Below are 137,131 nucleotides of genomic sequence, written 5' to 3'. Positions count from 1 at the left end.
GAAAAGTTCATTTAGTAGGGATAGGGTTAGTTAGCTCAGAAATCCCATTAGGGCGTTTTGGATAGGGAGGGAAATTTAGGGGATTTTGGGAGACCATAGTAAGTTAATGATCACTTAAGAAAGCAGGTTTGCTTAACCTTGAAATCAAGCAGGCCTGCTTAGCAACAAAACCATGGAACAGAAGCATGGGACATGCCCCCAAGCAATAAAACAATGGTGGCCTGAGACCCACATTCTGCCCAGTGAGCCCAGTAAGTTACTGACCCCTAGGACATGCTCTCTGCACACGTGAAAAAACAATAGCTTATGGAAAGGTGACATTTCAAAGTAAAGACCTTCACTGTAACTAAGATCTGAAGTAATTTTTCCATAGTGCCCATTACAGTCCTGGCTTAACCATGTAGGGACAAGAAAACTCCCTTGCCCATCCTGGAGGAGGAGCTAATGATGGAAGTGTGACACCTACTCAAGAATGAGGAAGAAGCTGTTTTTTCCCCCTCCCCACTTTTCCTTTGGTTTTAAAACTGTAGCCCACTAAGTTCCCAGGGCCTCTCGCCCACCCACTTGTAAGCTTCACAGGAGTCCTATTCTGTTCACAGGAAGTCACTTCTTATCTATCATTTTGCCTCGCTGAATTTTTTCTGCCCTGAGACATAAAGGACCAGAGTTCCTCAGAGCTCCCAAAATGCCACCTACTGGTCTCACATTGGATCCAACAGCAGGGCAGTTGCTGGTGACCACAGAGTGTGTAAACAGGGGCCACTGATGGAAGTCCAACGGCAGGGAGCCGTTGAAGGAGGCCATGGAGATAGAGAAAGCAGGCAACTCTTCCGAGACATTGGCCCTAAAAAGCCAAATAGAGACTGTAGCTGGAAAGGGTTTGGGATTAAAGGTAGCCTCCCTCCACCTCTTTTGTTAATAATTATGTGTGGCTCGGTCACTCAGCTGTGTCTGACTCTTTGCATCCCCATGGACTGTAGCCCACCAGGCTCCTCTGTTCATGGGGATTCTCCAGGCAAGAATACTGGAGTGGGTTGTCATTTCCTCCTCCAGGGATCCTTCTCAACCTAGGGATCAAACCAGTGTATCCTGCATCTCCTGCATTTTGAGCAGATTCTTTACTGCTGGGCTTCTCTGGTGGCTAATATGGTAAAGAAACTGCCCGCAATGCTGAGGACCCAGGTTCAATCCATGGGTCAGGAAGATCCCCTGGAGAAGGGCATGGCAACCCACTCCTGTATTTTTGCCTGGAGAATCCCATGGATAGAGGAGCCTGACAGGCTACAGTCCATAGGGTCACAAAGAGCTGGACACGACTGAAGTGCCTTAGTACACACGCATGAGCCACCAGGGAAGCCCTTTTGTTAATATTAGGAGAGTGTTAAACATGATTAAACCCCTTGAAAAGGAGTCAGTACAGACGGAGAGAGTGAAGATCCCAGAAAGAGGAATTACAGGACAGATAAGGGGGGTTGAGGAGTGAGAGGGGATGAGGATGGAGGTCCAGTTAGGTAAGATGAAGGATCCCGATGCCCTGGTGGCAGGAAGAGGGGAGCGAGAGGGTGCAGTATTAACTCCACCACAATGAAGATCTTTACGGAGTCGGTCCTCCACCCAATTGCTCACCAGCAGTTCCTCCTCCCATCACTCTGACCCTCAGATTCCCCTCCCTTTTCAGTATCTACCCTGCCACAGCTGAACTACTGGAAAAATCACACAACTGAGCCAGGCCTCTGATGAAGGTCCTGCTATTACTCGACAAGTCTCTACTTGGCTCTGCTTCCCACTCTCTATGTACCTTCTCTCACCGAAACCATCCCACACCTCCTCCCCAGCTCTGGTGCTCAGCAGATGACCTCACAGCAGAAGTTGCTGAGAAAGCAGAAGCCATTGCCGTATCTTCCCATCCTCAACCTAGCAGTGCCCATCATCTGCCCCTTCCTGAGCCCTCCTCCCATCAGAGACCATCCCCATGCTGTGCTTCTTCCTCTCGGTCCCCCTCAGGGCACCAGCTGTCTCCTCCCCACCGGTTCATCCCTGCAGACCAAGTAGCCTCCATCAACTCCTAGCTGAAGAAGAAAGTGGGGGCAGGAAGTGGGGAGGAGGAGAGGGGAGGATGAACCTGCAGCATCCGCCAACGGCAGTCTCCTTTTGGAATATAGCAATCAACCACAACAGAGAAAAACTTTGTATTTTTTATTTCAGAGAAAAATTCTGGCAGAAATATTTTTTTAAAAAAACAAACTTTTCTACCTCCGCAAGAGAACAAGTGGAACTTTCATTCTAAACAATTAGTTTCCACTGAGCCTCATCCTCAAGAAGCTTAATAACACTTTACTGTGGATGCATTTACATCAACTGGTACCATTTTTCAATTAGTTAATTTTCACACTAAATTTTTTAATGACTTTTGTAATTATCTAAACAATGCTTCACAAACCTTGAAGTTGATTCAAATGACAGAGACACCAGGGTACACTTAGGTGAAATAATTCCTGTATTAAAAAAGTTCTTAGTTTTTCCCCTTGTCTCTGCTTCCTCACTTCTTATTCTTTTTTATAATTTTATTTATTTTTGGCTGTGCTGGATTTTCTGCATTGCTGCACGGGATTTTCTCTAGTTGAGCAGAGGCTGCTCTCTAGTTGTGCTCAGGCTTCTCATTTTGGTGACTTTTCTTGGAGAAGGCAATGGCACCCCACTCCAGTACTCTTGCCTGGAGAATCCCATGGACGCAGGAACCTGGTAGGGTGCAGTCCGTGGGGTCGCTAAGAGTCGGACACGACTGAGCGACTTCACTTTCACTTTTCACTTTCCTGCATTGGAGAAGGAAATGGCAACCCACTCCAGTGTTCTTGTCTGGAGAATCCCAGGGACGGGGGAGCCTGGTGGGCTGCCATCTATGGGGTCACACAGAGTCGGACACGACTGAAGTGACTTAGCAGCAGCAGCAGCTGCTTGTTGTGGGCAACAGACTGTAGGGCTTCAGGAGTCATAGCACACAGCTGTGGCTCTGGAGCACAGGCTGTTTTTGTGGTGTGCAGGCTTAGTTGCTCCAAGGCATGTGGGATCTTCTGGGATCAGAGATCAAACCTGTCTTTCCTGCATAGGCCGGTGGATTCTTTACCACCTAGCCATCAGAGAAGCCCTCATTCTTTATTATTTTAAAAATTCATCACGAACTATTTCTAACTCCACAGAAAAGTGTAGAGGACAAAAACATACCTGATACTCAGACTTGATAGATATAAACATTTCTTCAGGTGTGCTTTAGATATGTTTGGAAAGTAAAGAGAACCTTACATAGCTCCCTTTCCTCTGTTTTGGAGGCTGTGGAGCCCTCCTGGGAACAGGACTTTAAAATGAATACGTCCGGAAGGCTTTGTGCAAAGCCATTTTTGCTGGCTCTAAGCATGGCCTCCAATCAAAAAGAGCACACAGCTCTTCAGAAAACTGAAAATGTTTATGCTCAGGATGAAACCAAATTCTCCTTAAGCAAGAGAAGTCCTTGTGTGTACAAAGCAAAGACAGCACAGTGACTCCTGGTGGCAAACCCAACGAATGAGAGAAATAGAGGAAACACAGTTTGTGCCTATGAAATCTTGGTTCCTGCCAAATTCTGAGGCAACCTTCCAGCTAAGGCCGTTAAACACATAATTTGTGTGATGCTGTACTACTCAAGAATTTAAACTTATTAAAATAAATCAAAGTGTGAATGTTCTCTTGTAAAAATGAAACTAGAACCAAAACCTTATCTATATACAGTTGAAGCCTGCATTTGTTCCCCCCCCAATCCCCTTTGCTCCCCTTCTATCCATGACACCTACTATTATGAACTTGGTTTGTCTTCCATCCACCAACAATATCAGTCTTGTGTTTTTAAAATTTGTATAAATATCATACCTTCCCATCCTTCTCTAACTTCCTTCCTTTTTTTGCTGGTGGTGGGGCGAGGGGCCGGGGAGCTGGGGGTGGGGGGTGGGGGGCAGGGTTGGTGGTGGTGTGCTGTGCTGCAGGGCTTGCAGTATCCTAGCTCTCAGACCAGGGATTGAACCCAGTCCCTCTGCAGTGAAAGCGCGGAGCCCCAACCACTGGACAGCCAGGGAATTCCCTGAAACTTCCTTTTTTTTAAGATTTGTGTTGGTATCTGTAAACCTAGTTTCAGCTCATCCACTTTATTTTCTGCACAATATTCCATTGTTTGAGTATACCACAATGCCTGGGACATCCAACAAAGGGACATATACTGACGTTACTATATATATTAAAAAACAACAACAACAGCCTCTCTCCAATCCCCATCTATTTATTCTAAGGTTTCTTAGATTTTTTTTAACTTTTATTTATTTATTTAATTTTGGCTGTACTGGGTTTTGTTGCTGTGGGGCTATCTCTAGTTGCCAGTTGCCATGTAGAATCTTCCTGGACCAGGGATGGAACCTGTGTTCCCTCCATTGGCAGGCTGATTCTTAACCAATGGACCACCAGAGAAGTCTGATTTCTTAGGTCTTTTGCTTGTGAAGACAAAACCAGGACTAGAACTGGTGACAAACTGTCTCCCTCTATGGAAGCCAACTGAAAAATAAAAGTTTGTTCATCTCATTAAGAGATGTATTTCCAATCAATTTTTACTTCTTAGGTTGAAAATTCTTGCTTCGATCAATCATGTACTTGGGATGATAAATAATTCAACCCAGAAGATGTGTGTTAACACTCAGAGACTTAAGGTTACAAGTAATCTTTTGAAACCTACATAGAGAGAAATACATGTGAGTATCGTCTCATTTATTGGTAATTCATTTCTCACCCCAGGAACTGCCTGTTCTGGTCTTTTATCCATTTTTAAGTTGTTTTTGTCTTTTGCTTATTGACTTACAGGGCTTCCTTGATAGCTCAGTGGTATTTCTTACTCTTCATATTCAGAAAACTAAACCTTTGACAGTTCATATATATTGCAAGTTATTTCCTGTAGACTGTCAGTTTTTTAATGTTTATCATACAGAAGTTTATTTAATTCATGAATTTTCACTTTATAGTTTTCCATATTTTAAGAAATCTTTCCCTACCCTCATGTTGTAAAAATATACTCATATTTTCTTCTAAAAGTTTTAAAGTTTTTACAATTGACTTCCAAATGACCTAATTTTTTTTTTGTCTGCATGATGTGAAATAAGGACCTAATTTTATTTCATGGAGCATTACCTGCCGCATCCTTGGTGAGTGCAGGGGGTTGGAGACAATTTGATATTCATCACTAGGAGATTAGTAGGTAAAATGTACTATTATACACCAGTTGGAAATAATGTGTTAGATGTTCATATTGCATAAAAAACAGAATGTTTAGGGACTTCCAGGGCAGTCCAGTGGTTAAGACTCAGCACTTCCAGTGCTTCCACTGCAGGCGGCGTGGGTTCCATCCCTGGTTGGGGAACCAGGATCCCACACGCCTTGAGGAGTGGCCAAAATTTTTTTAAAAAAGAATGTCTAGTGACAAAAATAAGATGCATCATACAATATCATTAACATAACTTAAAAAATCCATGCACATAAATAATTTGTTGTTGTTCAGTCACTTAAGTCATGTTCACTCCTTGCAACCCCATGAACTGGAGCATGCCAGCTCCTCTGTCCTCCATTATCTCCTGGAGTTTGCTCAAATTCACGTCCATTGAGTTGGTGATGCTATCTAACCATTTCATCCTCTGCCACCTCCTCTCCATTTGCCTTCAATCTTTCCCAGCATCAAGGTCTTTTCCAATAAGTCTGCTCTTCGCATCAGGTGGCCAAAATATTGGAGCTTCAGCTTCCACAAGAGTCCTTCCAACGAATAGTCAGGGTTGATTTCCTTTAGGATTGATTGGTTTGATCTCCTTGTTGGCCAAGAGACTCTCAAGAGTCCTCCAGCATCACAATTTGAAAGCATCAAATTTTTAAGCACTCAGCCTTCTTTATGGTCCAACTCTCACATCTGTATATGTCTACGGAAACTCAAACAAGATTTCAACCTGGAGGGATGGGATGGGGAGAGAGATGGGAGGGGGTTCAGGAGGGAGGGGATAAATGTATACCTATGGCTGATTCATGTTGAGGTTTAACAGAAAACAAAATTCTGTAAAGGAATTATCCTTCAATAAAAAAAAAATAAAGAGGGCTGGTTGCCTGGGAGAAGAAGGCAAATGGGAGAGGGATATAAGAATAAAAGAAATAATGAAAGCTAAACAGATAAATGAATAAATAGCAAGAAGAAACTTCTACAGATCACTGATGATAATGTCATGAACCCAGGAGTATAATCATCTCATGGGGGCCAAAGATGATAGACAGATAGACAGACAAGCAGAACTGCTGTGAAATGTGACAGAAATAGAGGAAGAGAGGAGGCAGGCAATAAGAAAGAATGGAGAGTGAAAGAAGGAGGCAGGCTGACAAATCAAACTGAGTTGTCTTCAAAGAGCACACAATCCAATAAACAACAAGGTCCTACTGTATAGCACAGGGAACTGTATTCACTATCCCGTGATAAACCACAATGAGAAAGAATATGAACATACATACATACATACATACATATATGTATAAAATTGAGTCACTATCCTGTACAGCAGAAATTAACACATCGCAAATCAACTATACTTCAATAAAACGTAAAAAGAAAAAAAAGATCACACAGTCTAGAGGAAATTATTTGTGTGCCCAGAAAGATATAAATGCTGTAATCATCACACAAGCAGTGGAAGAGAGTGGTGTAAGGGCGTTGTGGAATCTGGAGTCGCAAAACACCTCGGAGGACACTCAAGACAGTGGAGAACAGTTTATTATGCCAGCGGGTCCAAGGGGAATCAGTTCCCAACAAGGACCCTGATGTTTCTGAGAGGCCCACTTTTATACCCCCCACTACATGACTGGTTACATGTTAGCAACCTCTTTGTTGTATATGATTGAGTTTTACAACAAGTAGGTGCTAGGAGAACAAACAGTTAAGGCTAAAGGGTGGGAACAATGATTATACATCAAGCGGGGATGTCTCCATGGTTAATCTAACAGGGGCAGCCTGACCTCAACTACAATCTCCGTTTGTCATCTGCAGGGAGGGAAGTCTCTAGGAGACCTGGTTTTCACTAGCAACAGTTTCCTCACTCTTGGGCAGCTTTCAGGCCCAGTTCACATCCTGTCTTTAATATGGATGACAGGCTTCAAGATGGAGTCTCTCCTGCTTTCTCACACTCGCCCCAACAAGAGAAGGTGCAGTGCTGAATGGGAGCTGAATTTCTTCTCAGGAGTCCTAAACTGTAACACCTTGACTTGTCCCTTCATAGGCTCTATCAACATCTCCAGAAGCAGTAAGTGTGGTGGTTCAGATGGTAAAGCGTCTGCCCCCAATGCGGGAGACCCAGGTTCGATCCCTGGGTCGGGAAGATCCCTGGAGAAGGAAATGGCAACCCACTCCAGTACTCTTGTCTGGAAAATTCCATGGATGGAGGAGCGTGGTAGGCTACAGTCCACTGGGGTCGCAAAGAGTCGGACACGACTGAGCTACTTCACTTCACTTCACCACCACCATGAGCAGTATTCAAAGCAGAAGGCAGATAGTGCTAAATAGCATCAAAAAACAAACAAACAAACAAAACCTGTTACTTTTTCTCTGCATCCCACCTCACACCCATTTCTGTTATCAGAAGCAACTATTGTCAACTCTCAGCTATTTCTTCTGCTGGATATAGGCTGTGTTTCAGAATAACGACTATACTGTTGCCTCTTAGATCACTAATTGTATTTATGTTTTTTATTTTTTAAAAATTTAAAATTTTTTATTGACATATACTTGATTTACGTTATATTAGTTTCAGGCGTACAGCAGTGCCTCAGTTACAAATATACGTTCTTTTTCAGATTCTTCTCCCTTATGCTGCTGCTGCTGCTAAGTCGATTCAGTCGTGTCCGACTCTGTGCGACCCCATAAGACGGCAGCCCACCAGGCTTCCCCGTCCCTGGGATTCTCCAGGCAAGAACACTGGAGTGGGTTGCCATTTCCTTCTCCAATGCATGAAAGCAAAAAGTAAAAGTGAAGTCGCTCAGTCGTGTCCGACTCTAGCGACCCCATGGACTGCAGCCCACCAGGCCCCTCTGTCTATGGGATTTTCCAGGCAAAAGTACTGGAGTGGGGTGCCATTGCCTTCTCCCCTTCTCCCTTATAGGTTATTACAAAATATTGAGCATAGTCCCCTGTGCCATACGGTAGGTCCTTGTTGGTTAAGTCACTAATTTTAAACATAACTTCTTGATTTATATTAAAAAACAAAATTCAACTGAGTAAATTTTAATGACCTTATTGGTTTTTTTCAATGATTCATGAATTGAGCACTGTCCAAAGTAGTTAATAGTAAGAAGTTCGGAGGAGCTGTACAAGATGAAAGACGTAAAAAAAAAAAAAAAAAAAGATGAAAGACTTTTATAGGCAGAACGGAGCAGAAACAAGGAAGCTGTACTAGGCCAAAAATCGGGTTGGTTGTGGTAAGGTTTCTTTTCTTTAGGGGAGGGCAGGGGCCTATCCGGCAGATGACCTTACTAATGCTGATCAGGCAATTCCTGATTGACTGGTTTAAGATTCCAGTTCTGGGAGAGCCCAAACTGTAATTAAATCTCAGTTTGGGGTTTAGCACAAGCCATTACATTTTAGGCATTTTGTCTTGTTTTTGACACTTACTGATAACTGCTGCTAAGTCAGTTCATTCGTGTCCGACTCTGTGCGACCCCATAGACGGCAGCTCACCAGGCTCCCCCGTCCCTGGGATTCTCCAGGCAAGAACACTGGAGTGGGTTGCCATTTCCTTTTCCAATGCATGAAAGTGAAAAGTGAAAGTGAAGTCACTCAGTCATGTCCAACCCTCAGCGACCCCATGGACTGCAGCCTTCCAGGCTCCCCCGTCCATGGGATTTTCCAGGCAAGAGTACTGGAGTGGGTTGCCATTGCCTTCTCCAATGAGTTTGTTTTCTCCCTCACATCCCCTCATCCCCATGCCCATCATCCTGATGCGATTATATTTCAATATTCAATACTGTTCGAGCCAAGGCAAGTAGACTTCTTTCTTACCATGTATAACTTTTTATTTTCTTGGAGTCAGAAAGTGCACCCATTTTTAAAATCTACTTTTTCTATTTGTAAATTATGAGGTGTTTGATACATAAAAGAGTATATTAAACTTGTATTCTTGGAGCATAATAATAATAATAACAAAAAGCTAAATATCCCCAACAAAAATTAAGAAACAGAACCTGACTTGTTCTATTAGCATTATTCCCTGACCACTCCTCTCCAATGCCATCCCCTGCCTCTGTGGTCACACAAGTAACCAGTATCCTGAAGTTCAGTTTTCTTATCCAGTATCACCCTGTGGTTTTATTTGGCCTTGCTGGGTCTTGGCTGCTGTGCACAGATTTTCTCTAGTGTGGCCCATGGACTTAGTTGCCCTGAGGCATGTGGAATCTTCCCAGACCAGGGATCAAACCTGTGTCCCCTGTGTGGGCAGGCGGATTCTTCACCACTGGACCATTAGGTAAGTCCACAATTAGCTTTTTGAAATACTTTTAAAAATTTCTTTTTCACTTATTTCTAACGTTTCCCCTCTCTTATTTCTTTGAATCTCAGCTTTGTAATCCTTTTCCAAATTATTGAACAAGGCATCAGTCAGGAATACTTTAGTTAGGTATGTTTTCAGTTGCTGATTAAAGAAAACATGAATAATGGTGGCATAAACAAACAAGTGGAGTTTCGTTTTGCTTTGTTTGTACTTGCATAGCGAGGAATCTGATTGGTAGGTGGTTGCTGGCATTAGTTCAACTGTTCAGCCACCAAGAACCTTCTTGGGCTCTTCCTGCCTTCCTACTTGGTTGTCCTGAGTATGATGAGTTTTTTTGAATTGATGACTAGCAACCTACCTCATGATCACAAGAAAGCTGTCACAGCTCCAGACAAAACATCCACATACAAGGCAAGTTAAAAAGGGGAGGAGATATAACAAGGAAAGGATCCTCATTGCGTTCCCTTCTTTTTCAATCTCCAATGTGGAGAGGAGTAAGGGAGAAGGGGGCTGGGAATGACTGTGGGATTACCACCAATGTATGTCACAGACAATGAGCTCATTTGTTTTCTATCTTTCTTGTTTTCTTTATCCCTTCCTAATGCCTTTTGGATGAATCATCACCCTGATCTTATTGCTCATCATTTCATTTTGGCTATAACTATTCTGCTATTCAATCCATGTATGGATTTCAACTATTAAATTTTTCATTCCCAATAGTTCCAACTGATTTTTCATCTTATTGGTTCTTATCTTAAGTTAACAATCAGAACCTTAAGTTAACAATAAGTCAGTTCAGTTCAGTCACGTCTGGCTCTTTGCCACCTCATGGACTGTAGCACTCCAGGCTTCCCTGTCCATCACAAACTCCCAGAGCTTGCTCAAACTCATGTCCATCAAGTCGGTGATGCCATCCAGCCATCTCATCCTCTGTCATCCGTTTTTCCTCCTGCCTTCAATCTTTCCCAGCATCAGGGTATTTTCCAATGAGTCAGTTCTTCACATCAGGTAGCCAAAGTATTGTAGTTCCACCTTCAGCATCAGTCCTTCCAATGAATATTTGGGTATGATTTCCTTTAGGATTGACTGTTGATCTTGCAGTCCAAGGGACTGGATGAAGCACAAGCTGGAATCAAGATTGCAGGGAGAAATATCAATAACTCAGATATGCAAATAACACCACCCTTATGGCAGAAAGCAAAGAACTAAAAAGCCTCTTGATGAAGGTGAAAGAGGAGAGTGAAAAAGCTAGCTTAAAACTCAGCATTCAATGAACTAAGATCATGGCACCCAGTCCTATTACTTCATGGCAAATAGATGGGGAAACAATGAAAACAGTGACAGACTTTACTTTTTTGGGATCCAAAATCACTACAGATGGTGACTGCAGCTGTGAAATTAAAAGACATTTGCTCCTTGAAAGAAAAGCTATGACCAACCTAGACAGCATATTAAAAACCAGAGACGTTACTTTGCCAACAAAGGTCCATCTAGTCAAAGCTATGCTTTTCCCAGTAGTCATGTATGGTTGTGAGAGTTAGACCATAAAGCTGAGCGCTGAAGAATTGATGCTTTTGAACTGTGATGTTGGAGAAGACTCTTGATAGTCCCTTGGACTGCAAGGACAGCAAACCAGTCCATCCTAAAGGAAATCAGTCCTGAGTATTCATTGGAAGGACTGATACTGAAGCTGAAACTCCATTACTTTGGCCACCTGATGTGAAGAACTGACTCATTGGAAGAGACCCTGATGCTGGGAAAGATTGAAGACAGGAGGAGAAGGGGATGACAGAGATCAAGATGGCTGGATGGCATCACTGACTCGATGGACAGGAGTTTGAGCAAGCTCTGGGAGTTGGTGATGGACAGGGAGGCCTGGCGTGCTGCAGTCCCTGGGATGGCAAGAGTCAGACATGACCGAGCAACTAAACTGAACTGCACTGCACTATTGATGACACTGTTTGATCCTTTGCTTATAATCGTCACTGTCACATTTCTCCATGTAAAGGTATGCTTCCCCTTTGGAAAATGTTAATGCAAATAATCTGTGGAGTAATGCTCTGGCACCAGACAAACATCCTGTACTCAGTAACCTTTTACCTAGCATCCACTGAATCACTAATTGGAATCACTGAATCACTAATTGGAAACTGCAGTACATACTGTTCCAAAGGTTTCTTTATTTCCCTGGCTGTATTTTAAAAGCTTTTCCAGGTGTCTTTTTTTTTTTTTAATGTCTGTTCTTTTTTACACATTGCTCTATCCTTTCACAAAGATCTTGTTATTTTTTTTGATGTTAAGCATAACAATTTATGGGCTTCCCATGTGGCACTAGTGTTAAAGAACCTGCCTGCCAATGCAGGAGACATGAGAGACATGGGTTCAATTCCTGAGTCGGGAAGATTCCCCCGGAGGAGGGTATGGGGACCCACTCCTGTATTCTTGCCATGGACAGAGTAGCTTGTCAGGCTACAGTCCATAAGATCACAAAGAGTCAGACACCACTAAAGCAACTTAGCATGCAGGCATGGATACCAGTTTTATAGAGTCCAATTGTTTTATTACCAGTTTAAGGGACGGCTTCTTTTTCTATAGTGGTGGTATGTCTACGGTAATATGTTGGAGACCCTGGCATATGTAAGCATCTCCAATTTAATGGTTTTAACCTCTAAAGTTCTAGAGGTTTCATTATTCTCATACCATGGGACTCTTCTTGATCAGTTCCCCTTGTTGCTCTGATTACTCTATTGATTTTTGGCACAAAAGGAATTCTTGACTTTGAAAACTCAGCATTTGCTGCAATTTTTATTGATTTTGAATCACTCGATATTAATTCCTTGATTTCAGGTTCCTGTAATAGGAGAATATTGGAATCAGAAACAAGTTATGAGGGCTAGAGTTTTATCACCCAGGCAAGATCAGGAGAAATTCACTAGGTCTGTGCAAGGTTGAGGAACTGGAAGTAAGGGCACCTGCAAAACCCATGTGCCCCAAAGCCTTGGGAAGCAGCAAGGAAGTTTGCAACTACCTGGACCAACAGGTGGAAAAGAAAAAAAGCTGGGGATGGGTCTAAATATACATTGCCTTCCTAATTCAGGAGGCACAGAAAACAACATAATGAATACCATGTATACTCGTGACTCATGTAAAAAAACACAAAATTTCTATTTTGTTGAAGTACCCCTGTCTAATCATTTTACTTTCTCTTCCAGAGGCAGCTTCTCTCCTGAACCTTAGTGTTTATTATGCCTAAGCATACTTTTATTCTTTTATTGCGTTATGTATGTATCCCTAAACAATATCCAACTTGTCTCGTTAGTCTGATTTTCGATCAGCGCTTCACCAAGACTGCTCGAAGTCACCAATGCCTTCAGTTCAGTTCAGTTCAGTTTAGTCGAGCAATTGCGTCCGACTCTTTGCAACCCCATGAATTGCAGCACGCCAGGCCTCCCTGTCCATCACCAGGAGTTCACTCAAACTCACGTCCATAGAGTCGGTGATGCCATCCAGCCATCTCATCCTCTGTCGTCCCCTTCTCCTTTTGCCCCCAATCCCTCCCAGCATCAGAGTCTTTTCCAATGAGTCAACTCTTCACATGAGGTGGCCAAAGTACTGGAGTTTCAGCTTTAGCATCATTCCTTCCAAAGAAATCCCAGGGCTGATCTCCTTCAGAATGGACTGGTTGGATCTCCTTGCAGTCCAAGGGACTCTCAAGAGTCTTCTCCAACACCACAGTTGAAAAGCATCAATTCTTCGGCGCTCAGCTTTCTTCACAGTCCAACTCTCACATCCATACATGACCACTGGAAAAACCATGGCCTTGACTAGATGGACCTTTGTTGGCAAAGTAATGTCTCTGCTTTTGAATATGCTATCTAGGTTGGTCATAACTTTCCTTCCAAGGAGTAAGCGTCTTTTAATTTCATGGCTGCAATCACCATCTGCAGTGATGCTGGAGCCCAAAAAAATAAAGTGTGACACTGTTTCCACTGTTTCCCCATCTATTTCCCATGAAGTGATGGGACCAGATGCCATGATCTTCATTTTTTGAATGTTGAGCTTTAAGCCAACTTTTTCACTCTCCTCTTTCACTTTCATCAAGAGGCTTTTTAGTTCCTCTTCACTTTCTGCCATAAGGCTGGTGTCACTCTGCATTTCTGAGGTTACTGATATTTCTCCCAGCAAATCTTGATTCCAGCTTGTGCTTCTTCCAGCCCAGCGTTTCTCATGATGTACTCTGCATATAAGTTAAATAAGCAGGGTGACAATATACAGCCTTGATGTACTCCTTTTCCTATTAGGTGCTGGCAAATATAAAGGGTATTTCCAAGTCCTCATCTTGCCTGTCCTCACTGCAGCTCTCCAGTTACTTCCTCCGACACTCTTTCCTCTGCTTGCTACTCCCTGGTTTTCCTCATCCCTTCAAACCACCCTCATCTCATTCCTTTGCCTCCTCCTTTGCCCTCCCTCAAGATGTTGGCATGCTCTGTGGCTCCGTGATGGTTCTTCTCATCTCAATCTATACTCTCTCTCTAGATCATATTTAGTCCCAGGACTCTGAATATATCTACCTAAAATGACTGCCAAATCTCTATCTCTGGCCTGGATCTCTCCCTGAGCTCCTAACTTTCCTATCCAACTGCTCACTGACACCTCCACTCTGAAGTCTTCATACCTCAGACTCAACATAACTACAGTAAAACTTTTTACCTAACTCCCCAAACTGTTTCCTTTATAACCCCACTCCCTATTTTAGAAAATGGTCCACCACCTACCCAGCTACTCTAGCCAGAAACCAACAGTCAATCACGATTATCCTTTCTCCTTCACCGGCACATCCAACCTGTCCACCTAGAGGTAAACCAAGACAAGCTCAAATTATCAGAAACTGATTTGCAGTTGGAGAAACACATGCTGTAACAGGGTACAAGCAAGTCCACTAAGGGTTTGGGTGAGTTGTATTCATGGGCCAGGAGAACAAAGAGGAGAAAGACTGGCCAGAGTCCCAAAATATTAAGTTCATTGGTTTGACGATGGAGAATAATTTTTGGTGGATGTTCCTTTGATCAGGAAGTAAGTGTTTTTTTCTGTAAGCTAGGCAATTATGGGAAATTAGTCTCTAAGTTCCATTCTGTGGAGGGTGGATGTATGAGATTCTCCATTTCATATCCTCCTGTTTCATTTAAGACTGAAATTTTTTCACAAACCCCATCAGCAAAATCCATTCACTCCACCTCTCCAATAAGGTACACCTTTAATCCATTCTCTTGGCTACATTTCCAGTATTACAACCACAGGCTAGGCCAGCATAATCTCTTGCCTACTAAATGGTCACCTCACTTCCAGTCTTGCAACCTTCAAATTAGTTCTCCAAACAGAGCAAGCCCAATAAATAAAATCAAATGTAACTCAGATCATGTCACTCCTCTGCTCAAAATTCTTCAGTGATTTCTCATGAGGATAAAAGTCAAAATTATTAGTATGGGATACAAGACGCTAAATTGATCTCACTCCTTTCCCACTCACCTATTGCCTTCCAGCCACGCTGGCTTCTTCCTTTAAGACCGTTCATTTTGACATTCCTTCTTATTCTCTAGACTTAGGTTATCACTTCAAATATTTCTCTCCTGGCCATTTTACCTAATGTGGTTTCCTCCATTTTTCTGTATTCCAGTTCTGTTTCCCTCAGAGCACTTACCACATTTCGTTACTTACTTGTAATTTACTTCTTTTTGTTCCCTGTTCGCATTAGAAATGTTAGGTCGAGGGCAAGAACCATGGGTCCTGTTCACAATTACTATTTCCAGCGCTTAGGACGTGACAAGACACTCGATAAAACCTAGTGAACCAGGTCTTTCAGGCACTCCAAACGTAGTCCCCCATTATCAGAACTTAGCAATAATATCACAAGGGAGAAAACATGCTCCCCATCGCGCGAAGAAGGAAAGTTTGTTAACTTGTATGAGGTCACTGAGTAGGCAACTAATCAAGCTGAGGTTCGAACCCATGACTATAGGACCCCAGAACCCTCCCTCTCACACATCACCCTGAGGTTTCTGAGTTTAAAGGACCCCAGCAGCGATACCGCTGGTTGAACTCATGGAAATAGAGACCTCCCAGAGCGCGGGTTCCAAAAGCTCCCAAGAGGCCCTGCGTTCAGCGGTCTGGCCAGACGAGTGGGCGGTTCCAGACGCCGGAAGGCGTCCCGGAGACTACGTATCCCAAAAGGCTCCGCAGAACGCCGCTGATTGGCGGAAGGGAGACCGGCGACAGTGTGATGACGTTTCGGGACGCTGGCGCGCGGGATTTAAACTTCGGCAGTTTACGCGGCGTTAGGATTCCCAGAGTTGTGGTTTTCTGGCCTTTCGCGTGTCCCTCACCGGAGCTCCTTCCTGCCCATGGACTCGTCGCTTCAGGCTCGCCTGTTTCCTGGTCTCACCATCAAGATCCAGCGCAGTAATGGTGAGGGGCGGGGTCCTGAGACCATAGGGACCCGTGGGCTGAGATGACTGAAATTACCGCCCCTCCCCAAATGGCAGGCCCTGAATCACTATTAGGGATCCCCGCACACCCCAGGTCTAGGTCTCCTCACTGGCGGTCAGTCTTCCCTACCAACGGCCAGGGGCCTCTGTACTGACCATGCGTCTCCTTTCCGTCCTCCAGGAGTGGGCGGAGCCCCCGTGTCACTGGACCTTTCCGGGAAGTCAGGATTCCTTTCCCCTCCAAAGTTCTCCCCTGAAACTGCCCTGCTCTTGCAGGGACCTCGGTTCTCTGACCCCTCTACTCTCCCATTAACACTGAGCACTTACAATATGTCAGACACCGGATTCAGGGTAATGGGACAAATGATGAGATCCCTGCTCTTCATTCAGGAGCTTGCAGTTCTGCCCTCTCCTTTTCAGTTCAGCCAGGTATCTCAACTATGGCAGGTCTGATGATTCCAGTACCAGTATCATTAGAATGGTCAGACATAAAGGTCAGGAGATAGGGAAACCTGAGGGCGCTAGAGCCTCAGTGCTGTGTTGAAGAATGGCTCACCTAAGCCCTAGAGAGACTCTCCTGCCCAAACATACCTTCACTACGCTGTAGGCTCTCTTTTGAGTCGGGGTGAGCCCTTATCCTCTACAGCTCAGTTTTAAGAACTGTTCCCTGCCTAGTTCACTGAGGGATATTCCAAGGGTGGGGTGCCAAGAGGTTTGTCTGCTGAGATTAGAAAGAAAGTCAACTGTCCCTTCCTTCAGGTCAACTTGACATTTGAGCCTCTGGGATCCTAACAGTGAAAAAGATAGGTAACGCTGGCCTTTTCATACTTTAGGCATAATTCACAGTGCCAGTATAAGCACTGTGAACTTGGAGAAATCCTGCGTTTCAGTGGAATGGAAAGAAGGAGGAGATACAAAGGGCAAAGAGGTGGGTTCTATGAGTGTGCCTCTACTACAGTTAAAAAGACATGTGTGGAAATGGAACTTGTGTCAGCTTTGTCTTCCATCCTGACTTGTCCTCCCCAATCTTAAATACGGTCCTCTTTGAATGCTTTGGGACTCTTTTTAAGGCAGCCTTGTTCTAAATTGAAGCAATCAACAGTTTCTGGTGTGTTTGTAGAAAGCAAACTGCACAGAATTCTAAAACCTTACTCACCCAAGCTAGCTTCTGAGTGCACACTACCTATGATACTGATTTGGAGAGTAAAATTGATAATCTGTTTGGGGAGACAAAAGTATGTTTCTGAAACACCCAAAAATAGAAGGCAACTACAGATGGAATAATGCTAGAGCAGGTCAGAGATGGAAACTCACTGCAGATGAGCTTGTGGGGGTGGGGCCAAAGACACTGAGGTGGCCCTCATGGGGACGGGTAAAGAAACTGGCTCCAGGCGCAGAGGAAGGCTTAGTATGCTTGGCAGCAGCAAAAAGACTGGAAAAGGAGACTAGAAGGCCTTTGTCTCTGGCACTAAGATGTTTAAGATCTTATTCTGCAGCCAGTGGGAGCCTTGGAAGGATTTTGAGAAGTAGGAGGGATATCCCTAAGACATTTATGTTTTAGAGGCATGTGGTGTAGTGAAGAGGTCACCAGGCTGAGTACGAAAACCTGGATTCTAGAGTCTGGCCCTGCCACTAAATGTTCTCGAGCACATTTCTGCTCCTATGAGAAATTCTCCTCGTTTATGAAATGAGGATGATAATAATATCTACTCATAGGGTTGTTTGAGGACTTATTCAACAAATCCTTTTGTACTGGTTCCAAAATGCCAGCCAGTGTGTTTGGTGTTGGGGATACATAGGTGAGTAAGACAAACCTGGACCCACTTCATGAAGCTTAATGAGATAACAAATGTAAAGTGCTTGCTTAGCGTAGTGCCTTATGGTAGACACAGGTTTATTTAGGTGGTGTATTTGAGAAATAGAAGAACTGGATTCTTTATATTATGTCCTTGAATCAAGAGGTTCCTAAAATCCCTTTCAGCCATCTATTAGCAGTTCCTCGTGACTTGTTTTTGTTGTTTGTTTAGAAATACAATTCTTATTGCGTCTTAACTCCAGCTCAAATGTTGCCTGTGGAATAAAGTTCAACCTTCTTAGTGAGGCATTCAAAGCCTTTTCAAGATCTGATCCCAATCAACTTTTGTCCTTTTTACCATACACTCCTCCCAAAGTATCCTGTGCCAGGGACAAATGAGGCAGTTCCCCACTCTGTGATCCTGCCCAGTGCCTCGCTGCCTGCACACTCTTATCCCTTCCTGAATCATTAATGTGAGAATCAGTTAATGTCGGAACTCTGGTTTTCTGCATTGTTTATGCTCTCTGTAGTTTAGGGATTGGAATTGGGGTGGAGGGGTAGTAGTAAGGGTTTGTAGCTGTCCAAGAAAGGTGAATAGAAGTGTGACTACTAAAGTACTTACCAGCTTTTGCACTTGATCATCTGTCCTCCTTGTCTATCCCATGCTGCTTGGGTTTCCAGCCCTTTATGTGTATGGCTTCTCTCCCCTACTAGAATATGAGCTCACTGAAGGCAAGGGCAATACATGTCTTTTTAATTTTTTGGTTGCACCAGGTCTTCGTTGCTGCATGTGGGCTTTCACTAGTTGAAGCGAGTTGGGGCAACTCTCTAGTTGCAGTGCGTGGGCTTCTCGTTACAGTGGCTTCTCTTGATGCAGAGCATGGGCTCAGTACTTACGACTCTAGAGCTTGAACTCAGTAGCTGTAGCATACAGGCTCAGTTGCCCCCCAGGATGTGAAATCTTCCCAGCCATCCAACCATGGGACCGCTAGGGAAGTCCAATACATGTCTTAGTTCAGTTTGAGTACCTTCCCCCTACTGCCTTACTTATGCCTAATAAGTGTTTGAAGAAGCTGTTAATACATAAAAATTGCATATGTAGGAAGTGAAGTTCTCACCTGGGAGTACATGCTGCAGCTCTTTCACATTTTATCACAAATGTGAAACACAAATAATCAAGTTGGTACTATTTTGGTGTGTTTGAATCTGCTGTGAAATATGCTGATGAAGCCTGAGTTGTCCCTGGGTTTCAGGACTCTGGTGATGTAAACCTGGAATTGTGACCTCATTGCAGGCATGCACAGGAAGTAGGGAAGGCATGAGTAGGATGCTGTGACTGGGGAAGAAGTTTCTGGGCCCGGTAGAAAATGTAGGTAGATTGAGGACTAGGTAACCGCTCTCGGGTACTTGTCCCCGCCCATAAGATCCTGAAGGGCCCTCCACTTGACTGTCAGTGGGACAGTTAGAATTGTTTCCCCCTTGGTGGCAGGCAGCAAGAGGTGTTCAAGGGCTGTGCCCAGCAGGACCCCACTGCCCCACAGAGCGGTAGGGAGCCAAGTGGCCAAGATCTACTGTGGACTATCTGACTGTTGGCCTTCCTCTTCACCTCATTCTCATCGCTAATGTCTACCATTCATTCGCTTGGAGATCAGAAACCAATATCCATCTAGATGGTAAAACACAATCAGGGAATAAATATTTGTTTATAGCTGTTAGTACTTGGCGGAACTCAAAGTTTATAAAATATGAATTTAGGGGTAGCCTTGATTGCAGAAATGCAATTGAATTGAACAAGCTATGTTGTTCATAGAAACTTTTACTTTCTTCTTGCAGGTAGATTTTGATGATGTGGCTGCAATAAACCCAGAACTCTTACAGCTTCTTCCCTTACACCTGAAGGACAATCTTCCCCTGCAGGAGAATGTAACGGTTCAGGTAGCTGCCAGTCATCTGACTACAGCCAGTGCCCAGAGGATGCACTTGGCTTGTTTGGGTCTTTACTGGTTTGTTTTCTGGGCCTGCTTAGTACTTCAGCACAGTACATGGGCCCAGGATAGGCCCTTGAGAACTGATAAGACCCATATGTCATGGTGGTTTTTTTTTTTTTTTTTCAGAAACAAAAGCGCAGATCAGTCAGCTCCAGAATTCCTGCTCCAAAGGAAGGTAAATGGATTTCTGCTGACTCACTGTCATGGGGTTTGTGCCAGAAATGATGTTCTTGGGGTGCAGGAAGCTGTGAGTAGACTCATGGTTCCAGTTAGAAGACCGCTACTGTGTAGGCTGAGTCCTGCCCTGTGTTCCACGCCTTTCTCAGTGAGGAAGAATTCAACCTTCAGGGAGGAAGAAATGGAGAGGTGTTGGTCGAAGGGTACAAAGTTTCAGTTAGGCAAGATAAAGAAGTTCTGGAGATTTAATGTATATCATAGGGCCCATGATCAATGAGTGTATTATATACTTAGAAATTTACTATGAGGGTAGATCTTATGTTGAGTGATTTACTACAAAAGGAGAAAACAAAATATAAAATGAAGGGTACAGGGGGAAACTTTTGGAGGTGATGAGCAGATTTATAGCATTGACTATGATGATGGTTTTATGGGTGTATGCTGCTGCTGCTAAGTTGCTTCAGTTGTGTCCGACTCTGTGCAACCCCATAGACGGCAGCCCACCAGGCTCCCCCATCCCTGGGATTCTCCAGGCAAGAACACTGGAGTGGGTTGCCATTTCCTTCTCCAATGCATGAAAGTGAAAAGTGAAAGTGAAGTCACTCAGTCATGTCCGACTCTTCACAACCCCATGGACTTCAGCCTACCAGGCTCCTCTGTCCATGGGATTTTCCAGGCAAGAATACTGGAGTTGGGTGCCATTGCCTTCTCCATTATGGGTGTATACTTACCTCCAAATCCATCAAGTTGTACACATAAAATACCTCCAGCTGTTTTTATGTCGATCCTACCTCTGAAGCAGTTAAAAAAAAGAAAAAGAAAAAAAGAAAAAAAAGAAAAAAAAAAAAAAGAAAAAAAAAAAAAAAAGAAAAAGAGAATTCAACCATTCAACCTACAGCTCTTAACTTAGACCAATCTCTTTGGATCTGGTGCATTTGGGAAATTTGCTAACTGGCCTGGGAGCCTTTCCTGTGGAATCCAGAGCGGTAATCAACTGTGGTGGGCTTGTTTTCTCTCCCTGGGGAAATGACATGCCTTGGAGTGAGGTGGTGAGTAGGCTGTCAGAAAAGCTAGGTCAGGGCCATTTAGAGGTAGAGTTGGTAATGCTATGGTGATCTGGGGGTAGGGTGGGATTGGACAAATAATAGCAGTGCTTTGAACTCCAGAGAAAGTTAGGCTTTCTCTGCAGGAATCAGCATAAACCTACTTTAACTATGGTAGGCTGTGATGGGTGCCTATATGCACAAGCTGCCCAAAGAATCCAGTTTATAACCCAAAGCTAGCTATACTTCACAGCCTGCACAACCTGTCCTAGTCGGGGGGTTATCTCTGTCTCAACATAATCCAGCCACCCTGGGCCCAGAGACTACTTGACTGGAGCTTCAGGCTTCCCAGGGGCCCGAGGTGAAAGGTGGGGTGGTTTTGAGCTTGAGCTAGGCAGGAATGGTGTAATGCTGGCCCTCTCTTGCTGGCTGTACCACTCCAGTGGCCTCCAGGAGAAATATGAGTGGCAGTGGTCTCTCTCCACGTGCACGTCCCAAAAAGATATTGCCACTCTTCCTTTTTTCTTTGTTTTGACTATGCCACCTGGCTCATGGGATCTTAGTTCCCTAATCAGGGATTGAACCTGGGCGCTTGGCAGTGAGAGCACGGAATCCTAACCACTGGACCCCTACTGCTCCTTTTAATGGGAAAAAAATAACGATTCATTATTGAATGAATGATATTGAATAGTAGAAGTGAAACATAAGATCACAGATCTTTTGAGAAATAGGAATATTATAATAATTCATGCTCTTTATGAAAAACATAGATTGATTATATAGAGCCATCATATCAGCCTAAACTTAGGAAACTCAAATTCCATATAGGTTGATATTTGTTTATATGACACTAGTGTTTTATTTCCAAATTTACTACTTTTATTTTATAGGTACATTATTTCTTCTTATGGAGGGAAGCAATATAGATGAGTAGAAATTGACAGGAATTAAACTTGTTTAAACAACTTAATTGTATAAACTCAGTTAAATTGTTTCTGTCAGTTAAGCATTCTTTAAAGATTCCAGAAAAATCAGTTGCTGGTCCCATGGCTTCTAATGCTGTGGCCCAGGTCTGGCTCTGTAAAGCATCTTAGAGCAGTGGAAAAAGCCCTGGTCGTGAAATCTGGCAGTCTTGGGTTCACATCCTGACTCTGACACTTACTAACTGAGTGACACTGGGCAAATTGCTTAATTTCTCTATGCCTTAATGTCCCCTTTTATCAGTTGGGAATACTAGTATTTACCTCTGGATGTTTGGGAAGATTGTAGAATGGTAGGTGCTGCTGCTAAGATTAAAATGCTTTTTTTCTGGGATTAGGTCTGTGTCTCCAGAAATGATCTCACATTGTCTGTAGGTTCTTCCGTTTACTCCAGACAGATGCTCTTGTGGGATCCCTCAGGAGCTCTCAGACTGCAGGATGTAACAAATTAGTTTTGGGGTCACTGGTACTTGGCCTTTCTTTCTTGGATGGAAGGAATGGGAAGTTGGTGGGCTCCTTTCCAGGTTTCGGGACCCATCTCACCCTGTATAGAATCTTGAAGGGTTACCCTCGACTGTCCCTCTATCTGTTTTGCTCTTCTGATCACAATGCACTGACTGGCCACGGCCCTTGGTCCTTCAGGTCTCCGAGGCCGCTCCACTCGCATGTCCGCTGTCTCAGAGGTTCGAATCACCACTCAGGAAAATGATATGGAGGTGGAGCTGCCTGCATCTGCAAATTCCCGCAAACAGTTTTCAGTTGCCGGTGAGTAATGAATCTGTTCTCCCTGTTTGAGGCCCTAGAGCAGCTCTTCACACATTGCCCTGAGCCTGTTTTGGAATATCCTAGGATTCCTATACTCCCTGGCTTTCATACCGTTCTGCTCCTGCACCACTGCTCCCTTATCTGAAAATCGTCTCACTTTACTTTTTAAACTTTAAACATTATACATATACACACACACATATATATATATATGTTCAGGAAAGTAAACCTATCATTGACTATATAGTTCACAAAGTAAACACACTCATATAACTGACATCTAGATCAAACAGCATTACCAGCACTCCAAAAGTCCCCTTCAGGCCCCCTCCCAATTCCTAAGCCCCAAGGGTATCTATGTCCTGACTTTGGATCACATAAATTAACTTTATCTTCTTTTGGACTTTATATAAATGGGATTTTAAAAACATTTTTAATTGTCAATTTGTACTAGTTATTAGTAAATTAAGTGATTTAAAGTCAAGGTAAACAAAAGGGTCATGGCCAGCTATGGGAAGTTGCTGTGGGTTGTACCTCTCTGGTTGTACCTTTCTAGGTTGAACCAGGTTCCCATTATTCCTAGTTTTCAGTCCTTCCTCCTGTTAACTACTGGGGTTCTGAAGTCAGAAATTTTTCCCAAATGAGCTGAAAGGCCTCGCCTGGCCTAAGAACCCTTACTTGGTCAAGCCTAAAGAGGTCAGACCTTTAAAGGCTTTTCCCTTCATAGTGAAGCGCATACTGAGCAACTCACATAACCTTTAAGATTTCTTGACACCAGGAGCCAACCCCTGTGGCGGGGCTTACTGGGTTCAAGGTGTGGATTGAGATGAAGGGAAAAGCCTGAGCTCTGCTTACGCAGTAGAACCTGAGCCCTTGCTGAGCTGGCAGTCAGTAGCCATCCTCCTGGCCTGTGACCCTCTAGGGCTCAGATGAACACAGCTGCTGTATGCCTGCCTGCTTCTCCAATGACTCTTGTTCCCCCACAGCTGGCCCCTCTAGGCCCTCCTGCCCTGCAGTGAGTGAAATACCATTGACGATGGTCAGCAAGGAGGTGGAAGAACAAGTCCACTCCGTCCGAGACAGTTCTTCTGCAAACTCTGTGAAGTCAGGTAGACACACTGAGCTGTCTGGTACCCTGCTGCTAGTGCAGGATAGGAATTACAGCTTGTCCCAAACATGGCTTGCTTGGTACCTGAGTTCAAACCATGTCTGTCTCATGGGGACATGTTGCCCTGTGGCCACGGAATTGATCTTTCACAACAGGTGACCCTGTCACTCACTGCCAGCTGGCAGAAGCTCTCTGATGTAACTGAGGTGTTGTTACAGCTAAAGTCTTGGTCAACACCTGAACAACAGCCCAGAGTGACCACCAAACAGGGACAATCTCATCTCTACTGATTGTTGAGAAAAAGGCCACAGAGGCATAGAGAGAGCTTGGGTTAGACCTGGAGTGCTCATAGTAGCAAGTTTCTTGTCAGCTTGGCCATCCCAAGAGTCATAGCTGGTGCTTCTCTTTGCATGTGGTGATGTAAGAGCAAGGGTCTAGAGAAGGTCTAGCCATGAGAAAGGCCCAGGACTCCACACAACAGCCAGAGAAGAGCAGGCTGGCCTAGACAGGTAAAAGAGAGGGCTTCTTTTTTTTCTCTTCCACTAGTTCGGAGGAAATCATGTATTGTGAAGGAAATGGAAAAAATGAAGAACAAGAGAGAAGAGAAGAGAGCCCAGAACTCTGAAATGAGAATAAAGCGAGCTCAGGTACCTTTCTTGGGAAGCAAGGGCAAGGGTTTTTGTATAGACTTTCTTAACTGCAACCTTGTCAGCAACAGAGATAGATAACGGTTCAGCCCCAGCATTTCTGAGGCTCCAGTTCTGATAACCAAGAATTTTAACCAGTTTCTCATCAGGATTCAGAGAACAAATAATTCAGATATTTTTCTGAAGACCTTCAGATGATGAATATCTCCTACTGGTTATCCAGTGGGCATGCCCATCACACAGTTCAATGGCAGTTGCCTGTTCCCCTGACCTCCTAGTTGCGCATATGTGGGGTGCCACAGTGGAGTTCAAGTTTGGGTTATTACCCTTTGGTTGGGTTAATGGCACAGGAGAATCCCAGCCTGCTGGTCTCCTAAGACATGGGGCAGTGGCTCTTGCCCTGCTTCCTAGAGTGGTTGCTGCATGCCTAGGCCCCCCTGCCAATCTTGTTCCCAAAACTTTGTGCCTGAATTCTCTGCCCAGAGCCAGAGTCAAGGGCAATGAGATCGTGTGGGGGTTTTGTCAGCCCTGAAGGGGCTGTGTGCATAGGAAGGGCTGATGTTGCCACTGCCTAGCACTGAGGCCTGCGAACACCTACACCTTGGCAGTCAGTCCTTCTTCAATCTTACCACAAACAGGAGTATGACAACAGCTTTCCAAACTGGGAATTTGCCCGCATGATTAAAGAATTTCGAGCTACTTTGGAATGTCATCCGCTTACTGCGGCTGATCCAGTAAGTAATCCCAAAGGGCTTCTATCTCTCCTTCCTGAGTAGGCGTACAATTTTTTAAAAAAATATAGTTGATTTCAATATTGTGTTAGTTTCAGATATACAGCAAAGTGATTCATTTTTTAATATATATAAAAAGATTCTTTTCCAGAGTAGGCGTATAACTGAGAGACAGAAACATCTCTTAAAGGAATGAGAGCACACAGGAATCGTCACTCACCCTTAAGGGCGTGAGGGTGGGCTTTGGTGGGGTGGAGCTAGCAAGGGCTAGATAGGAGACTCTGATCTTTATAAACTCCCTTCCAGCCCCCATCCTCCCTGCTTCAATAGATTGGCTAAATTCTTACTGCTAATCATGAAAGTGTGCTGAAACCTCCTATAGGCAGCAGAGTGAGAAAACTGAGAAGAAAATTCAGAGCTTTCTTGTGCTCTAGAGTAACTATGAGCACAGTGGGTCCCAGTGTTAGGTCTCGGCCCCTGACTGGGCCAGACATATGATTAGTAAGGGAGGGGCTCTGGACCAGCTTTCTTTCAATATTACACTGACCTTTTTGCTGACGGTTGTCTTCTCTCCTCCTCCTGAAGATCGAAGAGCACAGGATATGTGTCTGTGTTAGGAAACGCCCACTGAATAAACAAGGTAAGCCCTACCTTACCTTAGCCCCAAGGTAAGTTCAGTCAGAATGAGGCTTCAGACTGAGGGTCCTCCGTGTCCAGGGAGCATCGCCTGAAATACTGTCCTTCTGCAGAGTTGGCCAAGAAAGAAATTGATGTGATTTCCGTTCCTAGCAAGTGTGTCCTCTTGGTCCATGAGCCCAAGTTAAAAGTGGACTTAACAAAGTATCTGGAGAACCAAGCATTCTGCTTTGACTTCGCCTTTGATGAAACGACTTCAAATGAAGTTGTCTACAGGTTAGTCCCTTGCCTCTGTTTCCCCCCTTCCTCCTGACACTTTCCTTTTTCCAGTGTGGGACATTGTGGTAGCACTTGCACTCTCAGGCATGCTGACTCTGAATCCCTTCCTGGCTTCCTCTTGTGTCTTCTTTGGATGGACCATGATGCAGAGCTGGCTCTGGCTTCTAGCACAAGGAAGGCCCTGTTGGGGCTGTCACATCCTATGTTTCAGCTTTAGTGGCCCATGCTTGAGTAGACAGAAGTGAAATATTCCCACTGCGCTCTTTGAGGCTGGGCTGGGCAGGCCTCAGGGGTTCTTCCTGTGTCTGTGTCCTGTACAGCCACCCATTACCCACTGGGCTTAGCAGACTCAGCAAACTCTGGAGCTGCTTGGTCCAGTACAGCTCCCACTAACTTCATGTGACTGTTTAAATAAAAGTTAAATAAAATTAAAAGTTCAGTTCTTCAGGGGCTTCTCTGGTGGTCCAGTGGTTAAAAACCTGCACCTCCACGCCAGGGGCCATGGGTTCAATCCCTGATTGGGGAACTAAGATTCCCACGTGCTATACAGTGCAGCCAAAAACAAATTCAGTTTTTCAGTTACACGAGCCACATTTCAAGTGCTCAGTAGCCATGTGTGACAGTGGCTACTGTTGGACAGTACAGATAGAGATCATGTCCAGTATCCATCCTCAAAGTTCTTACTGGACAGCGCTGCTCTACACTGGAGGCTGATAAACTGTAGCTCACGGGTGAAAGTTGGCTTGCAACCCTTTTTATATGGCTCTCAAATTAAGAGTGGATTTTGTGTTTTCAAAGAATCATTAAATATATATATATATATCTATATATATATTTTGGACTTCCCTGGTGGTCTGGTTGCTAAGATCTGAGCTCACAATGCAGGGAGCCCAGGTTCGATCCCTGGTCAGGGAACTAGATCCCACAAGCCACACTATGCTGCAACTAAAGATTCCACTTGCCACAACTAAGACCCAGTGCAGCCAAATACAGACATTTAAAAAATGTCTATATATGTATACTTACGTATGTGTATATATGGAAGAGACCTATGTGGCCCACAAAACCTAAAATATTTTAGGCTCTTAAAGAGTTTCTTTGATCTTTGTAGTGTTTCATATGCTGGAAGTGGGCTGCTAAGCTCAAGCTTCCCTCTGTGTCTCCAGGGTAGAGGAGGTGCTGGTGGCTCAGTCAGAGTATGGACCAGCCTGCTCCTGGCCAGTTGGTCCAGCCCTCCCCAGGTGGTTAGGAGAATTTCAGATTTGTAAGTGGGGCTGGGGTCAGGTGGGACCACTTTGCTTGGAAGGAAGCCCCCAGGAATCCTGCTTTGGAAGGGTAGCAGAACCACGTTCTAGGAAGCACATTTAAGCAGAGATATGCATGCTTCCCCATGCTTTCTCTTAGGTTCACAGCAAGGCCACTGGTACAAACAATCTTTGAAGGTGGAAAGGCAACCTGTTTTGCATACGGTCAGACGGGAAGTGGCAAGACTCATGTGAGTATTCAAGCCTGGCAGAGAGTAACCTGCCCTTAGTGCACCTCTGGGCCTCTGAAAAGGAGGACAATGAGTTTCTTACAGAAGGTCCCTTCAGTGCAGATGCCCCACCTCCAGATGCTCTTGCTGTGCCAGGGGCAGGGAAGGGCCTTAGCAGGTCCAGCTCCCCTCCTGGCTGTAGTATGGCCCACGGTGGTGGTGGAGCCAGAAATGCTCTGGCCTAGGCCAAGGGCTCTTTAGCACAGTCTCCTGTCCTTTCCCTTTGCAGACAATGGGTGGAGACCTCTATGGAAAAGCCCAGAATGCATCCAAAGGGATCTATGCGATGGCCTGTAAGTAGTGTGTTCTGCCCCAGCAGGGTTGGGCACAGAAGGGCAGGTTGCTTACTTAATCCAGGTTCTCCCCACAGCCCGGGACGTCTTCCTCCTGAAGAATCAGCCCCGATACCGGAAGCTGGACCTGGAAGTCTATGTGACATTCTTCGAAATCTATAATGGGAAGGTAGCTGGCAGGGAGCCCTCTGTTTATGCTGCTGGGGTCCCTGAAGTTTTCTAAAATCTTGAGGTTGGCTAGAAATTGTAGAAGACAAACACCCTGTGTGTTGTCACGCCTTTGGGCCACTTTGCCCAAATGTGTGGGAGGTTTTCATCCGATGGTGGAATGGGAGGCACGCTCAACAAGTAAGCAGGAACACGCCTCAGGGCTTCCTCCCAGACGGGAGGCTTGCTTGTGTGTGCCCTGTGCTCCCTCCATGCACCTCCCTCTTAAATCTCTCTTCTTCTCCTGATCGCACACATTCATTCTCATACTCGTACTCTCTCTATATTTCTATGTATCTCTCTACGCTTTTGGAGAGTCACCTTCCCCGAGTGGGGTCTAGATAATAGCTAATGTGGCTAATTAACATGTTACTAGGTACTGAGCACTATTCTAAGCACTTCTCTCAGCTCTTTACCACAACCCTACTGGGAAGTATCACCGTTACTGTCGCTATCGCACAGATGAGAAATGAAGCTGGGTGGCTAAGTACCTTCCCAGGTCACGCTAGTAAAGAAGCAGGGTCACATCAAACCAAGGTGGCCCAGTTCAGCTCCCAGATGAACTGCTCGCTGCTCATCTGACATCACCCAGTGTAGCCTCTCCCGCCTTTCCTGTTCCCAGCCATTGTCTAAGCTGCGACAGGCTCTGAAGCGGGGAGGGATCAGTGGGTGCCTGGTGCCTGACAGCCTTGGCCTTGTTCCCCTGCCCGGCACAGCTGTTCGACCTGCTCAATAAGAAGGCCAAGCTGCGCGTGCTGGAGGACGGCAAGCAGCAGGTGCAGGTGGTGGGGCTGCAGGAGCGCCTGGTGAGCTGTGCTGATGACGTCATCAAGATGATCGACATAGGCAGTGCCTGCAGGTCAGAGTTTGGCCGGAGGAAGGGGCCACCTTCTAATGCCAGGTCAGGTGATAGATGAGCACTGAGCCCTTTGCTGTTTCCACAGAGCACCACTTCCCCCAGCTTGGTGAGGGCTCTGAAGGCCTCTGCCTTAAGCGGTCGCAATGGGGCCAATGACCCAGGGTCAGGCTCGTCAGGGACGAGTCAAATCATCTTGAATCTGACCAAGGCAGGCTTTATTACCAGACTTATCCAGAGGCATGCTTCCTGACTTCTCTGAGTTTCTTCTTACTGTTCCCTCTCTCTGTGGTGGGGGACAGAAGCTCTGGGTATGCTCTAGCTGGAAGTGATGGGACGAGAGCTCCTGTGTAGAGGGAGGAAAGTGCTCTTCTATCAGGGCCCTCAGCGTGGTGCAGTGGGGTGCTGAGCAGCATATGGAGGACCAGGGAGGGACTATCTCCCCAGGGCCCTCGAGTTTAGCATGTGGTTCATGACAGCCCCTCCTTCCCTGCGTGCCGTGCAGCAGAGGTAACTCATGCTTCCCCATGGCCTATGGCCCAGGGTCTGGCCAAGGCCCTCACACAGAATTCAGTACTTTGGCTGCCAGGGTAAGCCATACCCAGAGTGGCTGGAGGGAGGGCTGCTGCCCAGGGAAGGAAGGACAGAAGTGGGACAGGATGACTCAGAACGTCTGAGTCCTGGCCCTTCTCCCTTTCCTCCTGGAGAACTGACTGCCTTGGAGCCTCAGGTGCCATGGTGGCTGGTGACCGCCCGCCCCCTCAAGGAGCTCATAGCCCTGCTTTGTCCTCCTTTGCCACAGGACCTCTGGGCAGACATTTGCCAACTCCAACTCTTCCCGCTCCCACGCCTGCTTCCAGATTCTTCTTCGAACCAAAGGGAGAGTGCATGGCAAGTTCTCTTTGGTGGATCTGGCAGGGAATGAGCGAGGCGCAGACACTTCCAGTGCTGACCGGCAGACCCGCATGGAGGGTGCAGAAATCAACAAGAGTCTCCTGGCTCTGAAGGTAGCCAGGCCCAGCTACATGGGAGCCGGTAGCCCTGGAGGGCTGCTGGGAGGAAAGGGTGGGAGGGAGAGGGCATCTTGAAAGGAAGGAGGGGACCTCAGCTTCCCCTGCTGTCCCCCAGGAATGCATCAGGGCCCTGGGACAGAACAAGGCCCACACCCCATTCCGCGAGAGCAAGCTGACACAGGTGTTGAGGGACTCCTTCATTGGCGAGAACTCAAGGACCTGCATGGTGAGTTGGGCCCTTTGGAGTGGTGCAGTCCTGTCCCTGGGCAGGAGGCTCTGTATTCTTGGCTAGCTGGGTTTCCAGGCTCTGATTTAACTGGGCTTCACCCCTGCTTTTGGGCAGCAGGCTCCTCTTTGCCTGCGCAAGCAGGGAGGAAAGGATCTTCTCCCTTTACTGTGTGTCTGTGCACCTCTTGGGTCGGGGAGGTCGTTCCTCCCATACCTAATGAAACGGGGGCTGCAGGATTCAGGAGGAGGACCTTTGGGGAAGCAGGAGAGGCAGTCCTCGTCCCTCTGTGACTTCCCTCGGGTCACTGGCTCCCAGCCTAGGAAATTGAAGAGGGCCTCAGCCTTGAGTGACTTTCTGTCCCCTTATTTTACCCATAATGCTTTCTAGCTCAGATCTGCCCTCCTTCCTCACCAGGGAATATCCTCTCTCCTGCCTGCTGAGGAAGGTGGGAATTTCTGACTAAGCTCTAAACCCTTCTCCCTAAGGCAGTATGTCTGAGCCCAGGTGAACTAAAGTTTCCAGCAGGAATCACAGAGCCTTGCATTGTGACCTTGGTGAGAGGAACGGGTCAGTAAAGAAGTAAAGAAGCAGGAGTAATTAGATATACCAGCAAAGACAGGGGACCAACTTTTATTTATTATTATTATTTTTTAATTTTATTTTATTTAACTTTACAATATTGTATTGGTTTTGCCATATATCAAAATGAATCTGTCACAGATATACATGTGTTCCCCATCCTGAACCCTCCTCCCTCCTCCCTCCCCATACCATCCCTCTGGGTCGTCCCAGTGCACCAGCCCCAAGCATCCAGTATCCTGCATCGAACCTGGACTGGCGACTCGTTTCATATATGATTTTATACATATTTCAATGCCATTCTCCCAAATCATCCCACCCTCTCCCTCTCCCACAGAGTCCAAAAGACTGTTCTGTACATCAGTGTCTTTTTTGCTGTCTCGTATACAGGGTTATTGTTACCATCTTTCTAAATTCCATATATATGCGTTAGTATACTGTATTGGTGTTTTTCTTTCTGGCTTACTTCACTCTGTATGGGGACCAACTTTTAAAGAACCTTAGTTTGCAGGGCCCACGAGGCAAGTTGCCTGGCACACAGTGGGTATTTAATGAGCTCTCCCCCAAATTCCTGGCAGCCTCTCCAAGAGCACCCTTACCCTGGGATCCTTGACCATTAACTAACTGCCCATTCCTTCTTTTGCAGATCGCCATGATCTCACCAGGCATAAGCTCCTGTGAATATACTTTAAATACACTAAGATATGCAGACAGGTACTGGTACCTGTGCCAAGTGGGATGGGAAGGAGCAGGGTTGGGGAGGGAATGGCAGTGATGAGAGTGGGGAGGGGGCTCTGGGGACTCAGTGCCTATTGTCTCCTTCTATGACTCACTAAGTCTGAGGCTTGGGAGTTCATGTATGAGGCTACTAGGTTTTTTTCTGATCCCCTTCAGGCTCTGGTGGGGAGCAGTGTGAATAAGAATCCTTCTAGGTCAAAGCAAAGCCACTATTCCATCTCCTTGAAGTCTCGAAATCTGAGTAGTGCTGCACACTTGTGAGTGCCAAAGAGGCTGCTGTGGGAGCTGTGACCTTCTTGTTTTCTCAGGGTCAAGGAGCTGAGCCCCCACAGTGGACCCAGTGGGGAGCAGCCAATGCAGATGGAAACAGAAGAGATGGAAGCCGGCTCCAATGGGGCCCTGAGTGCAGGCAATGTAAGGGGAGGTGGGCCAGGCAAGAATGGAACATGGCCAGCTGAGATGGGGACCCGGCCACACTGTCATCTGTCTCCTTTTGCCCCCTTAGTTCTCCAAGGAAGAGGATGAACTGTCTTCCCAGATGTCCAGCTTCAATGAAGCCATGACTCAGATCAGGGAGCTGGAAGAAAGGGCCATGGAAGAGCTCAAGGAGATCATACAGGTGTAGAGCTGACCCTGGGCTCAGCGTCATTCCTTGAAAGTGACGGGGGCTTTACATGCACACATACACCCCCTCCTCGGGTCTTCTGGCTGGGGTGGCAAGAGGCAGCCTTCTAGATCAGCATTTCTTAATTCCCCAGTTAGTTATTCAGCTGCTTTTATAGGGCAGCTAATTACCACACCTCCTTCTCCAGCCTGGCACACAGAGGCTTTCCCCCATCCTCCTGGCTGGAGCTAGTCTCTCTTTCCTGTGCTCCTGACTGAGGGTTTGGAGGGTAGCCAGCTCTCGTTTGTTCATGAATGTTGGTGAATACTTTCTATATACCACCAGCTCCTGTGCTGAGACCAAGGGCCAAAATCATGAAGGATGGATAACAGGCCTAAAGAAAGACTTGATCAATCCTGACTCTTCTATTTATGAGCCAGTTTCCTCAGGAAAGTCGTTGAGGCTCACCGGGCCCCAAATTCTTCATCTCCAAAATGGTCAAGACAAGATGGTTACACTAAGGATTAAGTGATATGTTGTTAAACACTCAGCCTTCCCCAGCATGTGGTCAGCCTTTAGTAGGTGATAGATGCTACCACTGCCATGATCCCTGCTGTGGAAGTGCAAGTAGGGGAGAGGCCTGAAGGGCATCCTAACAGTGGGGCACTCCAAGTGTGGAGCAGCGAGGGCAGCGAGGGGCACTTAGAATGGAGGAGGGGATGTGCAAGGTCAGTGTCTGCACCTGCCTCAGGTGCTCAGGGTCCAAAGGTTTGAAAGGACATGGTACTTTTCAGGAAGAGCAGTAGGTTTGCTCTGGCCATAGCAAAAGGTGAGAGCAGGTGAGGGAGGGAGATCAAGGCTGTGGGCGGGTCAGCCGGGACCTGATGCTAAAGGACATTATGGTTCACACCAAAGGCCTGGACTTCGTTATGAGGGCAGTGAATGCCTTTGAAGGGAGTAAAGCAGAGTGGTGCCTTGGTCACGTGAGAGCTTTTAGGGACCTTACTGTGGCCACAGCACAGAGCCCGGCTTCAGGACCCAGGGAGAGCATGAGTAGAAACGCTAAGGAGTTAAGAGCAGTTAGGAGATTAGTAGAGTTCAGGAGAGACACTGGTGCCTAGACTAGCTGTGACCATGGTCTTGGGATTGACAGGATGACATGAGATTTAAGAACCATTTCAGGGGTGCAGTTGTTAGGATTGAGGGACAAGGTGAAAGAATTTTTGCTCAGATTTCTGGCTTGGGCATCAAGATATGCATTTGATATCAGGGACAGGGACAAGTTTTTGGCAGGCAGGGGAAGGATAGATTCAAGCTGAGAGTTATGGGGGAAGGGTCAGGAGGCAGGGCCAGGGCCATGGCTAGAGGAACAGGCATCCGCATTGCAGATGGTAGAGCCCTGGGAATGATTTGCTAAATTGGTTTGGTCATTATTGACCTGACAAGGTCCGTCTTGTGTCGCTGCAGCAAGGGCCAGGCTGGCTGGAGCTCTCCGAGATGGCTGAGCAGCCAGACTACGACCTGGAGACCTTTGTGAATAAAGCAGAGTGTGCCCTGGCCCAGCAAGCCAAGCACTTCTCAGCCCTGCGAGGTGGGTGCAGCTGGAGGGTGGGGCCTCTGTGGGTGGTGGTGGCTCTGCCTGAGGGAACAGGGTCTCCAAGAGACCTGCTGACTTCAAGTGCACCACCCCTGCCTTCCAGATGTCATCAAGGCCTTGCGCCTGGCCATGCAGCTAGAAGAGCAAGCCAGCAAACAAATAAGCAGCAAGAAACGGCCCCAGTGACGACTGCAAATAAAGATCTATTTGGTGTCATACCCAGCCTTTCCCCTCCCCTTCCCTCCTCAGCAAACTCTGGGCACCTGGTGGGTCTGAGCTGGGACAGACTTTGGTAAATGCCAAGTATGGGCGTATCAGGGCCCAGGGCAGCTGGGAGGAGTCAGTGTGCATAGGACACAGCTTTCCTTTTCCTCACTTGCAGCCACGGAGCGAAAAAGGATGGAAGGAAGGAGCTTTTAGTTACCCTGTGCACTGCCCTTCTCTCCCAGAGGGGGGGGCTCTCCATCGTAGAGTTTTCCCGTAGGCAGCAATCTGCCTGTGTGGACTGGCTGCTGGGGGAGAGCTCCCTGGGGCTGTCCTGGCTCTGTGGGGAGAGAAGGAGCCTCTAGTTCAGCTCTGCTGGCTCTGGCCTGCCTTCCACACCCTTGGTCCGGCCACTAATATATCTTGTACTTTAAAAAAAAAAAAAGTTTCCCAGGGCCTCTTCCTTCCCTGCTGGTTTTTGAGGCCCATGAGGATCCCTGCTGTTTTCTGTTTTATGTGTTTATATATTATGTCTAATAATAAAGAGAAAAAAATCAGCCTGTTGAGTGGTGTGTGGGAAGAGCCTTCTGGGACTCGGACACCACCGCAGGGGTAGCGCTGATGCTGACTCTCCCCAGGAGGCCACATCCACACCTGCGGTTTCAGTGACATGGTGAAGATGCCAACCTCTGCCTTGTTCAATGCCGACTAGGTCCTAGGCCTTCTCCTGGACAGGAGCTCGAAGCAGAAAGGAAATGGTGCTCTGCCATTTACAGTCTGCTAAAGACATGTTAAAAAATTCTGTGGGAACACTGACGCGAAAGCACTTGCTTTGCTAGACAGGAAAGGATCTGACAGGTTAACACGTTTGCTCTTGAAAAATAAGAAATTTGCCATATAGACTGAGGAACCAAACACAGGGCATGGATGGTTTGGGAACTAGAAGACTCCAGATCCCACGTCACAGAACATGAATCAGGTAAATGGTGTATGCTCAGTTGCTCAGTCATGTCCGACTCTTGGCGACCCCACAAGACTGTAGCCCACCAGGCTCGTCTGTCCATGGGATTCCCCAGGCAAGAATACTGGAGTGGGTTGCCATTTCCTTCTCCAGGTAAATGGTAATGCACCATTAAAAGGTTTTTAGCCTAGCACCACACAACCAAACACATGTTTTAGGAAGGCTCCAGTCAGGGAGACACGGCATAGGATGCATGGGCTGCTGCAGAGACTCAGAGGAATGGGATCAGATGGGCCAGGTTCTAGCCCTCTTTCTCAGCCTCAGGATTTTCACTGTAAAGAAGGAGCATTCTCTATCTTGTGGTGAGAAAATCGCATGAGTGAGGTGCCATCAAATAACCAAATAGAGGACCTAGATTCAGAAATTCACCTTGGACTTCCTGGTCGTCCAGTGGTTGGGGGTCTGCCTGCCAATGCAGGGGACACAGGTTCAATCCCTGGTCTGGGGAGACCACACGCTGCGAGGCAGCTGGGGCCATGCACCACAACACCTGAACTCAAGCCCTAGGGCTTGTGTTCTGCAGCAAGAGAAATCTGCAATGAGAAGCCCACACACCACAACTAGAGTAGCCCATCCCCACACACCACAGCAAGAGAAGGCCCACAAGTAGCAACGAAGTCCTAGCACAGCCAAAAATTAAATGAATAAAATTTTAAACATTCTGTAATGACATTTTTAAAAATTCCGCTAAATCAGTTTGACAGAGCACGCATTTCGGCAACGCATGTACTAAAATTGAACTACAGGAAGATTAGCATGGCCCTCGTGCAAAGATAATAGGCAAATTCATGAAGTATTCCATATTTTTACCTGTGGTGTTCAATAATGAACCACCACTACTAACCATTTACCATGATTAAAATTAATGAAATGAGAAATTTAATTTCTCAGACATACTAGTCACATTTTAAGTGCTCAAAAGTTACATGTGATTGAAAAAAAAAGTTTGACAGAAATGGCACTAACTCTTGAGGCCTTAAAAGCTTCCAGCTTGCCACATCTGTAAAATGAGGCCACCTATACCCACCTCAGAATTGCAAAGATCCAATGAATGCTGCCATCCCAGACCTGACCACCTTCCCTAACTGGCCCCCTATCTTGAAATCTTGACTCACAGAGACCCATTCTCCCCAAGCAGCCAGAGGAAGCTTTTAATAAATTCCGAATGCCCTCCCATGGCATTAGACCCCACCTGGTACCTGGTCAGCTCCTTTCTGTTGGTCCAGTGGGAACATAATTTGAGCAGAATGACTTGGAGACTAACAGCCCAGCTTCTGAAGCCATAGTGTAGGGTATGATCCAAGATCTGTGACTAGAAACTTAAGTGGGTTATTTACCTCGTGCTCTCTGTAGAATAAGAATAATGCTGGTATAGTGTTTGGGAATTCTCTGCCTATCCAGTCGTTAGGACTCAGCACTCACTGCAGGGGCCTGGGTTTGATCCCTGGTTGAGAAACTAATGCCACAAGTCATGCAGCACTATTAAGAAGAAGAAAGTTGAGTTCACACACCCAGCAGTAAGTACAATGTCTCACATTTAATAAGTGCTAGCTATTTAAGCACAGAAGAACCAAGATTTTTGTTTTCATATTGTATCTACAATATCTTGAGCAAGCACACAGTGTGTATATATCAAATGAATAAATGAACTTTTCTCTAACTTCTCATGATTCTCCAACCACATTGGTCTTTCTTTTTTCCTTTTTTTATAGTTTAATGTATTTTAATAGCAAACTTACAGGAACAGCACAGGAGACAGACAACATTAAAAACATGTCTTTCCATGTAGGACAACTCAGAAAAGTATAGTGAATGGATGGAATCTACTGTGTGATAAAAATGCTACAAACACCATTTCAGTTCAATTCAGTCACTCAGTCTTGTCCGACTCTTTATGACCCCACGGACTGCAGCGTGCCAGGCCTCCTTGTCCCTCATCTACCAGAGTTTGCCCAAGTTCATGCTCATTGCTTCAGTGATGCCGTCCAGCCATCCTATACTGAAGCCCTCTTCTGCTGCCCTCAATCTTTCCCAGCACCAGGGACTTTTCCAATGAGTCATCTGTTTGCATCAGATGACCAAAATACTGCAGCTTCAGCTGTAGCATCAGTCCTTCCAGTAAATATTCAGGGCTGATCTCCCTTAAAGTTGATTTATTTGATCTTGCTGTTCAAGGAACTTTTAGGAGTCTTCTCCAGCACCACAGTTTAAAGGCATCAATTCTTTGGGATTCTGACTTCTTTACCGTCCAGCTCTTACAACTGTATGTGATCACTGGGAAGACTATAGCCTTGACTATATGGACCTTTGTTGGCAATGTCTCTGCTTTTCAACACACTGTCTAGGTTTTCTATCGCTTTCCTGCCAAGAAGCTATCATCTTCTAAGTTCATGGCTGCAGTCACCATCTGCAGTGATTTTGGAGCCCAAGAAGAGGAAATTCATCACTACTTCCACCTTTTCTCCTTCTATTTGCCATGCAGTAACTGGGGCCGGATGCCATGACCTTAGCTTTTTTCATATTTAGTCTTAAGCTGGCTCTTTCACTCCCCTGCTCACCCTCATCAAGAGGCTCTTAGTTCCTCTTCACTTTCAGCCATTAGAGTGGTATCATCTGCATATCTGAAATTATTGATGTTTCTCCCACCTATCTTGATTCCAGCTTGTAATTTATCCAGCCCAGCGTTTCTCATGATGTGTTCAGCATATAGATGAGTACGTGTACTCCTTTTTCGATCTTAAACCAATCAGTTGGTCCATACAGGGTTCTAACTGTTGCTTCTGGACACACATACAGGTTTCTCAGGAGACAGGTAAGATGGTCTGATATTCCCATCTCTCTAAGAGCTTTGCACAGTTTGTCATGATCCACACAAAGGCTTTAGCGTAGTTGATGAAACAGAGATGTTTTTCTGAAATTCAATCTTTATCCCAATCCCCAAGAAGGGTATACCAAAGAATGTGCTAACCATCAGACAATTGCACTCATCTCCCATGCTAGTAAGGTCATGCTTAAAATCTTGCATGCTGGGTTTCAGCATTATGCGAACCAAGAACTTCCAGATGTCCAAGCTGGTTTTAGAAAAGGAAGAGGAACTGGAGATCAAATTGCCAGTATTCGCTGGATTATAGAGAAACCAAGAGTGCCACCATACCAGGCATGTAAAGATGATGTTTCTTCACTGCTCCAGTAGAGGGCGCACTCTTGCGAGCGGCTTTTGTAGCCAGCCGCTTCCTCCGTGCTTTACCACGCGTCGATTGAGGACAGTCGGCTTTGAACAAGCGGTGGTCCAGAGACCCTTACGCTGCTTCTCCTTCGGCTGGAGCTCGGCGAGCTAGAGGCGGCCCTAGAGTTGGAGAGCGACGGAGGCGCGGCGGCGAACGCTGGTCTTTATTTCTTAAATATGCCAGGGCTTTTTAATATTTATTTATTTTTTAGGGCTTAAAAAAAAAATAGCTGCTTTATTGAAATGTAATTCACATAGTATAAAATTCACTCTTTTCAAGTGTACAATTTAGCGGGCTTTTTTAGTGTACTCATTTATCACTAATTAGGCAATCATCACCCCTAATTCCAGAATATTTTTATGACTCTCCAAAGGAAATCCTGTTGTACATCAACCTCAATTTAAAAAAAAATCCATTACCCATGAGCAGCCACATATACACCACCACTCACCTCTCCCTGGAGCCCTAGGCAACCACTAATCTATTTTTCTTAAACTATGGATTTGTCTATTCTGGACATTTGGTATAAACAATATCATAATATCAAATGTGGTCTTTTGTGTCTGGCTTCTTCGTTTAGCATATGTTTTAAAGGATCATGTTGTAGCATGTATCACTTCACTCCTTTTATGGTCAAATAATATTCCAATCGAATGGCCATAGCAGTTTTTGTTTATCCTTCAGGTGATGAACTTTTGCGTTGCTTCCACTTTGGGGCATAATGAATAGACCATTTGTGCTATCAGTATTCGCATACAAGTTTTTGTGTGAGCAAATCTTCAATTTTCGATTCTCTTGTCTATATTCAAGCCCTTTGCCCATTTTTAAGTTGGCTTGTCTTTATCATTGACTTGTAAGAGCTATTTATAAAACATCTTCTAGATACTGGACCTTTATCAAATTATGAGTTGCAGATATTTTTCCTCACACCATGGGTTGTCTTCTCATGTTCTTGATGGTATCCTTTGAAGCACAACAGTTTTCAAGTTCGATGAAGTCTTAACTTTTTGTTGTTTTTCTTGTACTTTTGCTGTTATATCTGAGAATCCTAGGCCAGATCCAAGGCTGTGAAGATTTACTCTAATGTGTTCTAGTAAGAGTTTTGTGGTCTTATATTTAGGCCATTGATCCATTTTGAGTTAATTTTTGTAGCCACTGTAGGGTAGGGTTTCAAAATTCATTCTTTGCATGTGGATACCTAGTTTTTCTAACATCACTTATTTTAAGACTGTTCTTTCCCTTATTGAATTGTCTTGACAACCTTGTTGAAAATCAATTGATGGCATGGGGACTAAAGGATTGAATGAAAGCAGTCAAAAGGTAAAAACTTCCGGTTATGAGATATATGTCTGCTAGAGATGTAATGTACAACATGATAAATATAATTAACACTGCTGTATGTTACACATGAAAGTTAAGAGTAAATTCTAAGAGTTCTCATCATAATAAAAAATTTTTTTTCTAGTTTATGTTTATATGAGATGATGGATGTTCACTAAACTTACTGTGATAATCACTTCATAATATATATAAATCAAATCATTATGCTGTACAACTTAAACCTATATAGTGGTGTACCTCAATTATAGCTCAATAAAACTGGAAGGAAATACAAACATAAATTTTTTTAAAAGAAAATGAGGACTTCCCTGGTGGTCCAGTGGTTAAGAATCCACCTGCCAATGCAGGGAACATGGCTTTGATTCCTGGTCCGGGAAGATTTCATATGCTGCGGGGCAACTAAGTCGCAGCTACTGAATCTTCATGAAACAATTACTGAAGCCTATACTTCCTCGAGCTTGTGCTCCACAAGAGAAGCCACCACTGTAAGAAGCCTGCACAGTGGAAATAGAGAATAGGCCCTGGCTCACTGCATCTAGAGAAAGCTGGAGCAGCAATGAAGACCCAGTAGAGCCAAAAATATATTAACTAAATTAAAAAAAGAGAATGCACTTATTTATGAGACTTTAAATGCCATTCCATTCGTCTTTGTGCATGCATGCTCGGTTTTGACTGACTCTTTGCAACTCCATGAACTGTAGCCCACCAGGCTCCTCTGTCCATGGATTTTCCAGGTAAGAACACTGGAATGGGGTTGCTATTCTCTTCTCTATGGGATCTTCCTGACCCAGGGATTGAACCTGGGTCTCCTACATCTCCTGCATTGGTAGGCAGATTCTTTACCACTGAGCCACCTGGGAAGCTCTTCCATTAATCTGTATGTCTGTCCTTATGCCAATACTTCACTGTTGGTAACTGTAGTTTATATTTTTTCTGTTTTGGGTCATGCTGTGTGGCTTGCAGGATCTTAGTTCCCTGACCAGGGACTGAACCTGGGCAATGGCAGTGAAAGCTTGGAATCCTAACCGTTAGGCCACAAAGGAACCACCATAAGTTTTGAAATCCTCTAACTTGATTCTTTTCCAATATTGTTTTGGCTTTTTGAGGGCCCTTGTAATTCCATGTGGATCTAAGGATCAGGTTTTCCATTTCTGCAAAAAAGGCTGATGGAATTTTGGCAGGAATTGCATTGAATTTGGGTTGTATTGCCATCTTAATATTAATCCAGGAATGCAAGATGTCTTCCCATTTATCTACGTCTTTAATTTCTTTCAACAATATTTTATAGTTTTCAGTGTACAAGTCTTTTACTTCCTTGGTTAAATATATTTCCTAGGTATTTTATTCTTTTGGATGCTATTGCAAAAGGGATTGTTTCTAAGTTCCTTTTCAGATTGTTCATTGCTGATATATAGAAACAACTGATCTTTTGTGTGATCTTTTCTTTAAACTTAAAAAAAATTTGAAGTATAGCTACTTTACAACGTTGTATTAGTCTTAAATGTACAGCAAAGTGATTCGGATATATATATTTTATATATACATATGAAAGTGAAAAGAAAGTGAAGTCGCTCAATTGTGTCCGACTCTTTGCGACCCCATGTACTGTAGCCTACCAGGCTACTCTGTCCATGGGATTTTCCAGGCAATAGTACTGGAGTGGATTGCCATTTCCTTCTCCAGGGGATCTTCCCGATATTTATATATATTGTATATAAGTATTCAGTTCAGTTCAGTTCAGTCGCTCAGTCGTGTCCGACTCTTTGCGACCCCATGAATTGCAGCACGCCAGGCCTCCCTGTCCATCACCAACTCCTGGAGTTCACTCAGACTCACGTCCATCGAGTTGGTGATGCCATCCAGCCATCTCATCCTCTGTCGTCCCCTTCTCCTCCTGCCCGCAATCCCTCCCAGAATCAGAATCTTTTCCAATGAGTTAGCCCTTCGCATGAGGTGGCTAAAGTATTGGAGTTTCAACTTTAGCATCAGTCCTTCCAAAGAACACCCAGGACTGATCTCCTTTAGAATGGACTGGTTGGATCTCCTTGCAGTCCAAGGGACTCTCAAGAGTCTTCTCCAACACCACAGTTCAAAAGGATCAGTTCTTTGGCGCTCAGCTTTCTTCACAGTCCAGCTCTCACATCCATACATGACCGCTGGAAAACCATAGCCTTTACTAGACTGATCTTTGTTGGCAAAGTAATGTCTCTGCTTTTGAATATGCTATCTAGGTTGGTCATAACTTTCCTTCCAAGGAGTAAGCGTCTTTTAATTTCATGGCTGCAGTCACCATCTGCAGTGATTTTGGAGCCCAAAAATAAAGTCTGACACTGTTTCCACTGTTTCCCCATCTATTTGTCATGAAGTGATGGGACCAGATGTCATGATCTTAGCTTTCTGAATGTTGAACTTTAAGCCAACTTTTTCACTCTCCTCTTTCACTTTCATCAAGAGGCTCTCTAGTTCTTCTTCACTTTCTGCCATAAGAGTGGTGTCATCTGCATATCTGAGGTTATTGATATTTCTCCGGCAATCTTGATTCCAGCTTGTGCTTCTTCCAGCCCAGCGTTTCTCATGATGTACTCTGCATAGAAGTTAAATAAACAGGGTGACAATATACAGCCTTGACGTACTCCTTTTCCTATTTGGAACCCATCTGTTGTCCATGTCCAGTTGTTGCTTCCAGATCTGCACACAGGTTTCTCAAGAGGCAGGTCAGGTGGTCTGGTATTCCCATCTCTTTCAGAATTTTCCACAGTTTAGTGTGATCCACACAGTCAAAGGCTTTGGCATAGTCAATATATATGTACATATATTTTTCAGATTCTTTTCCATTACAGGAAAAGAATTTTGAATATAGTTCCTTGTGCTAAACAGTAGATCTTTGTTGTTTATCTTATATTTAGTAGTGTGTATATATTAATCCCAAACTCCTAATTTATCTCCTCTCCTCCCTGCCCCCACTGACTGTTGACATTGTACCTTGCAACTTTGCTGAATTCTTTTAATAACCCTAATAGTCTTTTTAGTAGATTCTTTGGGATTTATTCTATTTATTTATTTATTATAAATAGATAATATAAATAGGGGGTCATCTGTATATAGATAGCTTGACTTCTTCCTTTTTAATTAACATTCCTTTTATTTCTTTTTCTTTTCCTTTTATTTCTAATTTCCCTGCCTGAATAAAACACCCAATGTCATTCTGAACAAAAGTAGTGAGAATGGACATCCTTGTCTTGTCCCTGATCATTCATTATGATGTTAGCTGGGGGCTTTCTGTAGGTGCCTTTAAGAGGTGAAGAAGTTCACTTCTGTTTCTAATTTGTTGGGTGTTTTTATCATGAAAGGATACTGGATTTTGTCAAATGCTTTTTCTGTGTTTTGAGGTGATCATATGTTTTTTCTGCTTTATTATTAATAAGGCATATTACATTAATTGATTTTTCAGATGTTAAACCAACCTTGCAAACCTGAAATAAATTCCACTTGCATATGGTGTACAGACCTTACTTTCTGCTTGTGCAGAGCTTGGTCAGTCATCTCTCACTGACACTAGGGGGTTTTCAAGTCTCCTGGGTATGTACTCATTCCTGAACACACATGACTTTCTAAATTTTTTGGATTTTCAGGAAAATGTGGGAACTTAAAAAAATTCCCATATTCCTTTATTTCTTTTTAAAAAAATTTTAATTAATTAATTTTTGGCTGTACCTCATGGATCTTATTTCCCTGACCAGGGGTTGAACTCATGCCCCTTGCAGTGGAAGTATGGAGTCTTAACCACTGGACCAACAGGGAAGTCCCTATTTCTTCTCTTTAAATTTTTAAAAATTTTTTATTTTTTTTTTATCAGCCTCTTGTTGACCCCAACTTGTTATTTTGAAAAGTAATTTATTTTCCAGTAATTTCAAATTGACAGTTGTACATACATAAAAGCAAGTCTTGTATCTTGATTAAATATATATTCCTAAATATTAATGTTGACATTATTTAAAATGAAATTGCTTTCATAAATTCTTTTTCTGATGATTTATTGCTGCTGCTGCTGCTGCTAAGTCACTTCAGTCCGACTCTTCGTGACCCCATGGACTGCAGCCTACCAGGCTCCTCAGTCTGTGGGATTTTCCAGGCAAGAGTACTGGAGTGGGGTGCCATTGCCTTGTCCGATTTATTACTAGTATATACATATTAGATAGAGTGTGTGAACGGATTCCGCCTCTTATAACTTTGTTGAGTTAGTTGACTAGCTCAAATAATTTTTTGTTATGTGTATGTATGTGTGCTGAGTCATTCAGTCGTGTCTGACTCTTTGCGACCCCATGAACTGTAGTATGCTGGGCTCCTCTGTTCATGGAATTTTCCAGGCAAGGATACTGGAGTGGGTGGCCATTTCCTACTCCAGGGAATCTTTCCAATGCAGGAATCAAACCCATGTCTCTTACATCTCCTTCATTGGCAGGCAGATCTTTACCACTGTACCACCTGGGTTATAGTAAGTTTTATATATAATATGATGTGATCTGTGTTCTGTGAATAGACAGTTTTAATTTTTCCATTCACCCATGGATGTCTTTTCTTTCTTTCCTCAAGACTCTGGGTAGAACTTCCAGTATACTACTGAATAACAGTGGTGAAGGCCAGCTTCCTGGCCATCCTGATTTCAGGAGTGACTCTTTCAGCCTTTAACATTAAGCATGATGTTTGCTGTGGCTTTGTATACTACTCTTTTCCATACTAAATAAATTTCCTTTTATTCCTACTTTGTTTGTATTATGAAATAGCACTGGGTTTTAAAACATATTTATTTAGTTGACTGTGTCAAGTCTTCGTCATGTCATGCAGGATCTTTCATTGCAGCAGCTGGGCAGGCTCCAGAGAGTGCAGGTTGCAATAGCTGTGGTGCGCCAAGACGTGTGGGATCTTAGTTACCGGACCTGGGATTGAGTCCCCAGGACTGCAAGGAGGATTCTTAACCACGAGACCACCAGGGAAGTCCCAGCACTAGATTTTAATGATTGAGCGACATAGAAGAGTTGATGGGGTGGACACTGGGTTAGGTGGATAGAGACCATGGTGAGTGGGGGTGGGAAATATCAGTCCCATTCTCTTCCAAGCTTCAGACTCATCTTTTCAACTACTTGCAATACAAATAGCACCTATATGTCCCACAGGCAATTCAAACTTATCCTAAGATTGACTTTCTAGAAACCTGCCTCTCCTGTGTTTTCTAGTGATGTCACTCCACCATTAATGTGTTTTCCCAGGGGAGGAACCTCATGTTGCTCTTCTGTCATCCTTATAATCTAGTCTATCACAAAATCCCATCACCCAACACGTGTACCTTGATTCCAACTTCCCCCTTTTTTTTTTTTTTCCAACTTCCCCTTTTTACGTCCAACACAATTGCCTTTTCTTGTACCAAGGGACTGGGAATAGAGAGATGTATGACATGTGCACTATACTCTTTTAAGATGTCAATCTACTGGTAAAACCCATTGAATACAATGTAGTAAGCAGAAAAATAATTTGCTCAAATATTTGAGTACCACTCAAATATTTTTTGAGTACTTATTAAATGCCAGAATGATTATTCTAGGTGTTGGAAATACAGTAGTGAACACAGTTCCTACTTTCATGCTTACTGTATTTTAGTGGGAAGACAGATAATAAGCATGTAAAAACAATGTTAGTATAGAGTTGCTACTTTACAAAGCAGGCTCAGAAAAGGTATATGGGGGATAGGTGTGGTAGTGAGAGACCTGAAGTGAGGAGGAAGCCAAGCTAAGCCCTAGGTGAAGAGCCTTTTCAGTCAAGAGAAGGAAAGCCTGAGATAGGAACAACAGGTTGAGAGTGCCTGCAGATGAGGGAGGGGAACAGGTAGGAGATGAGGTCAAATTGATAAGGCAAGAGATAAGCAAGGGTCCAATACCCCTGGGTCTCCTAGGCCATAAGGAATTTAGGTTTTATTCTTAATGTGCAGGGAAGCCATGGAAGTTTGACGATACAGAAGAGAGAATGGAATAATGGTGGGAGAATCCTTTCGGCATGGGATGGGATAGGATCTGGAGCCAAGTGCAAAAGAGTCTTATCAGGCAGTTTACTCTATTGAAAAACTTCCCTCTGTTTGAGTTTCTCTTCAGCCACCAGCTAGCTTCTCTCCTCCTCTTTAAAGTCATACTTCTTAAAAGAATTATCTACATGTACGGTATCTTTTTAAATTTCCTGTTTGAATTTGAAAAATGCAGTTTCAAATTTTTCCCCACTCCAATGTAGCACTCAACCCAATAATCACTAGTGAGAGTTGGACTATAAAGAAAGCTGAGCACTGAAGAATTGATGCTTTTGAACTGTGGTGCTAGAGAAGGTTCTTGAGAGTACCTTGGACTGCAAGATCAAACCAGTCAATCATAAAGGAAATCAGTTCTGAATATTCACTGGAAGGACTGATGCTGAAACTCCAATACTTTGGCCACCTGATGCAAAGAACTGACCCATTGGAAAAGACCTTGATGCTGGGAAAGATTGAGGGCAGGAGGAGCGGATGACAGAGGATGAGATGGTTGGATGGCATCACCGACTCAATGGACAGGAGTTTGAGCAAGCTCCAGGAATTGGAGATGGACAGGGAAGCCTGGCATGCTGCAGTCCATGGAGTCTCAAAGAGTCAGATAGGACTGAGCTTACTGAACTGAACTGAGTCCTCCTTTTAACTAGATGTCACAGTAGCATTAGACAATGACCTCACCCTGTGCTGGCTTTCCTCTGGCCGCTCTAATTGCTCCCTCCAGCTCCTTTTCTCTACCTGGCCTTAAATGTTGCCATTCCTCAAGCCTTGGTACTAAATCCTCCTTGTGTGCCACCAGTTGGCACACTACTGTATGCTGATGGGGCCCGTGAACTAAGAATAGTTTTCCTTTTTTTAAAAAAAATATTTATTTATTTGGCTTACTGGGTCTTAGTTGTGGCACTCGGGATCTTTAGTTACTGCGTGCAAACTCTTACTTATGGGACGTGGGATCTAGGTCCCTGACCTGCGTGGAGAGCAGTCTTAGCCACTAGAATACCAAGGAAGTCCCGGGTTTTGTTTTAAATGCCGGGAGAAAAAAAATCAAAAGTACGTTTCATGACAAGTGAATGCTAGTATCCCTTAAATTTTATTGACCCACAGTCACATCCATTCGTTTCCTATTGTCTATGGCTGTGTTCACACTACAGCAGCAAAACTGAGTAGTGGTGACGCAGAACCTAGAGCCCACAAAGGCCAAAGTATTAACTCCCCGTTTCCAAGAAGTTTGCTTTATGCTTTCTCCCTAGGTTTCATTCATTCTGGTAGCTTTGGTTACCATGTATATGCCAAGGAGTCCCAAAGCAGCAACTTCGGTCCAGATTCCTTCTCTACGGATGACCAGACATGAACATCCAGCTGCCTGTCATTCCCACGTGCAGGAGTCACCAAGAGACCAGAATGAACAAGACCAGACTAGCTCCTACCTCAGCGTACCCCTTTTCACTAAGTAGCACCAATATCCATCCAACTGGTCACGTGAGGAATTCGGAATCCTTGACACACCTCCTTTCCCCTCAATCAAACGAAACCTAAGTCCCCCTCTACTGTCTTCAACGCACCCGCACCCACAGCTCTCACATAAAACGGGTCTTTTCAAAACGTAAAGCCAGGCAACCCTCGCCCGGCGTTTGTGCCCCGGAAGCAGAGGCGCCCACGCACGCCAGACACCGCGAAATCCTCGCGCGGCCCTAGGTCGCGGCGCAGAGTTCTCAGGACCCTCCTAAACCCGAGGCCTCGTCGCCGCCTCAGAAACGTAAGCAACACCGCCCGCCCGCCCCAAGCCGCTCTTTGCGGCGCCCGGAAGATACGTAAGGAGGCGGGGCTACGTATTACAAACCGGACCGTGACGCGCTGCGTTTTCTCTTTCCAGCCAGCGCCGAGCGATGGGTGAGTGGCGTTCTGCTTTGGGGCCGGGATCGGGGAGCGAGCTCAATCCGGCGCCATCCTGCTTCGGGGCCCAGCCGGCAGCGCGGGCTCCCGGGCCCCCGGACACGGAACCCCCGCGAGGAGGGTGGTGCTCAGGCTTGGGCCCCCGGGACCATCCCAGGGGCCATTCCTGGAGCCGCAGGACTCGGGGCCGCGAGCGGCACCATCATGGCTGCCGGGGTCGGGACGGGAAGGGTCTGGGCTGCGTCGCACGTGCATGATGACACCTTGGAAATGCTGTGACCTCCCGACTGCGCTGTGGGGGAGCTAACCTTGGAGAGCTGAGCGTGCGACCGCCGGCGTGGGGCGTTGGGCTGGCGGCCTCGGCTCCGGACTCCCTGCCTCAGGCTCCCGCCCCCCCGCTTCCACACGCAGGCATCTCTCGGGACAACTGGCACAAGCGCCGTAAGACCGGGGGCAAGAGAAAGCCCTACCACAAGAAGCGAAAGTATGAGCTGGGACGCCCCGCTGCCAACACAAAGGTGCGTGCGGGTCCTCACCGCCCGGGAGGTCGCTTCTGCGGCGTCGGTTGAATCTTTGTGGGGCTCTGCGAGTTGCTGTGGGGACTAGGCGGTCTCGCCTTCGCGTGCTGGGTAGATACTGAAAGATCGCGTGGAGACTGCTGCCGTGTCCTAGTAGTACCTGCAAGGGCGCACGGAGCGAGTGGGCTCCTCGGTGCACCGAGCCTTAATTCTCAACGTTTGGAATCGGGCTTTCTCTCTTGGAGGTGACTGGAATGATGAAAAAGTATCCTTAGGCGTGGTTGTGGCCGTCTTGGTCACCTATGTGCCACTTGCCAATGCTAGGGCTTGTCATAGTTACACTGACTGTTACCTCCGTCGCGCCCGGGTTCCCTTCTCTCTTACTTTTCCTTGATAACCTAGTTTCTGTCTCCTTGTGTTTTCTAGATTGGCCCCCGCCGCATACACACAGTCCGTGTGCGGGGAGGCAACAAGAAGTACCGGGCCTTGAGGCTGGACGTGGGGAACTTCTCCTGGGGCTCGGAGTGTGAGTGAAGTCCTGCAGGCGTGGGTGGGAACTCAGCAGCTAATCCTTGTTTTTAAGCTTCAGTAAGTGCTTTTAGCAGGAAGTCCATGGCCTGGACCAAGATACTAAAGTTCTCCTGTTGAACAGCTTTGAGGTTGTGGAGACTTACCTCCAATCCTGTCCTGCCACTTAACTCGAATAGCCTCAGAGATTGGGGTTGAATCTGGAGACAATGTGGGTGCCAGCCACCTCTGGAAAGATAGGTTTGTGGAAGATGAACTGTTGCTAGAGTTTCCCTTCTTAAGCCTTACTAGGGTAGGGATGGAAGATTGTTGGCATCAGGTTTACTTGGCTTGATTCTGGATTTCTTCTGTGAGCAGGTTGTACACGCAAGACAAGAATAATCGATGTTGTCTATAATGCATCCAACAACGAACTGGTCCGTACCAAGACCCTGGTGAAGAACTGTATTGTGCTTATCGACAGCACACCGTACCGACAGTGGTACGAGTCCCACTATGCACTGCCCCTGGGCCGCAAGAAGGGGGCCAAGCTGGTATGTGTTTGGCGAGCAACTTCCTGTAGGGGGTGCAGGAGGAGGCCAGCCTGATTTCAGCCTTCTTGTGATGAAAACTCTGTCCAGTTCTGCTACTGAAGGGAGAGAGATGAAAGCCTTTAGTGCTGAGGAAGGTGGCAGGGCTGTGGGATGTGACACTCCTGAACTAGGGTTTGGGGGTCCCCCTCTAAGCCATCTGTATTTCCTTTATTCAGACTCCTGAGGAGGAAGAGATTTTAAACAAGAAACGATCAAAGAAAATTCAGAAGAAATACGATGAGAGGAAAAAGAACGCGAAAATCAGCAGTCTTCTAGAGGAGCAGTTCCAGCAGGGCAAGCTTCTTGGTAAGATGACTTCTGCATTTGGGGAGGAGGCGTCTCAAGATATGGTGTGCTCTCTGGAGGCTAGAGAGTTCACCAGAAGGATTTGGTAACAGTGAACAAGCACAAATCAGAATATTTGGTCATCTGGTTAGTTTGAAGCGGAAATGGAAGATAGTGGGCAGGAGCCCATAGGCCTGAACTTGGTCTAGGCCTCTGAATTTCAGTAGTATCTTGAGAACTCGTCTGTGTCCAGGCTGAGGGGATTGTCTCAGTGATGAAAACTTTGTCCAGTTCTGCTACTGATTTTCAAAGTGATGATAAAGTATATCTGAGGAGACATTGGGCTTTGTGTCTGCCCCCAGGATACCTGGACCAACTTGGGCGCTTAAGGGGATACATAGATATGGGTAGGGCCACAGTGTCATTTTCCTGAGGACCACACTCTAATCTTGCAGCATGCATCGCTTCAAGACCAGGCCAGTGTGGCCGAGCAGACGGCTATGTGCTAGAGGGAAAAGAGCTCGAGTTCTATCTGAGGAAGATCAAGGCCCGGAAAGGCAAATAAACCCTCTTCTCTCCTGTCTTAGCTCATCTAATAAAGGCGTTTACTGTTCTATGCCATGTTCATGTTCTGAGAGTACTTCATTGTTTGGCACACTATAGAATGCCCCAGTTCCCCCTGCCTGAAGGCCAGGCCTGTTACGGGGCTGTGACTCTAGCCGGAGGAACAGTTCTCGCTCCTGAGGCTGAGTTTCAGTGGCAACAGGGATGTGTTGTGCAGGCTGAGCAGAGATTGAGGGAGGTAACCCAGCTTGGGGCCCCTGCAGTATTGGGCTGTTGCCTGGACCATCATTGGAACCAAAGCCATGTTGCCTCCCTAAAGTTCTTTTAGAGACCCTGTATGCAGACTTTGGTTTGGGGTTTTTTTCAGGCTCCTGGTCTAGAAACCTTGAAATTGTGTTCTACACTTAAGCATTGTTGAGCAAGTTATACATATTAATTATCTCTTGAGCTCTAATCCTTTCCCCTCTCCTTACTCAAAAGTTAGTTTGTTTAAATTGTTGAATTGGTTTCTTCAGCTTTCCCTTTTCATAGTTCCTCAGTTATTTGATTGTAGCAAATAGTGGTCTTTTAGGTTAAAGACAGGTTCAATCTTAGCTTATCCTTGGGTCATAACTCCCACATCAAATGTCACCAAATTTTGTGTGGTGCTAATGGTAAAGAACCTGCCTGCCAGTGCAGGAGACATAAAGAGACGCAGGTTTGGTCCCTGGGTTGGGAAGATCCCCTGGAGGAGGGCATGGCAACCCATCCCAGTATTGCCTGGAGAATCCCGTGGACAGCGGAGCCTGGCAGGTTGCAGCCCAAGGGTTGAAAACAGCTGGCAACTGAGCACAAAGCACAACTGCTGCTCTGATCGCTTTTCTGCATCCTGCTTTGCTCTTCTGTTTTCTCTAACACAATCCCAGCTCTCTGTGATCATTTTAAAAAGATAAGATTTTTTAAACTTCTTTTGGATATGAACCATTTTTAATGGTATTTGTTACAATACTGCTTTTATGTTTGGTTTTTTGCCTGCACAGCTTGTGGGATCTTAGTTCCCTGACCAGAAATCAAACCTGTGCTCCCTGCATTGGAATGTAAAGTCTTAACCACTAGACCACCAGTGAAGTCCCTAAAAGATAAATTTTTTTACACAGCATCCCATCTCAAAGCTGGAACCAGAAGCTATGGAACTCAATGAGACTAATCCCTTCTATGATGACTGCCATCCTTTACATGTGTTCACTTACTATTCCTTTTGTTGGGAATACTTTCTGTCAGATGCCCACGTTGCTCACTCCTTTCAGATCTTTGTCAGTCCAGTGAGTTCCCTGATCACAGAATTTTAAATAGCACTCCCTTCCATGCCATATCTTTTGCCCCTGTTTTTTTTCCTTATTTGGCATAAATTTTGTTTATTTGCTTATTTTGCACCCTCTATTAAAATATATCTCCTGGGGAAATGGGTATGTTTACTGCTGCATCTCTAGTATCTGGAAAGGCACAGCAATATACCAGTCAAATATGTACTTTAAGGAGTTCTAAAGAAAAGGTTTTATCCAATTTAAAGTGGTTGAAAAGTACTTGTCTTAAATGAGCTATAAATCAAAATTGGTTCATCAACTTGGCTAATTGCAGACTTCTGTAATTCCGACTTCTGGCTAAGCAGTTGGAAAAGGTGGACCACTAAGACCAACCCTTTAAAACCTTATGGTTGACTCTGGGGAGACCTGACCTCTGCCTTCCCACCCAGTGATCTGGCAACACATGGTCATTAGCTGATGCTCTGAGAGCTGTGTGTTGGGCGTGGCACAGCAACAAAAGAGCTGAATGCATCTACATCTCCACTGCTCTCCCTGATGAGCACTCAACCTGAAGCAAGGCTTCCTCTCAACCCTTCCAAAACACTTCGGGTGCCTTCTGAGTGAATGGTGACCACAAGGTGCCTTTTCTGGACAGTACAGGTTTGTCAACCAAGGCTGAGAAAAGTTCACCATCCCGTCACTCAGCAGGAAAGTAGAACCCAGCATTGTGATCCTGTCAACAATGCCAGAGGCTGCATGTCCTCAAGCTCTCCCTACATTCGCCATGCCTCCCATTTTTGAGTTTTGGTGGTTGTTTTCCCTTGGCTTTAGCATTCAGCTTTGGCATTTACCAATTGTTTAGAAGGCAGGAATCTTAGAGAAACTCAGTTTAGGAGCAACTCTAGTACTCTGTGGGGTCAGCTGAGTGCCCCAGTCTCACCACAGAGATGGACCACCTGCAGTTTTCACCCCTTAAATTGTCCTTTCTCGTTGTTTGGTGGGAACAGAGAAGGGCTTGTTCAGATGCCGCAAGTCTAGGCTGGGTGCCTTCACATCTCAGTGTCAGCTTCCAGGGCAGACTCTCAAACCCTCTCCGCCCACCGCCCCTCCGCACCAAACCCTTATCTTTAACCCACTTCAGAGTATGCCAGTTCAGTTTTAAGCAATTTTAATTACACAAATAATAAATGAATACATTCTCATTGTAAACAAATTGAACATAACATAAAGTACCCAGTACACACTTTGGCCCCTCTTCGGGGTGAGGTTATCAGAATAAGGTATATTCTAAACATATTTTTATGTGACCCTGGGGGCAGCAGCAGCATTCCCTGGAACCTATTAGAAATATGCAAATTCTTAACCTCCATCCCAGACTTAATGAATCAAATGCCAGGGGTGGTAGGTACCCAAGACTTTAACAAGCCCTTCAGTGATACTGATGCCCCCTCAAGTTTAAGAACTGGCCTAGCCCAAAATCACAGTGGAAATAAACCGCGCACCTGGGATCTAGTCCTCTGTAACTCGCCCTTGTGTCGTAGCTAAACCGCTAAGCCAAACTGGAAGCATCCTCTACCCAAATCAGGCCCTTATGCCATCGGGGGCGATCCCTAGGTGCCCGGCCTTAGGGCACGTGGGAATGCTGCTCTAATAACTCCGCAGGGCCCGCAAAGTAGGCGGGGGCGGGCCTGGGGGAGGCAGCTGGACTGCCCACCCCGGCTGGTTTGGCTCAGGGCTCCTGGGTCTCGTCCCCTGACCCTGACGCCTCCTCCTCAATGCGGTCCGCTGCCTCGATGTCGCCGCCCTCTTCGGCCCGGAAGCGCACCAGATGCGGGGTACGCGGGGCGCGGATGCGGCCGAAGTTCCGGAGGCTGATGGCTGGCGAGGGAGCGCCTACGCCCAGGAAGCGGCCGAGCAGCGGGGTCTGCGCGGTCACCGGCCGGGCTGGCCCAGGAGACGCCTCCACCTGCAGGCTCTGCTCAGGGTCGTCGCTCATGCTGCGGGCAGGCAGGAGGGCTGCGTGAGCAAGCCTCTGACAGCAGGTGGACCCGGAGGGACCGAGTCCTGGGCGCCCGGAGGGTGGGTGGGGAACTGGAGCCTGGCTACTGACTCAGGTTCTGCCTCAGCCGGCATAGGCTACTCACCGCAGGTTGAAGGTGGAGCCCAGGAAGGAAGGCCGCAGCGACTCGGCCACCGTGGCCACCGTGTAGGGCGGCTGCGCCGAGTCCTCATCCCAGTACGCGTCCTTCTCCGCGGGAGGCAGGTTCTGGTACATGTCATCCACGGAGAGCAGGGATACCTGGGAGCAGCAGGTCACAAGAATCCCCTTCTCTGCAAACCCGGACTGAGAGCTGGCAAGGAGGGAGAGCCCAACTGCCGGGAGCTGCCACCAGACCCTGAATCACCTGCAAGTTGCGGTCTATAAGCTGGTTGGTTTCAAAGTCGTCGTCATCCTCACCAAAGGGATTGATGATCTGTTCTGCCACCTGCAGGTGGTAAGAGAGTGTTTTCTGGGCTCAGAGCCCTACTTTCTAACTGCAAAGTATGGGTGGGTCCTGGGTCCATATCCCAACCCCCTGAAGTGCCCACCTTGAGCCAGCCGGCATAGAAGAAGAACTGCAGCAGAGTGGTGAGAGGCACGTACATGTCCAGGTCCCCTGCGGCTTGCCCTGGCTCCAGAGGCTCCCGAGGTGTGGCAGCCCCTGCCACTGGCTCCACAAACTGGCGGCCCACCAAGGAGAGGGCAAAGAAGGAGTATACCGCTATGGTCACCACCTGGAGGAGGGAATGCCAGGCTGAGTGGGACAGGTTAAAATGCTGTCTCTGCCCCGAGGGTCAGTGGTAGATCTAACAATTAAAGCATGTATCGGGGACTTCCCTGGGGGTGAGCTCCCAATGTAGGGGGCCCAGGTTCGATCCCTGGTCAGGGAACTAGATCTCACATTGCTGCACCTTGAGTTCGCATGTGCCAACTAAAGCTTCCCCGTGCTGCAAATAAGACCCAACCCAGCCAAATAAATAAATATTTTTAAAAAATAAATTAAAAAATAAATACAACATGTAGCAAGGTGTGGCAACACCAAATGGGAGGGGATCATCATCTTAGTGAGGGCCCAGGGAGGCTTTGAGGATGAGCCCTTGGCTATTTAGTGTCTCACTGGACTGAACTGCCCCTGGGCAGGTACCATCTCTAGTTCTCAGTGTCACACACAGCACAGGACATACAGTAGGCACTGGGAGTGGGGAGGTGAGAGGCAGTTACTTGGGTGTAGACGAGGGGGATGCTGATCCAGTCATAGTGGAAGAGCATGCTGCACTTGGCCCGGTACTTATTCAGCTCCTGGTGGAACAGCAGGAAGAGGAAGTCAGTGGAGACAGAAAGGAAGAAAGGAGAAGGGAGTCCAGTACACATTAGGCCTGGGCAAGTCTCATTCTGCTTTCAGAGGTGTTGTCAGGCTGGGGTGCCTGTGATGGAAGGCAGTTCAGCACAGTGACTGCAAGGACAGACCCTGGAGCCAGAAGTTCTGAGGATGAATCTCAGCTCCACTAGCTGTGTGACTTGGGCAAGTTTTTTTTCCACTCCTTGCCTCAGTTTCCTCACTTCCTCACACTTGCTGCGCTACATAATAGACACCATGTAGGTGTTAAGCACTGAAATTATGGTTGCTGTATGCAAAAGTAGGGGGAGGAGGGCAGATGGGCCTGTCCTAGGTCGACTCACTTCCAGGAGCAGGCAGAGAGCAATGTCATCACGGATTCGCCCATCCCTCCGGGCCTGGGCCGCCAGGTTGGTGAACCAGACGCAAGGAATCCAGTACTTATTGAAGTCAGATTTCAGGCTTTCAAACTTTTTCCTCTCTTCCTGGGACATGAAACCTGCAGAGATTGCAGAGAAAGAAATGAAGTCTCATCCTTGTCCTCTAGGACTCACCGCTCTGGGGTCCTGGAGCTCCCCCTGGTGGTCAAACCTCCCCGCCTAGGAGACCCTCCGGGCAGGTCCGGTTCAGTCCCTCCCAGGGCTCCCTGAGCGCTCACCTGCGTCCACCACATGCTCCATGGTGGGAAAGCGCTTGAGCACGCGCGTGCTGACAGAGCGCAGCACCAGCACCGACGCCAGGTTGGCGTAGCGGATGAGGGTGCGGCGCAGCAGACGGCCACGCTGGTCCACGCCGTGCACGGTGGCTGAGATGACGCACATCAGCTGGTCTGGCAGCGGGATGCTTGTGTACTGGGCCCACCAGCGGTTCACCACCATGGTCACGTAGAAACCTGGTGGCCGCCGTGGGTAGTGGGGACGGAAAGGGAAGACGGAGGGCTTGGAAGTCAGTGTGTCCTGCCGGCAACCAGAACGCCTGGTCCAAGCCGGGTGGAACCAAGGCAGAGGGAAGGACACATTGACTCCAGCACCCTGCCTCGCTTGTCAGAGGGACAGCCTCATCCTCTGATCACGCCCTGATGGACCAAACCAGGCAGGGAGGAAGAAGACTGCAGACCTCCTCAGGCAGAGGAGACATGATGGTTCAAGTCCAGGCAGTGGTTAACTCTGAGCCCTGCTTCCCATGAGGGTGTGGAGGGAAGTGTCACCTCTCTCCAGTTCCCCTGCAGGACGCAGGGGGATGTGAGGCCAGCAGCAGGCTGGGGCTGTGTTTGGAGTGAGGGTCAGGCTGATGATAGGCAGGGCCTGCTGCTGCTGCTGCTGCTCCTAAGTCGCTTCAGTTGTGTCCCACTCTTAGTGACCCCATGGACTGCAGCCTACCAGGCTCCTCTGCCCATGGGATTTTCCAGGCAAGAGTACTGGAGTGGGTTGCCATTGCCTTCTCCAAAGCAGGGCCTAGTCCTCTGGAAATCCTAGACCCAGCACACAGCTCCCATGTCTGCTGAGCCTGCTCTGGTTGACCTTCAGATGTGCCGCTGGGCTAATTCTGACCCTCAGCGCTAGCAGCCCAGCCCAAAGGTCAGGAAAGATGGCTAGGAGGCTGCAAGCGAGAACCCCTTGTCCTTTGAACTTACCCAGTACAAAGGACAAGGGGATGAGGTCCGCAGAGCGGTTGCAGTATCGGGCCACCTGAGCATACACACGCTTCTGCTCCTGGGTCAGCAGCAGCCTGGGGAAGGTCAGGTGGGGCCTGCGTTAGAGGGAGGTGGCCAACCTAGTCCCCCGCAGGCCAGCCCTGAGACCCTGCCCTCACCCTCGCACCGGTAGGTGACGCTGAGCAGAGCATACAGGGCGATGAAGAGGAGGAACTCCTTGTAGAGGAGCTTGTAGATGCTTCCCCGCCAACGGAGAAGCAGGCCAGAGAAGCCTCCGAAGCGGGCCTCTGCCACTTTGAGGGTGTAGGAGACCGTCATGGTGCTGGTGACCTGGGGCAGAAGGTCGTGAGAGCTGCCCTTGGAGCTGTCCTTCTCTCCCCATAAACCTCCTCCTTAGCCTGCCTTCTCATCACCCAGCTTAGGTCCCCAAGTAACCTCCTACAACTCTGGTCACCCCCCGACTCCAGCCTTCACCCTTTCAGTAGGAAGGAAGCAGACAAGCAGATAGAGCACACCCCCAGCCCCCTAGGACTCAGTGGCACATGGGTTAAACCAGGATGAGATGGGGCAGAGGGGAGCTGAGATCTACATCCTCTCCTGCCTGAGGCTGCCCCAAGCTCCTCTTCCACTTGCAGGACTAGGAGGAACCCCTGAACTGCTGAGGACAGGAGACTCAACTGTAGCCCAGCCCCACACACCGTGGGGTCTTGCTCTCGAAGCTGATAGTTGGTCTCTCAAGGCACAGGGCACTCTGACCCCCATCCCACACCTACCTACCTGCTCTGGACAGCAGCCTGTGCCGAGGAAGGGGAACTGAGCTAGGCTTCACCCCACAACACTTAAGTACCTCCTGGGTCCATAAAGTTTGGTCGGACTGAGGTTATCATTGATGGATTGAGGCTGTCACCCGACTTCCCCTGGTGCTGGGAACTGGCTGTGTCTTCCTGTGCCTGCAGGGCTGGGCTGGCCTTTGAGTGCTATAAATGCCTCTGCATTGACCCCACAGCTCACACCATATCCTTGGAGCCAAGGTGACAGAACTGACTGTCCCACGCTCCAGGTGAAAAGACAGATGCATGATAAAGTGTCATAACAGCTGCTGATGGCAGGGCACTGACTAAGTGGCAGGCACTGTGCCAGAGCACCAGTCCATCAAATCTCTGGCCTGTCCTGGGAAGCTCCCTCCCCACGCTGTGAGCTGGTTCTCCCTGCAAGTGGTTCCTGAAGAGAGGAAGCATGGAGAGGTGGTTAGGAACGTAAGTTTGCGAGGCCGACACACCTGGGGTTGAATTCTGCCTCTCTGTGGCTTTGTCCAAGATACCTAATCTCTCTAACTTCAGTTTGCTCCTCTGTAAAACAGTATCAATAACCCCTTCCTCACAAGGCAGTGGGGAATATTCAGAGCAAGAATGCCCGGAGCCTGGAGCATGCAGGCGTTCATCCTGGGCCAGTGAAAAGCCAGCCTTTTCCCTTTGGTTTCCACCTACTGGTCCACTGTTGCTTCTCAGAACCTGGGATGCCTGGCTGGCCTCTCCCCAAGCCAAACAGTGCCAGGTCCTGGCTTTTAACGTGGCCTATGAGATGCCCCCACTTCCACCTGCTGTCATCAGCCTCTGACCTCGCTCCTTTTCACTGCTCCTTTGAGGTCCTCTCTCGAATCAGTTAGTCATACCGCCCTAAAATCTTCTACAAAGAGGTCTCCCCTCCAGCCCACAAGACCTTGGACAGGATTACGTCTGACTCATCTCAATAAAGCTGAGGACTTGAACCCAGGCAGGCTTTTCTTTTCTCTTTCTTTCTATTTTATTAAAAAATTTTTAAAATTAGAATACAGTTGATTTACAATGTAGTGTTTCTGCTGTACAGCCAAGTGAATCATTTATGCATATATCCACTTTTAATTAGATTCTTTTCCCATATAGGCCATTACAGAGTACTGAGTTCCTTGTGCTATACAGCAGGTCCTTATTAGTTATCTACTTTATATATAGTAGTGTATATATATCAATCTCAGTCTCCCAATTTATATCCCTCCACCTTCTCCCCCCATAACTAAAAGTTTGTTTTCTACATCTGTGATTCTATTTCTGTTTTGTAAATAAGTTCTTTTATACCATTTTTTTAGACTCCATATATATGTGGTATCATATATTTGTCTTTCTCTGACTTCACTCAGCATGAGAATCTCTAGGTCCATCCATGTCATTATTTCATTTTTTATGGCTAAGTAATATTCCATTGTATATATATATATACACCACATCTTCTTTATCCATTCCTCTGATGAACATTTAGGTTACTTCCATGTCTTGACTATTGTAAACAGTGCTGCTGTGAACACTGGGATTTGAGAGTTGGACTGTGAAGAAAGCTGAGCGCCGAAGAATTGATGCTTTTGAACTGTGGTGTTGGAGAAGACTCTTGAGAGTCCCTTGGACTGCAAGGAGATCCAACCAGTCCATCCTAAAGGAGATCAGTCCTGGGTGTTCATTGGAAGGACTGATGTTGAAGCTGAAACTCTAATACTTTGGCCTCCTCATGCAAAGAATTGACTCATTGGTAAAAACCCTAATGCTGGGAAGGATTGGGGGCAGGAGGAGAAGGGGACGACAGAGGATGAGATGGCTGGATGGCATCACTGACTTGATGGACATGAGTTTGGGTGAACTCCGGGAGTTGGTGATGGACAGGGAGGCCTGGCGTGCTGCAATTCATGGGGTCGAAAAGAGTCGGACACGACTGAGCGACTGAACTGAACTGAACACTGGGGTGCAGGCATCTTTTAACCTGAAAGACATCTGGTCCCTCTCCCCACTTTTTGTGAGAAACTCCCTGAATGAGCAAGGTCTGAGAGCCAACCCATGGCCTGACAAGTTATGTTCTCCTTCCCAGGCTCAGGGAAGGTGTGCATATGTAGAAAGAACAGGACTCTGTGTGTGTGTTTGTCCTGGAGGTCTGGAAAACCCACGAGCTGACCTGCAAAAGGGCAAGATACCAGTTCTGGGGCCTTAACCCCCCTGGCCCTGCAGCCCCTTCCCACGCTCTGATCTGTGGCTTTCCTAAAGCATTCTGGACTGCTTCTCTTAAAGAGTCTCTGGTACCTGGAGAGCTCAGGCCCTGAGGTCCTATCACTTCTCTGACAGTGCTTCCAATTGGCTGTATTTTAGTCCTTAGCTCCCATCCCCATCTGAGGCTCTCTCACATCTGCCTGTTACCCAACTCTCTGGATCCCTGGCCTGTGCATTTCCCACAGAGCCATGGGTAAAGGTACAGAACCTGAAGCCTTGCCCCAGGAGGGAGCAGTCCCCAGGCCCCACCCTGCCCCTCCTTCCTGAGTCACTTTATCTCCCTTCCCAGTTGCTGACAGGTCCCTTTGGTTTATGGTCAAGGAGAGGGAACCACTCCACCTGTAAATCATTTTCCCCACCCTTCTTTATCCTCCCCTAGCTCTTGCCCCTCCCTCTCTTCTGGTCCTAACCACCAGTGCCCCCTCCCCTCACAGCTGAAAGCTGATATATGACTTGGCAGTTTATTGCATGGAGTCTGGAGCCAGACTGCCTAGATAAATTTTTTTAAGAGCACATTTTATACATTTATTTATTTTGTTGTTCAGTTGTTAAGTCGTATCCAACTCTTTGTGACCCCTTGGACTGCAGTGCAACAGGCTTCCCTGTCCTTCACTATCTCCTACAGTTTGCCCAACTCTTGTCCATTGAGTCAATATTTATTTATGTATCTGGCTGCTCCGGGTGTTTGTTGCAGCATGCGGGACCTTCAGTTGCAGCATGTGAATTCTTAGTTGTAATATATAGGGTCTAGTTCCCTGACCAGGAATCAAACCCAGGCCCCGTGTGTTGGGAGCATAGAATCTTAGCCACTGAACCACCAGGGAAGTCCCTGCCCATATTTTTAAATCCAGACACCACAGTAAACTACCTTTGTGACCTTGTTCTTAAGCAAACTGTTTAACCTCTGTCCTTAATTTCCCTGTGGGGAAACAAATACCTATCTCACACAGTTGTTGTGACTATCAAATGAATTAATATTTATGCAGTGCTTGGTAAGCATGAAATGCTCCTGTAGGTATTAACTTCTCCTTTCTGGTGCAGGTCTTGTACTTCCACATCTGCCCCTGCAAGGACACCTGAGATCTTCTTGTTGCTGAATCCAGTAGGCCTCTCCTGAGTCCTCACCTTACTTGGTATCTTTCACTCTTTTTTTAAATTTTATATATTTACTTGGCCACACAGACATGTGGAATCTTAGTTCCCCGACCAGGAATCAAACCTGTGTCCACTTCATTGGAAGTGCAGAGTCTTAACCACTGGATCACCAGAGAAGTCCTGCATCTTTCATTCTTGAAAGACTCCCTTGACCTCTGTGACTTGATACTGTCAAGAGATTCTGACTCTGAACTGCCAAGGGGTAGGCATTTGGGATAGGTGTTCAAATAGGAGCAGCAAGCCTGAGAGCATCCTCTGGAAGATGGAGACTCAGAGAACTCAGAAAAACCTCAGCTTGGTCAGAGGTTGTGAGCATCTTGTGGGGAGGAGAAAGGGCACTAGTAAGAGGGACTGAGAGATGAGTAGAGTAGGACAGATGCAAGGACAGAGAACTAGTGACTCCCAGAAGAGTCAGGCAGGGGAATTCGCTGGCAGTCCAGAGGTTACATTTCCACTGCTGGGGGCACAGATTTGATCCCTGATTGAGGAACTAAGATCCTGCATGCCATGCGGCCAAAGAATAAATTAAAAAGTCATGCAGTGGTGAATAGTGGAGTCAGGCATCTTGGGTTCAGATCTTGGCTCTGCCCCTTAACCTTGGGCAAGAGGCTTAACCCCATGAGCCTCAGTTTCCTCATCTGTGAAATGTAGATAATAATTCCATCATAAGGTTACTGTGAGAAGTCCAGAAGATAAATGCTGAGCCCTGTGCCTGGTTTGTGGCAGTGTATAAGACCCATTAATGGCAGCTTATGTGACACTGAAGGAGGAGGCAGAGTAGGCTGGCAGGCCCTTCAGTTACAGCATCCAGGAGGATGTCCTCTTGATGCCTGGGCTCCCAGAGGAGGGCGCCAGAACCTTGTTATCCTTCCAAGGGGAGGAGACAGTATGCCACCCCAAAATGCGCCACGTTGGCATATTGGTTACTTTGAGCTAAATAGGCACTTGAAAAATTGCAAATGCAGGGAGAGGCTTTCTCTGAACTCACCTTATCTGCCTGAAGAGGGAGCCTCCAAAGAAACTCAATCATCACAAATCCCCTTTCTGGGAGTTTCATCTCATATCACAGGAAGTCTATATCACATCCAGACCAACTTTGTCATAAACTGTCATATCTCCCACCCATTCTTCTAAGGGCCCATACCTCTTTCCTGTAAATTATTTACTCTCCCCTAAGAGGCCTACATTCCCCTACCCCTTTCTCTATTCAGTTGGTATTTAAACCTCAATTCTAAGCCACATGGAGGAGTTATTCATTTTCCCCTGGAATATCCCCCATGTATAGGTTTCCCATACTGTTCATGGGGTTCTCAAGGCAAGAATACTGAAGTGGTTTGCCACTCCCTTCTCCAGTGGACCACATTTTGTCAGAACTCTCCACCACAATCCGTCCACCTTGGGTGACCCTACATGGCATGACTCATAACTTCACTGAGTTAGACAAGGCTGTGGTCCACTTGATCAGTTTGATCAGTTTTCTGTACTTGTGGTTTTCACAATCTGGTTTCTGTCTGTCCTCTGATGGGTAAGGATAAGAGGCTTATGAAAGCTTCCTGATGGGGGAAACTGATTGTGGAAGAAACTGGGTCTTGTTCTGATGGGCGGGGCCATGCTCCAAAAATCTTTAATCCAATTTTCTGTTTATGGACAGGGTTGTGTTCCTTCCCTATTGTTTGACCTGAGACCAAACTATGGTGGAGGTAATGAAGAAAATGGCGACCTCCTTCAAAAGGTCCCATGCAGGCATTGCGCACTCAGTGCCCCCAACCTTGCAGCAGGCCACAACCCACGCCTCCACCGGAGACTCCAGGACACTCACAGGCAAGTCTAGGTCAGTCTCTTGTGAGGTCACTGCTCCCTTCTCTTGGGTCCTGGTGTATGCAAGGTTTTGTTTGTGCCCTTCAAGAGTCTGTTTCCCCAGTCCTATGTAAGTTCTGGCAGCTCTAGGGTGGGGCTAATGACGACCTCCTCCAAGAGGGCTTATGCCACACCCAGGTCTGCTGCACCCAGAGCCCCTGCCCCTGCAGGGCTGCTGCTGACCCGTACCTCCACAGGAGACACTCAGACACTCAAGGCAGGTCTGGCTCAGTCTGTGTGGGGTCTCCTGGTGTGCACAGGTTTTGCTTGAGCCCTCCAAGCATCTCTGGTGGGTATGGGATTTGATTCTAAACGTGACTTTGCCTCTCCTACCATCTTGTTGGGGCTTCTCCTTTGCCCTCAGATGTGGAGTATCCTTTTTTTTTTAGTGGGATCCAACATTCACCTATGCAATATTGCTCTTTACAGCATCGGACCTTGCTTCTATCACCAGTCACATCCATAGCTGGGTATTGTTTTTGCTTTGACTCCATCCCTTCATTCTTTCTGTATTTATTTCTCCACTGATCTCCAGTAGCATACTGGGCACCTACTGACCTGGGGAGTTCCTCTTTCAGTATCCTATCATTTTGCCTTTTCATACTGTTCATGGGGTTCTCAAGGCAACAATACTGAAGTGGTTTGCCATTCCCTTCTCCAGTGGACCACATTCTGTTAGACCTCTCCACCATGACCCGCCCGTCTTGGGTTGCCCCACGGGCATGGCTTAGTTTCATTGAGTTAGACAAGGCTGTGGTCCTAGTGTGATTAGATTGACTAGTCTTCTGTGAGTATGATTTCAGTATGTCTGCCCTCTGATGCCCTCTTGCAACACCGACCATCTTTAGAAAAGGCAGAGGAACCAGAGATCAAATTGCCAACATCCGCTGGATCATGGAAAAAGCAAGAGAGTTCCAGAAAAACATCTATTTCTGCTTTATTGACTATGCCAAAGCCTTTGACTGTGTGGATCACAATAAACTGTGGAAAATTCTGAAAGAGATGGGAATACCAGACCACCTGACCTGCCTCTTGAGAAATCTGTATGCAGGTCAGGAAGCAACAATTAGAACTGGACATGGAACAACAGACTGGTTCCAAATAGGAAAAGGAGTATGTCAAGGCTGTATATTATCACCCTGCTTATTTAACTTCTTTGTAGAGTACATCATGAGAAACGCTGGACTGGAAGAAACACAAGCTGGAATCAAGATTGCTGGGAGAAATATCAATAACCTCAGATATGCAGATGACACCACCCTTATGGCAGAAAGTGAAGAGAACTAAAAAGCCTCTTGATGAAAGTGAAAGTGGAGAGTGAAAAAGTTGGCTTAAAGTTCAACATTCAGAAAATGAAGATCATGGCATCCGGTCCCATCACTTCATGGGAAATAGATGGGGAAACAGTGGAAACAGTGTCAGACTTTATTTTTGGGGGCTCCAAAATCACTGCAGATGGTGACTGCAGCCATGAAATTAAAAGACGCTTACTCCTTGGAAGGAAAGTTATGACCAACCTAGATAGCCTATTCAAAAGCAGAGACATTACTTTGCCAACAAAGGTTCGTCTAGTCAAGGCTATGGTTTTTCCTGTGGTCATGTATGGATGTGAGAGTTGGACTGTGAAGAAGGCTGAGTGCCGAAGAATTGATGCTTTTGAACTGTGGTGTTGGAGAAGACTCTCGAGAGTCCCTTGGACTGCAAGGAGATCCAACCAGTCCATTCTGAAGGAGATCAGCCCTGGGATTTCTTTGGAGGGAATGATGCTGAAGCTGAAACTCCAGTACTTTGGCCACCTCATGTGAAGAGTTGACTCACTGGAAAAGACTCTGATGCTGGGAGGGATTGGGGGCAAGAGGAGAAGGGGATGACAGAGGATGAGATGGCTGGATGGCATCACTGACTCGATGGACGTGAGTCTGAGTGAACTCCGGGAGCTGGTGATGGCGTGCTGCGATTCATGGGGTCACAAAGAGTCGGACACGATTGAGTGACTGAACTGAACTGAACATTCTCCTGTCAATGAGTGAAGAAGTTGGCTTAAAATTCAACATTCAGAAAACTAAGATCATGGCATCTGGTCTCATCACTTCATGGAAAATAGATGGGGAAACATTTTTTTGGTCTCCAAAATCACTGCAGATGGTGACTGCAGCCTTGAAATTAAAAGACAGTTGCTCCTTGGAAGAAAAGCTACGACCAACCTAGACAGCATAGTAAAAAGTGGAGACATTACTTTGCTGACAAAGGTCCGTCTAGTCAAAGCTATGATTTTCCCAGTAGTCATGTATGGATGTGAGAGTTGGACTATAAAGAAAGCTGGGTGCTGAAGAATTGATGCTTGTGAACTGTGGTATTGGAGAAGACTCTTGAGAGTCCCTTGGACTGCAAGGAGATCCAACCAGCCAATTCTAAAGGAAATCAGACCTGAACATTAATTGGGAGGACTGATGCTGAAGCTGAAATTCCAATACTTTGGCCACCTGAGACTCATTGGAAGAGACCCTGATGCTGGGAAAGATTGAAGGCAGGAGGAGAAGGGGACGACAGAGGTTGAGATGGTCTTTCCCCAGTCGCATCACCGACTCAATGGACATCAGTTTGAGCAAGCTCCAGGAGTTGGTGAAGGACAGGGAAGCCTGGCGTACTGTAGTCCATGGGGTCGCAAAGAGTTGGACACGACTGAGCGACTGAACTGATGGGCTTCCCAGGCAGCGCTAGTGGTAAAGAACCTGCCTGCCAATGCAGGAGATGTAAAAGACACGGTTCAATCCTTGGTCAGGAAGATTCCTTGGAGAAGGGCATGGCAACCCACTCCAGTATTCTTGTCTGGAGAATCCCATGGACAGAGGAGCCTGGTGGGCTACAGTTCATAGGGTCATAAAGAGTTGGACACCACTGAAGCAACTTAGCATGCACGCACATCCCACATGTATACAGAAGCTCTGCATGTTAATAAACTTGCTTTTGGGGACTTCCCTGGTGGTTCAGTTGTTAAGAATCTGCCTTCCAATGCAGGTTCGATCCCTGGTTGGGGAACTAAGATCCCACATGCCACGGGGCAACTAAGCCTGTGTTTTGCAGCTAGAGAAAAGCCCACACTGCAATGAAGACGTAGTTCAGCCAAAAAAAAAAAGAAAGTTTTTAATTAAAATAAAATAATCCTTTAAAAAAATACATAAACTTGCTTTTTGTTTTTTTGTACTTGTTGTTAATCTCTTTGTTGAAGAGTCCTGTTTGGGTTAGTTTGATTTGGGAATCCAACTTTAGATACTGTAGTTAAGCCAGAAAAGATAAGAATGAGTAAGTCATAAGTAAAGACTAGGGGAAAAGTATTCCGGGCAGAGGGAATAAATGTGCAAAGGCTCAGAGGCAGGAACAGTTCTATTATGTGTGAGAAAGACAGAGAGAAGGCCTCTCTGACTGCAGCAAAGCAGGCAAGAGGAGATTGTTTAGAGAGGTCGACAGGGCCTGACTATGGGGAACTTTATAGACCATCTCAAGGATTCTGAATTTCATTCTCAGACTAAAGGGACACCCCTGAAGAGTTACTTGTAAGAAATGTACCAACTAATAAGATGATAATAATAAAGGAAACTCTGTGTGTGTGTGAGGGGGGCATGTGGGAGAGTATATGGCAACTCTGCCCTACCTGCTCAATTTTTCTGAAAAATCCAAAACCATTCTTAAAAAAATAAAGCCTACCAATAAAAAATACAAAACTGAAAATAAAGAGCCCTGTATGAAAACCTAAGATGGGGAGAGTTTTGACTTCTGCTAACCCCCAGTACCTTAGAATGTGACTATATTTGGAGATAGGACCTTTAAAGAGATAAGTAGGTTAAAACAAGGTCCTCAGGTAGACCCTAATCTTATCTGACTGATGTCTTTAAGAGAAGATGTGATTAGGACACACAGAAAAAGATCATGTGGACTTCCCTGTGGTTCAGACAAGAGTCTACACTGCTATTGCTGTGGGCACTGGTTCAATCCCAAGGAGGGGAAAAAAGGGAGACTGCCATTTACAAACCAAGAGAGGCCTCAGAAGAAATCAACCTTGTCAATACCTTGATCTTGACCTTCCAGCCTCTGGAAGTATGAGAAAATAAATTTCTGTTGTGTAAGTCACCTAGTCTGTAGTAATGTTGTTATGACAACCCTAGAAAACTCATACAAAGGCATTTTGGTTTAGTTTCCAAAACAAAATGGCAATATCGAATAGCTTTATCAAACTATACATCCTCAGCCCCATTTCCCCTTTGGATTTGCTTTTCCTGGCCTTACCTCTACCATCTCCCCATCTGGAAAAGTGTTGACCTATAGAATAAAGACCAAACTCCTGAGGATGGCACTTAAGGCCTTCCTGCCCACCCCCTCTCTCTCTCCCTCTCGTTCATCTGAGCTACTAATATTTCTCCACGTTTCAGGCTGGTTTGGTTCTCCATTCAGGGGACATGGAAGACAAAGTTAGAGAAGTAGACTTTTGTGGGCCTGGTGAGGGATGGGATGGGATGGTCATATGGTGGGAAGATGAAATGGAGACCAGGAAGGTGCTGCAGCAGTAATCCTGATTTGAGAGACTATGACCCAGATTAGGGTGCTTGGGGAACATGGAGTGAACTGCATAGATTTCAGAGATATTTGGGAGATAAAACTGACAGCAATCGAATACTAAATAAATATTTGTTGACTTTCTTGGCCACTCTTTCTAAAGTAAGCTCTTTGGTTACTCTCCTGTTTACTTCCTTCACAGCACTTTTCACAGCCTGCAATTACTTTGTTTATATTTTTGCCTATTGTCTGTTTCCATTAAGCAGAATGTAAACTAAATGAGGGCTGCAACATTGACCAACCTTTTACACACAGTGCTTGGTCACTGACCAAGGGCTCTCAGATCTTTGAGGACTGAATAGGTTAATAAGTGATTGGATGGTACAGAGTGAGCACAGAAAGGCGAAAGGTCAAGGCCAGGAAGAAGCCTGTGATCCTGGGATCCAGAGGGTTTAAGACTCCACCTCTTTACCACCTCATGTGGGTCAGAATGGCCATCGTTTAGAACTCTATAATAAAAAATGCTGGAGAGGGTGTGGATAAAAGAGAAACACCTTAAACTGTTGGTGGGAATGTAACTTGGTGCAGCCACTATGGAAAACAGTATGGATGTTCCTTGAAAAACTTAAAAATAGAGTCGCCATGTGATCCAGCAATCCTACTCCTAGGTATATATCCAGAGAAAATTCTAATTAAAAAAGATACATGCACCTTAATGTTCACTGCAACACTATTTACAATGTCCAAGACATGGAAACAACATATATGTCCACTGACAGATGAATGGAAAAAGATGTGGCACAAATATACAGTGGACTACTGCTCAGCCATAAAAAGAATGAATTAATGCAGTGGCACCCCACTCCAGTACTCTTGCCTGGAAAATCCCATGGACGGAGGAGCCTGGTGGGCTGCAGTCCATGGGGTCGCTAAGGGTCGGACACGACTGAGCAACTTCACTTTTACTTTTCACTTTCCTGCATTGGAGAAGGAAATGGCAACCCACTCCAGTGTTCTTGCCTGGAGAATCCCAGGGACAGGGGAGCCTGGTGGGCTGCCGTCTATGGGGTCGCACAGAGTCGGACACAACTGAAGCGACTTAGCAGCAGCAGCAATATGGATGAATCTAGAAATTATCATACCAAGTGAAGAGATTATCATACCAGAAAGAGAAAGACAAATTCCATATATCATTTATATGTGGAATCTAAAATATGATGCAAACTTACCTATGAAACAGAAATAGACTCGCAGACATAGAAAACAGACTTGTGGTTGCCAAGGGGGAGATGGGTTGGGAGTTTGAGATTAGCAGATGCAAACTATTACACATAGAATAGAAAAACAGTGCAGTCCTACTGTTATAGCATAGGAAACTATGTTGAATATCCTGTGATAAACCATAATGGAAAAGAATATGACAAAGAATGGATGTATTGATATACGTGTAACATAGTCACTTTGCTGTACAATAGAAATTATACAACATTGTAAATCAACTATACTTCAATTAAGTAAATAAATTTAAAAAGGCCCCATCTCTCTGTCTCCGGCCCTGTGAAAGGTGGGCATGGACCAGAGGTTTAGGGGTTCAGGTGGCCCCAGGACCACCTGCCCAATTGTCCTTTGCTAGATTTGAGAAAATACAAGTACCATTCTTCACTTTCTGGCCTCTGGCTGTGGACGCAGGGCAGTGGATGTTTTCAGGGAAAGAGAATAGGCACCCCTCCAGAACATGAGATCTGCCCCTTAAGGGTGTGGGTGTAGGGGTAGCAGAAGATGTGACCTAGCCCGTTACAAAAGCCTTGAATGCCTGGCTGTTTGATCTCAAGACTCAGCATAGGAGCTCAGGCTTCCACCCACACTCCCCACTCCAGGCAAGCCCAGCTGCGAGTATGCAATTCCTCTCAGCCCCTAAAGGGGGCAGCACTGGCCTGGACCTGCGGTCTCTGGCCAAGAGCGTGGGACGAACGCAAATTCTCGCGCACTTAAAGGGTAGGTGACCAACTCGGGCAAAAGTGAGCGGCGTCCCTGCTTCTGCCCTCCAGGTTGGAATGGTGGTCCATCTAGTTGCTGAGGAGACTCCCCATACGCCCAGGCACCCTCGGACTTCAGCATAAGCCCCCAAGGATGGGGGGCGAAAGGACCCCCATTAGAGGGACTCTCAGTCACCAGGACGAGGTAGGAGGGCAGGGACAAATCTGGCTCTTACATCCTGATGGCCACCCACATGGTGACTAGCAGTATGGCTGCGTCTTGAAGGCGGGAGCAGTAGGCTTAGCCTCTGGGTGCGCGGGTGGGAGGAGGAGCTTCTTCTTGACGTAAGGCCTGATGAGGGGCGTGGCTTCTCGGTGACTCGCATGAAGGGGGCGGGCTCTTAATGATGAGACGCCGGGGAGGGGGCAGGCGTTCATTGATAAAAACGCTGGGCTCCCTGGGGCGCGAGCGCGGCGTAGCAAATCCTGGCAGCGCCTCGCGCCGTCTGGGCCTGGCGGAACCCAGAAATTAGCCTGGCCGGCGCTGCGCCGCACCGCCCGCATGGAGCCCGCGGCCGGCTTATTGTCCCCGCGACCCTTCCCTCGTGCGGCCGCCCCGCCAGCGCCCCCGGCCGGACCCGGGCCGCCTGGAAGTCCCAAGCCTGGATCTGAGCCAGAGGTGCTGGCCGAGACTCCGGCACCGGACCCTGGGCGCCTCATCACCGACCCGCGGAGCGGCCGCACCTACTTCAAAGGCCGCCTGTTGGGCAAGGTGAGCTGAGGAGTGGTGCCAGCGAGGGTAGGGGAGCCCTGCCGAATTCTTTGCCCTCGTGGAGCGGGGCGGGGCCGTTTGGCCTCGGCATGGGGACGTCTGCGGGCCAGACCTGCCTGATGCCTTCTCCTTATAGGGGGGCTTTGCCCGCTGCTACGAGGCCACTGACACAGAGACCGGCAATGCCTACGCGGTCAAAGTCATCTCGCAGAGCCGCATTACCAAGCCGCATCAGCGTGAGAAGGTGAGCCAGGGCCCAGGCCCAACGGGCGACGGGTGGGGTGGGAACGGTGACGAGGGAGCCCTTGACGGATGGTAACCCCCCGCCGCCACTGCAGATCCTAAACGAGATTGAGCTGCACCGCGGCCTGCAGCACCGCCACATCGTGCGTTTCTCGCACCACTTTGAGGATGCTGACAACATATACATTTTCCTGGAGCTCTGCAGCCGAAAGGTGAGGGATGGTAGAGGTAGGGGAGGGAGTAGGGACCTTAAGATCCAAAGTTGGAGCCCTGTTCTTCCTCGGCGAGCACACGGAGGGAGGGTCGGGGAGGGCGGACGAGGGGCTGAGGCCGCCGCTCTCTGCAGTCCCTGGCCCACATCTGGAAGGCCCGGCACACCCTGTTGGAGCCAGAGGTGCGCTACTACCTTCGGCAGATCCTTTCCGGACTCAAGTACTTGCACCAGCGGGGCATCTTGCACCGGGACCTCAAGCTAGGTGAGACTCCTGGGCCAACAGGATGGGGGGCTGGGGAGGCAGAGAAAAAGGCGTCTGACACATTTCTCCGCCCCTGTTCAGGAAATTTTTTTATCACTGAAAACATGGAACTGAAGATGGGGGATTTTGGACTGGCAACCCGGTTGGAGCCCCCAGAGCATAGGAAGAAGTGAGTGTTTGGGTGGGGGCGGGGGGGATGGCCACAGTCTGTGTGACACAGATGACGTGAGTGACAGACACTGAGTATATATCTGTAGGAGGCACGATGATTGCCTGATGTGACCGTGTGATTGATGGGAGGGTGGTGTGTGTGGTGTGTGTGTGTGTGTGTGAACGTGGCGGTGGCAGCCTTGGTTCCTGGGAATGGTGGAGAGGCTGCTGGTCCTATGGGTGTCTGAGTCCTTAAGATGGATGGGGTGTAAGGATTCTTGAAGGTATGACCAGTCCTGCGTGTGAGTGTGGATGGTGACATAAGCAGTGTGTGTGTGAGACAGACTGAGTGTGGAGATGGTGGACATGACACTCTGTGTCAGAAAACCCTGCTGTGGCCATGAGGACTGGGAGTGTAACACAGCATGTGTGGCAGTAGTGTTCATGGGGGGTGTGACAGTTGATGTTAGTGTGTACAGCACAGACCACAGGAGGTGACCGCCTGTGGTGGGAGTAGGGGAAGGAGGAAGGCATCAGTGATGTACCCTCTGTTGACCTGGAGGAGGGGCTGGGTTAGGGGTCAGGAACTCCCCAGTCCTGCAGAGTCGCTGAGCAGCTGGGCCAGGCGGGTGGGCAGGGACTCAGCTGCCATCCCCGGCTCCATTGTCTCAGAACAAACAGGAGTTCTCTGGCCTTTGGTGACAGGCAGCTGCTTTGTCTGGACTCTCAGTGGGGGCAGGGATGAGGGGCCAGGCAGGCTGCCTCTGAACCTTGCCCTCTCCTCCTCCCTATCCCCTGTCAGGACCATCTGTGGTACCCCCAACTATGTGGCCCCAGAAGTGCTGCAGAGACAGGGCCACGGCCCGGAGGCAGATGTGTGGTCCCTGGGCTGTGTCATGTGAGTGCCAGGGTGATGTGTACACAGAGGGTGCCTGGGAGGCCTATGTTCCACTTCACTCCTGACCACCTTTTCTCTGCCCCACAGGTACACGCTGCTATGTGGGAGTCCCCCCTTTGAGACCGTTGACCTGAAGGAGACGTACCGCTGCATCAAGCAGGTTCACTACACGCTGCCTGCCAGCCTCTCATTGCCTGCCCGGCAGCTCCTGGCCGCCATCCTTCGAGCTTCACCCCAAGACCGCCCCTCAATTGACCAGATCCTGCGCCACGACTTCTTTACCAAGGTTTGTGGCGCCCCAGACACAGCCAGTCTGCAGATTCCCCAGAGATTGAATTGGGAGCAGGTGACAGGACCCCTGGGCTGCTCTTCTCTGCTCACATGCTTTCTCTCCTCAGGGCTACACCCCGGACCGGCTCCCTGTCAGCAGCTGTGTGACAGTCCCAGACCTGACACCCCTTAACCCAGCTAGGATTCTGTTTGTCAAAGTTACCAAGAGCCTCTTTGGGAGAAAGAAGAATAAGAGTAAGTCCGAGACATCAGTGGATTTGAGGGTACAGAGCAGCAGGGGGCTTGTCACATACATGTGGGGGTGTGAGTGTAGGGTCCCTGGGGACCCCTGGGGATAGCATGCATTACACAGGCACTTGTCTACACCTAACTGTGTCATCTCTTCGGGAAGCAGGGGGTCTGGGCAGGATTCTGAGGGTTCTATCTCCCCCCACCCAGATAAGAACCGTCCGGAGGAGCGGGACGAGGTCTCCTGTTTGGTGAATGGCCTCACTCGGACGTCCATCGGCCATCAGGATGCCAGGCCCGAGGTGAGGTGCTTACGTGGATGGTGTTCCCCTGACTCACCCCCACCCTCGCAGCTGCAGGAAGCCTGGGATAAAAGAGGCTGGTGAAGCATTTAGCCTCGTGGTGGCCTAATTGGCTGTGTCTCATCGGTCAGGCAGGGTGACCTGGGGTGCCCGGGGTGCCAGGGCAGGGCGAGCCATGGACTCTCAAGGATCTGGATTTCGGGGCCTGTCTCACTCCTTTCCCCTACCCAACTCTCCAGGCTCCAGCAGCTTCAGGTCCAGCCCCCCTCAGCCTGGTAGAGACAGCACCTGAAGACAGTTCACCCCGTGGGACGCTGGCAAGCAGTGGAGATGGTGAGCCACCAGGAGGGTGACGGGTGCTCAAGGTTGCGGGGGCTGAGTCCAAGCCCTGAGGGAAGGGGTGGGTGGAGAGTCATTGTCTAGGGCTTGTGGGATTATTGCCTAATTCTCAGTGCCCTGTTCCCTTTAGGGTTTGAAGAAGGTCTGACTGTGGCCACAGTGGTGGAGTCAGCCCTCTGTGCTCTGAGAAACTGCCTGGCCTTCATGCCCCCAGGTGAGGCTGGGGCCTGGCATGTGTGAATGGTGGTGGGAGTCCTTTTACTGGGAAGCCAGGAACAAGTCCTCATTCCTACCTCTTCTATGACAGCTGAACAGAACCCAGCTCCCCTGGCACAACCAGAACCTCTGGTGTGGGTCAGCAAGTGGGTTGACTACTCCAACAAGTTTGGCTTTGGGTATCAACTGTCCAGCCGCCGTGTGGCTGTGCTCTTCAACAACGGCACACACATGGCCCTGTCGGCCAACAGAAAGTAAGTGCTATCATGGGGTGCCTTGTATCCAGGCCTCTGTACTCAGCGGTGCTGCAACTTGGTGTGTGTTCCTGGGCTCCTGGTCCTGCAGTCTCTGAGGAGGGGGTCTGTCTGCTTCCTCCAGGACTGTGCACTACAACCCCACCAGCACTAAGCACTTCTCCTTCTCTGTGGGTGCCGTGCCTCGGGCTCTGCAGCCTCAGCTGGGTGTCCTGAAGTATTTCGCCTCCTACATGGAGCAGCGCCTCATGAAGGTTTGTGGACTGGGTCTGGGGTGGGGGTGGTACATTCAGGACTAACACATCCTGATCCCCTCCTAGTCCCCTTTGGGGGTAGGTGGACAGTGGGGTGGGTGTTGAAGCTAGAAGCTGACCCTCTAAAGGAGACATGAATAGGGAGAGGACTGACTGGTGTCAGACAAGTGACTGGCCCCTGTTCCCAGGGTGGAGATCTGCCCAGTGTGGAAGAGGTGGAGGTGCCTGTGCCCCCACTCCTACTGCAGTGGGTCAAGACCGATCAGGCCCTACTCATGCTCTTTAGTGATGGCACCATTCAGGTAAGAGCTCCGCCTGGAGTTGGGGGTGAGGACTGGGAGGTCCAGGGTGCTGGGGAGGAAACGATGTGGGCCCTAGGCCCTGATCAGTGCCGCCCTCCTGTGCACAGGTGAACTTCTACGGAGACCACACCAAGCTGATCCTCAGTGGCTGGGAGCCCCTCCTTGTGACTTTCGTGGCCCGCAATCGCAGTGCTTGTACTTACCTCGCTTCCCACCTTCAGCAGCTGGGCTGCTCCCCAGATCTGCGGCAGCGGCTTCACTATGCTCTGCGCCTGCTCCGGGACCGCTGCCCGGTCTAGGCCAGAGTCTGCAGGCCCGGCCACCTCTCAAGCCCTCAGGCCTGAGGTCTGTGCCTCTCAGGCTCTGGCCCTCGCCTTTGTGGCCCTCCCTGTTCCTTTGGTGCCTCACTGGGGGCTCCGGGCCGAATCCCCCAGGGAATCAGGGACCAGCTTTACTGGGGTTGGAGGCGGCCTCCCACCCCTTCTCCAAGAAAAGCCTGAGCCTTAGCCCCCCACTAGGGGGCGTTATTTATGGACCACTTTTATTTATTGACATTTATTTATTGGGATGTGAGCCCCACGAAGGGCCTCCTTCTGGGATAATAAACCGTTTTTGCAGAACTCGAGGGCCTCCTCACTCGCAGTAGAGTCCGTGGACCGTGGCCACGGCGAAGAGCGAGGCGTTGGTGACGGCAGCCGAGGCCAACCCGTCGCACGCGGCGTCCCAGAGCGCGCGGCTGACCACGCGGACGCCCTGGCCCGCGCGCTGCCCCAGCACCACGCTGCACACCAGCTTGTAGCGCGGCGGGCTGAGCTCGCGCAGGCGCCTGCGCACCAGCTCGCACAGCTCCTGCGCCAGCCGCCCGGCCTCCGCGCCTGAGTAGCATGCGTCCCGCAGTCCCTCGGCCAACGCTGCCTCCAGGGCCTGCTGTGCGCGCGCAGTCTCCCAGCGCTCCCCCGGCGCTGGCTCCGTGCGGTACGAGGGTGCCATCCGGCGGGCGGGTGCCAGGGGCAAGCCAGAGAAGCTGACTCGCGAGCCTAGAGGGGGCACGGGGCCCAGGGATGGGCGTCGACCCCCAGGGCCTGCACTTGGCCCAGCCAGTGAGTTGCGGCGTGAAAAGGACAAGACCGGACCTAGCACGGAGCCACGGCGGGAGGCCGGGCCCAGGCCAGCTGGTCGGGTTCCATCAATGCTGGGCAGGTGGCCTAGAGGCCGCGCTGCTGATAGTTTCAGCCCATGATCTTTGGCCTCCTCCTCCTCCTGGCGTCCGGGGGCCACAGGCCTGCCAGCCATGGACCTGCCGGCTGGAAGACCCACACTTGGATGGGGTGGCCCTCACTAGCTGTCTTTGTACACCATCTAGTCTCTTACTTAGTGATGAGTTTTTACCCTCTAATCCCTCCTTACCTGTGTTTTTCGGACCGGTGAATCAAATAGTTCCCAGCTGCGTGGATTCCTGGGTGCTTAGAGCGTTAAGGGCTGTTAGGGACAACAAGGGAATGGACGCTGCTCAGAGTATCATCTCTCTCTCCCTACCCCCTGAGCTCCACTTCACCTGAGCACTATGGACGTTAGAAAAATGAGCTCCAAGTACACCTCCCCTCCATCTGACTCACCAGCAGAAACGGATGTATCTGCCCTCTGCCTGCGCCTAGACAGTGGCGCCTCCACCCCCTAACCAGAGGGAGGGACAGACAGATCCAGCTCCTTCAGCCCACAGATCCTTCTAGCCCCCTTGAGTCTTGAATCCAGCCATCCTCCACCCCCTCCCTGCTCTTAGGGTGTCTGGCAGAGCCTGGGGCTAGTGACTCAGGATGGTCCTTCCAGCCTGTTTTTGGCTTCCGGCCCTACCTCCAGAGTCAGTTCTGGGAGGGCTGCCCTCTGCCCCAAACTCCTTAGGCACCTGAGCCACCTGCAGCTGTGTCCTCCAGGTGCTCTCCTAACAGTCCTTGCCCGGCTGGCCTGACCGGCAGGTAGGAGGGTAAGGGCCCCTTGCCTGTGTTGTGGAGTTGCCCCGGGTTGCTGGGCAAGCACTCACTCCTCTTCCTGGTTCCCTCTCACCAGTCCTGGCTCCAGCTTAACCTGGGAGTGTTACTGTAAGCATGTGTTGAATGCCGGGTGGCTGAGTCCTCAGGGGAGGGGGATCAACAGGGGGTTAGAGCCTAAGGGCATACAAGTGTGAGTGAAGGGGCAGATGTAGAGGGGGCTCTGGTCAGAAAGGTGTCCCCCTACCCCAGGGCTCTTGAGCCACTGTCCATTTCTCCCCTTATGAAGGCTGGCTCTCTACTTGTGAGCAAGTTGCAGAGGCCTGGGATATGGGGAAACCCTGAGGCTGCTGGGGTGGCTGCTCAGGAATCAGGATCCGGGCCTACAGGAAGGAGCACGTCATGGGCCTATCGTCTCCCCATCAGCCTCAATTAGGACAAACATTTCCGTTCCTTGTATACAGCTAGGGTGGGGCTTGGATGACTTCCTCAGTTCTGGGCTGGGGGAGGGGGAAGGTAGACCCATTGGAACTCAGATCTGATGCAACAGTGATGACTTCACTCCTCAGTGAATCCTGCTGACCTAACTTTTAAGTGTCCTGGCCCTAGCCCCCGCTGTCCACACCTTGTGTGCCCTAGTGCCCAGACTGCCCCAACCCGCACTGTGGTTGCACTTCAGGGACACCAGAGACCATGATGCCTCTGTCAGTGTTGACACCTCCTCACTTGACCCCTCTCTGGGAGGCCCAGGACTGCCACCTCCCAAACAAGCCAGCTCTGGACCCTGAAAATGGTCCACGGGGACAAGGACTTTCCCTGTTAATGGGAGTTCTTCAGGTCTGCTTAACCTGTATGCTTGTAGGGGGAGGGGAGAGAGGGGCAGGAAATTTGAACTCTGAACCCTGGACAGGCAAGGGCCAGGATGCTAAGACCCTCCAACTCTGCTTAGGGCCCCTCTAGGGCTGAAGTTTTCCCTGGGCCTGTGGGAGCTGGGCGGGGCCTCCTCTCTGGCCGGGCTCTAGTTTCCGTGGAAACCCACAGGCTTCCCACCCCAGCGCTGCCTGGGCAGGCTCCCAGCTGGGGCCTCATCCGCAGCCAGCCTCTCCTCCCCAGTCCAGTCTGCTCCACCTCGGCCTCTCTCGGTCCCCTCCCTGAGTCCCCAAGCCTCTAGCCTCTTCCACTGGCCGCTGATGCCTTCTGGGCCTCTCCTGCCTCATTCCTAAACTTTAGCTTCTCAGCAAACAGGCCTCTGGATCTCTTACCCCTCCCTCTCAGGCCTTTCTAGCTCTTCACCAGCTCTAGGGCTCAGCCAGGCCTCCTGCTCCTTCCATGTACTGTCTCTCCCACACGTAACAAGCCTCCTAGGCTGTTCCTCCTGCTTAGTTCCCTGCCCCACACATGGAGACCCCAGGACTGGTTGTGCATGGGGAGGCCGCGCCTTTTTCCACAGCACTCCGGAGCCTCGTCAACAACCCCTTATACAGGTGAGAGGGGCACCTGTCTGTGGGTTTTCCCTAACTGGCTCTGCTGGGACCCATGACTCTGAGGAATCTGAGTACAGAGGAAGTGGAGAATTAGGACTTGACCCTCCTCCCGGGTGAACTCAGCCTGGGGAAGTGGAGTGTAGAGGATGGCTACTGATCACGCAGTATCTGTGATAGCCTGAGAGCCAGAGGTGGGGGTAGTGGGGACTAGTGCTCAGAGCAGCTATGTGACTTCAGGGAAAGGCCTTCCTTTTTTGGATCTTGGGCTCCTGGCAGAGAAAAGCCCTCTGCCCTCTGGATCCTGAGAAATGGAGTGTAACTTGAGTGCCTCCCTGGGGAGGCAGAGGAGCAGACAATCCTATTCTGGGAACTGGGGACTTATAAGGGGAACAAAGCTCAAGAGATTGAGCCAGAGTCACAGACAGGAAGTAGTTCAAGCGCACTGCCTGGGGCTCACTGCCTGTAGTGTCTCTAACCGGGGACCAAGTACAGGGGCAGGGCCGGTCAGAGGAACCAGAATGCAGCTTTCTGTCTCCACCGCTTCAGAGCTGGGGTCCTCCCACAGGTTGGCGATTTCTGTAACCCTACTGCTTTGGGCGTCACAGTCTGGTCTGAGCAGTGGACCGCCCCCCCGGCCCCACCGCCCACCTGCCCCCCAGGCCTTGGATGTGAGCCTAGAAGGCTCCAGGAAGCTCAGGCTTCATCATCTGTCCCTTACCCACTGTGCTGTTCAGAGGCCCAGCAGCTGGGGCCGGAAGTGATCATGAAAATGGAAAATGTGGTCTGGCCCCATGATAGTGCATCACTGACGTGTCTGTTTGCAGTCAGTGCCCTCCACACCCTCCTCCTCCCCCCTCCTGTCTGGAGGAGGCTGAAAAGGCTGAGTTTGCAGTCTGGAGAAGCCAAAAAGAGTTTCCCTTCACCAGAGTCACAGGCTGGGGAGGAGAGGGACATTGGGATTGATCTTGTTTCAGCCCTGGTGCCCCCTCAGTGATCAAACATAGCCACCTAATGTTAGCCACCCTAGGGTTTGGGATGAGCATCTCATTTCAGGGATGAGAAACCTGAGAGGCAGTAGGTCAGAAATCTCTTCCCTAGGCTTCTCTTGCCTAGCTGGAGCTGTGTTTAGAACCCGGCCTGTGTGACCCAGACCTTTTGCTAGAGGGACTGCCTCTTATATGGCAGATAAGGAAACGGAGGCCCAGAGAGGGCAAAGGCAAAGTCTAGAGTTACACAGAGACTCTAGCCTCTTCTTTCTGGCGCTCTGCCCTTCTCTCCCACAGTGATGTTCGCTTTGTGGTTGGTCAAGAACGGCAGGAGGTGTTTGCCCACCGGTGCTTGCTGGCGTGTAGATGCAACTTCTTCCAGCGACTTCTGAGCTCAGAGCCAGGCCCTGGGGTGCCTAGCCCTGTGGTGCTGAGTACCGTGCCAGCTGAGGCCTTCCTGGCAGTGCTGGAGTTTCTGTATACCAACAGTGCCAAGCTGCAACGCCACTCTGTGAGCCCACTGGGCAAGGGTCTGGGTGGGCAAGTTCTGGGTGGCTGAGGGGCAGGAAGACTCTCTTCTACCATGCCAACCACCCACTCTGCAGGTGCTTGAGGTGTTGACAGCGGCTGTGGAGTATGGGCTGGAGGAACTTCGAGAGGTGGGTTCATGGGCAGCCGTCTCCTTTCCCCTGTCTCTTATGGGCGCGGTTCACACCCTGCCTCACACACCCGCTAACGTGGAGAGGAATGTGCACCAATACAGAAAGAAGTATGGGTATCTCTATATAAACAGGCATTGATGCATGCCTATGCGCAAAAGGATATGTGTGCCCTGTGGGGGCATATGGGGGTGTAGATACCAGGATAAGCTAGCCTTGATCCCTGTTCTTCAAAGAGAGACAGGCACAAGAAAAACGCTTAACCCAGTGGCATAAGAAGTGGACAGAGAAGGGCATATGGTGCTGAGACTGTACAGAGAGTCTCTCTAGTCTCACCACGAAGGAGAAGAGGGGAATACTTCCTGGAGAAGGAAACATTTGTGTTGCATCGGGTAGAATAGGTAAGATTTTTATTCAGCGGGGAGAGGAAAGATGGTATTCTAGTCACAGAGGCACAAAAAGAACTGGTGAGACATCTAGTGTAGCTAGACTAAGAGGACTAAGAGTGTGAAAGGAAGAGAGGAAGAAATGAGATTGGAGAGGGTGCCAGGAGCTGGTTCCTGTAGGACCTTCAAGAATTTGGACTTCCTTTACCCAGAGGGCAGTGGAGTTTCAGTGGAGGTTTCAGGTAGTGAGGATTTGGAAGCTAAGAAGAGAAGGGATTGGGAGCCATGGGAAGGGCTCACCAGTCCCATAGGGACAGGGGTGGCAGTGGTTGCCCAGGAGAGAAATGCCTGCCTTTGAGAGAAGTGGAACTGGCACTGTTCACAGGTCAGTTGCTGTAGAAACTGAGGTTGCACTAGCAACCGGTGTTGTTGTTCAGTGGCTCAGTCATGTCTGACTCTTTGCAACGCCATGGACTGCAGCACAGCAGATGGCCCTGTCCTTCATTATCTCCGAGCTTGCTCAAACTCATGTCCATTGAGTCACTGATGCCATCCAACCATCTCATCCTCAGTCTCCCCCTTCTCCTCCTGCCCTCAATCTTTCCCAGCATCAGGGTCTTTTCCAGTGAGTCTGTTCTATACATCAGGTGGCCAAAGTATTGGAGTTTTGGCTTTGACATCAGTCCTTCCAGTGAATATTCAGGGTTGATTCCCTTTAGGATTGGCTGGTTTGACCCTGTGAACTGGCATTACCCAGGGCTTTTCTGGAAGTCGGGGTGAGAGGGAGATATCACAGATGAATTCAAGTTTCTGGTTAAAATAGTATCTTTGAATTCAGAGAAAAGTGTGGAAAAAGTTAAGTGTCTTGAAAGAAAAGGAGAGTGGAATTTTCACATGGCTCTTATCTAGTCTGATTAGTGAGGAATGTACTAAAAGGTGGGCTGCTGGGCTTGGCTTTGCTATTCCTAGTCTCAGGCCTTGTGATTCCCCGCCTCCCTTGGCCTGGGAGGTCTGCGTAGGCCTGGGGCTGCTAGTAGCCTGGGTGGCTCACTGCTCCAAGGCTGTTCACTGTTTCTGGCCTGGGGCTGGGGCCTTGGAACAGGGACATCTGGGCACAGCCCACCTTCGTTTCTGTTCCCAGCTGTGCCTGGAGTTTGTGGTGAAGGCACTGGATGTGGAGCTGGTTTGCGAGGCCCTGCAGGTGGGTGTTGCTGGACAGGCTTGCAGGAGGTTCCGGTGTGGAGGGCCGGGCTGCCCGGCCTCTCCATGTCCAACCTGACCTCCTTCATTCTGCTCTCAGGTTGCTGTAACCTTTGGCCTGGGACAGCTGCAGGAGCGTTGTGTGGCTTTCATTGAGGCCCACAGCCAGGTACTCCCCACTGCATACTCCCCAGCCCATACCCCTTGTTCTGCTCCTCCCTGACCCAATCGCGGACCCATAGGAGACCCTCCGGACCCGTGGTTTCCTGGAGCTGTCCGCGCCCGCGTTGCTGCCCCTGCTGCGTAGCGACAAGCTGTGTGTGGACGAGGCCGAGCTGGTCCTGGCAGCCCGGAGTTGGGCGCGCGTGGGCGCGGTGAGCAGGGGCTGAAGGGAGTGGGAGGTAGGGGTGCTGAAAGAGGCTCTAGCTGCAGGAACCAGGAGAGCAGGCGGTTGGGCAGGTGCCCCCGCCCGCTCAGGTTCAGTGCTGACGTCCGCAGGCGGTGCTAGAGCGGCCTGTGGCCGAGGTGGCGGCCCCGGTGGTGCGGGAGCTGAGACTGGCCTTGCTGGCTCCGGCAGAGCTGAGCGCCCTGGAAGAACAGAACCGGCGGGAGCCGCTCATCCCGGTGCGGACGCGGGGAACACGTCTCGGATCGTGCTGGGGGAGGCGAGTGGGGCGTGGTCCAGGGTCTGCGGGGTAAGGTGGGCACTGCGGGACTCCTCGGTGATTCGCATCCCTTGCAGGTGGAACAGATCGTGGAGGCGTGGAAGTGTCATGCTCTGCGGAGAGGGGATGCGGCCCGGGGCACCCCGTGCCGCCGCCGGAGGGGCACTCTGCCCCGGGAGCATCATCGCTTTTTGGATCTGCCCTTTAAGTGACCAGTGCCATGACTTGCGAAGCATTCTGCGCCTCTCTTAAACTGCACCTCCCAACACGCTCGGCGCTCAAAGCGGGCTTCCGCTCCCAGAATGCTTCGCAAGTCGGGGCGGGAAGGACCAGTGTGTGCCAAACGCAGGCGCTATGGGTGAGGTTCCGTCGGTGGGCGGGCCTGAACGCCGCGCTCTTCCGCTGAGCCTTGGCTCCAACCCTGCGCAAAGCCCGAAAGCAGTTTCTGTGCCCGCGTGCTCTGGCTCTACAGCCTGTCTCTGAGCACTACCGCCCGCCTCCTTTACTCCTGTAATTCCCACGTATCTTTTCAACTCAGCCCCCTCTTTAACTCCAGACCTGGCTCCTGGCGATCTCTCTCCATATGTCCCACAGACACTTAAGACTCGATCCAAAATTGTGCTTGTCCCTCATCTTTCCCCAGTTCTGCCCCCATCGTGTTTCTCATCTCCATGGGTGCCAAAGCCAGAAACCTAGATGTCATCCTAGCTTTATTCTTCACATTTGCCTCCCATGGCTTCTATTTCTTAAGAGACTGAAAGCAGAATATGCCACCCCAAAATATGCTGTTTTGGCATAGGGTTGTTTTAAGCTGATTATTTTGAGAAAAAGTAGACGTTTTGAAAACAGAAAAGTTACCCTTTTGTAGGGGAAATTTTTATAAACTAAATCTACATTGGTAAGGGTGTCGCCCTCTTTGTACAGAAGGATGACTAATTTACAGGAGACTTCCTGTGAAATAACTAAGATTTGCTTAATAAACCTTGCTTTCGGTGCTTTTTCCTGACGGCTTTCCCATATCTGGCCTCCTCACTTTTCTTTCGTCATTAGCTGAAGGAAGTATTTAAGCAGGTATTTTCAGCCACCTCTGGGAGTTACTGATTTTTCCCTGGGTATCTCCCATGTGTATGTGAGATATACATGTTAATAAACTTCCATTTTTGTTTCTCTGGTTAAGCTGTCTCATTACAAAGGTCTCAGCCAAGAACTCAGAGAATAGAGGGAAAATTATTTTTCCTTTCCTACAAGATCTTTCCAGTTGGTTCAGTTCTCTTACCCCAGTTCAACCAGTCCTATCTGTGGCAGGAATTACTGCCACAGGTTCTTATTAATCTTCTTGCCTTCACTCCAGTGGAGACCTCCTCCCCAACCATTTCCCACAGTGCCTTTTGACCTGTCTAAAACTGTCAGCCCTACGCCCTTTATTTTCTCTATTTACCCACTGCCCTCTGGACAAAATATAATCTGTTTCACTTTTAGAGCACTCAAAATACTGGTGGTTCCAAACATTAGCAAATTTTCTCTCAACAACTACCTTTGCAAAAATTCACTGGTCCTCAGACTTCCCTGGTGACACAGTAGATAAGAATCTGCCTGCCAATGCAGGAGAAACGAGTTCTATCCCTGGTCCGGGAATATTCCACATGCTTTGGAGCAACTAAGGCCGTTGGCCCCAGCTACTGAACCTGGGCTCTAGAGGCCTCAATCCTGTGACTACTGAAGCCTGAGCACTAGACCCTGTGCTCTGCAACAAAAGAAGCTATGGCAATGAAGCTATGGCACACCCCAACGAACAGTAACCCTCACTTGCTGCAACTAGAGAGAGCCCGTGCACAGCAATGAAGACACAGCGCAGCCAAAAAAAAAAAAATACACTGGCATTCTATCCCTGGATTTCCTCTCTTGGTTATTGAGGACTCCCCATGCTCTCCTGCTCTCCTTTCATTTGTTGTGTATTTTGTCTTCCTGAGGATCCAGATCTCCCTGAAGAAAGATCTCTGGGGCCAGGAGTGGAGCCTAATTCATTTCTACTTCCCCAGTCCCTGACACATAATCAGTGCTCTGTAAATATTCAGTGATGACTTTGCTTTCTTATTTAAATATTATTTTATTCCAATAAGATACTATAAATATGAAATTAGGGACTGACTTTATTTTGGCTGTGCCTCTGGACTTGCGGCATCCCTGACCAGGGATCTTTTAATTTAAACTGGTGCCCCCTGCAGTGGAAATGCGGAGTCTTAACCACTGGACCCCCAGGGAAGTCCCTAGTTGATTATTTGGAAAAAAAATAGTTATTCTTCTTTCTCATGGATTTTACATAAAAATATGTTGTAAATGGGTTAAAAAGTTATTTGTTATTGTATTTCTCAAGACTGAAAATGTGATTACCCTTAATACTACCTTAGATAATGAAAACTGAAGAAGAAAAGCTGTAAGTCCTGGAGGCCTGGTTTAATTTAGAGGGCTGGTTAAATTAACTATGGTATAGTCCTTACAGTGATATTTAAAAAAAATCCATGGTCTTTGGTGAGCAAAGCACAATGCAGACCAAGCAGAGCATGATTCCTTTTGCTGAAAGAAAAGATAATATTGGGAGAAAAAGTTTTCCTTGCTCTTAGCTTGGTAACATTTGAGGAGGTAAAATGTGTTTGCACGAAGCACACATATGAATATGAATATGGAGTCGGTGGGATCTGCTAATGGCTGTGAATCTGGAGTACACCGAGTATGAGATGATAATCACTTAAAAGTCACTTCCCTGGTGGTTCGGATGGTAAAGGGGCCACCTGCAATGCAGGGGACCTGGATTCAATCTCTGGTTGGGAAGGATCCCCCTGGGAAAAAAAAGGCAACCCACTCCAATATTCTTGCCTGGAGAATTCCATGGACAGAGGAACCTGGAGGGCTACAGTCCACGGGGTCACAAAAAGTTGGACACGACTGAGCAACTTTCACTAAAATCCACAGGCCTAGGTGATTTCCCCTAAAGAGGATGTAGCTCTAGGGACAAGAGGACACATTTGGTAGCTAGCCTTGTTCTCTCATAATGCTGTTTCTGTAGGGCACTTATCAGAGATTATGTATTATCTCCTTTTTTTCTTCTTAAGTTCTTGCTTCCACCAAAAAATTAAACTCCTTAACGGAAAGGTTTAGAATGGAAAAGTGGCATTGAGTGAGTGTTGAACAGACACAGTCTGAATAAGTCATAACCAGAGTGCCTCAGCTAATTTTTTCCTCAGATAACCTCTGGGAAAGTAACCAGGTAATCTGACGGGACTTCCCTGGTGGTTCAGACCGTAAAGAATGCGCCTGCAATATGGACGGCCTGGGTTCAATCCTGAGTGGGGAAAATCCCCTAGGAGTGGGCTGGTGAGAGAGAATTACTACGTTTACCCTCTTCCTATAGGCTCGCGTGTTTTAGTCGCTCCAGCCGTGTCCGACACTATGGATTGCTATCTGCCAGGCTCCTCCGTCTTAAGGATTCTACACACATAAATATCGAAATTAGCTGTCATTCCCTTCTCCAATGGATCTTCCGGATCCAGGGATTGAACCTACGTCTTCTATGTCTAGCTGTGTCTCTACCTTAAACGCCATCTGCGAAATCTTTGGCGCTTTATCAAATGAAAAACAACCAATAACTTTTCTATTTCATCTGCAAGCTTCTAAACGACTTAGTGCAGAATTATATAAGTAAAACACGCAAAAAAAAAAACCACAAAACGCCGTACTTCGAACACAGATTGAAAGAACCAAAATTTTCCTTCATAAATTGTGACAGCTGATGAATTCTAATTTTTAACCTTAGAAAATGTAGCCTCGTTAAAAACGAGGCCTCAAAAAATTGGGTAAAGACTCAGAATTGTTCCTCTCCACGGAAATCTTTAGTAAAAGGCGAAAGATTTATACGATCTGAAGAGAAACCAGAGTATGCTTTCGCAGTTTCGCTTGGAACCTCCCAGAGCAATGTAACACTCTGTACAATTATGGTTGCTCCGCTCCCGCGCGGTTTGGGCACCTTGAGCGGAATTTGCACAGACCGTAGGTTTCTAACAGGTACTGTCCCCTCCAACAGTGGACAAACCCCAGTGGGGCTGGAATTCAAGCGCGTGAAATCGTCTTTTCGTGGTGCACTATGGGTATGCAAATCACAGGCGGCTCCGCCGCTGGGTGACGCCACTCACCGGCCGGGCTGGGCGGCGCTGTGGGCACCTCAGGGCTGCAGCTCTCTCTTTGCGGGTCCCCCAGGAAACCGACGCTTCCTCACCGAGGGTGAGGTTAAAGCCCTGTCATTTCATACCCGCAGACCCCTGCCGTCACCACTCCTTTGGGAGGAAACGGCATCCAACTTATCTGGAAGGATAGTTCCAGTGAATGGGAGGTGGAAACGAGTTCTCGAATAGCCTTTGTGAAGTCGTGGGAGGTGAACATCGAAAGTAATTCAGCCTGTCTGGAGTAGGGTGTGGTGTGTCTGAATGAGGGTGTGCATCTGGCCATTAGCTGTCTTGAGAGAGCTGGGAAGATGGCAGAGGCTAGATCCAGTTAGGCCTGGAAAGGACTTGGCTTTGATCTTATTATTATCAGCAATGGGGAGCCATGAAATGGTGTTGAAGTTAGAGGGCTGAGTAATGTACAGTGCCACACAGGGTGGTTTGCCCTGCAAACACTGGGACTTGTCCCCAAGACTGGCTGTGGTCAGTGCCCTGGAACTGACTATTCCTGGGGCGGTCCAGCTCCAGTTGGCTGGAATCCTTCAGCTAGTGCCGTATCACGACACCGTTCAGTGTTTTAGGTTTATTCACTAAGCATTTGATCCGAGCACAGACTTTCAACATAGCTAAAAATATCACAAACTACAACAAGAGAGAGCACCTATGAGAAGCCAGGCCATTTCTTACATGAATATTTCATTTACAATCCTAAAAGGAAAAACCAGCAGCCTACAAAATGGACTGTAATCTTCCATTTCACAGATGAAGATGCTGAGGCTCAGAGAGGATGTCTGATTTTTCCAGCTCACTCAGCTGGTAAGTGGAACTGGGGGTGGGGGGTGACGACATCTTTTGCACCGTTACAGCCTGGTGAGCTCTCCTGCTCTACCTCAAAGCTGCTCCATAGTGACCCAAACACCACTGGACCCAAATCCAGGGTCTATCTCTTGGGCATACCGGATGCACCCCCTACCCTTGGTTCCAAGCCAACCACCTTCTCTTTTTTGATTCAGTGTTGATTCAGCTGCAGTAGGTGTCTCCCCTCTCCACTCCTAACGTTAGGTCAGAACATGATTTTCCGGCCTTTGGCTTGGTGGGGTGGGGTGGGGTGTGAGAAGGCAGTGCTCTGGGGGTGGGATTGTTCCTGGTGAGTGTGTGCCTGGAACCCAGAGTGTGTATGTGTGTCAGCTGAGACTGAGCCCTGGGATAATTGGAGAAAGGCACTGAAAGACCTCTCCCTCCCATCCATCAGATGAGACTACACCCGGGGGTGTGGCCAGAATCATCCAGACCTCTGTACAATGGGATTGTTCAACCTTTACAAGCAAACAGCTTAAAGATAGCACCTCACTGGTTGCTTGTCAAACTATGGTTTTTCCAGTAGTCATGTACAGATGTGAGAGCTGGACCATAAAGAAGGCTGAGTGCCAAAGAACTGATGCTTTTGTCCGTGGTGTTGGTGAAGACTCTCAAGAGTCCCTTGGTCTGCAAGGACCAGTCAATCCTAAATGAAATCAATCCTGAATATTCATTGGAAGGACTGATGTTGAAGCTAAAGTTCCAATACTTTAGCCATCTGATGTGAAGAGCGGACTCCTTGGAAAAGATACTGATGCGGGGAAAGATTGAGGGCAGAAGTGGGTGACCCAGAATGAGATGGTTGGATGTATCACCAACTCAATGGACAAGAGTTTGAGCAGACTCAGGGAGATAGTGGACAGAGAAGTCTGACATGCTGCAGTCCATGGGGTCGCAGAGTCAGACATGACTGAGCAACTAAACAACAGCAACACAGGCTGCTAGTGCCTCAGTTTCTACAGTGGCCCTGCGGATCCTCTGCTGTCTGGACAAAGATGCCTCTGGGGCGCCATGCTGACTACTTACTTGCACAGGCCTCTGCCTTGGAGATTGGTCTGTGCACAAAACTCCTAAAACACACCCCCATCTCTGTTTCAGTTGGCCACTTTTTTTTTTTTTGGTCACGTCAAGAGGCTTGTGGGATCTTAATTCCCCAACCAGGGATCAAACCCAGGCCCCTGGCAATGAGAGCACTGGGTCTTCACCACAGGACCACCAGAGAATTCCCTTGGCCACTTCATTCATCTGCTCCCACTTCACCTCTCACCTGTTGCCTGACTGTGTCCCTCTGTCCATCCCCCCAGGCTGCTGAAACAGGAGCTGGCCGATGAATCTGGAGAGGAACGCCAGGCTGGATTATGATGGCTCTGAAAGCTGCACAGTAGGGTTTTGACACCAAAAACATTTGGAGCATTTTGTGTACTGAGCACTTCAGCCAGACCATGTTACCAAGTATGTGACCAATGCATTTGCCGCACATCATCTTCACTTGTCAGGCGAATAAACACACGGAGGACTAGAGGGCTAGGACCTCAGGCCCTGACACTTGTGTGTGCAAACTCACAGCTATACAAACACAAAGCACCAACCTCAATTGAGATGAGTTCACATAGAATATATTTCACTCTTTTAAAAATAAAACTTTCAGCATAGCTAACATCCAAACTACAAAAATAAACATCTCCATATAAATAATTTATGTGGTGAGAGATTGGCGGGGATACAGAGCGCCTCCTCAGGGGTCACCAAGCAGCGGGGACCAGGCCCAGCAAAGGGTGCTAACGATCCCTGAGGCTTGGTCTGCTGGGGGCAGCAGTGTCGGGGGGAAGGGGGGTCTGGGCTGCACTGCAGCCTTAAGTGCTGGCTTTTACCCCACCCAGACACAGGCCCAGGCCCATGCCCAGAGCCGGGCATGCAAGGCTGCTCACGGCCTAGACAGTGGCGGCTTTGTGTGGATTTCGGGGAGGTCTCCGATGGCCCCATCAGGGGAGGGAATGAGGTGGCAGCAGCAGCAGGGCTCCCCAGGAGTCCGCCCTGTCTTCAGCAATGCCCCACTGCTTCCCAATGACTTCATGTGGCCTGAATGGGGTCTCCATGCTTTGGCTGCTCTTTCACCCCGTGGCTGGACACAGTCCCCTAGGCCCGAGGTTGCTGGGGCCATTGGCAGCTGGTGTGGCAGCAGGCGACCAAGTAGGCTCCTCAGAGGCTGGGTGGATGTAGGCACCAGGCAGTGGGGGTGGGTGGAGGGCCACAGTCATGGAGGTAGTCACTCTGGCAAAGCTCTGGGGCAGGGTGGAGGGTACCCCCCACCTGAGCCCTCCTCCCTGCGGAGCTGGGGGGCTCAGGACCTCTGTGCTCTCCTTGTACATCTGTACCACCTGGGGGGAAACAGCAGCCCCAGTGAGCCTGGGGGCTACTGGGGACTCAGCCCCCTTCTGCAACTTCCTGGTTGGGAAGCTGGGGTCTTTGGTGGCTTCAGCAGGAGACAAGAGCTAACAAGGGACAGGATGTTGAGACCAGGGGCCAATCCTGCACCTAAAGGCTAAGGTGGGTCTCAAGAAGAAGTTAGGAGGGCTGGAGGGCAGGGACATGATGTCTGGGCAAAAGGGGAGGCTGCTAACTTCAGCTGGTAGTACTTCATGGGGAAGGGGTCCTGTGAGTTGAGCCCTGTCTGTTGGCCACTGAGGGTGTTTTGTTTTGGTTCTATCCCACCCCGCCCCGTGGGCTGGGAGCAGGATGGTGTGGTCACCTCTGGTGGGGGGCCCAGGATGGACAGCAGTACCGGCAGCAGCACGAGCCCATGGAGGAGGCCCAGGAGTGTAAGTATTGTCAGCACCACAAAGAAGTACCTGGGGGTGTTAAAGAGGGGTCAGCCGGGTCAGGTCCTGTATCCAGTGCAGGCCAGCCCTGCCTCCTTGCCCTGAGCCCTCCCCTACCTTACGATGAAGTCAAAGTTGGAGCCAGCAAGCATGAGCAGACCTAGCAACGTGGAGATGGCCCCATCGGTCACTGGAGCAAATGTGCGCTCCAGGGCCCGGGCAGCCCGCAGGTTCCGGCTACCCTGAGCGGTCAGGAAGCCCTGGGGGAACAAAGTGGTCCTGGAGCTGCTCCTTGACCAACCACAGCCAGCTCATCTGTGTCCCCAGGGCTCACCCATGCCTGGCCCACAGGCGGCCAGGTGAACTGAGTTCCTGGGAACTGCGCAAGACCCAAGCACAAGTCCATGTAGGTAACCCTGTATAGATGAGTGAGATGGGCTGTGTGCTTAGCCGCTCAGTTGTGTCTGACTCTTTGGGACTCCATGGACTGTAGTCCACCAGGCTCCTCTGTACATGGGGATTCTCCAGGTAAGAATATTGGAGTGGGTTGCCATGCCTTCCTTCAGGGGATCTTCCCAACCCAGAGATATAACCCAGGTCTCCCACATTGCAGGGAGATTCTTTACCAGCTGAGCCACAAGGGAAGCCCAACCTGTTCTAGACATCTCTGTCTCATTCATCTAGCTCAGCTGGTGAATCCTCCTGCAATGCAGGAGACCCAGTTCGATTCCTGGGTTGGGAAGTTTCCCTGGAGAACTGAAGCCACTCCAGTATTCTGGCCTGGAGAATTCTATGGATTGTATAGTCCATGGGGTGGCAAAGAGTTGGACATGACTGAGCGACATTCACTTTCACTTTCTTTCAGACTAGGTTGGCCATCTATACCCTGTCCCATGTTTTGGTAAATAAAGTTTTGTTGAAACCCGGCCACACCCATTCAGCACCTATCATCTATGGCTGCTCTTGTGCTACACTGGTAGAAAGACCATATGGCCTGACAAGCCTAAAATATTACTGATTCTTTTCAGAAAAAGTTTGCTGATGCCTGGTCTAGAAGGATGGATACTTCTCAGGGTGGCATTTCAGAGGCTTTCTGATTCTTTCTGGGTATTTTTCTGCATGCTGACTTGTCCCCCAAGGAGTATGTTGTTCTTATAATCAGAAAAATAAGGATTTTATGGGGGAAGAATGAAGGAAGCTGTTTGTGGGGTCTGGCCAGGTTTGTGTTAGAGCCCCCAACGGTCCACTGCCCCCACCCCACTGCCACCCCTCTTCTGCCGGAGAACACGAAGCTGTGGGAGAGGCCAGCCCACCTGTGATCTGCACCTCTGTGCTGGAAGATCTCGCCTTATGCTTACTGTCACCTAGCTACCACCCCATCTCCCTGATTCACAGTAAATCCATCCAAAATAACTGTTAGTTCTCATTTTCTCACCTGCCATTCTGTCCTCATCCCATTCTGGTCAGGCCTTTGTCTCTCCTCTCTGCTGAAATGGCTATTTATTTATTTACTTGTTTATTATCTCTACACTCTTGAAGGTAAAGTGAGTGAGTGAAGTCGCTCAGTCATGTCCGATTCTTAGCGACCCCATGGACGTCCGTGGGATTTTCCAGGCAAAAGTACTGGAGTGGGGTGCCATTGCCTTCTTGAAGGTAAAGTGTGTATGTATTGCTCTCATCTCCCCAGTACTGAGCACACACTGTTTGTTGAAAATGGAATCAGCTGGCCCGCCCCCTCCTAGTGCCTGTGCTCACCAGAGCCACGTGGACGGTGAACTCGACACCGATGCCTATGGAGGCCACAAGAATCACCACCGGGATGGCACTCAGCTTGATGCCCAGGAAACCCATGATGCCAAAGAGCTCCACAGTCATCATCGCCAGGACCAGTACCTGGGGAGGGCAGGGCTCACCCAGGGCTCCTGGGCGGGGCAGGTGGGGGAGCTATGGGTCCCTCTAGCCCCACTCCTGCAAGACTCACTATGAGCGCAGCCGTCCAGGGGTTGAGCAGCAGCAGGGCACAGACGAGGAAAGTACACAGCAGCAGGATGCAGACTGCCAGCAGGAAGCAGCGCCGCAGGCCCAGGTACTGCTCCCAGAAGAGGAAGGGGGAGCCGCTGGGGTAGGCATGCACCCCGGCCTGGCTGGCCTCAGCACACGCTGCCCGGGCCCCCTCAATGGCCTCCACGAAGTCTGCAGTCTTCTGGAGGCCGCGCAGGAGGAAGGGGAACTGGGCAAACTCCAAGGGCTGGGCCGCCGGGACTGTGGAGGGAGGGGTCGGAGGGGTGGCCGGTGAGCTCGGGCAGCAGTGGGCAGGGCTTCAGGGGAGGGCCTGTGTGGGCCTGGGCCCAGGCAGTTCGGGCTCCCCCGGGACTCACTGCGAAGATTCTCCCCCGTGGTGTCATACTTGTCATGCAGCCACTCAGGAGGTGGGGGATAGAAGTTGGCCTGTGAGGCTGCCAGACCCAGGGGGTCACTGCTCACCCACACGGTCAGCCCCATGTAGAAGAGCTCGGGTGGGATCAGCCCTTCCTTGTCCACCAGCTTCTTGGTGGTCAGCTGCAGAGGCAGAGGGGGTTAAGGCTGGGCCCACGGGGCCTGGAGCCCCTCTGTGCTCCCCTGCCCTCCAGTCCTCTTCCAACCTGGCTGAAATCTAGAGGCTCCTGGGCATCCCCGGTCTGGACGAGCAGCTTGTATGCCAGGGCCCCATCCTCAGAGCCATTGCGGTATGAGTGGCGGGTGATGCGCCCAGAAGCCCAGTCCTGGTCAAATGCAGCCTGGATTCCTGGCAGAGGACGGGGAAGGGGTCAAGTTGCCCTGTGGGCTCTGGGGGATCCTGCCGGCCGCACCCTCCCTGCCCGCCTCCTCGCCTCTCACCCTGTAGCCAGCTGCGGTAGTAGTGCAGCCAGGTGCGGGGTGCCTGGGTGGCCGGTGGGGGCAGCACGGCCTTGAGGGAACTGAAGCGCTGGTGCAGATCAAAGAGGGCGCGTTGGGAGTGGGCGTAGTCAAAGCCACCCTGTGTCACCAGAGCCACCTCATACAGAGAGAAGTACCTGAGCTGGGCGCTCAGGAAGGCATGCTCCTTGGTGCCGCGCGGCACCACATCAGTCAGGGCCAGACCGTCCTGCACCAAGGTCGCTCCATAGAGGCTCAGGCCCAGGAGAGCCCCAAAAAGTACCAGTACTACAGCCTGTGGGGAAAGGCGACTAAGCTGGAGGCCCAGAGACATCTAAGAAGTCTGTGCCGCGTCCCGCCTCAAGCTGCCCGGGCCTGGAGGCTTACCTTGGTGTGGGACTGGAGCAACAAGGGTGCAAACTGAGAGCGGGCGAAATGGGCAAGATTCCAGCGGGCACAGGGCAGGGACTTGCAGGCTGCCTTCTGCCCTGTCCCCTCCTCCTGCCCTAGAAGGTCCCGTGTGGACCCTCCTGGGCTGAAGAGCTCAGAGCCCAAAGGGTCAGAAGGTGGCGGCACCAGCTGGGCTTGGGGAGGCAAGATGGTGACCACATGTTGGCTGCTGGCTTCACAGTGGGCAAAGGCTTGAACCGTGGCAGTCAGGTGGGCAACACCCACTGGTACCGTCCCATTCCCCAGCTCCTGGGGCAGAATCTGAATCACCCGAGCAGAGCAGGGGCTGGAAGAGGCAGAGAGGGGGCGGGGGTCTGGAAATGGTGCCAAGGGGACAGGACGGGATGGGGCTCAGGAGGGACGGCCCGGTGGGACACGGGTACCTAGAGAAGCAGCAGAGCACATCCAGGCGCCGGCAGTGGCGCCGCCGCAGGTCCAGGCTGAGGACCGCTGGGAAGACAAGCATCACGGCTGCAAAGTTGCAGCCCACCACTATGGCTGCCTGCGGGGTGGACAGGAGGGGCACAAAACCTGGATGAAGCCCACTAGGCTCCATGCCCACCCGAGCCTGGGCCCCGAGCCATGGGTGAGGCCTCACCTGCAAGGAGAAGGCCCGCAGTGCAGGGATGGGAACTAGGGCGGCCATGAAGAAGGCAACCATATTGTTGATGGATGTGAGTGTGACACTGGTGCCTGTGCGTCGCAGACACTCCCCCGTGCGCTCCTGCCAGGACAAGGCCGAGTGAAGGATGGCAGGGGAGGGGCAGGAACCACACAGCAGCTGACGTTTATTGCCCTGTTCTAAGCACTCAAATTACCGATCCTCACCACAACCCTTACCATGCTAACTGTGATCACCCCTGTTTACAGGTGAGGAAGAGAGGCGCAGAGAGGCTTATTACCAGCCCAAGTCGCTTAAACCAAGAGGCTCTGAGGCCCTCAGCAGCACGGCCTGGGATGAACCCAGGCAGGAGGACGAGGCCTCACCTGGAGAGGGCTGCCAGGTGGAGCCTCTGTGAAGGCGTGTGCCAGCAGGAATATGTCGTCCACGCCGATGCCCAGTGCCAAGAAAGGCAGCACCTGGAGGGGCATGGGGGCAGGCAGTTGGAGGATCTGAGCAGCCCGGGCTGTGGGCCCCAAGTCTGCCCGCAGACCTGGCCTACCTGGGTAGTGGCAGCGTTGAAGGCAATGCCCAACAGGGCACAGAGCCCCAGGCCTGAGGCCACTGCCAGGGCCACCAGCAGCACACCAGCGAGGCCCACTGCACCCTGGGACTGGGCACAGTCCCACCGCAGCATTGTCACACAGGCATAGGCTAGCTGTAGGGAGAGAGGGCAGTCTGGGATGGGGGCTCCCAGGTGGGGCTGGTGGTAGGGGGCAAGGCGCCAAGAGGACCCACCATGAGCAGGTAGCCCCCCACCACACGGGCAGCGCTGACTTCAGAGAAGGCGTGCAGGATGTCGTCCAGGGTGGTAGAGGAGAAGGCGTGGATCTGCTGGGATGCGTTCTCGGGCAGGGCCTCCTGGGCCAGCTGGAGAGACAGGGTGGTGTGAGGTGCAGGAGGAAGCAGCAGCCTCGGGTGCTGCACTCGTTGGCTCCACACTGACCTGCACAAAGCGTCGCTGCCAGGCCTGAAGGACCGTGCCGGCCTGCTCCTCGCTCCAGCCGATGTCATGCGTCTGGTAGTCACCTCGGAAGTGCTCGTAGAGCTGGCGGGGGCTCATTAGCAGGAAGGTGCTCTGCAGGGCCTCTGCCCTGGCAGTGGTGTAGGAGAAGCAGGAGTCAGGGCTGGTCTCAACGACCAGGAGGGCATGTGCAAGGGGCATTTGCCAGAGCTGCCTGGCATCAGGGTGTGGCTCCCCATGCCTGGGGCATCCCCTTGGCAACTCCCGGGGGGGCGGTCCTACCTCAGCAGCTGTCCTTGGGGGTCTCTGGCCATGCCTCCCAGCAGCAGCTCCTCCTGCCAGTGCATAAACTTGTGGGAGAAGCCATGGCAGCCCCCACTCAACTCCTGAGCCACGTTGGGAGCCTGGAGCGGGTGGAGAGAAGCTCATTACTCCAGGCCCTACTTGTGGGTAACCAGGTGTCTCTGGGTGGGCACCTCCAGGAACCATGCTTGCCACAGAGCTCTGTGGGCCTGGGGTGTATATACTGTTGTGCTGAGCCTCTTGCCCGCCCTGTAAGCGAACAGCTAGAGCCTGGCAGGGAGGAGGCCACAAGAGGGAGCAGAGGCCTAGAAACAGGCTGCAGGGAGGAGCTGGCTGAACTTTGGTGGTTTTGGGAAAAGGTCCACATTCACAGGGCCGCAAAGACACTCAGGAAACCAGGTATGACACCCATGCTTATCTAATTTGTCTTGTCTCTCTGTACACATGTGTTTTGATGAAGTCCAGCCTTTCTGGGCTTAGAAAAAGCCAAAGGGATTCATATGCTACTTGGGTCCTTAGGAAAGCTGAATGGGAATGGAAAACTCTAGGTGTTGAGTGCAGTGTGGAGAGGGTAACAGTGTCCAGGAAATATGGGGCAGAGCATAGAGCAGTCTGCTGTCTCCAGGAACAGGGGAACACGAGGGGAAAGGGAAGGAAATAACCTTTCCCCAGCAGACCTGACTGGAACCCACCTGCCTGCTGTGATGGTTAGGGGCACTGGGTGGGCAGTGGAGGTCGTCAGGGTGCAGACAGGGCCGCCCCACGTAGGCCTGGCCCACCTGTGCCTTGTCTAGCAGCTCCCGGAAGCCCTCAAGGGAGGCAAAGGGGCCCAGCTCCGCCAGCAGCTGCTCTGGGTCCAGGTTGGTCCACTGGATGTCTGGGCGGCCCCTGCAGGGAGAGCTTGTGGTTGGTGAGGATCAGGGATCAGTGCCCATCCTCCAGACTGCTGCCAGGGGACCCATGGGGTAGCCCACCCCACTTCTAGCTGCTCACTGTCCCTCTCTGTGGAGGCTCAGTCCAGCAGGTTGCTGCAGTGAACTCTGAATGGATGCAGGAGCTGAGACAGAACTCAAGACAGATGGTACTTAACAGAAGGAGAAGACCCACAAAAGCCCCATTTCATTCCCTCTCAAACCGTCTATCCTTGGTTCTCATATATAACCATATAGGTGCCTGCCTGTAACAGGTTTTCTTTCTGGCCTGGGCAGCAGCTGAGTTGACACCTAGCTAACTCTCCCTGGCAAAGTCTCTTTCTGGGGATCTTTTCTTAAAAAAAAAAAAAAAAAAAACCAACAACAAACTTTTGATTTTATATTGGAATACAGCCAATAACAATGTTGTGATAGTTTCAGGTGGACAAGGGATTCAGCCATACACATACATGTATCCATTCTCCTGGGGATCTTTTTTCTCCTTTGTTCAGATCTTACAGATCTGCGTGTTTTATCTAAATAAGACAGGCCTGCCTTTCCTTCGGAGGTGAAGAGAAGGGGGATGAGGAGAGAGCCCTGAGGCTGCCTGTGCTCTGACCCTGGCCTGGGTGGTAATCAGGCTCTGGTGAGCTTTTGCTCACCATCCCTCCTTTCTGTTGGGGAAGTCCTGGCAGGGGATGAAGCAGGGCCCGGGAGCAGCAGCAGCGGCACTCACGGCAAGTAGGCAGAGCCCCCTTGGAGTTTGGCTCCCTCCCAGAAGCAGTCGAGGGGGGTGAGGATCACGCAGGGAAACAGCTTCTCAATCATCTGCCAGGGACATCCCAGGCCAAACATCAGTCCTGCCCCCGCAGTGCCCCCTACTCCACCCCCACCACCTCCCCTACTGCAGAGAAGGCTCCACCTCTACCCTGTCTCAGAGAACAGTGCAGGAGACTCACCCGCTCAATCATTCCATTTTCAATTAGGGGAACTCCTGACTTGTAGCAGATTTTGTTCAGATCCCAGGACCTGCAATAGCCAGGGGCACGGGACGTCAGTAGAAGAGGGCGACTGCGGCTCCAGCCCTGCTGTGGCACCTCTCGCTCCCAGCTGCTCGGGGGCTCAGCCAGACTCACTTTCCATAGAGGGATACTTGCACTTTACTGGCGGTGAGGGCTGCCTGGAGGTGGAGGTCAAGTGCCTCGGGCGTGAGGACGTTCTCCCCCTCCTGGCGCGGGGTCTGTATCAACATCTGGGAGGTATACGCAGCCTCCTCCCCCAGCTTCTCCTTGGTGTATTCCAGTTCCTGGCTCACCCGGCTGCCCACTGCCAGAGCAGAGAGAGAAAGCTGGGGGGCAAGAGCCTCGGTGGATCCAAGCTCCAGGGAGTGTGGGATCCCAACTCCAGAGACCTCCCAGGACAAGTGGGAAGAACTTCTCCTTGATGGCCACGCTGAGGCCCCAGGCTCCTGGCCCTCGTTTCAGAATCTGGAGTGGAGAGGCCCAGCTGTGTGGCTCTTTGGGACTCTTGTGAGACCTAAGGTTTCAGCATGAACCCAGCTGGCTATGTTTGGAGCAAATAACTTAAACGTGAGAGATCCACAGGAGCGGGGCCAGGGTGGGGCTTTGGTGTCCCGGTAAGGGGGCCCCCACTCTGTCTGTCTCTGTTCTGGCGGGGAGGACAACGAGGGAGGCTGCTGTTGGAGGGTCTCCTGAAGGAACAGGTCTAGTGCTGGGGCTGGTTCCTATTTCAGGTTGTCCCGGACAGTGGTTTATATCCATACACCTTTCTGCAAACTGCTCTGTAAAGAGGGTGGGTGGCTGGGTGAATGTGTGCCAATAATGGCTCTGTAGTGGCACAGGTGAGGGGGAGGGTCACATGGCCTTTCAGTGTGACGCTGCCAGCATACTGCTTCCTCTCAGGAAATAGCTCCAGGACCCTGGCAGAGGTGGCATCAAAGTGGGCTGGGGGAAGATCCCTTCACCAGTTTCTCAGTCCAGACACAGAGGAGTCCCAGGACCAGGTCTGCCTTCATCTTCTTTATCGAGTCCTGCATTACCCTGGCTGCGGAGGCCAGCTCTGTACCAGAGGCCTGGGGAGGCGGGAGGTTTGCGGGATGCTGTGACCTGACTGTGGTTTGGGGGAGGCAAGGGCTAAGGCCAAACCACCCCGGGGACTTTGTGGACTTGGCCTGGTCTTAGGCCCAGTTCTGCTTTCCCCCATCTGGGGCCTCTTCCTGTAGGTCTCTGCCACCCCTGGCCCACTGGACTGCTTCTCCAAGACTCCAGTCCCACTTGGGATGATCATACCCTCCCGCCCCCATCTCTTTCAAACCCACATAATCCCCTCACTCATGAAAGCCCCAAACCCTTGGTTGTGTTAATCACAGATGCACTCCTTTGCTCATCCCTGCTCCCAGTCACATTCCTGACCCTCCTCACTCATGAACAGTCTCACATAGCCATCCTGCCTTCTCTGCTGTCAATTCCACATACTTCTTTTCTTCCTTTCCTGACTCCCCACTTCTGCAGACCTGTACTGCAGTGTTTATTTCACCGAGCTTAGGCCAGAGCTGCCACAAGGAGGGACAGGAGCGGAGGGCACAGATAAGCTCCCCACAGTAAGGGAGTTTGCTGGGGGGGCTGAGGTTTGGGAGAAAGAAGCAACCAGACAGAGCTAATGAGAAAGCAAGAGAAAGGGACAGGCATAATTCAAACCAGTATCAAAGGACTTCCCTAGTGGTCCAGTGGTTAAGAATCTGCCTTCCAGTACAAGGGACATGGGTTCAGTCCCTGATCCGGGAATTAATAAAACCCCACATGCCTTGAGGCAACTAAGCAAGCACACTTGCCTCAATGGAAGATCCTACATACTGCAATGAAGATTCCAAGTCCTGCAACTAAGAACCGACACAGCCAAATAAATAAATGTTAGAAATAATAAAATACAGCATCAAAGAGAATAAGGAGTCCTCAGAGAAAATGAGGAAGAGAAAGCTACGTTTTGGCTGACAATGATGGTGACGGTTACGAGGACAGATGAATGGGGTGTACTGGGCAGGCCAGAAGAGACAGCAGGTGTCGGGGAGCACAAAGGCTTCCGAACAGACCCGGCTTTGGGTCTTGGCTCTGATGCTTGGGGTACTTAGTCTCTCTGATCTGCAATTTCCTCATCTGAGAAATGGGACAATGCCCACCTTGGTGGATTGAGAATCAATGTGATGGGATTTCCCCGGTGGTCCAGTGGTTAAGAATCTGCCTGTCCATGCAGGGCACATTGGTTTGATCCCTGGTCAAGGAAAATTCCACATGCCTCGGAATGACTAAGCCCATGTGTCACAACTACTGAGCCCACACCCTAGAGCCCACGCTCTGCACACGAGAAGTCGCTGGAATGAGAAGCCTGAGCACCAAAACTAGAGAGTAGCCCTTGCTCCCTGCAATTACAGAAAGCCTGTGTGCAGCAACAAAGACAGAGCGCAGCCAAAAATAAATAAAGACACAGAACCAATATGAGCAAAGTACTTAGGAAGTTGTCCAGTACCCAAGAGGTACAGATGTGGAATTATTATTCAATAGTTGCTGGGAGAGAAATGATGTGACAGAAACATGAGAAAGAACCGAAGGAAAGAGACTGTAAGTAAGTGGGGAGAAAGGCAGAACAGGGGAAGGAGACTCAGAATCATCACATCTGTTAAAAACTTTACAAAAGGGATAATATAACTGGTTAGAGCTGGATAGAGTCCATTTTATAGGTAATCCAATAAATGCAACTTACCATCTTTCAACCATATTCAGATAGCATCACTGACTCAGTAGACATGAGTTTGAGCAAACTTCAGGAGATAGTGAAGAAACTTCAGGAGATGCTGCAGTCCATGGGGGTCACAAAGAGTCGGATATGACTGAGCACGTACGATATTGCAATATGTTTTAGGACCCACAGAAATGTTCACAATCTTTGGTCTAGAAATTTCACACGTAAGGACCTATAAGCTTTTGTAGAGACTCAGGCTGTCTCTGTATGAAATGGGAGCCATGGGAGGTTTTAAGCAGATAAGTTGAGATGACCTGGCTTTTTCATCACCTAATATATTCCAGAGCTGAGCTGTGAATGATGAACAGGAGTTGGCCAGGGTAAGAAGCCAGGGAAAGGGGTTCTGGACCAAGTGTGTGCAGGTAACTGTCAGTCAGGGGCTCAGCACTGCTGGGCTCCTAAGAGTGAGGGAGAGACAAAGCTGGGTAAGCAACCTAGAGTGTGCTGCTGCTGCTGCTAAGTTGCTTCAGTCATGTCTGACTCTGTGCGACCCCATAGACGGCAGCCTGCCAGGCTCCCCCGTCCCTGGGATTCTCCAGGCAAGAACACTGGAGAGGGTTGCCATTTCCTTCTCCAGTGCATGAAAGGAAAAGTGAAAGTGAAGTCGCTCAGTCATGTCTGACTCTTAGTGACCCCATGGACTGCAGCCTTCCAGGCTCCTCCGTCCATGGGATTTTCCAGGCGAGAATACTGGAGTGGGTTGCCATTGCCTTCTGCTAGGGGGCTTGAACTTGATTCTAGACTCCCTGGAAGCCAGTAGAGAGTGGTGGAAGGACTCTGTGGGCATGTGTGTGCTAAGCCACTTCAGTTGTGTCTGACTCTTTGTGACCCCATGGACTGTAGCCCACCAGGCTACTTTGTTCATGGGATTCTCCAGGCAAGATACTGGAGTGGGTTGCCATTCTCTCTCGAGGGGATCTTTCCGACCCAGGGATTGAATCCGGGTTTCCGGTATTGGGGTCACCGTAGCACTAAGCACTACGTACTAAGGGAAGCACTAAGAGGAGACTGACTGACTTGGTCAGATTTAGACGCACCACAGGAGGGCGGTGTGGAGGCAGATTTAAAGGTGAGGGGAAAGGGCAGTCCCTTAACAGACCTAGATTTCCTGGGCCATCCCCAGAAAGGCACAGTGATTCAGGGCAGTTGGGCCCCTCCCAGCCTTAGAAGCTGAAATTTGATGAGTCTAAGAAGTCAATCACTTATAATTCCACTGTCTTTGCCAAGTGAAGGATTTAGACGTAGGATGCTATATAGTTCTTGCCAAAATAACCAAATGGGAAGTCCGTGGGGGTGAGCAGTGGGAAGGGGTGGGTAGTAAAATTTTCCTCACTTTCAAAAAAGGTGTGCAAGACAGGCATGACTTCCCTTTTCTACCATGGCAGCAGCCACCTTGGGAGAAAGTGTGATAAACCTGAGGGCAAAAGCCCAACATACAGAAGAAGGCAGAGGAGAAGGACAGAAAGAACCTTTTGCTGATGTCCTTAGGTTGCTGAATTGTCCCTGGTGGAACTTCTCTACTCTCTACTGCTAGACTTCAAGGAGGAAAATAAAAAATCAATTCTCTTCCTTTCTCCCTCTTTCCCTTTCTCTCTCCTTAATGTGGCTAAACACATTCTAAATGATACATTAAGGAGTGTTCTGCCAGGCCTTAGCTAGAGCGACTGCTACAAGGGTGGAAAGAAGGGATCCCTTATGAGAGAGGCTGAGAAGGAAGAATTTTAATTGTTTAGTAACCAATTAACTGAGTAAGAAGAACTGAGACTGACTCTCAAGGTTTCAGCCTTGGGAATCTGAGTGAATTGTGGTTCCACCAACTGATACATGGTTGTCACCTGCCTTCTAGACAGAAGGGCTGTATGTTCCTTATCTTCAGGGACAGCTCCAATTTCAAACCATTTCTATCACTGTTCCTGAAAGTACTCGTTGGACTCTACGTTGTGATTTTTCTTTGCTTTCTTGTTATTTTTTTGGCTAGACCACTTGGTTTGCAAGATCTTAGTTCCCTGACCAAGGACTGAACAGGGCCCTCGGCAGTGAAAGCACAGAATCCTAACCACTGGACCACCAGGGAATTTCCTGGGATTTTTATTTTAGAGAATTTATCTCTGAGTCCTTCACCTTTAACACTGACCAGGAACGAGAAGTCACATTCCAATCTCACCATGGCAAAGCTGGAGAGTCCAGAAATCTCAGAGCTAATGCCATGCTTCTCTCTTTGCTTTCTGTATTAGCCAAACAGGAAAGGAATGGAGAATACCCTTCAGTCCTCATTGCCGAGGGTATTGCTGGAAGAAGCCTCAGAGAAAAGTCCAGGTCAGGATCACTGCTTTCAACTCACCTCCAGCCCCAATAGAGAGCAGAGTGATATTCTAAAACAAAGGAAAAAGACCTAGGAATTGATTCCTGCCCTCTTATATGACCCTCCCACAAAGATCACCAAAAACCCAGTGAGATCAAGCCTGGCCTGTGCTGGAATGCAGGAGAGAGGATGAGGAAACATGGAGGTTCAAGCAGTGTTTAGACTGGGAAGATCTGGGGAATGGAGAAGCAAGAAGGGGTGGGAGACAGCCTCTATTGTGGCAAGAAATCCAAGAGTCATTTGGGACCACCCAGGCAGCAGTGGTGTGGGTGGGGATAAGTGTCTGTTCGTGTATGCACATGTTTGTCCTGGGGCTGGGGGCAGGCAGGCAGGCACAGAGAAACATCTGCTCTGGACCCCAGGGCTGGCCTGGAGTGTGTATAGATGTGAGAGTCTGCAGAGGGTGGGGGGTAGGGTAGGATGAGGTGTGGGATCCTAACAGGCAGACAGGCTCCGAAGAAACATCTGCTCTGGATCCTCAGAAGTGCCAGCATTTAAAATAACTTAGGGGTGTGAGAGTCTAACCTGGCTCTGCCTTTGGGTGTGGGCCAGGGCTGGGGGAGGTTCGGGGGAGCCCACAAGTGCAAATTTCCCAGGAAAGAACAGAGAGGAGTTTGACTCTGTTAAAGGGTTATCGTACCAGGCCCCAGGAAAGGAGAGTTATGTCGAAACTATTAATAAGAAATCATTTAAATCTAATGCTTCCCTTAGGAAGTGAAGATCTGGTTCCATTTGACTCCGCTGTTGCCTCAAAGAGCAGATTCTGTGACACTTTTCCACTAAACGCTTGCAGGGGGCCTCTGTGTATGGGACCTCTCCCTAGAGGCCTGCCAGATGATTTATCAGTTCCCCCAGCCTTCTAGTTCTAACACTTCTACTTCTCCTAGTCAGATGTGATCTCTCTCTGTCTTCTCTTATATGACACAACTGTTTTCTGCTTTGTATTATATTGTATATTACATCACAGCATATATTTTACTTTCCTTGCTACTGAAAGATGGGTCTTGTTTTAGTTGCCTTGCAAACACTGCAGCGCAGTCAATACATATAAAAGATTGCCAATAAATGCTAAATAAACACACATACACTCACAGGCTCCATATGTCTGTTCACCGGGCTCCACCATCTGCAGATGTCCGTTTATGGGTGTGAGAGGAGCAGTGCTCCCAGATGCCCAGGCTCTGGCAGGCAGGTGCCCCCTCCACCCAGAGCAAAGCCCACTAGAACTCAATAGCCAGCTTCTCACCCTATTCCTGTCTTGGGCTTACCACATCCAACCAACTACAGCCAGTGCCCACAACTCACCTTCCACCCAGAGCTGTTCTAGGTCTGTCTCAATGATGGCCACGCGGAGACCCAGTGCTAGGGCCCCAAAGGCCAACAGTCCCAGGAAGAGCACTTTGCCACAGTGTCTCTGGATCCCGCAGCCCAAAGAGAAGAGCAGGCCCTGGAAGTAAGCACGGAGCCAGAGCGGAGCCTTCAGGCTCCCAGCTAGGATCTGGGATAGAAAGAGAAGGGTCAGCCAGGCATTACTGCAACCACCCATGAAACCTTTCCCTTTTCTCTTTATTCCATCCTCTGCCAAGCTCTGGCTTCTTGGTTTCTGGATGCAAAACAGGGAGGACGTACACAGACACAGGCCCAAACTTGGAAAAAATTTAACTCCATTCCCTGCCTCCCACCCAATACACACTTGAAGAAGGCATAGATTCGTTTTCTGAGATAGGATACGCACACACACGGGTTCTCAGACAGACAGAGGTCGACATAGACACCCTCTCTCTCACTGGCCAGATGCTGAGGATACACACACACACACACACACACACACACACAGAGTTTTTCCCAAGATTTAGAGACGTTACACATTGCAGACCCGGTTCCTTCTTCCGCCTTCCCCTCCACTCACCTGGGGTGTTGCAGGTCGAGCTGGGGGTGTGTAGCCCGGGGGCAGCTCCCCGAGAGGTGGCGGCCGAGCCATGCTGGCGGGTATGGGGGGGCATGGGAGCCCCCAACCTGCGTTATCTGGGAGCCCCCATAGACTGGCCTGGTCCGGTGTACCGCTGAGCTACGCGTCGGAATTCAGCGGGGCCGCTAAGACGCGGGTACGGGTGTGCAGTGGTGTCCGCGAGCGTGAGGAGTGCGGCAGTGCGGCTCCGGGCGCAGAGCCGGAGCCGAAGTTGGTCCCGCGTGCAGGAACTAGCCGGGAACGGGAACCGCAGTGCCGAGGAAGCGTCTGCAGTCCCAGAAAAAGGGAGCGGGCTTGGGCTACGCCCTCCCATTGGCTGAGTCTCCCGCAAATTACCCGGAGCCTAGCGGCCGGATCTGCTGCTAGGCAACGGCGCCGCGGGGGGCGGGGCAGGAGACCACCCAGGCAGGGCCACCCTTTGCCTTGCTTCCCCGCCCGCGCGTCCGCCGGGCCCTCGGGGAGGAGGAGGGAGGGAGATCCTGGAGAGGCGAGGCGTTGGCCAAATGTAAGTCAGGAGAGATCAGTGCTAAGAGGTGTCGACCCAGCCAAGACCCAGACTTATTTCTACAGTTCTCTGCGTGCATTCTCTCCCCATTCAGTTCCTTCTCTCCATTGAGGCCATAGTCATCTCTCTAAAATGCAAATCTGATTACAGCTCCAAAACACGAAGCCCACGTGGAGTATAGGGCCCTGCAGGATCTAAAATCTTCTCTCTCATAGTTCCTTCACACCCACCCCGTGTTCCTTCCAGCCCTGCAGAGTTACACGGAATTTCCTAAACTCACCATGTTATGCCATGTATTTCTGCCTTTGTACATGTTGGGGCCCTTTTGCTTTGGCAGACCGTCTTCGAAACTGAACTTGAGGGAACTCTCTGGCAGTCCAGTGATTAGACCTTTGCGCTTTCACTGCCAAAGTAACGGGGTTCAGTCCCTAGTGGGGGAACAGAATCGAGTGGTGTGGCCAACCTCCAAAACCAAAAACCAAAACAAAAAAACCGTGAAACTGAGATGTTAACCATGTCCCTTTGAAGCCTTTCTTGATTCACACCACCCTCCTAACAGATAGTTGCGTCTTTCTTTGTGCTCCTTATAACACTTAATTTATATATTATTGCATTTGATACAATTTATGTACTTGAAAGTCTGCCTGCCTCACTAGAAATAAGTGGGTGTTCAATAATTGTTGAATGAGTCATTTGAGAGTTGCAGAAACTAGTCTTGGAAATGACTTGGAAACAGAAAATAGTCCCTTTATTAAACTTTCATCAACTATCTGGCCTCTGAGCATGCTGTTTCTGTAGGTTCCTGACTGACTAACCCTGAATGGCAGAGGAGGGTAAAATCAATATACCAACATGTAAAGTTTGAGAAAGATAAAAAGAATCTCCAATAAATGCATTACTGTAACACAACTACTAGTATCTCTGGCCAATATCTTGGTCAATTCTTCCAATATGTTTATGATTACATCATAAACATTTCATATTACTGCATAATCTCTGTATCAATCATTTGGAGAATGTCCTTAGGACAGATTCCCAGAAGTGTGTTGGGGTCAAAAAGTATGAACATTTTTATGGCTCTTGCTACATATTGCCAAACTGCTTCTTGAAAACTTGTGTCAACTAACACAATCTCCCGGGAGATCTCTCCTCAGTTCTGGGGAAAGGGGAATTTTAGGCCGAGGGGGTGAACACCTAGTGGGTGCTCATCCAGCAAAATGCCCTGGAGGAACTAATACATGTGTGATGCTGTTGGCCAGGTAGTGACTGCATGGTAAAAACAGCGTATGTACATAGCACTTTGTTCCTCCCTGTCATAGAGAAGAGGGTCCTGTTATAGATAAACAAAGTGTACCCTAGGGAACTTCCCTGGTGGTCCAGTGGCTCAGTGCTCCCAATGCAGGGGTCCAGGTTCCATCCCTGGTCAGGGAACTAGATTCCACATACTGCAACTAAGAGTTCACATGCTGCGGCTAAATACCAGTGCAGCCAAAAAAATGCCCCCCGCCCCAAACCAACGAACTTTTTTAAGCATACCCTCAGCAATTCTCTGGAAATAGAAATAGCCTCTAAACTAGGTTGTATGGGCTCTTAGATTGTTTTTGCAGTTCCAGCAAAAGATGGGTATGGCTGGGTGTCATCAGGACTAGACGTAGAGAAGATTTGCTGTAAGTAGTTCTTGAGACTTCCTTCTTGCTAGATTTGCAGACATAAAGTCCATGGAGAAACAGATGTATAGTTATCTGGGCCTTGGGACTCTGTTTCCACAGCAGGCCCACCACTGCTAACAGTGGCAAAGTCCAGCACATCCGTGGATGCTTTAATGGCAGGGCCTGCCTCCTGAGAAAATTTCTTGCTTTGTAAAGTCCAAAGACAGGGTGAGAGGAATTGGTCTGCAGTTCCAACAGTTCCAACTAGGGCCCTCTGGCTGCTTTGAGCTCCAAAGTGACCTTTCTTCTCCCCAACAAAGTGAGTTCCTAAGTATTGCTGAGCTCAGCCAGTGGTGATCTAAAGCCACAGAACCGGGAGGGAAGAAGCTCCTCTTTTCTCTCTATAAGCAGCTTGCTTCAACTATGGAATAGCCTGGTTCACAGTCACTTCCACTGGACCTGGGTATGTGTCTTTGGCCCAAACCCGAGAAATTCTCCAAAGACAAACAAAAGAGAAAAGGAATCCTTCATCAACACCAAGGAGTAAATCTAATTACTGGTTTATGGGACAAACATTCCTTAATGTCTCTTATGGATCCACCCTTTTCTAAACTCTGAGGTTGTAGGGTACCTGCTTTTTAAAAGTTCATAGCCTAAGAGGGTTAAGCACAGAGACCACAGGGGAAACCCCTGTGAGCTAGAATACTCAGGGAAATTTCCAGAAGTGAGAGGAACTGGATGGGAGAAGTGGGAGGGTGACAGAATCTAAAAGGAAAGGACATGGTTCAAGGTCTGGATCTTTCATTTACCGGCTATGAGATCTTGGGCAGATTACATAGTGTGACATTTCCCTAAGGTTTAAAGGAGATAATATATGTAGGCTAGGAGCAGTGCCAGGAAAGGTGAGGCGAAACACACACAGTCATACTGTTAGGGAAAGTGGTCAGCCTGGCTTCAGGGTAGGGTTCATGAGGGCGGACTAGGTCAAGCTTTCTTTCCCTGCCATTCTCCAAGCTACTCACTCTCTACGCTTTGGCTTTGGGCTGGCTTCTGTTATCTGGGCCAAAGTCAATAACCCTGAGATGTGGGGGAGAGAAGCAAAGGCCCTAGCAGCCCCCCACTGCCACCCACTATGTTTAGGGACCACGTCTGTATGCCCCTTCCCTCTAGGCAGATTTATGCCAATAAGACCTGCCAAGTCTCTAGTGCTAGAGGATGCAACCAGAGATCAGAGAATGGCCTTTCACCCTGGTGGTGAGGTAAGGAGAGAGGATTAAGAATCAAAGTCGAGGCACTTTCCTGGTGGTTCAGTGGCTAAGACTGTGTCCCCAGTGCAGGGGGCCTGGGTTTGATCCCTGGTCGGGGAACTAGATCCCATATGCCACAACTAAGACCCTGTGCAGCCAAAAAAAAAAACAATCAGAGTAGAATTTCCCTGTTTATCCATGGCAGAAAACCCCCTGATGGAAGCCTCCTGGGTGGTGGCAGATGGCTCAGGTTGAGGACAGGGCATCCTGACCTCTAGTAGAATGTGTTCTCCTGCTTAGCCTCTTTCCCTGTCAGCTCCTTCAGAACTGAGCTTTCTAGACCTTCTGTCTGGGTGGTCCTTCCCACATCCCTCTCCCCTTTCCTCAGACACATTTAACTATTTAGAAAGCAGTATACCAAGACCTGGCTTATGTATTAATACTTCCTTAGGGGGAGGGATGCTTGTGGATTAAAAAAAAAAAGTATACTCTTTGCAATTCTCTGGAAACAGAAACAGCTTCTAAACTAGGCTGTGCAGACCCCTAGATCACTCTTGGGGGTCCAGCTAAAGAGAGTTTTCCCCACACTTTCCCATGCAGATGGGAGTGGGCTAGCAAGAATAATGTGGTGAAGTGGGAAGAAGTTCAGCTTCTGGCCTTGGCAGTCAGTCCCTTTATAGGCTCAGGGAGCTCCTGCTAGCAAGTAGGGGAAAGGTGTTACTGGGGGTGGAGGTGGGGGTTCTTGGAGCAGTAGCCATCAAATTGTGTCTGATCCGGCAAGCTCCCAGAACCCCGTTTCTCAACACCTCCTCAGAGACCTCCTTGATTTGCCATTAAAGGCTCCCTGCCCCTCTCCTTCACTCCCCTCATGCAGCACCACTCAGAGAGGCAGGGCAGAGCCTGTCAATCTTTTGCCTGCCTAGCCTTCTGTCCCATGAAGAGGTAGCTGGCCAGTGGACATTCAGTTGCTCATTCTATTTCAAACCTCTGGAGATGTTGCCAAAAGAAAAAAAACTGTCCTGCCTTCTGGCAGACAGAGTGAACAGAAGAGAAATCAAAGCATCTTGGGCACCCAGCCAGTTTTGGAGTTGGTGGAGACAATAGCAGCAGTGTCCCAAGCTGGGGGATGCTCCCAGCTGGGACTCAAACTCAGCAAAGGCCTTCCCCTGGGGAAGGCTCCCTTCTTTCCTTGGAGTAGGAGCAAGGGAAGGCAGAAGAGAGGCCTTTTCCTCTAGCCGAGGGCTCGATGGGGAAGATCAGAAAGGAGAGTGGGAAGGTTCTGGGACAGTATAACCAATCCTTTCCCTTCCCTGACCCCACCCTTCCTCCAAACCCACCCACCTCTAGCCCCTTTCTGAGGTCAAGGAGCCATCTCTGCACCTGGACCCCAAGCATCAGAAAGCTCTGAGAGGGGATAAAACCTGAGATTATAAGGGCCCTTAAAAGTCACCCAGTTCAACTTTTCCATTTTGCAGGTGTGTAAACTTAGGGGCAGTGACCTGTCCAAAGCCAGACTACATTCCAGAGCGCAGGTCTTCTATCCAGGCCAGGACTGTCTCCAGCACCATCGCTGCCCCACACATTTAATTTCAGCTCCAAACAGGATCATCTTGGGCACCACCACAGCTCTTTATTTCTACCTCCCCACAGTCTTCTCGGTTTCAACCACTCTGCTGGGCCATTTCAGCTTCTCTCTGATGAGGGCAGACTTTCAGGAACCTTGTCCTGACCAGTGGGGAGAATGTGGAGCGCTAGAGCAACCCAGAGGGCTGGTGGAGGTGGAGCTCCCCCAGAGGAGGAATGCTCAGTTACTCTCTATGAGTTAGTCCAATGACAGCAACTAAGATTCAGGCAGGATCACTCAAATGAACTTGAGAGACTTCAGATTTTTGAAGCAATGTAGAAACCAGTATTTCAAATCATTCTTTATAATTACTGCCACACACAGTGAACACATCAAGAGAAACCTTTACTTTGATAATTCTAGGAGGTGAAATCTCACCCCAGGAACCACTTTCATCTTCCAGCCAGCACCTGCAGGTGGTAAAAGCGGTGTAGGGAGAGGCAGGAGCGGAGTACAGTATCTGGGAGTAGGGGTGGTGCAGACAAGGTGGATGGGGTTCCAGAAGAGCTGTGAGAACCGAAGTCTCATTTCTCAATTACCTGAAGCAGCAGAGTCTATATAATTAGGATATAAAGGAGTGCAGCTGGAGAAGAATCAGTAAGAATTTCAAATGATGATCTGGGTTCCTGGCTCTTCCTTTCCCAGTTGGGCAGACCTCCCTAAGAAGAGGTGAGAAGGGGTCTGGCTTCTCTCAGCCCACAGCTTTCTTTTATTGTCCTTGCTTCCACTAAAACCTGTGGGGATAGCATTGCTGGCTAGGCAGGGGCTGCCTCCTGCTTGCTTTAAGGGTCTCCAGGGTATAACAGTTGGGCTGGATGCCTCCCAGACACTGGGAGGATGGGAAGTAAATGGCAGGGGTGGGAGGGTGAGGCTGGGGTGGCATGGTGGCAGGGGCCAGGAACCTGTGTGGGTAGGTATGGGAACAGAGTAGTTAAGTCTGGGGCTGAGGCTGCCCACACTGGCAGCTGCAGGAGGCGCATCACATGCAGAGGTGGCAATGGCAGCAACTAGGCCCACAGATCTAGAAAGCCTGATTAGGGTTGGGGGCTGATGGACCCTCAAGTCCTTTCAGGTGGGAGATGCTTTTAAGGGCTAGGCTGGGCCAGCCAGTTGGAAAGTAGCCCTCCTGGGAGCTTGACCACTGGACAGCTGCTGCCCCTGCCTGATAACCTTGGTGTATAAGAGCCAGGCCACGTGTCCTATCTTGTCCCACACGCTGGCTCTTGACAGTTTTTCCAACAGGAACATACACTGTATCCTCGGAGCCCAACTACTCCATAAGTCTCCAGAATGCCTTTGGGAGCCCTTCTTTTATTGGGAAATAAATACAGAGTCAAACAGGTGGGCCAGCCAACATCTGTAGTTCTGGGGGCCAAAAGGAAGGAGTCTGACTTGCTCAGAACTCAGATCTCCAGGAACTGGTCATTCCCCACGATCACATTCACTCGTTTGGCTATAAAAGAAAAAGAAAAGGTTGTTTGAGAACTGGAAGCAAATGAGTTCATTTCAAATCCGATTACTTCTAATTCTGTGTTCATAAACATTTATTCCTCTCCGATGTGGCTCTGCTCTTTAGAAGCTCTTGGGAAAAACAACTTGCCAAAAGGTCTTTGGGAGAGACAGCATCTTCCCACCCAGGAGGTGGGGACTGACACCTGGCTTTCAGGAGACGTTCCATCAGAGGGGAACTGGAACTGAGTCTTAAAGAATGAATAGAGTTTTTTCAGGCAGTGTATCAAGGGGAAGGCATTCCAGGCTGTTAGAACAGCATGAGCAAAGACATAAAGATATAAGAACGAGGAATGTGAAAAACTCTGGTGTAGGATAGGGCATGGGGGAAAAAGAGTGAGAGGAAAAGAGACTAAATAGTTAAATGGAGATACTCAAAGGAGAAAGGGAGATGTCTCCCATGTCATATGTAAATAATATTGCACACTCGATAGGGTTATTGTGAGAATTCAATGAGTTAAAGCATACTGAGTGTTTGATAAACAGTGGTTATTATTTTTGTAAAGTTCAAACCCATAAGGCCCTCTATGACCTGACCCTTGTCTACCTCTCCAGTTTTATCTTCCATCTTTCTCCATTTGTACTTGGAAGCCATATTGTTTTATAGCTCTAGACCTTAGTATATGCTATTTTCTCTGCCTCAAATGCCTTTCTTCTCCTCCCTACTCACCCTAAATACCCTAATCAAGCATCTCCACTATGTGGTGCCTTCCCTTCTGAACCATTCATTTCCTGGTTTGTGAAAACACTCTACCTTGGATGTATCTCTATTTCTCTGTAAGGATTTTGAGTGCAGGGGCAGTGGATTTATGATCATATCTAGCATAGCTGCTGGCACATGAAAGATTTCAGAGGTCTGTAGTTAAATGACAAGGAAAGGGTGTGACTGTGTCTAAAGTTGCAAGGAAGTGAAGGTTGGTGAAGTAGAGAAGATCAGGGAATGGTGAAGCCGAGGGGCTGGATGGTTCATTGATAAATACGCTGAAGTTGTTCAAGATGTTTGGAAAAAGAGAGGGAGGAAGCGGGAAGACTGTGAACCCTTGATACATTTAGGAGACTTCCCTGGGGGCTGACCAATTATGTGGTAAAAGGTAAGAAGAGGGTTAACTTTCAACAAGTAGGAGCTATAGAAAGGGGGCAGTGAACCAATGGTCGGGAAGGGGCAGGGGAAACCAGGCATGCCTTCTTCCCTGAGGGCCTGGGGCAAATGTAGGGGAGAGGGGAGTGTTCAGCCTTCTACTGACTCAGACAGAAAAGGCTGACCACCTGGCGGACAATGGATTCTTTCTGGGTGAGCCTGACCTCTGAAGGTCCAACAGCTTTACTGCCATACTTGGGACTTTAAGTGTGACCCTGATAGGTAAGGCAGAAACTCTTGACTTTCCTGCAGCTCTACTTCAGCCTCAGAAAGGTTTGGTGAAGCAAAATGAAAACCGTTGATAATGGTACCAAGTTTGATAACACGAGATGTTTTGGTCTGTTCATAGTGCCCACAGCCTGGAGCCTACTTCTGCTCTGCCAGTAGAAAGGGGGTTTCTGACTGAAGCCCTGAAAACTTTGAGATTTCAGACATGTCTTCTGTTCTACCCACCTTTCTAGCTTTGTTTCTTGCTACATCTCCTTTACATACTGTATTCTAGATTTTCCAAATGATTTGCAGTTCCCAACACAAGAGACTGTTTTTTGCTTGCCTGGTTCCCCTTAGTTTAAGAGGTTCTTCCCTTTTGTATATTTGATGTATAGCCAGCAATTTTAAAATTTAGCCTAAATTCCTTCCTTTGAGATGGTATGCCTGATCCTTGTGCCAAGAACTGAATGATTTCTCTTTTCTGTCCTTAATGAACCCTGACATCATACCCATGAAACTGTACTTAGTTCTTTACTTATCTGTGTCTCTATAATAGACTGAGCAGCTGGACAGTAAAAGGCAAGTCTTACTCATCTTGACACCCCTAGTCTCCCAGAGCCTAGAATATAGGAGGTGGTATTATTGAAGAAAGCATGTGTGTTCTCGGTGGTTATGTGAGGGTACAGCAGAAGGAAAAGGAGCATGTATAGAGGAGAAGGCCTCCAATCCCCTTGCCAAAGAGAACACAATTGACACACTGGTGCATCACAGCAAAGGTGCTAGGGGTTGAGAGCATCTTTGGGCCTGTCTCTCTAATGTTCTCCAGTAGGAAGAGAAGCTCAGGTCTAGGCCTTTCACAAAATTTTTGTTATAGCATTGTATTTGACAGAGGCAACCTCCTGTGAGAGGAAAAGGTGACAATGCAGAATAGGAGAGCTCTGAGCCACAGAGCTTTGAATTCTAACTGGACTTTGATCACATTATTCCATGTCTTTGGTTTCCTCATAAAGCTGTGGGGATTCAGTAAGATAACTGATGTAAAAAGCCTTGGTAAGAATTAAATGGAAGTTGCAGAATGCACCTGGGTTTGGCTTGTGTGGTCCTGCCCCAGAAAGCCATCTGCTTCCTTCAGTGAGAAGGATGGGAGGGAGGCCCAGACAGTGCTCAGGCTTCTATATTCCCAACGGCTGGGGCTGGTCTTGGAGTATGACTGTCAGTCAGGCTTGACCTTGAGGTAAGACTGATCAGAAAAGAACAAAGGAAATGCATCTTGGGCTAGCTTCCCAGGAACCTCCAAAAGTTCCTCTTGGCCCTTATGCCCTCTGTGGCCATGAGTTAGCCATATCATCTCATGTCTAGATTCTGACATCTGCCTTCCCTTCACCCAGGCTCCTCCTAGTTCCCAGGCCACTGGAATGTTCTGAAGACAGTCCCAGTTTTATTAACACTCTTCTTGGTCCTTAGTGCTCCAGACCAGAGGGGTGAGTGAGGTGTCAGGCTGAGGCAAACAACATCTTATTCTGCTCTGCTAGGCTCCAAATAAATACCTGCACCTTCTCTGGCTTGCTCACTGGCATTCAGAGGAGAATTATTGCATCTGGCATTTTGGGGGAAGATTTTATGGAGACTTTCAGTAAGGTGGAGGAAACCTGAAGGGGAAAAACAAGCAGTGCTAGTTCTGCTTGGCCAGAGTTGGAAGCAAGCTTCAGTAAACACACTGGAAAAGTTCTGGGCTGGAATCAGGTCAGCAAAGATCCTAAAGAGAAGAGCACAAGGGAGGAAAGAAAGCTGGGGAAAAACCAATGAGACAGAGGGGAATGACAAGTCACATACGAGAAGCTGCACTGTTGGGAGGCTGGGGAGGATTCCTGCTAGGCAGGACTTGACCTATGTACCCATCAGGTCTACTTTCATGGCCAAAGGACTGATCACTGTGGTCCCAGGGAAGAGATCCAAGTTCTCTCTCTGAAAGTAATAAGAGACTCAGATGAAATGTCCAATTAGTCTCCCAGGTTTTGACTTTGTTGGCTATAGCTTTTCAGTTGGCTTGAGCAGGAGGTCAAACTTGGCTGCCAGGATTTTTGCCAGAGATAATCTCATTAACTGAGCATGCTGGGTGGGGTGAGAAAGGCTGGAATTGCTAGAAAATGCCTTGTTCTCTCAGTAATGCTAGAAAAGGGCAGTGGGGCCTACACTGGGTTATGAGAGTCCTGTTTTTGATGTAGAGTCCCATTTTTGCTATGGATGTGGTGACTCTGTGGCATGCAAATGATTGGGATTTGGAGAGAGGACAGTATTACTTCTGAGGATGAATGTTTTTTCCTAAAATCCCTTCATAGGAGAAAGACTGACTGGGGACCCTGCTATCTCCTGACCTCTTTGCTAGTGAGGACCTAAGTTGATGTTTGTCTAGGTCATCCATAGTAACAGGTTGAGATTGCTACACTGATGGCTGGGAATTTGCTTTCTCAATATAGATCAGCCTCAAAGAAAATGATAGTGGGAACAGGCTGACGTCCAGGAATACCTGTGGCAGGAAAGCACTGACTACTGGGCTGGCCGCAGCGATCCCTCTAGCATAGAGGACAGAGTAAGAAATGTTGGGGATCTCCAGTTTAGAGACTTCCCTGGCCCCTTCTTCAGGACCCTTAACGAGACACATAGTGTTAGTTAGAACCAGAAAGAGCAGGAGACATTGCAGCCTGTGACATCTTAGGGGTGTGGCAAGCCTAGCCCTGTGCTCCTTGATGGTAGATGATGTGCCTCAAACCCTCACTGTCTGGCATTCATTATTCATTCATGCCTTCTGCACACAAAACTAAGAGGGGTCCTTGCAAAGGAAAAGAAAGGCACACTATGACTTTGTTGGAGGTGGGGAGAGGAAGGAGGAGAAAACTGTGAGGTTCCAGGTTCCAGCATGTAAGAAAGCCGGGGGCGGGGGGTGGGGGTGGGGGTGGGGTGGCGGGTATGACCCTGCAGGGCAGTGGCAAATGGAGTTCACACATTCAAATATGCCTGTAAAAACAACAAAAGGAAGCATCTCCTGGCTCTAGGAGGGACTAAAACAAGAAAGCACTGGGTATTTCTACTTTTTTGCTGAGCAGGAGCTAATTTACAAAGCAAAGAGGCAAGAAAGATGTAGAAGAAACATTGCATGGGGCCACAAACCCAAATAGAAGAGAACAAAAAGGACAGAGAAATGTAATGAGGAGTCAGGGAGCGGATGGGATTATCCTATCCTGCTTTTGAAGGATCCGTTCCAAGGCCTTCCACAAAGTCAGAGAATAGGCTGAGGTTCTGAATTCTATTTTAAAGAAACAACCAATAGGCCCTAGATGATCAAAAACCAAATTTCTCTTCAAGCCAAGGGTAGGTATGGGTGAACTGGTATGTTGAGCAGGAGAAAGAGCTAAGAGGAGAGAAAAAGCCAGGATATGGAGGCCAAATATATTTTTCCTACCTGTTGGGGAAAGATGGACTAAAGGGAGAAAAAGAGTATCACTGTTAAATTTTGCTAGGCAAGCCAGGAGTGGCTTCTTCCTCTGGTCTTTTTGGAGGCTGTCAATAGTTCAGGCTCAAGACCCAGTTGTGTTATGTACTAGCTGTGTTCAGTTCAGTTCAGTTCAGTCGCTCAGTCGTGTCTGACTCTTTGCGACCCCATGAATCGCAGCACGCCAAGCCTCCCTGTCCATTACCAACTCCCGGAGTTCACTCAAACTCACGTCCATGGAGTCGGTGATGCCATCCAGCCATCTCATCCTCTGTCATCCCCTTCTCCTCTTGCCCCCAATCCCTCCCAGCATCAGAGTCTTTTCCAATGAGTCAACTCTTAGCATGAGGTGGCCTAAGTACTGGAGTTTCAGCTTTAGCATCATTCCTTCCAAAGAACACCCAGGACTGATCTCCACTTTTGGTAAATTTCAACTTTCAAAGTCTCAGTTTCCACTTTACCAAATGGGTCAATAAAGAATCCCTACCTCAGAGGGCTTTCATGAGAACCCAATAAGACAGTGCACGAGAGAACAGTTTAAAGCTGTATACAATAGCCATAAGCCAGTGCAACACCCCCCCCCCCCCCCAGGAAGGCAGTGCCATCCTTGCCCCTTGTCCTGGGGTTCAAGCTGGGGTTCAGCTTGCATGGGATCATGGCAGAAGGTACCAACAGCTGGGGAGCCACTACTGACCAACACTCCAGCTCAAAGGCTCTCTAGTGAGATACCAGGTGGAGTTTGTCCCCCACAGACTGAACTAAAAATGCCAGCCTTCCCCACAGCAAGGGCATGGACAGATAACCTAGGTTTGACCTGTTAGTGTAGCCACTAGAAACCATGAGCTGGGAACTAGTGACACAAAAATATAGGAACCAGAGAGGTTCCACTTTGGGGCTGCTGGGCAGCTGGAGCAGCAGAGCAAGCGTGTAGTATCCAGTGAAGATGGCAGCAGTGTCCTCACCAAAATGATCTGGAGGGTAAATCGTGGCTGTGACCCATTTTCTAAGCTTGATTCTGCAGCCATCGTGGAGCTGTGAGCTATCTAGTATCTTTTCAATGAATTCTTTATCAGTTTAAATCACCCAGAGATAGTTTATATTGCTTACAACAAAGAACTTTATTGGTAAACTAGTATCACCCAGAAAAGGCCTTTCAGAAATGACAATTCTCACATGTAGAGGAAGAAAGTACTTGAAATGTGAGAGGAAAGGCAGTGAGAAGAAGAGTTATGTCTAGTCTCTAGTGAAGAAATAAGGCTGAAGGGTGGTTTCAGGCAAAGGCAGCATCTCCTCAGTTCATTTATCAGTGTTGCATTTGGTTCTTTCATCAGCGTAAGTTTAGGAAAAAAGTCAGAAGAGATCTCATGATAATTGCAACTGTCTCACAAATGTCTTTTTTGGAACCCTAACTCTCTGCCCTGAAATGCCCCCAAATTCCCTTTACCAAGGGATCCAAAATTTATTTGCTCATCTCTACACTTCCCACATCTACTATAAACTAGGACCTGTTCCGAGAGCTAGGGACACATATTGAAATAAGTCAGTCCTTGGTCGGAGGTTCTTAGTCTAGTAGTGAAGATAGATTCATAGATAATTGCCATTTGTCTATGTGCTTTAATTAAGGTATTGACAAAGGTGTGGAGGAGGAAGGAATGCTCAGTTTGACTGTGAGGAGTCATGGAAAGAGTCAGGAAGGTTCTATAGAGAAAACACTTGGGCAGAATCATTAAGAATTTCAGACAGAGAGAGGGCATGTGCAAAAGCACGGAGAGGCACAAGACCATGGTGCATATGTGGAGCTCTAAACCCCATGGTATGCTCCAGAAGTTGTGTGTAATCCTCATAACATTTAACTGTATTTAGTTCTCACAACGATCCTCCAAAATAAGTTATTATTGTCTCAGTTTTTCTAGTTTCAAACATCTGAGGCCTAGAAATTAAAAACAACCTGGTGCCCATCCAGTGATTTGCACAGCTGAGATCTGAACCCAGGTCTGTTTTGAGTCTAAAGCTCACAGGAAAGGTATATGACTTTAAAAAATAAAAGGGAAGGAGGAAAAATGGAAGAAGGCCTTTACTTACTGGGAGAAGGAAAAGGTGGCTTCCATAAACTCAGAACTGGTGGATTTAGTTCTTTCAGCAACTCTCCTACCCCACCCTAGTTTAGGTTTAAGGAATAATCTGAAAAGCAATGTGCCCTCTTTACTGATCTTGAGCTTTGGCTACTTTTTGGTTAAAAATCCTCAGCCAAATTATGGACCATTCCAATTTGCCCAGCCCAGCAGGAAAACCCTGATGTTTGTATGTCTTTTAAGCATTACACAGACTTTCTATAGCTACAGAGCAGAGCAAGCTAACACTAAAGCATCTCTAAGCAGTTGAGGATGGCACCGAGACAATGGCTTTCAAGAAGCTACTAACCTTCTTCCAGGCCAAGAATCCATGGGACTCCTCTCCCTTAATTACCAGGTCAGATGAAGTACCCAAGGACTGCAGGAGGCTGCCAGAGATAGTTCCAGAGCCTCTGTTGATCACTGGCCCTTTTCTCTTATGCCTGACAGCCACCTTAAAGTATTGGTGCCAATCTGGGTCATTAGATATTTCTGGTATGTTTTAAATTTTTTGGTAGTAAGGCTGCATAAATATATATGAAGACTTATCTAACAAGATAAATTTTCAAAGATGGAACTGTGAAGTCAGAATTAAAAAATTTGACAGTGATGTCAATTGCCCTCCTAAGATGGCTTTTATCAATTTATATGTTTTCATCTGTGGGGTATGCATATGCTTGTTCCCCAGTTCTCATCAGCACAGAGCATTATCTTTGTTAGTGTGATATGAAAACAATGGTATCTGTGATTGTAATTTGGGTTCTGGTTTACCTTTGGCTTCAATCCTCTGGCCACTTCCAATTAGGCAGTTCTTGATGTCTGCTCCCTTCTCAATTACGGCATCGTTGCAGATGATGCTGCTCTGGATGTTGCTTCTGTAACACAGTAGCCAAATTAGGGAGTGTCCATGTCTCTCATCACCATCCTCACCCTTATGGGTTGGAGGTTCTGGTTCCTCCATATGCTAGGAATAGCTGGCCAGTCTAGTTAATGGTTACATGATTATGTTAGAAGATAGACTGCCTCAAGAGAGGATTGGGCTTTAGAGAAGTCCAGAGTCTGTATATGCTCATAATGATATTCACCCAAAGCCTGCAAAGAACAAACAGTATGACTTCAGTTCTTTAGGCACCCCAGACCTGGAGGTCTAAATTCCACCCAATTGCTCTTCCTTTGGTCTGGGGGTGGAAGCTGGCCCTGACCCCTGGGCTGATCCATTGCTTCTGCCTCTCATCTGGGAATATATAAAAAATTTCAGTGGAGGCTCAGATCCAGTGAATCTTCCTAGGAGATAAGCTATAGAAATAATGGGTACCCCACAGCTCTTACCACAGACCCTGGTTAATCAAAACCGTAATTATTTAGAAAAATAGGATATTTTAAAAGCCAACTCCATGCTATATAAGAGACTACTCTAGACCCTAAAGCCACACTCTCAAGAGTAGCACCACTGGCTCTTAGCATTTGAATGTGTTTAAAAAGCATCCTCTTGGCTTCTGAGGATGGGGGGTGGGGGTGGGGCGAAGTCCTTCTGAAAATCTTCACTAGCATTTATTCCATACCTACTTCAGGCCAGGCACTATGCTAAGCAGGCTACATATATTACAGAAGTGAGTTACCTAGATGATTCTAGGAGTATCATTTTTACCTCTGATAAAATAACCAAATTTTGCAGATGAGATGACAGATTAAGAGAAGTTAAACCATTTACCTAAAACCACATTAACTGCCAAGTAGCAATTTCAAAACTAAGTCTGCCTGACTCCAGAATCCATACATGCATGGTCAAACAAAGAAATTAGGGGAGAAGACTAGAGGAAGCCTGGGACTGCTGAGTTGTTTTTCTGGGCCAAGATGGCTCTGTGGAATGAGATCTATCCTAATAAGGGAATATTCAGTCCCTAAAGAGTCAGAAGTGGGCAGCTGGAGGGGAGAAGGAGGTAAGTAGGAACGGTCTGAGTGTCCATTTAAACAAAATAAAACATCAACTAAGGAAAAATCCTCAAGCAATCCAAGAGGCATGGGGGATGGAAAAGAGGCCATTCCAAGGACTGAAACTATCATCCACAGGTCATAAAAAAGATCCTTGCCAAGTGCCAAAATTTTAGTAAAATGCAAAAAAGTAATTCTAGCATTTTATGGCATTTCAGAGCCTTCTTTATTCTTCTAGAAGGTTAAAGCTTGTCAGAAAGTGGCAAAGGTCAAAGCCATAGCACTCTGCTGTGGGCTAGAGATGGGCAGAGAAAATATTAGGGTTTTTTTTGGCTGCTTGGTGAGGCATGTGGGATCTTAGTTCTCAACCAGGGATCAAACCCATGCCTCCTACAATAGAAGCATGGAGTCTCAACCCCTGGTCCACCAGGGAAGTCCCAGTACTAGTTTTTTTGGCTCAAACTCAGGATATGCTCAGTGGGTGGGCATTAAGGGACCTTCCAGAACTTTTCAATTTGCCCTCCCTGAAAGAAAGCAGTCCAATCAGCAGTTAGGGTGATTCCGGATCCTGGGGTGAAAATTCACCCCAAAAGAGTAGTAAGGAAGCATACAGAAAGCTTCAGACACAGAGGCTTCTGAGGTAGAGTAGTAGGTTTATAACTGGCCTCTAGTTTGTCATTGAAAAGTCTCACTTCTTTTTTCAAAATGGGAGTAAGGAGATGCTTCTTGCTCAGTAGTTAAAGAGTATATAGTATATAGTATGCTCTGGAGTTGGGCAAGAAGTAAATATAGTCAGTAAACGAGAAAGAGCCAACAGGAACTCAAGCAGCCATAATCAGAGAGTACTAAATGACTATTTTGGAATCTGGGACACAAGTGGGAACCATCTCTGGAAGGAAGAGTCTGGAATGACTGAGGTCAGATTTCTATAGCAATGGAGAGCGTGGGTTCTGATGTTTTACAGGTCTCACTGAGATCTTCAGGAACCGCCCATATTGCTTTGTTGTTTGTTTCATCTAGTTTGTGTTCCTCTGAGACAAATAAACCACCACTAGTAAATCTGCAGATGTGATCGGGAAAAAGTGGAAGCTCTTGGTCAGTGGATCTGTGGAAGGCTTTGAGATGAACACCTGAAAAAAGGCCTTAGTGAGTATGAAACTATTTTCTACTACTTGTTTCTTCAATTGTTTCCCATGATCACTGTTGCAGTCACAAGTCACCTTCATTAGTAAGGCTGAGGTACTCTCGAAAAATTTTAAGCCAATTTAGCTTTCCCCCTGTTGAAAAAGAACTCCAAGGTTAAGGATTTTACTGCAAGTATGTGTGTTTGCTCAGGCTGGAGAGGAAGGACAGACACTACCATATCTAACAAGCCCCCTCCACGCTGCCAGTCCACAGTAAAGACTGCCTTGTGCTTAAAGTAGGAGGGGGGATGACTTCCTATACAGCTCATGAAAAGACCCGGTCCAATACCAGAACTACAGCTTCTACATTCTACTTTAAGCTCTCAGCTGGGTACTAAGGACTCTGCTGTGCTGACGCCTGGCTGTGTTCTCTAGGAATCTGCTTGGAGATGGCTAAGATTAATGGACTTTTGATGTTCACTTCTCCTTGTGTGTGTGCACAGTTTCTAAGTCATGTCTGACTCTTGTGACCCTGTGGACTGTAGCCCTCCAGGCTCCTCTGTCCATGTAATTTTCCAGGCAAGAATACTGGAGTGGGTTGCCATTTCCTATTCCAGGGGATCTTCCCAACCCAGGGATTAAACCCACATCTCTTGCATCTCCTGCATTAGCAGGTGGATTCTTTACCACTGGTGCCAGCTGGGAAGCCCTCACTTCTTAATGCTGTCAAACTTTAAGCAAAGCTGCAAGCCTTGGGAAATTACCCTGAAAACCCTAAAGCTTCAGTGGACAGGAGGCCATAAGAAAAACACAGAGGCCTATAGTAAGATCATTGCTTAGCCAGGCATACCATGTCATACCATGGCACGTGGCATGAGGAAGAAGCCCTCACCTGGGAATCAGGGATGCCTCCAAATTCTCATTCCTCTTCTGGTTTTAGTTAGGACTTTTTTCAGTTTATTTCAGGACAGAAGGGAACTTATATAAATGTAATGTCTAATACAGCTCAGTCACTACACAAAGCACTTTATATTCATTATGTAACTTAATCCTTTTAGCAAACCTGCAGGAATGGTGGTATTTATTCTAATTTTTACACAAAAAACTGGGGCTCACAGAGATTAAGCCATGTGCCCAAGCCTACACAGTGGGAAGTGACCCTCCACTGTGCCACAGGCTTCTGCCTCAGCTGCTGACTGGCAGTGTTTGGCAAAGAGCCATGAAACTTTTCAGTAACTCTGAGGACAGGCAGGTTCTTCTCTGGAGATTAGCTGGCAGGCTTGCTAAATTTATTCATAACCTTGGGGGAGAAAAACTTTTTAGGCATATGACTAAAGGTCCACTCTAGGCCATCCGGTGCTTCAGTCCAAAGATTATGGCTGAGTTGCCCATATCTCTCCAGATGCCAGAGGCTCCTTGCCTTGGCCCAAGGGGCTCTGGTCCAGGTGTCTTCTTTTAGAAGAAGAATCATGTATTATTTTTAATGAAATATTTCAGGCATAGATAAGTCCCAGGTGGTACTAGTGGTAAAGAACCTGCCTGCCAATGCAGGAGATATAAGAGACGCAGGTTTGATCCCTAGGTCGGGAAGATCCCCTGGAGGAGGGCATGGCAACCCACTCCAGTGTTCTTGCCTGGAGAATCCCATGGACAGAGGAGCCTGGCAGGCTACAGTCCACAGAGTCACAAAGAGTCGGACACGACTGAAGCAACTTAGCACTCAGCACAGCAGAGAAGAATACAGAGAATATAAAGAACCCTCCAAAAAATAATACAAAAATACAGCAATTTTCTCTGTTCACATTTCCCCCCCTCTCCTCCCAGAGGTAACTACTGTTTGACTCTGGTATTTATTGTTCTTAAGCATTTTTACTTCATATAATAGTAAATGATACATTGTATTCTTCTGCAAATTTTAAAAATTTTATATAAATGCTATCATTCTCTATATCTATATATCCTAGTGCAACTTCCTTATTTCCCCTTCAACATCATATCTGTGACATTTACCCAGGTTAATTCATGTAATGAGATATAATACTTGTAAAAATATCTCACTTTCTTTCTGTCTCTAGTCACTCTTGCCCTTCGGTCCTATAGATTAATATGTACTGTCTCGGGGACGTCCCTAGTGGTCCAGTGGTTAAGAACCTGCCTTCCAATGCAGGGGACGTGGGTTTGATTCCTGGTCCGGGAAGATCCCACATGCTGAGAGGCAACTAAGCCTGTGCGCCTAGATCCTGTGCTCCACAAGGGAATTCAACACAATGAGAAGCCCACACACTGCAACGAAGAGTAGCCCCCACTCTCTACTACTAGAGAAAGTCCATGCCCAGCGTTGAAGACCCAGTGCAGCCAAAAAATAAATAAGTAAAATGTACTGTCTCCAGTGAGTAGGCTGAACATTTCTTCCTTTTAGTTCTATGTCTCCCTTCATTACACAAGGGTTTAGTGGTAAAAATGTCTCCCTCCTAAGAAATTGAATTATATTCCCTAAGCAGAGGCAAAGAAAAAGAAAAAGAACGGTTTGGGAGGGAATCAAAGTAAAGAGGTAACAATTAAAAAATATATATATTATTATTATCTTTTTGGTCATACCACATGACTTGCAGGATCTTCGTTCCCCAACCAGGGATTGAATCTGGGCCCACAACAGTGAAAGCATGGAGTCCTAACCATTGGACTCCCAAGGAGTTTCCAAGATGTAACAATCTTAAAAGAAATAAGCTGGAGTATTCTCAGAAGATGGGTTTAGTGCAAATGGTTCAAATAGAGAATGAATCAAAAGTCCTGAGGAGCCCCTTAAGTCCAGGGGATCTTGTCAAAGTTTTATAATTTGCTTTTTTTTTTTAAATATAAAAGTGTTATTGAAGAAACATGGACAGAATTCTTTTAATTATGATCTTTTTGCAACTATCACTGCCACAGACTTACCATCAATCTACCCACTTATCAGTATTTTGTTTCATTACCTATTTGGCTTTTATTATGTCTTCAAGCAGAGTTTTCTAGAGGGTTCATGGGCACCACATCTCCTAAGCCTTGGAGTATTTTTGATGATTTTATACTTTAACCCTAACTTCACTATCTATAGGATTCTTAAGTCACAACTGTTTCCCTTCCAAATTTTCTAAATGTTGTTTTACTGTCTTCTGGCCTCAAATGTCGTTTTACTGTCTTCTGGCCTCAAATGTCATAGAAAAGTATGAGACCAGCCTGGTTTTCTCCTTTCTCTGTGCCCTGAGATTTTGTAAAAGTGATGTTTACCATTTCTCCTTTGGACTGCCCATGTCACTGTTCCTTATGCTGGTCCAGTCTTGGTGTTCTTTTTGGATTTGACCTAAATTTCTTTGTGTCCTTTGTGTCTGGCAGATATTCTCTAATCTGTGTACGGGTACATGGCAGTTATCTAGTTTTATTACAGATGAAGCTTCCTTCTCTGGTTTTGTTTTCATCTTGGTGAGTTTCAAGGAGTTAAGTACTTATTCCAAGAAGTAAGTACTTTACTTTTCTAGAAGTAAACAGGGCTCTCTTGACAGAAATCCATCAATTATAGTAAGAGGGCTTAAATCAGGTATCTCTATTTTTCATTTAGTAAATACTCACAAGGTATCTAGTACATGAAAAGTATAGTACTGTGAATTAAGGGATACAAAGATACATGAGAAGTATTTCTGCAGAAATTATAGTCTAGTTGAGGAAAAAAGAAAGATGCATTAAATATCATACAAGCATAAGTGATGGTTACACCAGGAACATAGAGGTGGGGGAGATAATATCTGGCTAGGAAAATTCAAGAAAACTGCATGAAGCAGCTGGAATACATATTGGACCTTGAAATATGGGTAGGATTTCTACAGGTAAAGATCTCTAGAAAGAGACAATTCAGGCGAAGTCAATGTCAGGACTAAGAGGAGTGGAAAGGTAAGGGGCTCAGTGGGCAGGAAAGTGGTTTAAGTGTTGGTACAGAGGACACTCAGGGTAACAATGTGAAACAGTAACATATTGTTTGGTTTGGAGGGCTGTACTTGCTGCCTGTAGAAAGCATGGGAAATCCAGGTAAAATCCTGGTTCCCCAGCCTGCCTGCATGTGAAGGTGTTACCCTAGACTGCTGCTTGGGTCATTCACCTTGGACTAGGAGGAAATGCAGGTGTTAAACAAGACCAGAAGATCAAAGACGCAGAGCATGGGATTGACAATTAAGTTTTCACCATACTTTGGATTGCTGAGCATCAGTTGTCACATAAATTGGAAGTGGCAGAAAATGAGAAAGACAGGCAGAAGCCTTCTCTGCATAGTCTTGCCTACACCTTTCCCAAGGTGGTTCTATTAGCATCCTTCAAACCCTGAGGACCTCAGGCAAGTGTTCAAGCCACTGTCCAAACCACTGCTGGCAGAGACAAGCAGACCAAGAATATGAGAAACTCCTTTCTAGACAAATTCATGCTCCTACTCTGCCATTTAGTCCAGATGTAATAGCATCAGGGTAATCAAGTCTCACATGACTACAATTTAATCACCTTCCCTAAATTTACTGTAAGTAATTAAAACTAAATGACCTGAAAATAATGGGAAAAAAGATCATACGGGATGCAAGATGTCTGATCATATCACGAAGAGCTAATCTGCAGGGTTGGGTAGTCTCCAATGGCCTTCCAAGTCATTAACCCCAGGTGGGCTACCTAGAGCTTCACTTAAACTTTTTTTTTTTTTTAACAAAAACAGCAGCAGCCACCATTTACACCTTTACTGTTTCCCCAGCTAGATGCCTTATTAGGCTATCCGAGATTATACCTCCACCAAATATGACTCTGGGATATTATGCTAGGTCTTTCTATGAATTTCTCTCATAAATAAACTGGAGTTCCTTGGAAGCCTTAGTTTCCTTACCAAGTTTATTTACATCAATTCAGGACACTAACAGTGGGCTTTAAACAGCTGCTCCTTTGTCTGCCCATCCACAGGGAAAGAGGGAGAGGTTACCAATTAAAGCAAACAAGAAAGTTATAGCACTCTCTTCGCTGGAAGGTCTGAGGTAAGATGAGACAGAGAGTAGAAGTTATAAAGCCTCATGAGCTACTCTAGAACTAAGTGATCAAATGGACAAATACAAGTGTAGTTCTGGTTTTCAAGAGAATGGTGACATCTTCAGTCTTATGCAGGAATCTGGAATGGGACATGGAGTAGCACAGGTACAATAAGAAAAAAGTCTGGATTGATACTACCATTTATTCCTTGTAAAAATGCAGAAATTGAGCTGGATGATTTCTAAGACCCCATTTCATTCTAACATTCCAGGACCCAGTGTTGGAGCTAGATCATGAAAAACATGAGAAACCTTGAAGTTGAAACTTCATTCTAAAACTGAATCAAGAAGCAATAGATAACTAGAACAGACCAATCACTAGAAATGAAATAGAACTTGTAATAAAAAAAACTCCCAACAGACAAAAGTCCAGGACCAGATGGTTTCACTGCACAATTTTACCAAATGTACAAAGAGGCACATATACTGATCCTTCTCAAATTCTTCCAAAGGATTGAAACTTTATTCTAAAGATAATGGAATGGATTCTTCAAAAGTTTTTGAATAGAACAGTGATATGATCAGATATTCTTTCAGACAACAACACAGGGAACATGCCACCTCTGTGAAGTGAGATAAAGTAATGAAGAAGATGATGGTGATAGCAGCTAACATTCTTTGTGACAAGTGCTGTTTTCACTGCTTTATGTCTACTAATTCATTTAGTATTCCTAGTAAACCTCTGAGGCAATTGGGTTTTTATTCTATTTTATTGTGAGAAAATTTGGCTCAAGGACATAAAACCAATCCCCTAAGTGACTAATAACTGATAGACCCAGTATTCAATCTGGCAGTCTGATCCCAAAGTTCATGCTCTACTCCATAAAAAAATGCTGAAAGCGTGGATTTGGCAGAAAAAGAAAAATGGAGACAGGAAAGTATGTCAGAGAACACAGCTCAATGATTCAGGAAGAGGTCTCTGGGTCTGACCTCTTTTCCTAACCTCTACTCAGAAACTGGGGTCTTCCCTAGAAGCTCAGTGGTAAAGAACCTGCCTGATAATACATGAGAAGTGGGTTTGGTACTTGGGTTGGGAAAATCCCTTGGAGAAGGAAATGGCAACCCATTCTAATATTCTTGCCAGGAGAATTCCATGGACAGAGGAGTCTGGTGGTATATATAGCTCATGGAGTCGCAAAAGAGTCATACACAACTTAGGGACCAAACAACAACAATCACTACTTAATTTTTCAGTTTTAAGCATTGTCAATAGGCTTTGCGTAATGGAAGATGAAGGTTTAGCTCTCTTTTCTTCCTGCCACTGCTTCCTTTCTCCCTTCCTACCTTTCATCCTTTCAATGTAGTTATAGCAAAATTTTGGTTAATGATCAGTGTTTGTTTATTCATTTTTTAAAAATTATTTTAACAATTTTCTTTCTTTTTGGCTGTGTTGGGTCTTCATTGTTGCTTGGGCTTTTCTCTAGTTGCAGTGCACAGGCTTCTCATTGTGGTGGCTTCTCTTGTTGCAGAGCACAGGCTCTAGGCATGCAAGCTTCAGCAGTTGTGGCTCCCAGGCTCTGGAGCATAGACTCAATAGTTGTGGCCCATGAGCTTAGTTGTTTTGCCACATGTGGTATCTTCTTGGATCAGGGATCGAACCTGTGTCTCCTGTGTTGGTAGGCAGATTTCTTTACCACTGAGCCACCAGGGCAAACTGAGCCACCATAGCAAACTTTGATGCCTTTTCCTTTATTGTACAACTTTTTTAAAAAACAGAGTTAATATCTGTTTTGTTTTAATTCAAACCTGACTTTTTAGCCAATTATCTAAATTTTTCAAGATGTTTATATGTATTTATCAGTTTCATCTTCCTGTATAAGTGTATCCCGGATTCCACTCTGGACTAATTGTTCCCTTTATGCTTCATGCATAGCAGTCATCCTTGGATGTGCCTTCACTATCTTCCCATGGATTCTTTTCAATGTTTATTTATTTTTGGCTGTGTTGGGTTTTAGTTGCCCCGAGGCATATGGGATCTTAGTTTCCCAACCAGGGACTGAATCCATGTCCCCTGAATTGGAAGGTGGGTTCTTAACCACTGAACCACCAGGGAAGTCCCCATATCCCACAGTTCTTTTTGTCTTTTTCTGAGTGAGATTCTCTTGTTTCTCATCAGTCTCCTTTTGGTTTACTTTTCATTTTGGTGGGACATACCTTTTCATGTCTGAAAATGTCTCTATTCTACTATCACATTGGACTAACACTCAGCTTGAGTACAGAATTCTAGGTTGAAATTAATTTTCCTTCAGATTTTTGAAGGCATTGTTCTATTACCTTCAAGTTTTCATTGTTGCTACTGGTAATAAGTCTAAAACCATTCTGATTGCTGATTAGTTGTTTATGACCTATTATTTCTCTTTGTAAGTTGGTGGCATGCTTTGTATCCGATGTTCTGAAGTTTTACAATGATATGGGCTTATTTTTACCATTGGGCTGGCCCCTTAGTAGGCCCTTCATTCTATAGATTCATATTTTTCAGTTTTAGGACATTTTCTTATATTATTTCTTAAATAATTTCCTCCTCCGATTTATCAACTCTCTTTTTATGGAACTCCTATTCAGATGTTAGACATCCTGGACTTTCTCTCTTACTTTCTATCATTTCTTTTATATGCTCCATCTTTTTATCTTTTTTTGCTGCTGCTGCTAAGTCACTTCAGTCGTGTCCGACTCTGTGCCATCCCATAGATGGAAGCCAACCAGGCTCCCCCATCCCTGGGATTCTCCAGGCAAGAGTACTGGAGTGGGTTGCCATTTCCTTCTCCAATGCATGAAAGTGAAAAGTGAAAGTGAAGTCGCTCAGCCATGTCCGACTCTTAGCGACCCCATGGACTGCAGCCTACCAGGCTCCGCCGCCCATGGGATTTTCCAGGCAAGAGGACTAGAGTGGGGTGCCATTGCCTTCTCCTACTTTTTGGGAAATTTCAAATTTATCTTCCTATTTTTTTTTACTGAGGTCTTCCCTCTTTGTTACCATATTTCAAATTTCTTAAGAGTTTCTTTCTTGTTCTTTGAAATGAAAGGTTGTCTGAAAGCATCTTTCTCTCTCTGAAGAGTCTCTGTCTCTTTTTAAGTTGCTTTTTTCTCTGTTTGATTTGGTCTGTATCTTTCATGATAGAGGCTTTCTTTAGATCTCTGGTAATCTTTGATTATCTCCTCATATTTAGGAAAGGATTTTAAAACAGTACATGAATGGAATCTGTCATCCATAATTTTAACTATAGGGTGATTTGACTGGGCTGTTAGAAATGACTTATGTAAATAAATTCAGGTTCTTCTTCTTGGGCTGGTCAGATTCTCCAGCAAAGATTCTTCCGAACTCCCAACAGAAAACTTAGGCCTATTCACCAGGGTTCTGGGAATCGTCAGGTTGTAGGCTTGGGGGAGGACATATTATAGTACTTTTCCTTTTCACCCTGTCTCTGTCGTCTTCCATCAGCCACTCTTTTTTTTTTAATTAATTAACTTTAATTGGAGGCTAATTACTTTACAAAATTGTCATCAGCCACTCTTTCTAAAGAGCAAAGGCTTAACCTTTAGCTCTATCCCTATGTAGTACCTCTCCCCAAAATGTTTCGTTTAATTCCAAGGACAGTTGTGAGAGGTAGTTCAGCTTTTACTGGCCTTTATAATCTTTCTGTTGGAGAAGGGCATGGCAACCCTTTCCTGTATTCCTGCCTGGAGAATCTCATGGACAGAGGAGCCTGGTGGGCTAGAGTTCATAGGGTCATAAAGAGCTGGACACGACTGAAGCAACTTAGCACAGGCATACAGTCTTCCCCTATCCTTCCCTCCTATCAGTTCCTGGACAGAGAAATCAACAGATGTCAGAGGTAGAATCAATCTCAGGCTGACCTAGCCTACTGGCTTTTTTTTTTGGCCGAGCTGAGTGGCTTGCAGGATCTTAGTTCCCTGACCAGAGACCGAACCCTGGCCCTGGCAGTGAAAAATGCAGAGTCCTAACCACTGCACTGCCGGGGAATTCTCTCACCTAGTGGTTTTAGCCACAACTCCAGGGCAGTCCAATGGTTAAGACTCTGCCTTCCAATGCAGGGAGTGAGGGTTTGATCCCTGGTTGGGAAACTAAGATCCCACATGTCATGGGGGTGTGGTCAAGATTTGGGGCTTCCCTGGTAGCTCAGACGGTAAAGAATCTGCCTGCAATGCAGGAGACCAGAGTTCGATCCCTGGGTTGGGAAGATCCCCTGGAAAAGGAAATGGCAACCCCCTCCAGTATTCTTGCCTGGAAAATCCCAAGGACAGAGAAGCCTAGCAGGTTACAACTCATGGGGTTGCAAAGAGTAGTTTTTAAAATTTGTTTTATAGATCAATTTTCACCTTCCATAGGAAGGATAAGTGCCCCTCCCCCACTGTATTCCAAACAACAGTGCCTTTACCAGTTTTAAACAATGAGTTTCTGCTTATCTTAAGAAAAAGTTTCCTTTCTAAAAAGTCTGGAGACCATTGGTAATATCCTTCTTCTCTTCCACCACTAACTTTGCATTTTATACAAGGTAAAAAACCTGAGGTCCATATAGAAGAATTTTATTAAGCATCATTTAAGTCTTACTCCAAGTTCAGGTTGTTCATAAACCAAGATTTTAGGGCATTCCACAGCATCTTAAAATGGGGAAAGATTCTTTCTAACTAGTAACAGAGAAGCTTTCCTTTGAAAATGGAATGTGTCTTATACGTCCACTCCTTGCAGGCCTCTGCTTTCTGTGGGACACTGAGAGGGGGCAGGTGACTCTTAGACATTGGTGCAGTGTCATTCCAGCCCTGCCACGGGCTCACTACTGTGGTCATCCCATCAAGCAGGATACTAAAGCAAGAGAAGGCAGCTTATCTCAGGACTCCAATTGTCATGAGAAAAATGCGAGAAATGCTTTCTGAGACTATGTTATTTTTGGCACTGAAACCAAGGCCTAGGAACTATTCCTTCCTTTCCCCTATCTTCCCCTCCCGAAGCTGATCACCTCCCTAGGCTAGGGTGGCCTCCAAAGCCTCCCAGAGACATCAGGGGCCTTGCCTCAAGGGGTACAAGGGGAGACATACCCTTCCTCCACGGTAACTGAGTTCATGAGAAGGCAATTGGTGACAGTCACTCTATCTCTTATGACACAGGATGAACCAATGACCGAATGCTTAATGGATGACTTCTCTCCAACCTGTGTATCTGGCCCAATGAGGCTGTCAGCTCCAACCTGTAAAAGGCAAATAAAAATATAAAATATAATACCTTGTCCCTTCATCTCAACCAACTGCAAACCAACCCTCCAGATTCCTTAAGCGGGGGTCTAGTGAGATCTTTTCCTAGAGACACTTCAGCAAGAGGGATCATCACCAGTATTTCTCAGGGCCACAAGGTCCCATAATATCTCTGAGACCAACTCAGACTTACATACTCATGCACTTGTGTATACCGAGGTGCTCTCCTGAAGGCAGTGCTCAAGTCAGGGTAAGAAGAGGGACAGAAATGGAAAGATCCTGTGTCTGAGTTCAAAGGCTGTAACGAACCTTCCTTATAGGGTTTGTGTGGCTGGGCTCAGCACCTGTCCAGGCAGTCTGCTTGAGAGCCTGGACTGGAAGGTAAGATTTTATAACCAGAACCCAGTTTGGGACTTCCCTGGGGCCAGTGATGTTCAGGGCTTGACACCCCAAACCAGCTTCTCAAGGACAAGCCTCAGTGTACCCAGACAGTGCCCCATACCTGCTCTGCCCAAGCCAGCACTTACCATGTGTTTGCTGACAATCTGGGCTGATGAGTGAATGAGCGATTCTTCTGGACAGATAACAGGTAGCAATTTGGACACCTTGAAGAAAGAGGTTTGGTCACTAAAGTAAGACCAGAAAACACCTGAAAGCATGTTAAGTATAACCCCGTGTTCAGTTAAGAGATGTGGGGAATTTTTAGCCACTGCCTCCTGTCTGGATGAGGCAGGCTGATGTATTTCCCCCAAGACAAGGATCATTTATGCAATAGCTTCTATACAGTCTCATCCTCAGTTTCCTAGCTGAGAGCCTCCTCCCTGAAGTACTGCTATGTCCCTCAACTGGGAGGCTGTGAGACAAGCCTTCGAGATAGCCGGGCAGCATTTGGGAGAGGAAGTCTAAAGAGAGCAAGGGGAACCCTGAGGCCTAATCACAGTCGCCCTAGGTTCCTGTTCACCTCCTGGACCACAGCGACCATGCAGGAGGGGAGGATGGGAGTAATGATAGATAACTCCACAATCAGGACACACCCTAAGGAGGCATCCATGTTCTTTACCAACCAAAATAAAATGCCTAAGGGGACATTCACACTATTCTCTTTCCAGTATGAGAAAACTGAAAATGTTATGGGTGTGGAGTGTTTTAGCTCTGGACCCTTTAAGGCAGAGATAGTATATCTGTGATTCTCAGTGTGGACAGAATGCTGGTCAGAACACTGTGTGTGGTAGACACTCTAACTGAGGGAGGCCTGGCCAGACTGGCTATACTGGTGATGTGAAGGCTAATCCCTCTGTCCCTATCCCTGGGATCTCCTCTGTTATACTTCAGCCAATGCCATCCAGGCCTATCTGACGCACAGCCCCCGCTGACACGCCAGAGGATACTTCTCTGGCCTCAGGGTATCCATCAACTTGCTTTCAGACCAGCCAGCCAGACTCTAGTCATAGAACTGAATAAGGAGAACTAAAAGTTAAATTAAGGAAGCCTTCTATATACCTCTAATGCTACATAGGGGCAACTTTCCCCAGGACTGCCCTGGGTAAACATGGGACTAGCTGGGACTTCTCATAACCCTGTGGCTTGGATTCCCTTGGCTATAACCAATCTAGTTTGAGGCTAGCTTGAGGTCTGGGTCTGAGACTGTTACTACCACATGGTGTGGGTCCTAAAGATTCTTGAGTCAGGTTTTCTTCAGGGATTCAATTCCAATTCCAGTTTTCCCCTCCTCCTGTCCCTGCTACACAATAAAGAGCTCTTGCACAAAAGCTGCCTCCTTATTGTTCTGCCTCTTCACCCTCGCCTTAAATAAAACCTGGCGGGCCTTAAGGCCACTGCTTCCCCTTCAATAGAGTCTACTCGTTCTCCACACTTCACAAACCTCAGGGTTAAAAGGATGGGTTAACAAGACTCTGCATGCTCTAATGCTGTTCTCCAGATTTCTCTCACAGAGGCATTCCTTCCCTGATGCTTTGCCATCTGGGTACTCTATACTCTGCTCCTTCACCTTCTAAGGAAAGCCTCCCCTGTGTGCCTGGTTACCTCCCCCGTGTGCCTGGTTACACAGTATTTATCTGCTTGTTTATGAAGTGTTATGGATATCCCCATGCTGAGCAGAATAGGAGAAATCTGTTGAACCTAGAGGCCAGAAGTTAAGCCTTCCCGGAGATCTTGGCCTTTCTTTGGAGCCACAGCAGCTCTGCCTCTGCATCATGCCCCTCACTCCCCCTTTTGCTGTACTTGGGTACCCCTGTGGTGTCTCCTGACACACCAGGTTTTGCTCAACCTTAGGAATGAGGGATTCTGTACAAGTTACTGTGCACCTAATGAAGAAATAAGACAAAAGGCTCCGGTCTGTTTCTGGGAGACGAATCCCCATGATTTCTCTTCTGAACTCATCTTCTCACCTGTCTGTTGGCTTCCATGTAGAGTCCTAGGGTGCTTACTCGAGAGCAGAGCCCCTCTTTCATGATGTGGACATAGCAGCGCACCTGTGATCTGGACAAACCTTCCCAGCTGTCTCCTCGACAGGTGTTCCAGCAGGTATCATAGGGAGCAAGGGTCAGTGTATTGGCTTCTTTTATAAAACTGTAAATATCTTCAGAACCAAAAACAAGCAAGTACATGAGACAGATAACAGAAAGGATATAGACTCAGTCAAGTTTTGAAAGAGGGTACAGCTCAAATCTCTTCCCCTGCAACTCAACCATGCAGCATGGGCCCAGGGGAAATCCCACTAAAACCTGAAAGACTAAGTCAAAGATTAAAAGAGGCAATGTGCTTTCATGTACATTTGAAATATTATGACACAAAAATGTTTTAAAAAAAGGTCCTGTAAGCAAGTTTGACTGATGATCTAGGACTACTGGGGAAGATAAAATAGACTCTTGTACACCATGGAGAAATACAAGTGGCTGTCCAGGCTTTAGTGCCTAGCCTTGTTGGCTTTGTGCTGCTAGCCTCTATTAGCACATCTGGTAGTTGTGCTGTGAGAGAAACAGCACAGGACCTGGGCCCCAATTTTTCAACTCCTACAACAGTCATTTGAAATCTTTTATTTTATGATAAAGAAAACTGGGGCTCAAAAGCCTGAAAAATCTGCCTTAGGTCACAGAACTAATAAAAGGTAGAGTCAGATTTCAAACCCAGGTCTGAGATGCTAAGCCCTGATATCTTAACCATCATGCTATACTGTCTCGATTTACTCCTTTGATAAACACATTTTTGGGGAACATCTACTATGAGTCCAGGACTGGGCCAGGGACTAGGCAAGAATATGAGAGCAAAGACTGACCTCATCCCTATATCCTTGAAAGGAGAAAGTCTGTTGGCTCTGGTTGGACTGTCATTATACAGCCCTTCACCTTTCTTCCCTTGATAGGAGAGGCTGAGTTTAATCAGCAGTGGGGCTTCCCAGAGTCTAGAGAACAGGAGAACTGAGAAATGGTGGGCAGAGTGCAAAGTCAAAAAGGTCTAGAGACGAACATGGCCAAACCAGGCCTGTTAACCAGAGAACAGACCCGAGGTACGGTTAGCCTGTCCCTGAAGAGCATAGGGACAAGAATCTGCTTGAGTAAGCCTGCCCAGAGCTCAGGGAGTGGTGTAAGCTAACCTGGCCTGCCGTTGGCTGGATTAGAACCTGATGCCTTGAGACAGGCATCTTGGGATGGGCTAAGTTGTCCAGCCACTCTTTCCATAAGTGTCACTACCCGTACTGCACTAATTCAAGCACTGACCTAAGGATTTCAGCTCCTTTTTCTTTAGATCCTCCTCTTTTTCTTCTTGTCCTTGTTGTGATGAAGCTGAGGAGAACTGCTTTCTTACTAGGTATGGAATCAGTTCACTCCGGATGGAAGTGATTGACCTAGGAAGAAAGAGTAGCCAAATATCAGAAATCTGATGGTCTGGATTCAATTAGAATAAAAAACTGTGCATCCAAGGAAAAGCCAAATTCCTTCCTGTCATGCCACCTTGGGACTGAAAGAGATCAGAAATGGCAAGGGCTTGGCAGTTTTGGAGAAGCAGAGAATCTAAGTTTTCTCAGTTCAGGCTGGAGCTGGGCGAGCAGTGTGTTGAATCTGAGATGCCTTTCCCCTGATCTATGCAGAAAACAGTCTCTTACAATTCCTGTTTACAAAGTATGTGCCTGAATGTTTGTATGTGTGTGCATATGTCTTAACATGGTGTCTCGACTATTAACTGACAATAACTCATGAGAAGGCAGAATGTTCTGGCCTTTTGAAAAAAAAAAAGTTGTTTCAAAATATTAAAATTTTTTCTACAAAGGCCTTGTATTTTCCATTAGATTAATCAGAGTATCTTAATTTTGGAGGGGTTAGTATTATAGATGGTGTCTTTTCAACAATTATTTTCTTCTTATTGGTAAAGAGAATCTCATTTTACTATATTTCAATCTTGGGGCCAATTGCCTTGATAAACAATCTTAATATTAATAATTTATTTGTAGATTCTGACAATCATATGAACTATGTAAACAACAATTTCCCTTCTTCCTTTCTAATTCCTATTTTTCATTATCTTACCATATTGGCTAAGACTTTCAATACACTAATCTTGAACGGAAGCACTAACAGCAGTTCATCCTTACTTATTCTTGATTTTAAAGGGAATTTTCCTTTTTTATCATTTAGACTAATGATTGTTATAAGTTTTATCACCAAAGCCACCATTTATTGATTGTCCTCTATGTGTAGACATTGGGCTTTATACTTTATAGCTAATACTTGGCACATGTTATTGGTTTTGTAGATACCCTTTATCCAGTTAAGGAAGATCTCTCTTATTCTTAAATTTGCTAAAAGCTTTCATCAATGAATGGGTATTGAATTTTCTCTTTTTGCATCCATGGAGCTTATCATATTTTCTCCTCTTTTGCTCTGTTATAGTAATGGATTAAAAATTTATCTGATACTAGGACTATTGATGCTTTTGAACTGCGGTGTTGGAGAAGACTCTTGAGAGTCCCTTGGACTGCAAGGAGATCCAACCAGTCCATTCTAAAGGAGATCAGTCCTGGGTGTTCATTGGAAGGACTGACGCTGAAGCTGAAACTCCAATACTTTGGTCACCTCAGGCGAAGAGTTGACTCACTGGAAAAGACTCTGATGCTGGGAGGGATTGGGGGCAGGAGGAGAAGGGGACGACAGAAGATGAGATGGCTGGATGGCATCACCGACTCGATGGAGATGAGTCTGAGTAAACTCCGGGAATTGGTGATGGACAGGGAGGCCTGGCGTGCTGTGATTCATGGGGTCACAAAGAGTCAGACTCAACTGAGTGACTGAACTGAACTGAACTGAGGACTTCCCTGGTGGTCCAGGGGTTAAGAATCCACCTGTCAATACAGGGGACACAAGTTCGATCCCTGGTCCAGGAGGATTCCACATGCCACAGAGCAACTAAGCCTGTGCGCCACAACTACTGAGCCCGCGTGCCACAACTACTGAAGCCCGCATGCTCTAGGGCTTGTGCTCCACAACGAGAGAAGCTACTGCGATGAGAAGCCCGTGCACTGCAACTAGACAACAGCCCCTATTTGCCACAACTAGAGAAAGCCTGTGTGCAGCAACAAAGACCCAGTGCAGCGAATAAATAAATATTAAAATTTTTTTCTGGTACTAACAAGTTGAACAACACTATTCAAAAACCATTTATACAATTTCTACTCTATACTCTCTTACAGTAGTAGAATTATGGATGATTCTTCTATTCTTTATGCAAATTATCAAATTTTATAATTTAAACCATTCTTTATGTTTCTTGTCTTTTATTTTCTCCTAGATTCTACTCTTACGGATTCTACTACTCTCTTGGTTTGATTCCAGACTCTACACATTTAAAATCCATTTTAATGACTAATCCATCCAAATCCATTCAGTGTTTCCCACACAGATTTCAGCCTCCATTCTACTGCAGAGTGGGCTCCCTCATATTAATAACAGTTGTACTCATTTACCAAGGCTACCAAAGAATTTCCACAACAAAATTAACTTCAATTTACTTTCATGAAATCAGATCAGTCTAGGACAGCACTTACAGAAAGAAAATCAGACCAAAGCTCAATATGTAGAAAAACTTTTAGAAGGCAAGAAATTTCCTATACTATTTTGTATCACTCAGATACAAGCAGTAAGCAACCCTGGCTAAGAGGCTTGGAACACTTCCATTTGGCCCCTCTGAGTCCCAGGAGGCATGGTGCTTCCCCATGGGTGCTGAACCAGGATGTTTGGTTTAAATGACCAGGAATCTGTAATGGGGAAGAACGACCTGATCCTTAGTACAGTGAGTATGCTTCTAATTTATACTAAGCAAAGGAACTGCAAGACTACCATATGATTTTTAATTTCTTCTCTCACACTGTGGACCTTTTAGAATTTTAAATCACTAATCACCTTAGAATTTAACAAGACTAGTAATCTGCCAGTGACTTTGCTAAACCTTGGAAATACACTTTTTTTGACTTCAAAAAATTCATAATCTAGTGGACAATAACCTGAGTATGGATTTAAGGAAAACAGTAGAAGGAGATGAAGCTGCTTACGGAGGCAATGGAGCCAGATCATGAAAGCTTTCTGTGGCAGTCTAGAAAGTTTGGACCGAGACAAGCCAGAGGTAGTTTTTAAGCAGGAAAGTGACATGATGAGTTTTATTTCTTTTTTTTTTTTTTTTTTGAGTTTTATTTCTTAATGAGGTGATTCTGGTAGCAGTGAAAATAGGCTTGGAATAGGAGAATGAAAAGAGACCAGTTTCAAGACTCTGAAAGATGAGATAACGTGGCCTGAGAGAGGGGTTAATGTATGAAAGCCCAGTAAATCTGACTGCTGCTTCATACTTCCCATCCCCTCTCCCAGCCCCCATTCAAAGAAGTTCTGCAGGCTGACACAGGACCACACAGATGGAGTGTAGGTAGGAAGGCAAGACAGAGGCGGAGGCTGAGGAGGGTAAGCAAAATTACAAACCCTGGAGC

At 47.8% G+C, this 137,131-nt stretch overlaps 8 protein-coding genes, 1 long non-coding RNA gene, 5 other non-coding genes and 1 pseudogene across 32 annotated transcripts in view; 10 read left to right on the top strand and 5 right to left on the bottom strand.

Moving 5' to 3' along the window:
• The first annotated feature begins 15,867 nt into the window (after positions 1–15,867).
• KIF2C (kinesin family member 2C) lies at positions 15,868–34,617 on the top strand. Of its 6 annotated transcripts, none has more exon segments than NM_001101147.1 (21): positions 15,868–16,037; positions 16,891–16,985; positions 19,686–19,787; positions 19,967–20,015; positions 22,683–22,805; positions 23,792–23,914; positions 24,460–24,560; positions 25,199–25,294; positions 25,877–25,931; positions 26,041–26,203; positions 27,611–27,701; positions 27,970–28,033; positions 28,111–28,202; positions 28,957–29,099; positions 29,899–30,103; positions 30,225–30,335; positions 31,564–31,631; positions 31,964–32,069; positions 32,161–32,274; positions 33,727–33,850; positions 33,960–34,614. In NM_001101147.1, coding segments are annotated over 21 exon segments (2,172 nt in total). In that variant the 5' UTR covers positions 15,868–15,973; the 3' UTR covers positions 34,043–34,614.
• Positions 34,618–35,790: 1,173 nt separating this feature from the next.
• On the top strand, positions 35,791–35,889 carry LOC112446083 (uncharacterized; annotated as a pseudogene).
• An 11,706-nt stretch (positions 35,890–47,595) lies between these two features.
• On the top strand, positions 47,596–50,132 carry RPS8 (ribosomal protein S8). Its single transcript, NM_001025317.1, has 6 exons — positions 47,596–47,606; positions 48,021–48,127; positions 48,554–48,653; positions 49,013–49,188; positions 49,404–49,533; positions 49,968–50,132. The coding sequence occupies exons 1-6, from the start codon at positions 47,603–47,605 to the stop codon at positions 50,075–50,077; spliced, it is 627 nt and encodes a 208-aa protein (NP_001020488.1). The 5' UTR covers positions 47,596–47,602; the 3' UTR covers positions 50,078–50,132.
• On the top strand, positions 47,858–47,937 carry LOC112446100 (small nucleolar RNA SNORD55/SNORD39). The gene has a single exon (XR_003034172.1). It is a non-coding gene; the product is annotated as a small nucleolar RNA SNORD55/SNORD39 (small nucleolar RNA).
• LOC112446104 (small nucleolar RNA SNORD46) lies at positions 48,375–48,478 on the top strand. Its single transcript, XR_003034176.1, has one exon. It is a non-coding gene; the product is annotated as a small nucleolar RNA SNORD46 (small nucleolar RNA).
• LOC112446103 (small nucleolar RNA SNORD38) lies at positions 49,252–49,321 on the top strand. The gene has a single exon (XR_003034175.1). It is a non-coding gene; the product is annotated as a small nucleolar RNA SNORD38 (small nucleolar RNA).
• Positions 49,779–49,849, top strand: LOC112446102 (small nucleolar RNA SNORD38). Its single transcript, XR_003034174.1, has one exon. It is a non-coding gene; the product is annotated as a small nucleolar RNA SNORD38 (small nucleolar RNA).
• Positions 50,133–52,510: 2,378 nt separating the features above from the next.
• BEST4 (bestrophin 4) lies at positions 52,511–57,212 on the bottom strand. 2 transcript variants are annotated; one of them, XM_005204695.5, is made up of 10 exons: positions 57,168–57,212; positions 56,557–56,720; positions 56,370–56,464; positions 55,395–55,628; positions 55,081–55,235; positions 54,622–54,699; positions 53,949–54,134; positions 53,765–53,845; positions 53,504–53,658; positions 52,511–53,356 (listed from the first exon to the last, which is right to left on the bottom strand). In XM_005204695.5, the coding sequence occupies exons 2-10, from the start codon at positions 56,706–56,708 to the stop codon at positions 53,089–53,091; spliced, it is 1,404 nt and encodes a 467-aa protein (XP_005204752.2). In that variant the 5' UTR covers positions 56,709–56,720; positions 57,168–57,212; the 3' UTR covers positions 52,511–53,088. The 2 variants fall into 2 exon arrangements, with proteins under 2 accessions (XP_005204752.2, NP_001192608.2); NM_001205679.2 differs by lacking the exon at positions 57,168–57,212 and having other exon boundaries at positions 53,055–53,356; positions 56,557–56,708.
• Positions 57,213–58,653: 1,441 nt separating this feature from the next.
• On the top strand, positions 58,654–64,304 carry LOC112446023 (uncharacterized). Its single transcript, XR_003034076.2, has 3 exons — positions 58,654–58,949; positions 60,500–60,591; positions 62,265–64,304. It is a non-coding gene; the product is annotated as an uncharacterized lncRNA (long non-coding RNA).
• Positions 64,305–68,972: 4,668 nt separating this feature from the next.
• On the top strand, positions 68,973–74,342 carry PLK3 (polo like kinase 3). 2 transcript variants are annotated; one of them, NM_001075153.2, is made up of 15 exons: positions 69,469–69,769; positions 69,906–70,013; positions 70,108–70,224; positions 70,359–70,488; positions 70,570–70,657; positions 71,441–71,536; positions 71,624–71,822; positions 71,935–72,061; positions 72,266–72,357; positions 72,597–72,690; positions 72,827–72,910; positions 73,004–73,166; positions 73,291–73,420; positions 73,609–73,722; positions 73,830–74,342. In NM_001075153.2, exons 1-15 carry the CDS (start codon positions 69,560–69,562, stop codon positions 74,019–74,021), a joined length of 1,944 nt encoding a protein of 647 aa, NP_001068621.1. In that variant the 5' UTR covers positions 69,469–69,559; the 3' UTR covers positions 74,022–74,342. The 2 variants fall into 2 exon arrangements, with proteins under 2 accessions (XP_024841348.1, NP_001068621.1); XM_024985580.2 differs by lacking the exon at positions 71,441–71,536 and having other exon boundaries at positions 68,973–69,769.
• On the bottom strand, positions 74,247–85,022 carry DYNLT4 (dynein light chain Tctex-type 4). Of its 2 annotated transcripts, none has more exons than XM_002686432.6 (3): positions 75,574–85,022; positions 75,130–75,201; positions 74,247–75,026 (listed from the first exon to the last, which is right to left on the bottom strand). In XM_002686432.6, exon 3 carries the CDS (start codon positions 75,013–75,015, stop codon positions 74,356–74,358), a length of 660 nt encoding a protein of 219 aa, XP_002686478.1. In that variant the 5' UTR covers positions 75,016–75,026; positions 75,130–75,201; positions 75,574–85,022; the 3' UTR covers positions 74,247–74,355. The 2 variants fall into 2 exon arrangements, with proteins under 2 accessions (XP_002686478.1, XP_005204954.1); XM_005204897.4 differs by having other exon boundaries at positions 75,626–85,022.
• Positions 76,824–82,258, top strand: BTBD19 (BTB domain containing 19). 2 transcript variants are annotated; one of them, NM_001101241.1, is made up of 8 exons: positions 76,829–77,191; positions 78,475–78,688; positions 78,783–78,836; positions 80,364–80,423; positions 80,523–80,591; positions 80,665–80,796; positions 80,921–81,046; positions 81,165–82,258. In NM_001101241.1, exons 1-8 carry the CDS (start codon positions 77,106–77,108, stop codon positions 81,297–81,299), a joined length of 876 nt encoding a protein of 291 aa, NP_001094711.1. In that variant the 5' UTR covers positions 76,829–77,105; the 3' UTR covers positions 81,300–82,258. The 2 variants fall into 2 exon arrangements, with proteins under 2 accessions (XP_010802011.1, NP_001094711.1); XM_010803709.4 differs by lacking the exon at positions 78,783–78,836 and having other exon boundaries at positions 76,824–77,191.
• On the bottom strand, positions 84,906–85,022 carry LOC112446152 (U5 spliceosomal RNA). Its single transcript, XR_003034214.1, has one exon. It is a non-coding gene; the product is annotated as a U5 spliceosomal RNA (small nuclear RNA).
• A 2,737-nt stretch (positions 85,023–87,759) lies between these two features.
• On the bottom strand, positions 87,760–103,746 carry PTCH2 (patched 2). 10 transcript variants are annotated; one of them, XM_005204893.5, is made up of 22 exons: positions 103,250–103,732; positions 102,646–102,838; positions 96,320–96,488; positions 96,122–96,191; positions 95,899–95,990; positions 94,944–95,139; positions 94,231–94,352; positions 93,931–94,078; positions 93,723–93,854; positions 93,487–93,642; positions 93,311–93,403; positions 92,922–93,047; positions 92,707–92,825; positions 92,261–92,609; positions 91,856–92,189; positions 91,621–91,763; positions 91,357–91,537; positions 90,960–91,240; positions 90,734–90,871; positions 89,096–89,238; positions 88,909–89,008; positions 87,760–88,537 (listed from the first exon to the last, which is right to left on the bottom strand). In XM_005204893.5, the coding sequence occupies exons 1-22, from the start codon at positions 103,319–103,321 to the stop codon at positions 88,271–88,273; spliced, it is 3,624 nt and encodes a 1,207-aa protein (XP_005204950.2). In that variant the 5' UTR covers positions 103,322–103,732; the 3' UTR covers positions 87,760–88,270. The 10 variants fall into 10 exon arrangements, 8 of the variants coding, with proteins under 8 accessions (XP_005204950.2, XP_005204949.2, XP_002686477.2 ...); XM_005204892.5 differs by having other exon boundaries at positions 96,299–96,488; positions 103,250–103,730; XM_002686431.7 differs by having other exon boundaries at positions 91,856–92,168; positions 96,299–96,488; positions 103,250–103,725.
• A 5,859-nt stretch (positions 103,747–109,605) lies between these two features.
• Positions 109,606–137,131, bottom strand: part of EIF2B3 (eukaryotic translation initiation factor 2B subunit gamma) — a 113,836-nt gene continuing 86,310 nt past the window's right edge. The window contains exons 7-12 of the mRNA NM_001083474.1: positions 133,881–134,008; positions 132,552–132,742; positions 130,671–130,748; positions 129,991–130,139; positions 117,564–117,667; positions 109,606–109,787 (exon numbers count right to left, since the gene is read on the bottom strand). Of these exons, the coding sequence (NP_001076943.1) occupies positions 109,738–109,787; positions 117,564–117,667; positions 129,991–130,139; positions 130,671–130,748; positions 132,552–132,742; positions 133,881–134,008 (700 nt within the window). The 3' untranslated portion in view covers positions 109,606–109,737. The remainder of the gene's footprint in view (positions 109,788–117,563; positions 117,668–129,990; positions 130,140–130,670; positions 130,749–132,551; positions 132,743–133,880; positions 134,009–137,131) is intronic.

This window comes from Bos taurus, chromosome 3, assembly GCF_002263795.3.
Source record: "Bos taurus isolate L1 Dominette 01449 registration number 42190680 breed Hereford chromosome 3, ARS-UCD2.0, whole genome shotgun sequence".
Lineage (NCBI taxonomy): Eukaryota > Metazoa > Chordata > Mammalia > Artiodactyla > Bovidae > Bos > Bos taurus.
This window is presented reverse-complemented; position numbering and strand designations above follow the sequence as displayed.

Coding starts and splice junctions, on each gene's coding strand:
- PTCH2 (XM_005204892.5), bottom strand. CDS start 103,321: ATGGCTCGGCCGCCACCTCTCGGGGAGCTGCCCCCGGGCTACACACCC. Junction 96,489..102,645: donor AGAACAGCTCTGGGTGGAAG/GTGAGTTGTGGG, acceptor CTGCTCTGGCAG/TGGGCAGCCGGGTGAGCCAG. Junction 92,190..92,260: donor TGCTCCAGTCCCACACCAAG/GTAAGCCTCCAG, acceptor CTGGGCCTCCAG/CTTAGTCGCCTTTCCCCACA.
- PLK3 (NM_001075153.2), top strand. CDS start 69,560: ATGGAGCCCGCGGCCGGCTTATTGTCCCCGCGACCCTTCCCTCGTGCG. Junction 73,421..73,608: donor TGGAGCAGCGCCTCATGAAG/GTTTGTGGACTG, acceptor CCCTGTTCCCAG/GGTGGAGATCTGCCCAGTGT. Junction 73,723..73,829: donor TTAGTGATGGCACCATTCAG/GTAAGAGCTCCG, acceptor TCCTGTGCACAG/GTGAACTTCTACGGAGACCA.
- RPS8 (NM_001025317.1), top strand. Junction 49,189..49,403: donor GCAAGAAGGGGGCCAAGCTG/GTATGTGTTTGG, acceptor TCCTTTATTCAG/ACTCCTGAGGAGGAAGAGAT. Junction 49,534..49,967: donor CCAGCAGGGCAAGCTTCTTG/GTAAGATGACTT, acceptor CTAATCTTGCAG/CATGCATCGCTTCAAGACCA.
- DYNLT4 (XM_002686432.6), bottom strand. CDS start 75,015: ATGGCTGGCAGGCCTGTGGCCCCCGGACGCCAGGAGGAGGAGGAGGCC.
- BTBD19 (NM_001101241.1), top strand. CDS start 77,106: ATGGAGACCCCAGGACTGGTTGTGCATGGGGAGGCCGCGCCTTTTTCC. Junction 80,592..80,664: donor TCATTGAGGCCCACAGCCAG/GTACTCCCCACT, acceptor GCGGACCCATAG/GAGACCCTCCGGACCCGTGG. Junction 81,047..81,164: donor GGCGGGAGCCGCTCATCCCG/GTGCGGACGCGG, acceptor CATCCCTTGCAG/GTGGAACAGATCGTGGAGGC.
- BEST4 (XM_005204695.5), bottom strand. CDS start 56,708: ATGACGGTCTCCTACACCCTCAAAGTGGCAGAGGCCCGCTTCGGAGGC. Junction 55,236..55,394: donor GGAGCATGTGGTGGACGCAG/GTGAGCGCTCAG, acceptor CAATCTCTGCAG/GTTTCATGTCCCAGGAAGAG. Junction 53,659..53,764: donor TTATAGACCGCAACTTGCAG/GTGATTCAGGGT, acceptor TGCTGCTCCCAG/GTATCCCTGCTCTCCGTGGA.
- KIF2C (XM_005204774.4), top strand. CDS start 15,974: ATGGACTCGTCGCTTCAGGCTCGCCTGTTTCCTGGTCTCACCATCAAG. Junction 31,632..31,963: donor ACACTAAGATATGCAGACAG/GTACTGGTACCT, acceptor TTGTTTTCTCAG/GGTCAAGGAGCTGAGCCCCC. Junction 32,275..33,726: donor AGCTCAAGGAGATCATACAG/GTGTAGAGCTGA, acceptor GTGTCGCTGCAG/CAAGGGCCAGGCTGGCTGGA.